The sequence below is a fragment of the Chiloscyllium plagiosum genome, unplaced genomic scaffold (assembly GCF_037043375.1).
Source record: "Chiloscyllium plagiosum isolate Xiang-an unplaced genomic scaffold, Cpla_swu_hap1 HiC_scaffold_13, whole genome shotgun sequence".
In the NCBI taxonomy this organism is placed as follows: Eukaryota; Metazoa; Chordata; class Chondrichthyes; order Orectolobiformes; family Hemiscylliidae; genus Chiloscyllium; species Chiloscyllium plagiosum.
The window spans coordinates 92,217,364-92,361,542 of NW_028270151.1; the positions used below are offsets into that span (position 1 = coordinate 92,217,364).

Genomic DNA, 144,179 nt, shown 5'->3' on the forward strand with positions numbered 1-144,179 from the left:
GCAGACTTAATGTTTCAAGCTCTCATCTGACTACTTTTCCGATTGCAAATATTTCAAACATAAAAATGTTCTTGTCTCGGACGTTACTTCATGATTAGGACAATATATGAATATAGGAATGTCGCTGGATGTAATTCAGAAGCAAACCTTATTAAACGAAAAATATTGTTTCAAGAAATTTGTTTCAATTCCACCACAGCTGATGACAGAACTTCAATAAAACTGATAAGAATTGGAATAAAAGTGAATTTCTCAAAGAGAACCATAAAAGCAACCTTTTGTCTGAAATCCTTCCTGTTTCAGTGATCACCTTTGGTAAAGAAATCTAATGTTATTACCTGGTCTGGGTTAAGTGAGACTTCACATCCATGGCAATGGGCTTTACTTTATATTGGCTTGTGGAATGGCCTCAGAGTCAGGGCAATTAGTGATGGTCACCAAATGCTGCCCTTGGCAGAGATGCCAACGTCCACGAAATAACAAAATTGAAGGTGAAATCAAATAAAGGAAGATACTGAAAATCTGAAAGTATACAAGGCAATGCAAAGAAACGAACAGAAAGTGCTGGGGAACTTTTCTGAACTGAAAGCAGCTGGAAAAGATTGTGATTAATACCGTTGACTGGGAAGTTTGCTTTGAAGAGAAGGAGGAATCAATAGAGAAAGAGGGATATAGAAGAAAAAGAGGAAACAAAGAGAATGATTATTAGCTGGGCTGGAAATAAAATGTGAGGTTCACCTTATTTATTTTTCGCCATTCCCATCTTCCTGAATATCATGCCAATGTACATACAGGTATTCCCGACCTTTCGCCACTTCCCTTCCCGAATGACCAACATTAGGGCCGTGTTTCGCTAACCAAAAGAAATCCGAAGAGGATTTTCACTTTTAAGAAGAAAGGCGAAGCTTTTCCCATGTAAATTAGTGCTACTGCACTTTACACCATATCAGCTAGCGGACGGTTTCTTTCAGATAGCGAGGGAAACCTGTGTTTGTCTAAGATCATGTTTTAAGCGATTTGATTCCCCCTGTCAGTATTCCCTACCTGTGGTCATCTTCTTCCATTTGTTAACGGGATATGGGTATCTCTGACTGGGCCAGCATTAGTTCACTTTCACAGTTGCCTTTGAGAAGACCTTGAGCCAATGAAGTGCACATGATTGATCTGATTTGATTTGATTTATTTTAGTCAAATGTACAATGGAAAGGTTTGTTTTGCGAGTAGTGCAGGCACATGATAGTAAACAAAAACAGAGATCGTGGGGTACTTACACAGAGTGAGGCATACATGGTTACAGATTCACAAGAGGTGAGCAAAGCAAAATCGACATTAGCAAGCTTAATATTATTTGAAAAGTTAGAGATGTCAATTCGTCAGTCTAATTATAGGAGGGAAGGAAGTGTTCCTGAGCATGCTGGTCCATGTTTTCAATCCTCTGTGTCTCCTCCCTGTAGGAAGAGGTTGTAGGAGATCATTACTGGTTTAGGAGAGATCTTTGATGTTGCCAGCCTTTCTGCGACAATGACAAGTATAAATGACGGAAGGTGGTCTTCCGTGATGGGCTGGGCTGTGCACACAACCGTCTGTAGTTTCTTATGGTCCTGGGAAGAGCAGTTACCATGTCAGACCATTATGCACGTGACTAGAATGTTTTCAGTTGCCAGTGTATGGAACACTGGGAGATGGGTTGTTCTAAAATAATTAGATGTAACAATTGACTGTTAAATGGATACCCATGTTCTGGGTGCTGTTTTGACAACAATTGAAATTTATCCATTAATTTTAAATAATGTCCTCGATATCAAAAACCAGTTGAGTTAATTGCATTGCCAGCATCGAACCAATGAGCCATCACCAGCTTCAAACGAATAGAGAAACCATCACCATCACAACGAGGGAGAAAGAGACAGAAACAAAGGGAAGGAGAGAGAGACCACAGTGAGGGGAACAGATGGACAGTCAGTCAACGAGAGAACGGAAACAAAACAAGGAAACAAACTGTCACATGGAGGGGGAGTGGGGAAGATAATAAGTTCAGGGAAAGAAACAGAAGACAGGGAAAAGGAAACCTGAGGGAAACAGACAGGGAGAGAGACACAGTGAGAGACAAAGGACATGGGGAGCTGTGGATGGGGTCACAGAGAGGGGGGGGGGGGGTGTTGGGAGAAGCTGGGAATGAGGACCGGAGAGAGCTAGGAGTGAGCACTTGAGGGAGCTGGGGGGGGTGGGGGGGGTAGAGGTGAGGATTTATTTTGACCTGTGCCAAGATGTCCATGCAGATCATAGTAAGCAAGGATGTACAGAACGATGGCTGTAAAACATGTCTGAGAGGCAACTAAGTTACAGTGCACAGAGCATGCTCTAGGTGAGCTCAACACGAACAAGATCAGCATTATCTGAGATTAGAGAGTCCATTCATCAGTTTAATAACAGCCAGGAAGAAGCCGTTACTGAACCAGATGATCTGTGTTTTCAAGCTTCTGTATCTTGTAGCCTGATGGAAGGGGGTGTGGGAGATCTTTACAGGCATGTGATGTGTCTTTGGTAATGTTGGAACTAAGAAAATTCCAGTACAACAGGCTATTCGTCGGTCAAATCCTGCGCTTATCCAGATCCTCTATCTAAATCAGTCGCCTACTTTCTAAGGGTCTGTATCCCTTTGCTCCCTGCCCATTCATGTATTTTTCTGGAAACATCTTTAATGGAGCACCACTGGTCACAGTTCTCCATTTTGAGAAACTGCCTTCCTCTACTACGCTCTGTACCCTGTTGCCCAGCCAGCACACCCTGGACACCATGTGACTTCACTTTCTCCATAACCCGACCATGGAAAAACTTACCAAACGCCTTCCTGAAGTCCATGTAAACGACATCTACAGTCCCTCCCTCATCAATCAACTTTGTCACTTCCTCAAAGAATTCTATTAAGTTGGTAAGACATGACCTTCCCTGCACATAACTATTTTGCGTATCACTGATAAGACCATTTTCATCCAAACGAGAAAAGACCCGATCTCTCAGTATCTTCTCTAGCAGCTTCCCTACCCCTGATGACAGGCTCACTGGTCTATAATTAACTGGATTATTTATGCTACCCTTCTTAAACAACAACTTTCCAGTCCTCCGAGACTTCAGTTGTGTTCAAGGATGCTGCAAAGATATCTATTAATGCGCCAGCTATTTCCTGTCTCCCTTCCCTCAGTAATCTGCGATAGCAGTGGAGCTTCTCGTCAAAAGGAAGAAGGTAGCTTACATAAGGTGGAGGAAGCTAGGGTCAAGCTCAGCTCTAAAGGATTACAGGCAGGCGAGGAAGGAGCTCAAAAGTGGTCTGAGGAGAGCCAGGAGGGGGCACGAGAAAGGCTAGGCAGAATGGATTAGGGAGAACACAAAGGCATTTTACACTTACGTGAGGAATAAGAGAATGGTCAAAGAAAGAGTAGCGCTGATCAGGGATAGCATAGGGAATTCTGTGTGGAGTCTGAGGTGGGGGGGAGGGGAGCCCTAAATGTGTTTTTTGCTTCTGACTTTACGAAAGAAACGAACTTTGTAGTGAATGATTTATGGCCATCTGGAAGAGCGTGGCTTGATTAAATGCAGCCAACACGGCTTTGTGAGGGGCAGGTCATGCCTCACAAAACGTATCGAGTTCTTTGAGGATGTGACTAGAAAAGTTGATGACGGTCGAGCTGTGGATGTGGTGAATATGGACTTCAGCAATTCATTTGTAAAGGTTCCCCATGGTAGGCTCATTCAGAAGGTCAGGAGGAATGGGATTCAGGGGAACATACCTGTCTGGATACAGAATTAGCTAGCCAACAGAAGACAGCGAGTGGTAGTAGAAGGAAAATATTCTGCCTGGAAGTCAGTGGTGATTGGTGTTCCACAAGGCTTTCTCCTTGGGCCTCTACTGTTTGAATTTTTGTTTAATGACTTGGATGAGTGGATTGAAGGATGGATCAGCAAGTTTGCAGATGACACAAAGGTTGGAGGTGTCATTGACAGCATAGAGGGCTGTTCTAGGCTGCAGCGGGACATTGACAGGATGCAGAGATGGGCTGAGAGGTGACAGATGGAGTTCAACTTGGATAACTGCGAGGTGATGCATTTTGGAAGGTCGAATTTGAAAAATGAGTACAGGATTAAAGATAGGATTCTTGCCAGTGTGTAGGAACAGAGGGATCTTGGGGTGCAGGTACATAGATCGATTAACATGGCCACCGAAGTGGACAGGGTGGTTTAGGAAGCGTATGGTGTTTTGGCTTTCATTAACAGGGGGATTGAGTTTAAGAGTCCTGAGATCTTGTTGCAGCTCTATAAAACTTTGGTTCGACCGCACTTGGAATACTGCATCCAGTTCTGGTTGCCCTATTATAAGAAAGATGTTGGTGCTTTGGAGAGGGTTCAGAGGAGGTTTACCAGGATGCTGCCTGGACTGGAGGGCTTATCTTATGAAGAGAGGTTGACTGAGCTTGGACTTTTTTCTTTGGAGAAAAGGAGGAGGAGATGGGACCTGACAGATTATACCAAGATAATGAGAGGCATAGATAGAGTCGATAGCCAGAGACTATTTTCCAGGGCAGAGATGGCTAACACGAGGGGTCATCGTTTTAAGCTGGTAGGAGGAAGTTATAGAGGGGATGTCAGAGGCGGGTTCTTTACACAGAGAGTTGTGAGAGCATGGAATGCGTTGCCAGCAGCAGTTGTGGAAGCAAGGTCATTGGGGGCATTGAAGAGATTGCTGGACATGCATATGGTTACAGACATTTGAGGCTCCATACATGAGGATCAATGGTCGGCACAACATCGTGGGCTGAAGGGCCTGTTCTGTGCTGTACTGTTCTATGTTCTATGTTCTTTGTTCTAGATGTTGGCAGCCTTTCTGTGGCAATGAGCCATGTAAATAGAGTCAATGGTTGGGAGATTGGCTGTGCACCCAACCTTCTGTTATTTCTTGTGGGCCTGGGCAGAGTGTTGCTGTATGAAGCTGTAATGCACCCATATAGTATGCTCTCAATGGTGTATCTGTCGAAGTAGTACATGCTGAATTTCCTGAGCGTCCTGAGGAAGAAGAGGCGTTGTTCACCCTTGTTGACTGTCACACCTGTGCAAGAAGACCAAGGAAGGTTGTCAGTTATCGTCACTCTGAGGGAGTTGATGCTCTGCACTTCCTCAACCATTGATGTAGATGACAGTGTGTTCCTCTCCTTTCTTTCTGAAGTCAATGATCAGTTCTTAACGATTGCCGAATTTGAGGGAGAGGTTATTATCATTACACCATGCCACGAAGCCCTCGATCTCCTTTCTGTAATCTGACTCATCGTTGTTTGATATCCCTTCTGATTTCGTGATTTTATCAGCGAACTTATAGCTGGCTTTGTTTGGAATTTGACAATACAGCCGCGTGTGTACAGGGCGTACAATAGGGTGTGAAGATAGAGATATGGGAGTAGAGCGAGTATGATATGGGGCTGAGGACACAACCTTGGGAGTAGAAGGAGCAGGGTATGGGAATGTGGACACAGCCATGGAGTGCAGGGAGTACAGTAGGGGGCTGAGGACACAACCATGGGAGTACAGGGAGTATAGTAGGAGGCTGAGGGCACAGCCATGTGTGTACAAAGAGTACAGTAGGGGGCTGAGGGAACAGCTGTGGGTGCATGGGGAGTACAATAGGGGGCTGAGAACAAATCCTCCAGGAGTTCCAGTGTTGAGTTTTATTGTGGAGAATGTGCTGATACATATCTTCACAGATTGTCGCCTGTGTGTCAGAAACCAGGGTATCCAGTTGCAGAGGGTGGAGACGTGATCAAGGTCACAGAGTATTGAGATAAGTCTGAAGGGGATAATGATGTTGAAGGTGATCAAGGTCACAGAGTATTGAGATAAGTCTGGAGGGGATAATGATGTTGAAGGTGATCAAGGTCACAGAGTATTGAGATAAGTCTGGAGGGGATAATGATGTTGAAGGTGATCAAGGTCACAGAGTATTGAGATAAGTCTGGAGGGGATAATGATGTTGAAGGTCATTGTAGTCAATGACCAGGAGTCTGGTGTAGGCATCCTTGTTGTCCCGATGTTCCATGGATGAGGGCAGGGAAGGTATATGGCATGCGTTGTGGACCCGTTACATCAGTCGGCACATTATCGGACAGCAGATCAGGCTAGGAGACTGAAGGTGGTGTGGGCCATAACCAGCGTCTCTAAGCACTTCATATTTATTGAAGTTAGAGCCACTGGGCGGTATCATTAAGGAATGTTGCATGTGATTTCTCAATTACAAGGATGATGGTGGTCTTCTTGAAGTGGGTTGGGATTTCGGCTTCAGGAGGAAGAAGTTGAAATTGTTTTTAAATACTTCTGCCAGTTGGTCCTCACTGCATCTGAGTGCTCAGCCAGGAACACTCTGCAGGTCTGTTCACTTTCCTTGATTTGAACTGCAGGAAGACTGATCATGTCTGCAGTGGTGACAGCGGTCACAGGTACATCCGAGGCTGTCAGGCAAGGTTTCACGCTAGCAGTCACACAGTCATTCATCATAGACATTCCTTCCCCCAGCTCTCTCCATCATCATCAACACACAGTGACATTGGTTGTTATGAGCAACACACAGTTAGTGTTGAGACAGAGTGACATCATTAGATTGGGATTGTGCACCATCAAGTCCTTTGTCACGATAACGGGGTAAATTCACAACAAAACGGGGGCAGGGTGATCACCTACTGGGTGTCAGTGGTGCAGGGAGTGAAGATTTTAAAGGTATAATTCCATTCAAGCCACTGCTTTAACCTGAATGGAGTCAACGACCTTGAGTGCTGCGTCTTTTCAATGGTGGACAGTCCTTAGGGAGTCAGGAAATGCCATTTACATGAACCACCTGAACAAAGGACCTGAGGGCCGTTTTGCTAAGTTTGGAGATGATACAGTGATGGTTGGATGGGCAGGCGAAATTCATGAAGTGGGGAGGCTGCATTAAAGCTTGAACAGTTTAGGGCTGTCGGCAAATACGTGGCTGATGGAACACAATATGGGATCGTGTGAGATTATGCACTTTAATTGGCGGAATAGAGGCAGACATTATGTCTAATAGGATCCATTGAATCTGAAGCACAAAAGGATTTTGAAGCACTCGTCCTCTCTTATGGTTAATGTACAGGTTCAGTTGACAGTTAGGAAAGCAAATGCAGTGTTAGCATTCATTTCAAGGGATTTAGAATACAAGAGAGGAGACATACTGCTGAGAATGTAATGGGCTATATTCAGACGGCATTTGGAATATTGGGAGTTGTTTTGGGCACTATCTCTGGGGAAAGATCAGGTGGTATTGGAGGTGATCCATCCTGGGGATGGTGATTTGTCATATGCACGGCAGTGTGGGTACTCGATGGAATTTAGAAGAATGGCAGGTGAGGTATCCGATAGAAACTGATTGATCACTACAAATATTGATACAGTCAGTGTGTATAAGATAGTTCCACTAGTCATACAGACAATGACAAAACGGCAGTTTCAGAGTGAAGGAATGGGCTGAATAGCCTAAACCTATTACTATATCCCATGCTCTTTAGGTGGTAGGGTCTATTATTCAGTGCAGAATTGTAAGTCTCTGACCTGCTTTTGTAACCCTTGTATTTGCATATTGATTTTACTTCACGTTCTGTTCAATGGTAACCCCTGTGATATGGATGGTTGGAGGATTCAGTGTCAGCCAGTAGTCCATTAAACGTTGAATATACACAGCGATCTGTGAGACTCATCTGGTGGGAGTACATTGTCTCTCCGATGATTGTCATATTCAGTCTGATATTTTCAAAGGATCTATCCTGTTACGCCAGTGTTGTTGAATTAAACAAAACAGATGCAATTTATCACAGCACACAGCAACAATAAGTCATCGAACACTGAACACCCTTCTAATAACAGAAACGTCTACAATGTTCTGTATAAGAAACACTGCTCTCCTGTTCTTGTTCAAATCAGATAACCTGTCCCATCGATAAGCTCAACTTGGAACTATTGTTTAAAAATCTTTTTTGGATGCAGGAATTGCTGGATGTGCCCACCATTTCTTGCCCGTCCCTCGTTGCCCCCTTCAGAAAGTGGTACTGAGCTGCCTTCTTGAACCGCTGCAGTCCATCTGCTGTGTGTTGACTCGCAATGCTTTTGAGGAGGGAATTCCAGGGGATTTTTTTTCCCAGCAACAGTGAAGGAACGGCGATATATTTCCACATCAGGATGTTGACTGGTTTGGAAGGGAATTTGTAAGTGGTGGGGTATTCCCATAAGTCTGCAGCCCTTATCATTCTAGACGTAAGTGTTCGTGGGATTGGAAGGTGCTGTCTGAGGATCTTTGGGGAATTTTTGCAGTGTGTCCAGTAGATAGTACACACTTCCACTACTGAGAGACGTTGGTGGAGGGAGTGAATGCTTGTGGATGTGATGCCAATCAAATGGACTGTTTTGTCCAGGATGGTGTAAAACGTCTTGGTGTTGTTGGGGCGGCGCTCATTCTGGCAAGTGGGAGAATTCCATCTCATTCCTGACTTGTGCCTTGTAGATGATCGACAGGCTTTGGTAAGTCAGGAGGTGAGTTACTCGCACAGTATTCCTAGCCTGTGATCTGCTCTTATATTTATGTGGTGAGTCTAGTTGAGTTTCTGGTCAATGATAACCCCCAAGATATTGATAGTGGGGAATTTAGTGATGATAATGCTGCTGAACACCAAGTTGTTATATTGTTTCTTATTGGTGATGTTCATTGTCTGGCATCTGTGTGGTGTCAATGTTACTTGCCACTTATCAGCCCAAGCCTGGTGAGGGTCCAGATCTTGTTGCATTTGGGCATGGACTACTTCCATATCTGAGCATTTGCGAATGGTGCTGAACATTGTGCAGTCATTGTCAAATATCCCCACGTCCGACTTATGATGGAGGGAAGGTCATTGATGAAGCAGCTGGAGATGCTTGGATCTAGGCTTTATCTGAAGAGTCAATGAAGATGTTACCTAGTATGGTGATGAAACGTCTGATAATGAAACTTCCAGCTCAGCGAGCAAAACTACATACACATTATCCTGAGCGACTACAGCAGAAATGTTCTGGAGCAGAGATGACTGACCGCCAACAACAATGACCATCTTCCTACCTGTCAGGTATGACAGCAATAATGGAGTATTTGCCCCCAATGCCCTTTTTGCTCGGGTTCCATTATGCCACATTTGAAAGGATGTAGCATGATGTCAAGGGCTGGAATTCAGCTCTTTTTTCTATGTTTGAACCAAGGCTGTAATGAGATGGATAGATATGGACAGACAGAAATAAGAAGTTTTATTTAGAAATTCCTCTGGACTGCAAACCCTTTGTCTGGGTGTCATACACTGTGAGCAGTGTGCTGATACTGGCTGTCATCCCAGATCACTTATTCCCAATAATGTCACAGAGCTAGGTGACTGACAGCTGACAAAATCCATTCGGCCAATAGATTAGTACCATCGAGAAGGTGGATTTTTAAAAAATAGACTATGCCAAGAACAGCAGGAAATGATAACCCCCACTGTGTGAGAGACTGGTCCAGAGAATCTCAGTCAGGTGAATCGCTGACTGTCGTGGAAATTATTCTGACTGGACTCAGATGTGAGCAAGAGCAAAGGAAAAGCTTTATTTTTAACCACTGCAGGGAGCCAATACACTTGGCAAACACACCTTGTGTAAGGGCCCTGAACATAATTAACGTATTCCTTTTATGCTCTTCTTATCACACGCTCAAGGATAAGGGCTGGGAAACATTCAAGTTCTTATTTTCTCACTCCCTTGCCGTGGACATAACTGTCTTTATGTTTTCCTTTGCTTTTCTGCTGAATTCGCCAGCCCGCCAGGCCAGGTAGAAGGTATACAAAGTTCAGCAAAGTCAAGCTGTCTCTTCGACTGCAGAATTCAGCAAAGTGTTTGCAACGTTCAGAAAAGTTTTAGAATTAGCATCGCATTCTCTTTCAGGTTTCACAGAAAATGTTAAGTTTGTTTCTTTTCTATTACACTGACAGAAGGGAAATCAGGATCTCAGCTGTGGATCAAATAATGATTGATAAATATCACGCACCACTTCCATAGTTTTGTAATCCACATTTCAATTTATATAGCTCCATATCAGGAGTGCATTTTAACCACCGTATCTTTTTGTAGTGTGCATATTTCCGTCTGTACAGAAAATCACTTTTCCCTGTAGTTTGTATTGCATAAATGCATTTTATTATTATTGTCTCTGCTAATTCCTCATTGTAGATGTACCCTTGAATCTGTTCTTCATATGAGTTATAAAGAGTAACATTCCAATGCTAGTGATTGGGGAACATCACTGTCCCTCCGCCCAGACTGAACAGTCATGTCCCCGAATCCTCGCCATCTTCTCTCTTTTCCCCAATGTCATAATCGCAATGTAATTGAAGTCCAGTATATGATACTTTATCACAGTTCCTTAGCATCGATAACATCAACAACATGACCCACACCTGCCCTCTCTTATTCTGGAATAACATAATCTGAATTATGTTTGTCACGTACAATTCCCCGTTAACATATCCATGCCGTTTGTTTGTTATAAAACCACATTTTCTCAGGCACATTTTGCCATCAGATCATGAATGAAAGATGTTCTCTCAATGTTTTACTGATGTTGCAATGACTGATCTGTAGTTACAGGATTTGTTTCTCCATGTCTGAGCAGAGAAGTGTATTTATGGTCTGTTAAACCTCTGGCATTATTTACATATCCAAGGCAGACGGAATGATTACACACAATCAATCTTCCATCTTCAACATTCCTTCCTTCAGTCGCACTCACATATCACACCCAGAAAGCATGAATGTTCAAAGTTATTTTGAATTTTAATGAAATAGTATTGAATTGAAAGGGATTAACTGAGCTGTTTATTCAGCGATTGTGATTATGTCAGTCTACATGGATCCTATGCATCCCTAGAGAGGTTCTCTCTTCTATGAATAATGGAATGCTTTCAGTGTTTTATCCCATCGTATGATCAGGAGCATCACCCACACCAGTAACAGGGATCCGCGGCTTCAGAGAGAGGGTGAGGAGAAATCAGAAACTGATAGCAGTAGACTGGAATATTCCAACAATGGACAGGAGTTTATCCGATGGTCTTTACTGGCTTGCCCAGCCTTGGATATCATTAGTATCGCGGATTGAAGATGTACTGATGGTTATTCAAGCTGGTTACTATCCTATCCTTGCTATCGTTGGTTTTCCTGGTAAGTGACTGGAGCTGTCTAGTGAAATGGTCTGAACTGAATTGATGCTCATTATATGTAAACTTTGGAAAGGTGCAAGTCAACATTTTCATTTTCAATCAAAGATTCCATTCCTTAGAAATTATAACGAGCAAATTATCAACACAAGTTGCTCACCAATATGCGAGGATGAAACAGATTGTTCTCAACCTCCTTGATTCATTTTCTCCTGCCCAGTTTACATCTCCATATCTTCCCCTCTCACCAATCCTTTCCAGTACCACCATCGTGACATCCAGTGTCCTCCTCAGCCTCATGCAATTCCTGAATAAACCTTCGTTTGTGCCTTTGTTAATTCCGGATACAGCTGTTTCACGTCCCTTCAACCACATGTCCATTGCAAAACAATTACACTTGAGGTGTTTAATTTGTTCTCTGCACAGAATCTGAAAGATGGGATGACAGTGTATGGTGGTCACATCATTAGTTCATAATCTAGAGCCACAGAATTATAACCTGTTGTTATCGGCTTGCCTCATTAGAGAAAGCAGTTGGTCATCCTTCCCTGGTCAGGTTTCTGTGTGACTGCAAACCCACAGCACTGTGTTTTTCTCTTTTCTGTCCTGTGGAACAGCTGAACCAGCCACTCAATTCAATGTCGGCATAAGATGCTGGCCTGATCAGGTCTGCACAGATCCCGCAAGAGCAGATCAAAAGGGAAGATATCTCCCTTCCTCTGCCTGTATCCCATATTCCAGCAGTTCATTTCCATTCAGGTAGGTGGCCATTCATTGTTTTAGATGTATTCTTTGTGATTGTGTCTCTCCCCGAGAGTGATGTCCATCTGAATAGGCACCTCCGGTGCTTGTTTTATTGATGCAGACCTTCATATTCCAAATCAGTGACAGTGCATCGTAAATGAATGATTTCCTATTTCACACAAAAGGAACGGAGCCAGCTAAGTGAGGGAAATGAATTATTGCGATCAAACCTGAGTGTAGTTAAGGCAGTATTTGGGGCATTGTGGATAGATTTTCTCTCCTTTATAAGAAGTGATCTCCTTACCACAGAGAGTGTGAAAAGGAGTTCCACCAGATTAATCTCTGGGATAATGGCACCATGAGGAGTGAGTGAAGGTTGATCTGTAGCGCTGTGAGAGAATTCGAGGTGATTGCATTGAACACTGGGAGAGATTGGCAACCTCTCATTATATTCTAAACAGACAATGAGAAGGTGATAGATTCCATGACTGTTGTTTCACTCAGGATGCATAATTCTGGATAGTTTAAGTGCCTCTGAGGACGTTACGCCCTCCCACCCCAACTCCCACTCCCCACGGTAATTGACAGAGAAGGAGAAGTCCAGATTTTGAATAAACCCTCCCCATATTAAATCAGTGCAATTGGTGTGTGATCCTGCACTGAGTGTCATATTATCCACCACCCTGACAGCAGCCACAATACCTTCATTCTAAAACAGTTAACTATTCCCTCCAGGTTCTGACCTTCATGAAGAACATGAATCCATCTTCTCGGAGATGCAAGCTGCCTCCTTGAGGTTTAAACCATAAGACGATAAGACATAGGAGCAGAAAGTAGGCCATTTAGCCCATTGAGTCTGCACCACCATTCAATCATCGCTGATAGGCTTCTCAATCCCTTTCTCCGACCTTCTCCTTGTAAGCCTTGATCCCCTGGATAATCAAAATCTTATCTATCTCCGTCCCAAATATACTCAATGACCTGGCCCCCACAGCCTCTGTGGCAACAAATTTCAAAGATTCGCCATTCTCTGGTTAAAGACATTTCTCCTTATCACTGCTCTAAAGGGTATTCCCTTTCATCTAAGGCTGTGCACTCGGCTTCTAGTCCAATGGAAACATCTTACCAACATGCACTCTGTCCAGGTCATTCAGTATTCTGCATGCTTCCGTTACAATCCCTCTCATCCTTCTAAACTTTATCGTGTATAGACCCAGAGTACTCAAACAAGCCTCATACGATAAGCTTTTTATTACTAGGACCAGACCCAGCATGATCAAACATGCCTCATACAATAAGCTTTTCATTCCTGCGACCATTCTCGTGAAGATCTTCTGAACATACCCCAGGGCCAGTACATACTTCCTGAGATATGGGGCTCAGAATTATGCACAATACTCCAAATGTGGTCTATTCAGAGCCGTATACAACCTGTTTTATATTCAATTCCTCTCGTAATAAATGCCATCAATAATAAATGCAATTGCACTCCTAACTACTGCCTCAACCTGCAAGCTTACCTTGAGAGAACCCTGCACTAGAACTCCCAAGTCCCTTTGCACTTCAGATTTCTGAATTTTCTCCCCATTTAAAAAATAGACCATGCCTCTATTCTTCGTGCCAAGGTGCATGACCTCACACTTTGCGACGTTGGAATGCATCTGCCGATCTCTTAAGCTGTCGAACTCCTTCTTCAGCCTCTCCACCTCCTCAATATGACCTGTCCATTTGCCTATCTTTGTATCGTCTGAAAACTTAGCCAGAGTGCCCTTAATTCCCAAATCTAGATTGTTAACGTTACGATTAAAAATTACGATTCCAAATCTGAGCCTTATGGAACACCACATGTCACCGGCTGCCTTCCTGATAAGGACCATTTCATCCCCACTCTCTGCTTTCTGCCAGACAGCCAAGCTTCTAACAATGCCACGACTTTGCCTCGAACACCATGGACCCTTATTGTACTCAGTCATCTCTTGTGTGAAACTTTGTCCAAGATCTTCTTGAAGACAAGGTGGATAACTGTGCTTGGTCGAGCCTGCTCATTTCGTCTTCAAAGGATTCCAACAGATTTATCAAGCATAACCTTCCCTTGATGAACCGTAGTGACTTTGCCCTATTTTACTAAACATTTCCAAGTATTCATAAATCTCATCCTTCACAATGGATTCCAGGATCTTACCCACGACCGAGGTTAAGCTATTCGTTGTGGATTTTTTGTCTTTTTCCTTACTCCCTTGTTAAAGAGGGATGTCACGTTAGTAGGTTTCCAGTGTTCTGAGATTGTTCCTTAATGTAGTGATTCCTGAAAGATCACCACGATCGCCTCCCTTCTCTCTTCAGCTATCTCCCTTATAACACTGGGATGTAGTCCATCTGGTCAAGATTTTTTAACCACCTTCAATTCTTTTCTAGCGTGTTCTCCATGGTGGTGGCTAACATACTCAGCTCCGGCCTCTCAATCGCTTGAATGTTTAATGTATTACTCGTGTCTTCCATCGTTAAGGCTGATGCGAAGTAATTCTTCAGTTCCTTGGCCATTTTCTCGTTCCCCACTACTATCGCTGCAGTATCATTTTCCAGCAGTCCAATGTTCACTTTTGCCGCTCATTTGTACTTTATATATCGACAGAAACTGTTACAGTCTTCCTTTATATTACCCCAGACTTAATTATCTCCCTCCTTATTTTATTTTGTTTGCCCTCTGTTTATCTTTGTAAGCTTCCCAATCCTCAGGTTTCTCATTGCATTTTACCACATTATATCCTTTCTCTTTTGCTTTTATGCTATACCTGACTCCCCTAGTCAGCTATGGTTGTCTGATCCTCCCTGTACCATGCCTCGTTTTCTTCAGGATAAATCTCTGCTGTATCCTGAATTACTCCAAAAATCTCCTGCCATTGCTATTGCACTGTCTTTCCTGCTGGGCCCGTCTCACAGTCAGTCCTACCCAGCTCCTCCCTCATGTCCCTGTAATTGCCTTTATTCAGCTGTAATACCGTTACTACTGATTCTACGTTCTCCACCTGAAATTGCAGAGTAAGTTCAATCATATTATGATCACTGCCTGCTAAGAATTCCTTAAGCTCCTTCATCTAGTTCGCCTGTGCAAGCTACTCCAAAAAGCCATCTCATAGACATTCCACAAATTCCTTTCCAAGCGAACCACTACCAACCTGAATTCCCAGTCCACCTGCATAATGAAATCCCACATGATTATTGTAACTTTGACTTTCCTATAGATCTTTCCAGCTCCTGGTGTATCTTGCACCCCAGCTCTCTGTACATAACTCCAACTGCATTCTTTCACCTTTTTGATTCCGAGATTCTACCGACACAGATTCTATACGATCTGACCTTACTTCATTTCTTATTATTGATTCAATTCCATTCTTAATAATGAAACAACTCTATCTCTGCCCACCTGCCTATCTTTTCGACAGGATGAATATCCTTGAATATTCAGCTCCTAATCCTGATCCTCTTGCAGTGATATCACTGTAATGCCCATGTCTTTTCTGCCAATTTGTGAATGAGTCACAAGCGTATTTACCTTATTCCTTATGCTGCAAGCATTTCGAGATGATAGTTTAGTCCTGTATTACCCGTCGCTCTTTTCACTGTAATTTGTTTGTTTAGCCGTTGGTACCTACATGAACCCTGACCACTGCATCATTTCCCGCCCAACCCAAGTTCTTCGGCAGCCCAAATGATATATCCCAAACACAAGCACCAGGTAGGCAACACATCATTCAGGACTCTCAATCCCAGTCACAGAGCTATGTCTCTAACTCCGTTTATCCATCATTGGGCGGCACGGTGACACAGCACTGCTGCTTCAAAGTGCTGGGGACTCGGGTTCAATTCCAATCTCTGGACCCTGTCTATGTGGATTTTATAAATTCTTCCCGTGTCTGCATTGGGAACATTAACTATTTCGTCTCTCCCCCAGTATGTCTCTGTGTTTGTTTCGGATTTCTACCATCTACGGTATTTTTGCTTTGGTTCGACAGAGAAATCTAGCAAACGTGACAGGTGTTTGTAAAAGCAGCCTTGCATCGCGGGTTCCCTGGTTGTTTAGGAATCTTGCCCGTCCCTTTCCGTGTGTGTAGTGTCCCTGGATACCCATTCCATCCCTTTCAGTCCCTCAGTCCATCGTCACTGCATGCAGCCTTTTCTTGTGCCACCCCTGGGACTCCCCACACCCCATTGCCTGGCACTGGACACTCCCTTCGCAGGACTGTTCACAAAACGACACTGGGCACTTTCTGACCCACTGGGGATGCTGGGTAAAGATCCTGCCATTGAAAGGAACAGAATAACTAAAGTTCAATTGAATAGCAAAGCAGAGTAAACAAGCTGCGTGACATCCATCTGCTCTGACATTTTCTAGTTTTCTGTTTATCCTCGTCCATCTGCAAATATATGGTTCAGAGGTATACCTTGGTAAAAAACAATGACTGCAGACGCTGGAAACTAGATTCTGGATTAGTGGTGCTGGAAGAGTACAGCAGTTCAGTGGTGCTCTTCCAGCACCACTAATCCATATGTATACCTTGTCAAACAGGCGGGGATGGATATCAGATCCTCTGGGCATTAGACTGATTCAGTGGACTCCACTTTCCAGAGGTCACACTTAAGTTTTTATTATCAAGTCTCTCCACTTTAAAGAAAAGGCCTTGAGGGAGTTGTGTTGAAAGGATATTTGAATTTTGGAGACAGTAGAATATGTCACGTGTGAGTGAGGTTAGGAATAGGAAGGTATCACAGTTAAATGCATGGCCATACAGCTGGCAGGGGAGGCAGCACTTCTGATATGTGGATCATTGGGATTCCCGAGTCGGTAGGACATAAACAAGAAGGACAGGATAGACCTGAACTGGCAGCAATCTCCGATATGTCGAGAGGGGTATAGCAGGAAAGACAGTGGAACAGCAATGGCAGGTGATTCCAAGATTAATTCAGCAGACACTGCAGAGATTCATGCTGAGGAATTGAGGCATGGTACAGGGAGGATAAGGCAATCAGGGCTGACCAGGGAAGTCAGGGATTGCATGCAAGCAAAAGAGCAAGCATATAATGTGGTAAAGGGCAATGGGAAACTAGAGAACTGGAAAACTTATAAAGACGAACAGAGGGCAAAAACATAAGGAGGGAGAAGATTAAATATAGGGGGAAGCGAACCAGCAATATAAAGGAGACTGTAAGAGGTTCTTTAGATATATAAAGTGCAAAAGAGAGGTAAAAGTAATATTGGATACTGGAAAATGATGCTGGAGACAGTAGTGGGGAACAAAGAAATGAATTAGGAACTTTGCATCAGTCTTCATTGTGGAAGACATGAATAATTTCACAAAAGTTGAAGAGAGTGAGAGGGCAGAGCTGAGTATGGTGGCCATCATCAAGAAGAACATGTTAGAAAACTGAATGGCCTGAATGTGGATAAATCACCTGGACCAGATGGACTACACCCTAGCCTTGTAAGGGAGATAGCTGAAGAGGTAATAATCTTTCAGGAATGATTAACATCAGGAAAGGGCCAAGAGGCTGGAAATTGCTAACGTCACACCCCGTTGAACATAGAACATAGAACATAGAACAATACAGCGCAGTACAGGCCCTTGGGCCCTCGATGTTGCGCCGATCCAAGCCCACCTAAACTACACTAACCCACTATCCTCCATATACCTATCCAATGCCCTCTTAAATGCCCATAAAGAGGGAGAGTCCACCACTGTTACTGGCAGGGCATTCCATGAACTAACGACTCGCTGAGTGAAGAACCTACCCCTAACATCAGTCCTATATCTACCCCCCCTTAATTTAAAGCTATGCCCCCTTGTAATACCCGACTCAATACGCGGGAAAAGGTTCATACTGTCGACCCTATCTAACCCCCTAATCATCTTGAATAAGGGAGTTAAACAGAAAATGGAAAATTACAGACTAATTAGCCTTAGCTTAGTTGTGGGTAACAACATGGAATCCGTCGTGAAGGATGGGATTTCTGAATACTTGGAGGTCTTTGGTAAAATAGAATAGAGTCAACATGGTTTCATCAAAGGAGGTCAGGCCTGACTAACCTGTTAGAATTCATTGAGGGAGTAACGAGCAGATTAGACCAAGAAGAACAATAGATGCTATCCGCTTGCTCTTCAAGTATCCTTTGACAAGGTGCCACACCAGAGGCTATTGAGAAAGATAAGGGCCCATGGTGTTAGAGGCAAGCTGCGACCATAGATAGTAACATGGCAGTCTGACAGAGAGCAGAGAGTTGGGATAAAAGAGTCTTTCTCAGGATGGCAGCCTGAGAAGTGGTGTTCCACAAGACTCCATATTGGGACCACAACTTTTCCCTTTATGCATTAATGATTTACATGAAGGAACTGAGGGGATTATGGCAAGTTTTCAAACAGCACAAAGATAGATAGAGGGACAGGTAGCATTGAAGAGGTGGTTCGGCTGCAGGAGGGTGCTCTAGCGCATCTCCTCAACTTCCCGCACCTCCGCCCTTGATCTCCACCTTTCCAACTACAACAAAGAGAGAAGCCCTCTGATGCTCACCTTCCATTCCACCGACCACAGGATACAACGCATCATCGTCCGCCATTTCCGCCACCAACAGTCAGACCCCACCACCAGAGGTATAATTCCCTCCCCACCCATATCAGCAGAGAGCATTCCCTTCACAACTCCCTCGTGAGGTTCCGCCCCCCCAAACCCCACCCAGCCACCTTCCACTCCTGACACCTTCTTTCCCACCTACAAGAGGTATGAAACCTATGTCAACACTCCCTACTCACGTCCCCAAGGCCCCAAAGTTTCCTTCCACATCAGGCAAAGAACATCCTGTGCATCCAAACACCACATCTACTCTGGATCAGTGGTGCTGGAAGAACACAGCAATTCAGGCAGCATCCAACTAGCAGCGAAATCGACGTTTCGGGCAAAAGCCCTTCATCAGATGAACGGCTTTTGCCCGAAACGTCGATTTCGCTGCTCGTTGGATGCTACCTGAATTGCTGTGCTCTTCCAGCACCACTGTTCCAGAATCTGGTTTCCAGCATCTGCAGTTATTGTTTTTACCACATCTACTCTGTCCATTGCACCGGATCTCCTCTCCATTGGGAGACAGGGCATCAATTTGCAGAACAGTTCAGGTAACACACTCGGACACACACACCCAAATTCCCTATCCTTGAATACTTCAACTCTCCCTCCCACTACAACAAGAACATGCAAGTTTTTGGCCTCCTCCATGTCCAATTTCTAGCCAGCAGTCATCTGGAGAAAGAACGCATCACCTTCCACCGAGGGACCTTCCAACCACACGGAATTAAAGGCAATTTCGCCAATTTCCTTATCTCCCCTCCCACCACCTTATCCCAGATCTAGCCCTCTAGTTCAGTACCGCCCTCTTGAACTGTCCAACCTGTCCATCTTCCTTCCCTTGTATCCACTCCAACTTCCACTCTGACCTTTCGCTATCATCACTCACCTTCATCCAACTATCACTGTCCAAGCTACCTTCCTCCAATCCCCAGGCCCTCCCATTTATCTCTCAGCCCCCTTCGCGCCAAAACCCCTCGTTCCTGATGAAGACTTTATGCCTGAAACATCGAATCTCCGGCTCCTCGGATGCCGCCTGACTGGCTGTGCTTTTCTGGCATCACACTTTTTGACTCTGATCTCCAGCATCTGCTGTCTTCACTTTCTCCTACTGAACGATTTGTACAGGTTAGGGGAGTGAGCAAAGATATGGCAGATAGAGTATAACGTGGGCAAGTGTGACATCATGCACTTTGCCAGGAAGAATACAGGCATGGACTATTTTCTAAATAGCGAGCAGGTTCAGATGTCAAAAGTGCAAAAAGCCGAGGAAGTTCCAATCCAGGAGTCTCGAACAGTAATCTTGCAGGTTGTCAGTAGTTAGGAAGGCAAATACAATGATGGCATTTATTTCAAGAGGGCTTGAATATAAAAGCAGGGATGTACTTCTGAGGGTGTATAAGACTTTGGTCAGGCCACATTTGGATTATTGTGCACAGTTTTGGGTCCCATATCTCAGGAAGGATGTACTGGCCATGGAGCGTTTTCCAAGGAGCTTCACGAGAATGGTCCCAGGAATGAAAAGCTTAACATATGAAGAACATCTGAGGGCTCTGGATCTATAGATGATAGAGTTCACAAGATGTTAGGAGGTCTACTCGAAACTTACAGGATACTGAATGGCCTGGACAGAGTGGATTTTGGGAAGGTATTACCATTGGTAGGAGAGACTAGGACCCGAGGGGACAGAGTAAAGAGAAGACCTTTCAGAACAGAGATACAGACGAACCTCTTCAGCCATGGAGTGGTGAATCTATGGAATTCACCGCCACAGAAGGCTATCGAGTCCAGGTCATTTAGCATATTTAAGAGTGAGACAGGGTTACAGGTAGAAAGCGGGAGAATGCGGTTGAGGAGCTTAACAGCCATCATTGAATGGCGGAGCAGGCTCAATGGGCCTAATGGCCAAATTTCTTCTCCAATGTCTTCTGGTTGTATGGTTAATATTGACTCTCCTCATTCCTCATTGGAGTTGTATCCCGGAATTTGATCTTTATATGATTTATGAAGAATAAAATTCCAATACTGCTGACTGGGAAATATCATATTCCCTCCCTCCAGTCTCAGCAGCCATTTCCCCAATATCATAATCACACTGCAAATGAAATCCAGTGAAATTTACTTCATCATAGTTGATTGACATCGATAACATGAACAGCATGACCCTCACCTGCTCTCTCTGATCCTCGAATAACCATCTGAATTGTGTATCACAACATATTCTCTGTTAACATATCCATGCTATTTGTCTGTTATCACTCATGTTGTTTTATGCACATTTTCCTGTCAGATTATGGACATAGTTCTCTCCATATTTTACTGACATTATAATCACTGCTCAGTAGTTACAGACTGTATGTTTCGATTTATAAACGGAGAAACTTTTTAAAGTTCTGACAATGCTTTGACATTACTCGCATATCTTAGGCAGATTGAATGATTACATACAATCAATCTACCATCTCAAATATTTCTTCCCTCTGTTCACCCCGCCCCTAAACATATCCCATGCCAAATGTGTAGCTTTAAACATTTTTCTGAATTTTAATAAAATCAATATTGAATTCAAAGGGCTTAACTGAAGCTATTTGTTCAGTGACTGTGATTAATGTCAATCTCCGTGGATCCTAATTATCACAATGGAGGATTTTCATTGTTGAAAGATAAATGGGCTCTGTTCAATGTGCTATCCCATAGTATGAGTAGGAGCATCACTGACAGCACTAACAGGGATCAGCAGCTCGAAAGAGAGAGAGACGGGGAGGAGAGTTCAGAATCTGAGAAAATTAGACTGGAATGTTCCAACAATGGACAGGAGCTTATCCTCGGGTTTTTACTGGCTTTCTCGGCCTTGGATATCATTAGCACCACGGATCCAGGATATCCTTTGGATTATTCAAGGTGGTTACTATTCCATCCTCGCTGTAGTTGGTATTCCTGGTAAAGTCATCATATTTTATAGGAGAAAGTGAGGACTGCAGATACTGGAGATCAGAGCTGAAAAATGTGTTGCTGGAAAAGCGCAGCAGGTCAGGCAGCATCCAAGGAGCAGGAGAATCGACTTTTCGGGCATAAGTTCCTGAAGAAGGGCTTATGCCTGAAAAGTCGAATCTCTTGCTCCTTGGATGCTGCCTGACCTGCTGCGCTTTTGCAGCAACACATTTTCAGCTTTCAAGTCATTATATTTGTCTACTAAACCGGGTTGACCTGAATTTCTACTCATTATATATAAATTTTGGAAAGTGCAAGTCAATGCCTTCAGTTCCAAACAAAAAATCCTCTCCTTATATATTATAACTATCAAACTACTATTTATAAATTACTGACTGATATGTGAGAAGGAACCAGACTGTTCCCAAACTCCATAATCCATTTTGTCCTTCACAGATTTACATCTCCATGTCCTCCCCACTCACCAATCCTGTCCAATACCACCATCATGTATCCCAGTCTCGTCCTCAGTCTCAGTGCAACTTCTGAATAAACCATTTGTGCCTTTGTTCAATCCGAATGCAACAGTTTCACGTTCCTTCTAACCACATGTCCGTCACTAAATAATTGCTCTTAAGTATGTTTAACTTGTTAACTGCACGTACGGGAAGACAGTTTATGGTGGTCAAGCCATTGACTGATAATCCAGAGTCACAGAATAATGGTCTGATGATATCTCATGAAGGAAATTGGAAATTGGCAACCATTATCATTTGTTATAAAAACCAATCTGCTTGCCTCAAGACCTTTAAGGGAGTCAATGTGTCATGCTTCCTTCGTCAGGTTTCAATGTGACTTCTGTGATGAGCACATGGGTGTACTGTCCCATTGAGAGAATTAAAAGCCATCAATAACTATATGACAGCACCAAGTGTTCTGAAAAATGGATATAATGTAACATTTGGTCGAACAACCCGATTAACTCATTGTCTTGAAACAAAAACAAATTCAGTAAAACATGTTAAATTATACCCCAAAATACCCACCTCCAACCAAGTATGATTTTATTATATTGACAATCTTAAAAGCCAATGATACAATCCCCAATAGTTTGGCGGTACAAGACCGTGGAAAATTCAACAGTTGAGAGGAGAACTGCCAAGCTACCAGCATGCAAAGACTGCCTGAAAAATAACTCTCCTTTGGTACCTTTATTGATTAGTAACGGGTGAAGAAGAGTCCCCAAGAAGAAAAGACAGGAATATGGAGAAGAACCGAAAGCTTCCTGATTTTGAGATGAGAAGTTTTGTTTTGTAAATCTTAATTAGGAGTCTTATCGGACCAGTATTGTGGAGGGGGAAGGTAAAAGACAGGTTAGAGGAAGAAGTTGTAAATAGTCATTCGTTTATTATTCTCTGTTATACTTTAAGAAATAAAGTTGTTAATTTTTACTTTAAATGGATTTGGACTCGAGAATCATGACAGATTACTGCATGGGATAAATCTTTTCTCTGTTGCTGGTTTTAATTAAGCAGGAAGATTTATCCTGTGTTGTAACACTACAAACCCACAGCTATGCTTTTTACTCTTTACGGTACTGTGGAACAGCTGAACTACCCACTTAATTCAAGATCTGCATAACATGCTGTCCTGAGCAGGGCTGCATACATCCTGTAAGAGAAGAACAGAAGTAAAGATAGCTCCCTTTCTCTACCTGTTTTCTGTATTGCTACATCTCATTTCCATTCAGGTACGTGATCATCCCCTATTTTAAGTCTATTCAATCTCATTGAAATTCTCCCCGAGAGCGATGCACAGATCCATAGGCACCTTTGGTGCTGGCTTTATTGATGCCGACGTACAGATGTAAGGCACTTATAAATTCCATGTCAGTCGTAGTGCACAGAGAAGGAATGGCTTTTTGTAGCACAGGAAATAAATGGCAATGTCTAAGTGAGAGAAAAGGTGCTTTGTGATCATCCAGGAGAGTGCTGTTGAGGCAATATTTGGGGTACTGTGGATAGACTTTAGATTAGATTTTTTTAGATTACATTACAGTGTGGAAACAGGCCCTTCGGCCCAACAAGTCCACACCGACCCTCCGAAGCGAAACCCACCCATACCCCTACATTTACCCCTTACCTAACACTACGGGCAATTTAGCATGGCCAATTCACCTGACCCTGCACATCTTTGTGACTGTGGGAGGAAACCGGAGCACCCGGAGGAAACCCACGCAGACACGGGGAGAACGTGCAAACTCCACACAGTCAGTCGCCTTTCTCTCAAGTTTCACCAGACTAATCCCTGGGATGACGGCACAATGAGCAGTGAGTGAAGCTCAGTAAGAGGTGATTGCATTGAACCTTAAGGGGGGTGGACAATCACTCATGATGTTCTAAACAGACACTGATACGGTGATAAGTTCCATGGCTTTTTTTCACTAAGATTACATGATTCTCGATAGTTTAAGAGCCTCTGAGAACTTTCCACCTAACCACCCCCACTCCCTATTTCAACTGAGAAAGAGAGGAGAAAGAGAGGAGAGAGAGAGGGAGAGAGAGAGGGGGGTTCAGGCTTTTGAATAAACTCTCCCAACATAATTACAGTTCAATTGCTGCGTGATCCTGCAATGAACGTCATGTTATCCATAATCCCGACAACAACAACAGTACCGTCATTATAAAAGTGTTAATTCTTTCCAACTGTGTAGAGAGAAATAAGTCTTTTTACACCGCAGGAAAGAAACGGAGATGTCTCAGAGGAAAAAGAGTTATTTTGATCATTGCTGAGAGTGTTGTTGAGGCAGCATTTGGGATGTTGTGGACAGACTTTCTCTCCTTTATAAGGAATGATCGCCTTGCCACTGAGAGATTCCATGGGGTTTCACCAGACTAATCCCTGGGATGGTGGTGCCATGAGGAGACAGTGAAGATTAATCTCCGGCGTTGTGAGAGAATGAGAGGCGATTGCATTGAACCTTGGGGGAAGGGACAGTCACACACGATGTTGTAAATAGGCACTGATACAGTGAAAAATTCCATGGCTTCTTTGTTATTCGGGTTACATGACTGTTAATAGTTTAAGAGCATCTGAGAATATTCCCCTCAGTCCGCATCCAATCCCCATTTCGCGTGAGACAGACAGAGGACCAGTCTTTGAATAAACCCTCCCCACATTAATATAGTACATTCGGTGTGTGCTCCTACACTGAAAGTCTCGTTATCCACAATCCCTACAGCAGCCACAATACGTTCATGCTAAAACAGTTAACTATTCCCACCAGATTCTGACCCCCATGGATAACATGGATGTGTCTTCTCGGAGATGGAAGTTGTCTCCTTGAGACTTGGCACAAATCATTTGGCTTCCCTCCTCACTGCCAGCAAACCTTGTTCAAGTAGCACACTTTCTACCAACAATGGAACCATGATTAACATCATGGTCTCCTCTATCAGTGCTGTCTCTGTTTCATTAGTTTGGCGTGTTGGAATATCAATGACCCCCGCTTGTTCCTGTATAACTGTCTCGTGGGGATGAATAGCCTCCTCCTGGTCTCATGGAACAGGTTTAAGGGTCTGATTGGGCTCTGCCTGTTCCTGTTTAACAGCTCGATGCACTGAACAGACCACTCTTCTTCCTGTGTAACAGGCAGGAATATTGAATGTGCTGTCACTTTTCCTGTTCCTGAATGCTAGCTCATACCCGTGTGCAACCACCTTGAAATGCTGAATGAGCTCCTCTTTTAACTGCGGAAATGGGCAGTGTCTGGCCGTGCTGTTACATAAATGTTACCGACACTTTAACAGCACAAACCGGAATGCTGTCCGGGTCTTGCTGCACATGGACACAGAATGGTTCAGAAGCTGATGCGGGACAAAATATTCTGAACATTGTGGTGATATTCAGTCATCATACCCACTTCCGATCTTATGATGGGAAAAGACATTGATGGAGCAACTGAAGATGTTTGTGCTGAGGAGGCTAACGTGAGGATCTCCTGCAGAGATGTCCCGGGCCTAAGAGGATTGTTGGCGACTGACCCCAAACCTTATTGTGTTCTGAAAGACCCCGTCCAGTGGGAAAGTTGCACCTGATTCCCATTCAGCTCAAATACATACGTGGTCCCAATGCAATCAAATGCTGCATTGGTATCATAGCCATTCATTCTTTCCTGAGACTCTGTGTTCATCTCTTGTTCATATCAATAGGTGACAATGTATGTGTAGGGAGTGTTTTCCTCTCACAGAAGGTAATCACTGTTAGAAATTATCTGGGCAAGAGAGCGAGGGGAGCTAAATTACTGAAAGCATTTATGGAGGAGTTAGATGGATTTTTGACCTGTCAGAGAGCTAAGGCGTGAAGAATTGGGCATTAAAGAGGAGTTAATGTCAACAGTAGATCAGCCATAATGGTATACAATGGCTTGATCATCCGAATTACCTGATCCTGTTCCTTTTTTCCTCATATTCAGTAATTGCAAAGTTAATGTTTGTAATTTTCCTGAACGTTCTTTTATTGAACTTTGCAATCAGAGAGATTAAAGTATTTTGTGAGTCATCTCTGGTTGGGGAATGGGGACGGTATCCACAGTGAATCTGGGTCTATAATTTGACCAACAAATGAATCACAAGTTGCAGAGAGGAAACACTCTGTAAAGAGACCAGAGGCGTCTTTTGAACCAAATAACATTTTCCAACCTACACCAAACTATGTGTGACAGTCTTGAGGGACTGAATGAGATCCTATGTTACTGTTGACCAGGTATCTGGGACAAGTGGCCTCCATCTGCTCCTAGAAGGAGCTGTGAGGGGTTGAATAGAACATAGCAACATAGGGCTGAGCAGCAGGAGTGGGCCATTAGATACTTTATCACCGCTCCATGTGCTTTTGGTCTCAGCAGCACGTTTCTGTCTGTATGCCATTTTACTACATACCAAAAACAACTTTGCATAAATGCAAACACCCAGAAACCACAATCCTCTGGGGAAGGGAATTTCCACTTGAACAGCCCTTTGAGAATTTCTCATTTGTGTTCCAAAAAATATTGAAGGGTCACTATGTCCTTTTCCAGTCCAACTCCTCCACTGGTTACACCAATCTTAAATGCAACCAGTTTAGTGATGTGGCCAATGATATAGATCTCAGAGTAGGTCATTTTCGAGAAAAATGTGAGACACAGAAAGTTGAACTCATAACAAATGGTAAAATGACAGAGTGCCCCAAATGTTATTCTGCCTTTGAAGTTACTCTGCTCACACAAGCTACTGCTAGTGGGATTTCTTTCTGGAACAGTTGGATTTCCTTAAAATTTATTGTCTAGCTATAGTCTCCCTGACAGGAGATAATATGCATCCAGCTGATACACTTTTCAGAAAGTCATGGATGGTTCAATACTATTTCGCAGCTAAGATCAAAACTGATAATCCCCCACAACAAAAGACCTGCATTCCAGGAATGAGTAAAGGGAAACCTCTTTGAAAATCTTCAAAAAGAATTATATCTTTTTATTTTAGTTTAGGAGATCAAACCTGCATACAGTGTATTAGGTGTGGTCTCAGAAATGCCCTGTACAGATGCAGTAAAACATTCCTGCAATTAAACCTGATGCTTTTTTTTTTGCCAAAAACAGCATTATTCCACTTACCTTCCAAATCAATTGCTACATCTGACTTCATATGATTCATGTCGCAAGAAAATGGAAACCTCGTGTATCACAGAGTTCTACAATCTCTCTCCATTGTAATTGCTTACCATTGTTTCATCTTTCATGCCAAAATAAATAACTTACCTTATGATATTTCTGCTGAAGGTTTGCTCACTAACCTTCCCTGCCTGCATCACGTTGCAGACTCACTACCTCCATTTGACAACACATTGAATGACCATCTTGGTGTACGAGCTAATTGAGCTCCAAGCTATTCCCTCCCCTTCCTCCAGATCTTTGATAAAGATTATTGATCATTGATGACCCCACTGTGATGTCTTAGGCACTCCATCAGTTACAGCTTTGCAGCCTGAAAATAAACATTTGTCTCTATTCTCTATTCCCTGTTGGCGACAGCTTGCCTGTTCCTGTGTAGCAGCTCAGGTGAGTTGAAAGGCCTCCTCCTAGACTGCGTAGTGTACTGAACGAGCTGAATTACTTCATTCTATATTCCTGTGTAATTCCTTAGAGGGGCAGAATGGTCTCCTCCTGTCTCATTGTAACGATCCTGTCTGACTTAATGGAGTGGTCCCTAACTCTGTAACAGCCTCGGGGGGTGGATTGAGGGAACAACACGTGGGATAGGGGCAGAAGTTGCCCATCCGGCTGCACCATTCAGAATGCTCATGGCTGATCCGAGTGTGCCTGACCATCCATTTCCTTTCTGTGCCGAATAAACACTGACCCTTCTGTCCAGGAAAAATCTCACACTGGACTATCTTCTATAACCAAGTCTTCACTGCTCCCTGAGGATGAGGACACCACAGGTAGCACAAGACTAAAGTGAAAGGGATGTCCTTATTTCATTGTGGGACAATTGTTAATTTAAATCTGTGTTAACTGAACATCAAATCACCACCTCTTTTCAGATATAAGGACAGAATAATTAGGAATAAAGATAAACCATTCCCGACTCCAAATCTATCCCACATTCCCACTGACCCTTTCCAATCAAATATGTATCACACCCAGTCTCTGCTGCTGCCTCAGGAAGAGAATGCCTGATAGCATAACACCCCAAGAGTTTTAAGGAAATGAGCTGATTGAGGCCTTTCAGCCTATCGAGTCTGAAATTCCGTTCAATAATTTCTTATTAGTACCTCGACCTCATTCTTCTGCCTTCTCCCTGGAATCCTTGATCCCCTTACAAATCAAAAGCATATCGATTTGTGTCTTAATGACACTATTGTCTGTGCCTCTGTGTGTCTGTATGTGAGTAAGTGTTTGTGCGTGTATCTGTATGTGTGTGTGTGTGTGTGTGTGTGCGCCTGTGTTTTTGTATGTCTGTATGTGTGTGTGTGTGCCTCTGTTTGTGTTTGTCTGTGTGTGTGTGTGCGCCTGCGTGTGTGTGTGTCTGTGTGCTTGTTATCTGTGATGTTTCCGTGTCTACATCTGTCTGTCTGTGTTTCAGCCTGTGTTGCTATCTGTATTTATGTCTATTTGTATGTGACTGCATATGTCTCTGTGTGTTTATACGTGTGTGTATGCCTATCTCCTTGTAAGTATTGTGTGTGTTTGTCTGTGTACTTCTGTGTCTGCGTCTCTGTGCAGTGAGGTATCTGTGGTATTTTTTTAAGTTAAAGGACTGTTGACTGCTGTGGGAGCTGCCAGTGGGTTTAAAGTGAGAATTTTCTTTCACTGAACATTGCTCCTTAACTGGTCAGTAGGACGTGGATGTTTCAGGTTCTCCACACGAGGCGTCCTGGTCCTCTCCAGCTCTTTAAGAGTCCTCCCCACATGGCGGGGTGAGGGGAATGAGGGAACGGATATAGGGCATTCCACTACCCGGATTGGGCCTTTCTATCCTATTCCAGGCAGTTTCTCCTTGAATGGGAGAAAGGGATGGAGGGAGAGTGTGAATGGGTGACGCTGCTGTTTGTGCTGGTGTAGGTGGGGAAAGTTGTGAGGTGTCTGGACTGAGTCAGTCGACACTTTTGAATCCATATAGTATTATTAGTTGCTGAATTTAATAGTGAGAGTGGTACTGCCTGAACCTTAATGGAGACAGCGTGAACCTTGTTCGGAGTTAGGTGCTATAACAGATATACAGAGAGTATATGGTAACTCTTATCCTAACAGAACGAGAGGATATTGTTGCTTGTCCAGAATTGTGGGACATTTCTTCAGATCATCTCAGCGTCGAGGTGAGCCTCCCTGAATGTCTTGTCCAGGCCTATGACTAATAACGACACAGACTTGTCCCTCAGCTTCCACAGAATCAGTTTAGGTAGAGCTTACAGATATTAAGGAGAAGCAAATATTGTTGTGTTATATATTGAAACCAAAACGGTAGCAGAAAATCGGAGCATCATATGCTCTGGAAATTAGATAGGCAAGCATTGTGGATACCGCAGTCTTATTGAATGGTTAACAGCGTTAACTAAGTGACTGCTGAAGCTGTGAAAAATAAGTTCCGTAAGTGTATATGAGGTGGGTTGAAGAGTATGTTGTGAAGGAAACTAGAGAGCAGGTTATTTCGGATTTGATGTTGTGTGGTCAGAAGGACGAATTATTAACCTTGGGTCTGAAGCAGTTTTAAGGAATAATGGCAGTTATAAGGTGCAGTTTACAAGGTGTCTGCATACAATTTAGAATGCTTGAATATTCCAGTCAAACATCATGGAAGACTGGAGGCTAGAGTGTCAAGATATCTTCAGTAAATTGGGAAAGTACAATATAACATTCAGTGGGAGACAAGCAATGGTTGTTAGAGTCATAGAGGCAGACAGCACGGAGACAGGCCATTTAGCCCAAACTGGTCCATTGTAACCAAGCTGCCCATCCACGCTAAACACATTTCCCTGCAATTGTCCCGTTTCCTTCTAAGCCTTTACTATCCATGTATTGTTCAAATGCCTTTTAAATATTGTTAATGTATCCGCCTCAACCACTTCTCATTCCATATGCGCAACAGCCCTTGTGTTAAAAAGCTGTTCCTCAAGTTCCCTTTAATTTTGTCCCCTCTGACCTTAAACTGATGCCCTCCAATCTGTGATTGCCCAACCCTGGGAAAAAAAGACTGGGTGCATTCACTCTATCCATGCTTGTCATGATCTTATAAACTACAATATGATCCTCCCTCAGCCTCATGCACACAAAAGTAAAACATCCTAGCTTGCCCAACCCCTTTCTGTAACTCAGACCATTGAGACCTTGGCAATATCCTTGTAAATGTTTTCTGCACTCTTTCCAGTTTAATAACATCCTTCCTATAGCAAAGTGAACAAAACTGAACATAACGCTACCAATATGGCCTCACCAGCATCCTGTATAACTGCATCATAACTCTCTAATTTCGATACTCAGTGATATAAACCGATTAAGGCCAGTGTGCCAAAAGCTTTCTTCACTGTCTCCCTCTGAATCAACTTTCAGAGAACCATGCACCTGAATTCCAAGATCCCTCTGTTCCACTACACTCCTTAGGACCCAACCATTCACCACGAAACTCCAAACTTGATTTGACTTTCTAAAATGCAAGAACTTACACTGATCAATATTAAAATCCATTTGCCATTTCTCAGCCCACTTCTCCAGCTGATCAAAGTACTGCTGTAATTTCTGAAATTTCTGATAACCTTCCTCACTCTCCATGATGCCGCTTGCTTTAGTGCCGTCTTCAAACTTACAAATCATACCTGTACATTCTCATGTAAACCATAGATATATGTAATATGTATTGATAATAGCATCAACCCCTGAGGCATTCCACTATTCTCAGGGCTCCAGTCTTAGCAGCATGTTTCCAGTATTAATCTCTCCTTCCTACCATCAAGGCAATTTTGTACCTAATTTGCCAGCTCCCCCTCAATTCCATGCGATCTAACCTTCCAGAGCAACGTATCATGTGGAAACTTACTGAAGGCCTAACTGGAATCAACCTAGACTACGTATACCACCCGAACCTCCTCAACGTTGCTGGTCACTTTATCAAAGAACTCCAACAAATTGTGAGTCATGATCTCCCTTGCACAAACTCCCGTGCTGAATTTGATGAAGAGCATTTGCCAGAAACATCGATTTTTCTGCTCCACGGATGTTGCCTGACCTGCTCTGCTTTTCCAGCACCATTCTAATCTTACTCCGAACCATACCCTGTCTTTCCAAATGCATGTATATCCAATCTCTCCAAATCTTCTAAAGTAACCTACCCATTAGATTTTAGGATTACTGGTCTTTAGTTCCCAGGTTTATCTTTGTAGCATTTCTTGAATACGGTCTCAGTAATCGCTACACTCCAGTCGTCCAGGACGGCACTCGTTGGCCAGTGATGATAGAAAAGAGGCAAGTAATGCTCCCGCATTTTTTCACTATCTTCCTATCCTCCTGCTGTGTTCCTGAATATAACTGGTCAGGACCAGGAGTTTTTAGAAATACTGCAAAGTCTGAAACACACATGTATTTATTTCAGGTGCAAACATCAAAGAGTGAGAAAGTGACTGAATGATGGTTAACATAACAAATTAGAAAATATGTTAATCGTAGGAAGTGACTTCCAAAGAATTCCATCTATTGTGGAAACCCGAGAATTCTCAGAAATTAAAAAAGGAAGGCCATGAAACTGAAAAGGAAATCAAAAAGAGAACATACCTGCTAACAAACAGGAACACAAACACTGCATCAATCTGCGATCTACATTTCAAAGGAAACAAAATAAAAGCAAGGTCAAACGTGGAAATTTGTAATCGGGAGAGGAGAGGTCCTTGTGGAGAACAGGGAAATGGCCAAGAAAACAACCAGTTACTTTGCATCTGTCTTCATGGATGAAGATTCAGAAAATCACCCAGTAATACCAAGTGATCATATCGGACTCCTGGAGCTAAAGACAACGTCAATTCATATCAGTAACAAAGTAGTATTTGAACATGTAGCTGGATTAAGCATTGCTAAGTCTGTCGAAACAGATGTACTTCATATCAAAATGCCAGAAATAAATCACCAATAGTAGTATTAATTGCACTGTCGATGACTGTGTTTTATTTTCCTGTACATTCTGCGGAGACCGGAAACTATTGTGGATAAACTATAGATGAATGGAAGGGATCCAAACAGCTACAAAGAGAAAAAGACATAGTGTGGAGAACTGTAGACCAGTTAACTTGACATTTGTAGGGAAACTGTTGGAATCTATTACACAGGGTGACATTTTTGCTATTTAGAAATTAACAGCAACAATGGAGAGAATCCGCATGCATTTCTGATAGAGAAATCATACTTGATAAACTTCGGAATTCTTTGATGTTGTTTCTTACAGCATAGATAATGGGGAACCAGTAGAAGCGGCATATATTGGATTTTCGGAAGGGTTTCTATAAGATCTCAGTGAGCTTGTAAATGCAATGAATGTGAAGGGTATTTGGAGGAATATATGTGGAAAGTTAAAGTGTGGTTCACCTTCATTTAAGGGAGTCAGAACATTGATGTAAAGACATGTTGAAGCAGTTTCACAGCGTGTTGATAGGACTGTAGCTGGAGTATTGTGTACAGTTTTGGTGACCGATTCTCAGAAATAATATACTGACCTGAGAGGAAGTGCAGTGGACATTCTCCAGATTAATCCCTCAGATGGTGAGTTTGCCTGATGAGGAAACTCGGCCTGTGTTCTCTAGAGTTTCAAAGAATGAGAGGTGGGTCACAGTGAAATTTAGATAATTCACAAAACATCTGACAAGTTGGAAATTAACAGAACGCTTCCCTCACGGTCTATTTCATATTCAAGGCAAATAATGGCAGGATTTGAGACAGGCCAGTTAAGACTGCAAGAAGGAGGAAATTCATCACTTGGAGGGGACTGACTAACACATCGGCATGGAAACATACTGGTAGGCAAGATTCGGGAGAATCTCCAGATATTCTACAAGTGTCTCCAGCGGAACACAATAACCAGGGAACAGATACGACTCATTAGTGACTTGCCAAGTTGCAACCAAATCAACTTTAGTGGTAGGAGACAGAGGGTGGTGGTAGAAGACTGTTTGTGTGATTGGAGGCTAGCGTCCAATGGTGTACCACAGGGATCAGTGCTGTGTCTCTTAATATTTGTGATTCGGAGGTGTTGGTGTTGGACTGGGGTGGACAAAGCTAAGAATTGCATAACACCAGATTATAGTCCAAAAGGTGTATTCGGTGGCACCAGCTTTCGAAGTGCTTCATCAAAGTGCACAACCACCTGGTGAAGAAGCAGCGTTTTGAAAGATCGTGCCTCCGAATAAACCTGTTGGACTATAAGCTGATATTTTCTGATTTTAATCCTTATCATAAAGGATGCAGCTGTGAATATGGACGAGGGGTGGGGGGTGTCATAAGTAAGTTGGTATTTGATACAAAGATTGGACGGGTAGATGGCAGTGAGGAGGAAGGCCTAATGTTGCAGGAAGATACAGATGGAATGTTCAGATGGTCACATCAATACAGAGAAAATGGTCAGATGGGTGGATCAATGGCAGATGGAATGCAACCCTGGAAAATATGAGGTGCTGCACTTTGGAAGAAGGAACCAGGCAGGCAAGGACTCAATGAATCGCAGCACACTAGGAAGCTGAGAGGGTGCTTCTCCACACATCCCTGAATGCGGCTGGACAGGGTACCAAACAATTTGAGAAAGCGTACGGGAGCGTAAACATAGCCTTCACATATTGTAGCATAGATTATAAGAGCTATGCGGAACTTTCATTAGCCAAGATGGAATACTGTGTGTAGTTCTGGGAGCTACATTACAAGGAGGATATGATTGTACTGGGGGGGATGCAGAGGAGATTCACCAGGATGTTCCCTGGGATGGAGCATATCAGCTATGGAGAGAGCCTGGATAAGCTCGGATTGTTTACTTTGGAGCAGAGAAGGCCATGGGGGACGTGAATCAGGAGGATAAGATTACGAGGGATATGGACAGAGTGGATAGACAGCAGCTAGTCCTTTTAGTCAAAGGGACACACTTTTAAAGTGAAGGGTTTGAGGCTTAGTGAGGATTTGAGGACTGTTTTTCAAGCAAAGTGTGTTTGGGTCTGGGATGCACTTCGTGAGAGGGGAATTGTAATGTTAACCTCAAAACCATTAGAAAATACATGGTTGTGCACTTGAAATGCCATACAATTCATAGCGACGGGTTTTGTGTTGGAAAGTGGGGCTAATGTAGACCGTGCTGTATTTCTGATAGTACAGAGTCTGTGCTTCTGTGATTGTATGGCTGTGGAAGGTCAATCATTCAGGAGCTTAAGATAGGAATTGATGGGTTTCTGAAGAATATCTTATCAAAGTGTATATGAGTGAACTTGTAATATCTTCTGAAAATACGCCAATGGCAAAATTAAGAGAAAAAGGTGCAGCTTCCTTACAGTCTGATACCAGATAATTGAGAACAGGGAAATAGCAGATCATTGGAGCAAATACTTTGGTTATGCCTTCACAGAAGAAGAAAAAAAAACAAAAATAAAATTTCCTCGCAATACCAGGGAACTTTAGTCTGGGGAGAAAAAGGAATGGAATGAAATTAGTAACTAAAACGTTTCACAGAAAATATTGGACTGAAATTAATGGGCATAGACAAAGGCAACAGAGGTTGATGAAATAGGAATCATGTTTGAGAAAATGGCTTTTAGCAAAATTATGGAGAAGGTATCAACGCAATACGATTGGATTTTCAGAAAGATTTTTGATAAAGCCCGAAGCCTATTGTGCAAACTCGAATCCTATGGTCATGGTCTTAGAATGGGAGAGCTGGCAGGAAACAGTGAGTATGAACAAAACCATGAATTTTTTTTAATGGAAGGATTGGAGGATATAACAAGGATCGGGTTTTGGGATCCAGTTAATCTCAATACACATCATATCTTTGGTTGAGGAGATCAATTGCAATATTATCAAGACTGCTTACAGCTCTAAAAGATGTCAGCTTGTGAGTGGATGGGGAGGATGTAAAAAAGGCTCCAAGTTTATTGAGACAAGTGGAGTGACTGGGCAAATACCTGGCAGATGGAGAGCAATGGCAGAGATGAGAGGTTGTTTACATTGATTGGATAAATTGAATGGCAGCCTATCATTTGAAAAGGAATTGGTTGAAAATTGTTGATCTATAAATGAACTTAAGCTGCATTTTTGTTTATTTCTGCGCAGCCTTCCGATTCCATGTAGGGCAGTGAGTTCTGAACACGGAAGTCAATACTGGGAATGGCATTGGCATGCTGTATACAGTGTAATAGACCCAGCAAGTCGGGAGCTGTAACATTGAAAAGAATCTGAATCTCCCTGTACACTAGTCACTGAAAGCAATATTGCAGGAGCAGAAAGGAGGTAGGAGGACAAATGGTTTATTCACCTCCATTTCAGCGGGATTTAGAATACAGGAGTAAGGGTCATTTACTGCAACTGTACAGGGCCTTGGTAGGACCCCATCTCGAACATTGTGCAGTATTGTGTGCAGTTTGGTGTCCTTACCGAATAAAGGGCAAACCTGACATTGAGGGAGTGCAGTGAAAGATAACCAGACTGATATCTGGGATGACAGTTAGTTGTGGAAGCAGAGTTTGGGGTGACTCGGCCTGTATTCCATGGGCTTTAGGAAGATGAGTGGAGATCTCAGTGAGATATATAAAACTCTGACAGGGTGTGACAGATTGGAAGGAGGGATGATAGTTCACTTTATAGAAAATGGTTCACGAATCTCATTGCAGTCAAATCGCACTTAATAAACAAGCATTATCAAAGAACTCCCTATATATTGATGTGCCGAAGGCACTATAGTTCATAATGTTTAAACATATTTTGGGATATTAACATTTTGTGGGGAAAACTGCATTGAGGAGATGTTCGGCCATCAAATAGTATGGGGAAAGCTCAATGTGCTGAATGACCTCTTCCTCTCCTGATGTTTCTGTGCAGTCTGTGGGAAAGCTCTGTAAATGTTGTCACAAGCTCTCAGATGTTAGGAAGGATGTCTATGCAGGGTCAACAGGACTGTGTTTCCCATTCCCTTTTCTGATAACGAGGTTAATGCCGGGTGTTCTGTCAGGTTTTATCCTTTAAGACCTCAGAGTAGTTTGATACAATTGAGTGTCTCACGTGACCGATTCAGAGACCATGTCTGTGCGTCTGGAGTCACTTTTAGGACAGACCAGAAAAGCACAGGAGATTCACTTCCTGAAAGTATATTTGTGAAGGAGATCAATGTTTACAATCAACGTTGGACACAAGGTCACTATTACTGACACCAGATTTTAGGTCTCGATATTTTATTAATTATTTTTAACTTCCACCAGCTGCCAGAGCATTGGCCTGGTCTGGTTTCGTTATCCAATGATATGTTCACGACAGCACAATCTCCACATGGGGACCTATCGGAACCCACACTGAATTGATTTTTTTCAGTGCTACTTGACAGCTCTATCAAAAAGTATGGGACTGAGGGTGTGGTAATTGGTCAGATTGTAATTATTCTCCTATTCAGGGACTGGACATAGTTGAGTAATTTTCCACATTGCCAGGGAGATGTCAGAGTTGGAACTGGAATGAAACAGCTTCCCCAGGGACACGGCTTGTTGTGCAGCACAAGTCTTCAGTCATATTACAGGAATGGTGTCAGGGCCCATTGACTTTGTCATATCTACTGTATTCAGCTGCTTCCTCATGCCCGTACAGCAAATATAATTTATTGAAGGCTGGCATCTGCGATTCTGTGGGAATCATGATGAGTGTGAGGTGGATCATCCATTCAACACGTCTGGCTGAGGATAGTGCAGACACCACATCCTTGGCTTTTTTCACTGACGTACAGAGCTGTTCCGATATTTAAGATGAGGATATTTGTGGAGTCCTCTCCTCCAGTAAATTGTTTAATAGTCCATCGACATTTGTGTTTGGAGTTGGCAGTATGGACAGAGCTTAGATCTGATCTGTTAGGCTTGGGATCATTTCCCCTCTCCATCAGACATTAGTTCTGCTGGTCGGAATTTAACCAGATGAGTGTGGTAGCTTTAATAGGTTGTCAACAGATTTAGGTCCACGTGACTTAGACCCTGTAATTTTCAGCCACACTCATCACTGAACCATGGATCGGCTTGATGGTAATGGTAGACTGATGAATTATCGTCGGGAAAATGTTACAGATTGCCGTTGAATACAGTTCTGCTTCTGCTGTTGCTGCAGCGTCAAATGATAACCCAGTTTGAGTTGCAATATCTACAATTCAATTCTACTGACTGTCCCCCAGTTCACACCGAGACCCATTCACCCATCAGCCCTGTATTCTGTACCTAACCTGGTTTCTGATGCGGTAACAGTTACATTTTCATATTCTCTTTCTGCTGAGGGCCTCTCCCTGGTGTCACGCCTCAAAGTTGTTACTTTAACTCAATCCATTTAAAGTAATGATCAAAATCGTTTCTCTTCCACAATGTCAACTTCTGTTGTTTGAAGTGAATGTGTTTCCCTCTGTTTTTCTCCCTGACCATGATTAAGAGCTCTGTAGTGTCAGTGATGCCAGACTTATGTAGTTTCAGAGTCAAGGAACTTGTCTACCATGCATTATTGTTCAGTTCCCAGTGTACAACGCTCCATGGTGAACAGGATGTTTGAGCATCTTTGACATACTTCTTTGGAAATTGTCCAAAAACAGAAATTGCTGAAGAAATTGCTGAAGATGTTGCAGCATCTTCTGGAATTAATGCAGTGTTTATCTTTCAGGTACAATGACCTTTGAGAAGGCCCCCAGTTTCTCAAGCAAATTTAGTATATTTATTACCAGTATTCAAAGTTATTTACTTTGCGAAAATTTATTCCGTGTCTAATCATTTCTGGAGAAATTCAGCAGGTCTGTCAGCATCTGCAGAGAAAGAGAAACAGCGTTCGCATTTCAAGCCCAGTGTGACACTTCTTCACAACTGAAAAGGATTGGAACCTTGGCTTTTCAATAGCTTGCCAGAGGTGGGGGATGGGTGACAGGGGAAAGATGGGGTGGCAAAGATAAACCGGCTTTTAGCAGTGGTGAATGAGAAGATGATATAATTGGTTTAAATTAAGGTGTGAATGAGGAAAGGGGTTCTCTCTATTGAGTGCAAGATAAAGAAGAGAAAATCACACAAGGTCATAGGGAGACCAGGAAGGTGAATGTTGACTATGTGGCATTATAAAGATCTGGCCATAAATACGTTTTCACTTTCGAGATCATCGCCCCCTTTAGACAAAGGATACCAGGTGCTTGACTTCTAATTGGCACTCGTAAGCGTTTTATCCTGCCTTAGTATCGTAATAGGGAGAAAAACAAATCACAGTATGAAGTTTGGGCTGAGTATTGTTTACCTGTCATGTTGACTATAGTTTCAAATTTACATATTCATCTTGAAATGCATGTTCTTAAAGTTAGTATTGGATGGAGTGTAGAAGGTTGGGGGATGACATTATAGAGCTTTCTTACTCAGGAGAGGTATGGATAGGGTGAATAGCCAAGGTCTTTTCCACAGGATGGGGGAGTTCAGACGTAGAAGACATAGGTTTAAGGTGAAAGAGGGAAAATTTACAAGGGACGCTGGGGCAGTGTTTTTACACAGAGGGTGGTTGGGTATGGAATTAGCTGCCAGAGGAAGAGTGGTAGATGCATGTACAGCTAAAACATTTAAAACTCATTTGGACAAACATATGGATGGGAAACATTTATAGGCATATGGGCCAAATGAAATCAGATGGGACGAGCTTAATTTGGAAAACCTGGCTCACATGGATATTTAGAAAAGCTTCACGCAGGTTCAGAGTTGTTTTGTGAAAGGGAAGTTATATTTTGCCCTGTAAAATCATGCAAAGTACTTCTGGAGATGCCTGAGAATGTAACGAGCGGACTTGATAAAGGGGATCTGTTAAACACCAGGCTTTCCAGAGTTTTTCCACAAGATATTACAAAATAAAAGTTCTTACACGAGACAGAAGCTCCTAGGATGATGGAGAATGTATTAACATGCGATGAAGATTGCTTAACAAAGAAAAATCGGAGAGTCAGGATTAATGGATCTTCATGATAAAGGTATATCTGCTGGAGGACCACGGCTATCAGTCCGATGGCATCAGTTATTTACCCTCTATACTGATAGTCTGAAGGAGGGAGCTGAGTGCAATATATATCCGAGTTTGAGGATGACACTGAGAATCTGTTATTTATTGGAGAGGACTTCCAGAAAAAGAACATTACAAAGGGATTGGAGTGTTCCTTTATATAAAACATAAAGTCAGCATGCTGATGCAGCAAATAACTAGGTTGTTTCATTAGCTGGCTTCCAGGGATGAAAGGGTTGTGTTATTGAGAATCTGTAAAATGGAGAGGCGATTATTCATTGGGGTTTAAATGAATGAGGAGTGATACTGCTAAAAAAAATACAAGACACAGAAGGGACTTAAGAAGGTAGATGTTGAGAAGTTGTTACCATTCCTGAGTGGAGTCTCGAACTCGATGACATAGATACCGAATATGGAATATCGATTTCTATCTGAGATGCAAAGTGATGTCTTCTCTCAGAAGGTAGCGAATGTCGGGGATTCCCTAACCCAGAGAGGTGTGGAGGGATACAAGGAGTTGGCAAGAAAGTGTATTCAGACCTGGAGTAGATCAGCCATGTTCGTAATTAATGACAGGGCAATCTTGAGCGGCCGAATAGCCTACTCTTGGTCCTATTTATTAATTTCACATGTTATGCTTTTGCAAAGTAACTGTTTATTTTTCCGGAAGTTGTGTTGTGTAATGCTACATTAGAGTGAGCAGAGGATTTGTTTAAGTTAGCGCTGGGGTATGGGGGCTGTATTCACAGCAAATCTGGGTCTGTAACACGACCCAGATCTGGATCAGACGTTGCGGAGAGGGGACGCCTGGAAACAGAGATTGGGGGTGAGTGTCACTTCCTGACCCAGCTGGATTTTCCAAGTACATTTCAAAAACTTCACCTAACCATCAGAACGGCCTTGATCTGCCCCTGTGTAGCAGGTCCGAAGGGCTGAATGGAACATCAGAACATAGGGCTGAGGGACACGAGTGGGCCATTCGGCCCTTTGACACGACTCAACCAGTAAATAAAGTCGTAGCTCATCTCATTGTGGTCCCAGCTGCACTTTTCTCTCCATGCACCATTATCCCTGATTCACCTATCTATGGAAAATCAGACGAAGCCAGCCTCGATATAATATAAAGATTCAGCATCCCTAACTTCTGGGAAAGAGAATTCCCACTTGAATGAATTCCCACTTTGTGATTTTTTTTCTCACTCCAGTTGTGACTGAGAATGGAGGGTGTCACTTCTTCCTTTTCTAGTCCCACTCTTCCACAGCTCACAACAAATTTTAAATGTAACCAGGTTGGTGATATGGCCGGTGATAAAGGTCTCAGACTGAGTCAGGTTCAGTGATAAGAACAAGTCAGGCAGATTTCTTTAGTCAGCCACAAGTTACTGACAGAACTAACGGAGGAGTATGGTAGATCTGTGGGTAGCACTGCTGCCTCACATCACCAAGGAGGTGGGTTCAATTCCAACCTCGGGCGACCCTCTATATGGAGTTTGAACGTGCCTGTGTGGGTTTCCTCTCAGTGCTCCAGTTTCCTGCCACAGTCCAAAGATGTGCAGTTTAAAGTGGATTGCCCATAGTGCCCAGGGATGTGTAGGTTAGGTGGGTTAGTTATGGGAATTGCAGGTTTACATGGATAAGATTGGGGGAACGTCCAGATGGGATGTTGTTTGTTGGGTCAGTGTGGACATCATGGACGGAATGTCCTGCCTCCACACTGTAGAGGTTCTATGACAATGACAATAAATTTGGACTATACAAACACCCAGTGGGTACATACCTAATCCACGCTTATCAACGTCTTATATGTTTCATTCTCATTCCAAGAGTAACCTGTTACAGCCTTCATAATATAACCCCTTCACCCCAGGAATACGTGAAATGAAATATCTCTGAAATGCTTCCAATGTAATTATATCCTTTCTCACATAAGGAGACACAAAAGACTAATCTCACACTCAGATCATAATGTTTATAATTGTTTTCCCAAAGTGCTGTCAGTCTTTGGAACACTCTTCCCCACAGAACATTGGAGGCAGAAATATTGAATATTTTTGAGGCACAGATGGAAGGTTCATAAATAACAACAGAGTCAAGGATTATCGAGGAATGGGCAGCAATGTGCAGTGTAGGGGGAAATGTAGACAGTGGTATCAAATAACACGGCTTCCGAACATCCATTAATATAATGCAAAATGAAATGATAATATCGATAAAATGTTAAGGGGGAATACAAGATGGCGGCGATCCAGAAGGTCTGCTTTGCTGGGCTCTGCATCACAGCACGGACAAAGTGGTTCCCTAACCCACTCCATCCCAGCCATTTATGTAAACTTCAACACGAAAAGAGCGATAGAATCTTTACTATTCCCGGTTTGTCAAGTGGAAACGACAAAACACGGGAAAGGATCGAGTAAGTCCCAACAAGCGGTGCACCCGTCAGAAGCATGGAGCCTGCCTGAGGCTGTAGCTGCAACTCACTCTGCTCGTTCAATAGACCCAGTTCCTCACCAGGCCTTGGTCACTGAGTTCACCAAGTTATGTGAAATGATTGAAGCCATGATTGAAGAAGGGTTCAGCCGTGGCTAGAGCCGCTCTCAGCCGTGCTCCAAAAACATGAGCAGCAACTTGACAGCCTTGGAAACAGAACAGACGATGCCAAGGGCCGAACTGCAGCGACAGAGCCCGTGATCGATTCCTCTCGGGAGAGGATCCTCGCCCTTGAAAAACAGGTCTGCACCTTAACTGAACAAGATGACAACCTCGAGAACAGGGGTACGATGAAGAATATTCACATCGTTGGTTTACTGGAGCGGACAGAAGGTGGGCAGCCAGTGAGTTTTTTCAAGAACTGGCTGCAACGATCCCTTCACTTCGAAACTGAGGAGGGACGGGTGAAGAGTGAGACAGTTCATCGGGTTACGGCGCGGATGTCAGACTCAGACTAACGCCTTCATCCTGTCATTGCGTGATTACATAGTTATGGGGACAAACAAAGACTAATGGAATCTTCCAGAACCCAGGGGAAAGATCCAATGGGTTTAATTCACGAGGGCTCCAGTATTATGTTCTTTCAGGACTTTTCAGCGGTGGTGATTCAGGAAAGAAAATCTTTTGATGATATCAAGAGAAGAGTAAGGGAACTCTGGATTCAGTATTCCTTACGGTACCCAGCGGTGCTCCATATTGCTTTCAATGGATCCACGAACTCGTCTGACTCTCCAGAGAAAGCGAAAACTTTGTGAACATTTTAAAGTAAGCTGGATATTTAGTTAATCCTGTTTCTCTCTGAAATAAATTTTGTTGGATTTTTCTGCTATTCACCAGTGTTAAATTATAGCCGGGAATGGGTAGAGTACTCATTTTTAACTTCTTCATTAGTATTACTACTCTTTTTTCTTTCAATGCTTGTGTCTGGGGTGCAGCTCAAGCTGGAGGGAGTTACAAAGGTAGTTGTGATGACTAAGTGCCGACAGAAGGGCAGTTCAAGCCCGATTTTTGTTGTTAATTGCCCTGGATTCCATATTGGTAGCGGGCAGAAGATAAAGTTTTGAGATATGTAAGCATCCCCAGTGGGCAGTGGGGGGTAAATTCCCCAATCGAGTGTCATTGGCATTTTGGATTTTATTTCGTTTTCTGCATTTTTGTGTGTTTAGCTTTGGAAGGTTTTGAGAGCTTGTTGGTTGTAGTAGTTTTAGTTTGTACAATTTTTAGGCCCAATGAGTCTTTTCTTTATTAATGATCAGCGATGTGTTATTCGATGTGAAACTCTAGAGTTGAAATGTTGCTACCGTGTGTTTTGGATAATGATGTGCTTAAATGTTGTACCTGGAGAATTAAAGGGTTCCATCTGCCAGTCAAGAGGAAAAATGTACTTTCTAGTCTGAAAACAGAGAGGTTGGATGTTGTCCTATTGCAGGAGATGCACCTTGATGACAAGGAACATTTGACGTTACAGCAGAGTGGGTTTGATCCGGTTTATTTCTCATCTTTTAATACTAGGAGTTGGGGAGAAGCCATACTAGTAAATTACTAGATTGTATTAGACGCTCACGGAAGGATCATCATTCCCAAAGTCTTGAACTATGGGAAATAATACAGTATTTTGAATGTTTATTGCCCCCTGGCGCACCGTCTTAAAATCTTGGAAGATGCATTTTCCAAAGTCAGTTATCTTGCATCATGGCACCTTATTGTAGAAGGAGATTTCAACTGTCTTATGGCCCCACGGTGGACAGAATGTCCAATGGTCCCGCAATACCCTCGTTATAATGAAAGCAATTAATGGGTTAGAGCTGGTAGATACCTGGAGGCAGATCTACCTCACAAGTAGGGATGTTATTTTCTTCTTTAACCCGCACAAATGCCACACGAGGGTTGATCTCTTCCCCATCCCTGCAACAATCTTAGACACAGTGGCATCCTGCACAATTGGGAATATTACCCCAACATACCTGCCCCAGAATTAAGATAGAAGTCACATAAGATTATGTTGTATGCAGATGAGGGTCTTATGTTTTTGTCAAATCCCACAGTTTCAGCAGCTCACGTGATGCAATGCATTAATTCGCTTGTCGCCTTTTCGGGCTATAAGATTAATTTTACAAATTTTGTGGCCAAGCCTGTAGGAGGTCTTAGGGAAGTACCTGATATTGAAGGCAAATCCTGGTTTCCTTTTAAATGGTCACGGGGGTGGTTTCCCTATTTCAGTATATTCACTACATCTGTCTTTGATCATTATTTAATGTGAACAGTGTCCATTTGTTTGACAAAATAAAACAAGACCTTTAAAGATGGGAGGCACTTCCAATATCCTGGCAAGGTCGGATAACTGTTATTACAATGAATGTCTTTCCTTATTTGCTATACCCATGTGAATGCTTCCTTTGATGTTTCCCAGACAGATATTTAGGAGACTTAATGGCTGGTTTAGCTCTTTTATTTGGCACCATAAGCGACTCTTTATCAAGCTAACCAAATTGCAACTACCCCACAGATTGTGGGGAGTAGATCTCCCAGATCAAAAGCTATCAATAAAGCTCTTTATTATCCTACGTGAGTGTCTGGGCCACTGAGGACTCAGCGTCAATACGGTTAGATATTGAACCCTCTCAGACAAAGTGAACCCTTTTAAGTCTGTTGTTCTTAGACAAAATGACAACATTTATGGAGTATTCTCATAACCCAATAATTATCAATAAAGTTGTATGACAATGAGTCAGATCGAGGGCAATACAGCCAAAGCCTTGTTTCTTACCCCTATAATTGGTATACCAAGTTGTCAACCGGGGAAAATGGATTCCATGTTTAAACTGTGGGAAGCCAGGGGTATACCTTGCTTCAGTGATTTAGAATTAATAGAATCCCTACAGTGTGGAAACAGGTCCTTGGGCCCAACAAGTCGACTTCGACCAACCCAGACCCATTCCCCTACCATCCTATATTTACCAACCTACACATCCCTGAACACTATGGGTAATTTATCAGTAGCCAATTCATCTAACCTGCACATCTTTAGATCCTAGTGCTGTGAGGCTGCAGTGCTATCTACTGAGCCACGACGTTTTATTTGAGGGAGAAAGAATGACATTATTTGATCAAATAATTCGTAAGTATGGACTACCTAGTAGAGACCTCTTCTGTGTGTTTGTTTTTCAAATCAGAGATTTGGTTTTAAAAATGCACTTTTAACAGACTCTTACAGATCCGATAGAGAGAAGCGGGTGCTTAATGCTTAGAATACACTCTCTGTCAGTACCCTTTAACATTAGTTGGAGAGTGTCCCCTCAGACGAGACTGTGCAGCTTTGTGATGTCTGCAAGAGAGAGTTGGGGTTCAGAACACCTCGGAGACATGGGAGGACATTTGTGAAAATGCTCGAACGATTTTGATCTGTAATAGGACCCATTCCATGCAGTTGAAAATTCTTCATAGGGTCTATCTGACCCCACATTGTCTCTCAAAATGCAAAGTGGGATTATCTTCAGCATGTCGTAAATGCAGAATGACTACAGGCACTCTTACTCATTGCTTGTTGTCCTGCTGCAGGCTTCATATATATTGGAGCACTGTGTTAGCTGTGATAGAGTGGATCTTGGGGACTGAATTGGAGATGGACCCGGTTTTTCTTTTCCTGGGCCTGCCCAGGGTACTTTACAGAGATGCACATGAGGAAAAATTATATTCTTACTTTCTGTGCTAGGAAAAATGTTTTGTTGTGTTGGATGTCTGAAAACCCCGGGTCTGTTGGGTCGTCGTAAGTTCTTCATGGCGAATATCCCTTTGGACTTTCTCACCAGTGTGATACATAAAAAAACAGAGATTTATATAAGACATGGCAGCCTTTTTTGGATTACCACGATACAGGTTTATCTGTCACATTAATAAGGGCTTGTATATAGCCATGTCGATATGGTCTAATGAATCTAATATCCAGCGAGGAAGAATTATGAACATAAAAATGTGTATCAGTTAATGCTCTTGAAGAACGAGACCGATCGATTTGTTATTTGAGCTGTACTATTTATTCATTATTTATTGTTTATTTTTGTTTTTTTTTCTCTGTCTATTTAGCGTTTTTAACTTATTTTGTATGTACATGCACATGAGTGTAATTTTGATCAGTTATTTGAGTTGTGTTGTTATTGGGTTATTATAATATTAAAAATCTCTTTTTCAATAAAATTACTATTTTTAAATTAAAATGCTAACATTGATAGAATAGAGTCCCAAAGAACTCTCATTAGAGAGACCACTCATTCTTCTTTACCGTGAGCATCACCACATTTCGGGTGATGTGGTGACGTTGAGAGAGCATCCCCTTCATGGTAACCTCAGTCAGTGTGAGGAACTGAACCTGCGCAATTGGCCTCCCTCTACACCACAAACCTGCCGTCCAGCCAACTGAGGGGCGACAGAGCAACTGTTGCAGACAGAAACAGTCACAAGCAAAGGGCAAGAGAAACTTTCATAACAATGAAAAGGGTACAATTTAGATAACGGTCAAGATAACGGCTGAGGGTAAAAATGTTCTCTGCTCGAAATTGTATTTTATAACACGACGTGCTTAGAAGCTGTCTTTGATTTAATATTATTAAGGTGAGTCAAGTGAAATAACCAGAATTATTAAGTATGATTGGACATCTATAACCAAAAAAAAAGTGTAGATTTTTGTTTGGTCAGTGTTAAGTATGCTGACCGTTGCATGAAAGTATATAGCTGATGGAATATATTGTTAGGAGAGTGTATTCCATGGGAAATGCCCTCGAACAGACACTTGAAGAAAACTGGGGTAAAAGTGCCGGAGTGCCGTCTGGTCAGTGACAGGAACCCAGGGAGTTGAATGACTGAAAGTTCCTGTAATATGGAGCTGAGAAGACCATCAGATCAGCCGGACCTTATTAAATGCTAGAGCAAGTTTGAAGGGCTGAATGGCCTCAGTGTGGTTTGAATTGTGTGTGATTTGAAAAATGTATATCTCTACTCTTTCCTCTCATGTGTTACACACTGGGGCACTGCCATTTTACTGAAACTGGGAATTATTTGGAACATTATTTGGAATTTTCCATAATCGGTATTCTCCAGAATATTCTATAACTGTAGTGGGGGGTGGGGGGGGGGTGAATATTGAAAACGAAAGAGAGAGAGAGAGAGAGAAGGCGCTGCAGTGAGCGTGTTGGAGCATGAGCCTTGTTTGGGGGTCAGTGCTATAACAGATATACAGTGACTGTGAGTGAACAGAGAGAATACGGTGACACTTACCCTGTTAGAGTGGGGAAAGCTATTGATGGTTGTCCTGAATTGCTGGATATTTCTTCAGGCCGCAGACACTGCACTGAGCTGGGTGGTGAGCACAGACAATGCTCGGTGGGTCTGGTTGTATAGCCCCCTCTGGGAAGGGAATGGCCCCCCTCTGTACTAGCCCATCCACTATGCCCGCCATGCTCTGTCAACAAACCGTAGTGTAATTGCCCCTTATATACCATGCTCGGGGTAATCTGTGCAGGGCAGCACCAACCTGAGAAAGCTCAACCGTGTGCCCCTTGGCCTTTTAAAGATGGCACCAGTGCCAGGGATCACGGAATATCCAGGGGCACCCGGGCGACTGTGTGTATCTCCAGTCATGATGGGTGGGAGAATCGGGCTGGTATTGAATAAGAGGGACACGATGGGGTGGGGTAGGGAGCTAATGAGGTGAGTTCAATAAGATAGCACCAGAAATCTAGCTCAGCTTCGTACAGGCAATCCCTCTGTCACTGTCAATGAAAATGAATTTGAGACAAATTACTGTGTTATACAGCTCAATGTGTCGAAGACTCTGTAGTCCTCCTTCCCAGTTGCAAAGCTGCAGGACAAATGCTCTTTCAAAACTCTCCATCGCCTGAACTCACACGAGTATACCATTCACTCATAATTCTCCATAATACTGACCCGTATTGCATGATACTATCGAAATGTCTTCATTTCAGCATTCTGGAACCAGTGAACATATCTTTCCATGACATTTTTTCTCGGTCTCCCCCTCCCTGTCTCTATCCCAAAACGCACGTAGTTGCAGTCATACGGTTCTACAGACAGAAACAGGCCCTTCGGCCCAGATGTTCCATGCCAAACAAACTGTACATCCACACTCATCCAATTTCCCTGCCCTTGCTCATTATCCTTTAATCCTTTCCTATCTGTGTATTTGTCCAAGTGCCTTTTCAATGTTGTTATTGTACCCACCTCAACCACTTCCACTGACAGCTCAGTCCATATGTGTACCATTATCTGTGTAAAAGAGTTGCCCCTACGGGTTAATTTTTATTTTATTCATCTCGAAGCATGAACGGATATCCTCTAGTCCTCGATTCCCCAACCTTGCGAAAAAACTTGAAGTATTCACCCCTATGCACGTCTCTCATAATTTGATAAGGCCTACACTTCTATAAGAATACCTTCAGTTTCCTAGGCTGTAAAGAAATAAGTTCTAACCTGTCCATAATCTCCCTATAACTTAAACCCTTTAGCTCAGGAAACATCTCTGAAATTCCTTCTACGCTCTTTCTAATTCAATAATATCCTTCCTACAGCAAGGAGAACAAAACTGAAACCAATGCTCCAACTGCAGCCTTACCAACACCCTGTACAACTGCAACATAATGTCCCAACTTCTATACTCAATGCTCTGATGAAGGCCAGTGTGCCAACAGCCTTCTTCACTGTCCTGTGTATCTGTGACTCAAATTTCAGATAACCGTGCACTTGATCTCCAACGTCCTTTTGTTGCACTACACGCCTTAAGGCACTATCATTCGGCATTAAATTCCTACTTGGATTTGACTTTCCTAAATGCAAGATACTTATCTATATTAAACTACATTTGCCGTTTCTCAGCCCACTTCCTCAGATGATCAGGGTACTGCTGCAATTTCTGATAATGTTCCTCACTGTAAATGATGCCTCCTAATTTAGTGTCATCTACAAACTTACTAACATTGCGTTGTGCACTCTGGTCCAAATCATTGATAGAGATAACAAACAGCAATGGGCCCAGGACCGATCACTGAGGCACTCCACTAGTCACAGGCCTCCAGTCCGACAGCATACCACTACCATAGCCATTTGCTTCATAACGTCAACCCAACTGTGTCGCCAATTTGCCAGTTTACATTGGAGTCCATGTAATCTAACCTTCCTGAGAGGCCGACCATATGGAACCTTATCAAAGGCCTTTCTGAAATCCACATAGAATATGTCCACCACCCTGCCGTCGTCAACCTTCCTGGTCACTTCCTCAAAAACTCTTTCAAAATTTGTCAGGCATGATCTGCCAGGCACAAAGCTATGCTGACTGCTCCAAGTCAAACTCTGTCTTTCCAAATGCATGCATATCTTATATCTCCATACTTTCTCAAGTGGTTTCCAGAAACAGATGTGAAGCTTACTGGTCTACATTTCCCAGGCTTTTCTTTGCAGCCCTTCTGAATAAGAGCACAACAGTTGCTACTGCCCAGTCTTCCGGGACCTTACCCCTGAACTATCTTCGCTCGCCTCGTGCAGTGCTCTTAGATATATCTGATCAGGACCAAGAGATTTATCTGACTTTGTGCGTTCGAATATGTCCAACAACACTTTTACTGTGATATGGACTGTACCAAGATATCACAACTAACCTCCCAAAGGTCACAGGTCTTCATGTCTTTCTTCATGATAAACACAGAGGGGAAATTGAGGACCTCACCCATCTCTTGAAGTTTTACACATGCCCATTTTGGATTTTAAGGCGTCGTATTCTCTCTCTAGTTGTTTTTCTTAACTGTACTGAATTTGGATTCACCCTAATCTGCTCAGCCAAGGCTATCTCATACCCCACTTTAGCCCTGCTGATTTCCTTCTTCAGAGCTGAAAATGTGTTGCTGGAAAAGCGCAGCAGGTCAGGCAGCATCCAGGGAACAGGAGAATCGACGTTTCGGGCATAAGCCCTTCTTCAGGAATGAGGAAAGTTTGTCCAGCAGGCTAAGATAAATGGTAGGGAGGAGGGACTTGGGGGAGGAGCTTTGGAATTGCGATAGGTGGAAAGAGGTCAAGGTGAGGGTGATAGGTCAGACTGGGGTGGGGGCGGAGAGGTCAGGAAGAAGATTGCATGTTACGAAGTGGGTGCTGAGTTCGATGGATTTGACTGAGACAAGGTGGGGGGAGGGGAAATGAGGAAACTGGTGAAATCCAAGTTCATCCCTTGTGGTTGGAGGGTTCCTAGGCGGAAGATGAGGCGCTCTTCCTCCAACCGTCGTGTTGTTGTGGTCTGGCGAAGGAGGAGTCCAAAGACCTGCATATCCTTGGTGGAGTGGGAGGGGGGGTTGAAGTATTGAGCCACAGGGTGGTTTGGTTGGTTGGTCCGGGTGTCCTCGAGGTGTTCTCTGAAACGCTCCGCAAGTAGCCGGCCTGTCTCCCCAATATAGAGGAGGCCACATCGGGTGCAGAGGATGCAATAGATGATGTGTGTGGAGGTACAGGTGAATCTGTGGCGGATATGGAAGTTCTGACCTATCACCCTCACCTTGACCTCTTTCCACCTCTCGCATTTCCGACGCCCCTCCCCCAAGTCCCTCCTCCCTATCTTTTATCTTAGCCTGCTGGACAAACTTTCCTCATTCCTGAAGAAGGGCTTATGCACGAAACGTCGATTCGCCTGTTCCCTGGATGCTACCTGACCTGCTGCGCTTTTCCAGCAACACATTTTCAGTTCTGATCTCCAGCATCTGCAGCCCTCACTTTCTCCTCATATATTTCCTTCTTCAGTAAGCTCCTGTATCCCCTGTGTACCTCCAGAGATTCCCTTGGTCCCAGCTGCCTGTACCTGAGCCACGCCTCCTTTCTTTAGAACATAGAACATAGAACATAGAACATAGAAGAATACAGCGCAGTACAGGCCCTTGGGCCCTCGATGTTGCGCCGATCCAAGCCCACCTAAACTACACTAACCCACTATCCTCCATATACCTATCCAATGCCCTCTTAAATGCCCATAAAGAGGGAGAGTCCACCACTGTTACTGGCAGGGCATTCCATGAACTAACGACTCGCTGAGTGAAGAACCTACCCCTAACATCAGTCCTATATCTACCCCCCCTTAATTTAAAGCTATGCCCCCTTGTAATACCCGACTCCATACGCGGGAAAAGGTTCATACTGTCTACCCTATCTAACCCCCTAATCATCTTGTACACCTCAATCAAGTCACCCCTAAACCTTCTTTTCTCTAGTGAAAACAGCCCCAAGTGCCTCAGTCTTTCCTCATACGATTTTCCTTCCATACCAGGCAACATCCTGGTAAACCTCCTCTGCACCCGTTCCAATGCCTCCACATCCTTCCTATAGTATGGCGACCAAAACTGCACACAATATTCCAGATGCGGCCGTACCAGAGTCTTATACAACTGCATCATGACCTCAGGACTCCGGAACTCAATTCCTCTACCAATAAAAGCCAGTACGCCATATGCCTTCCTCACCGCACTATTTACCTGGGTGGCAACTTTCAGAGATCTGTGTACATGGACACCAAGATCCCTCTGCTCATCCACACTACCAAGTATCCGACCATTAGCCCAGTACCCCATCTTTTTGTTATTCTTCCCAAAGTGAATCACCTCGCACTTAGCTACATTGAATTCCATCTGCCACCTTTCTGCCCAGCTCTGCAGCTTCTCTATATCCTGCTGTAACCTGCCACATGCTTCCTCACTGTCAACAACTCCTCCGACTTTCGTATCATCCGCAAACTTGCTCACCCAACCTTCTAACCCCTCTTCCAGGTCATTTATAAAAATGACAAACAGCAATGGTCCCAAAACAGATCCTTGCGGAACACCGCTAGTGACGGCACTCCATGAAGAAACTTTGCCATCAACTACTACCCTCTGTCTTCTTCCATCCAGCCAATTCCTAATCCAAACCTCCAATTCACCCTCAATGCCATATCTCCGTATTTTCTGCAGTAGCCCACCATGGGGAACCTTATCAAACGCCTTACTAAAATCCATATATACCACATCTACCGCTTTCCCCTCATCAACCTCCTTCGTCACCTTTTCAAAGAATTCAATAAGGTTTGTGAGGCACGACTTGCCCTTCACAAAACCATGCTGACTATCCTTGATCACATTATTCCTATCCAGATGTGCATAAATCCTATCCCTTACAATTCTCTCTAAGACTTTGCCCACAACAGAAGTGAGACTCACCGGCCTATAGTTACTAGGGCTATCCCTACTCCCCTTTTTGAACAAGGGAACCACATTTGCTATCCTCCAGTCTTCTGGCACTACTCCTGTAGACAAAGAGGACATAAAAATCAAGGCCAATGGCTCTGCAATCTCCTCCCTTGCTTCCCAGAGAATCCTAGGATAAATGCCATCAGGCCCAGGGGACTTATCAATTTTCACCTTTTCCAGGATTTCCAACACCTCTTCTCTACATACCTCAAAGCCATCCATTCTCCTTATTTGTGACTCAGTATTCTCATCTACAACAATGCCCTGTTCCTGAGTAAATACTGAAGAAAAGTATTCATTCAGTGTATCCCCAATCTCTTCCGCCTCCACACGCAACTTCCCACTACTATCCTTGACTGGACCTACTCCTACCCTAGTCATTCTTTTATTCCTAACATACCTATAGAAAGCCTTAGGGTTTTCCCTAATCCTATCGACTAAGGACCTTTCATGTCCCCTCCTTGCTGCTTTTAGCTCTCTCTTCAGGTCCTTCCTGGCTACCCTATAACTCTCAATCGCCCCAATTGAACCTTCACGTCTCATCTTGAGATAGGCCGCCCTCTTCCATTTAACAAGTGATTCCAATTCCTTATTAAACCACGGCTCCCTCGCACGACCCTTTCCTTCCTGCCTGACAGGTACATAATTATCAAGGACACTCAATAGTTGCCCCTTGAACAAGTTCCACATATCCTTTACACTCTTGCCTTGGAGTCTACTTTTCCAAGCCACACATCCTAAGTCATGCCTCACCGCATCATAATTTCCCTTACCCCAGCTATAACTCTTGCCCTGTAGTACACACTTATCCCTCTCCATCACGAGTGTAAAAATCACCGAATTATGGTCACTATCCCCAAAGTGCTCACCTACCTCTAATTCTAACACCTGGCAAGGTTCGTTACCCAGAACCAAATCCAGTATGGCCTCACCTCTTGTTGGCCTGTCTACATATTGTGTCAGGAAACTCTCCTGCACACATTGAACAAACACTGACCCATCTAACGAACTTGAGCTATAGCTTTCCCAATCAATATCAGGAAAGTTAAAGTCCCCCATAACAACCACCCTATTACTGTCACTCATCTCCTGAATCACCTTCCCAATCCTTTCTTCAATGATTCTAGACTATTAGGAGGCCTGTAAAAGACTCCTAACAGGGTGACCTCACCTTTCCTATTCCTAACCTCAGCCCAAACTACCTCAGATGGCAAGTCCTCATCCATCGTCCTTTCCACCGCTGTAATACTATCTTTGACAAGCAATGCCACACCTCCCCCTCTTTTACCCCCACCTCTGACCCTACTAAAACATTTAAATCCCGGAACTTGCAACAGCCAATCCTGTCCCTGTTCTAGCCATGTCTCCGTAATAGCCACAACATCGAAGTCCCAGGTACCAACCCACGCTGCAAGTTCACCTACCTTATTTCGTATACTTCTTGCATTGAAGTATACACACTTCAAGCCACTTCCCTGTTTACAGGCACCCTCCTTGGAAATTGATGCCATGTTCCTCACCTCCCTACACTCCAGGCCCTGCACCCTGAAGCTACAATCTGGGTTCCCATGCCCCTGCCGAGTTAGTTTAAACCCCCCCCAAGAGCACTAGCAAACCTCCCCCCAAGGATACTGGTTCCCCTCAGGTTCAGGTGTAGACCATCCTGTTTATAGAGGTCCCACCGTCCCCAGAAAGAACCCCAGTTATCCAAAAACTGGAACCCCTCCCTCCTGCACCATCCCTGAAGCCACGCATTTAAGTGTTCTCTCTCCCTATTCCTCGAATCTCTATCACGTGGCACAGGTAACAAACCAGAGACAACAACTCTGTTTGTTCTAACTCCGAGCTTCCAACCTAGCTCCCTGAAAGCCTGTCTAACATCCTCAGCACTCCTCCTACCTATGTCGTTGGTGCCAATGTGGACCACGACTTCGGGTTGCTCCCCCTCCCCCTCCAGGACCCGGAAAACACGATCAGAGACATCACGTACCCTTGCACCTGGGAGGCAACATACCAAACGTGAGTCTCTCTCGTTCCCACAAAACCACCTATCTGTGCCACGAACTATCGAGTCCCCAATTACTACTGCTCTGCTCTTCTTCACCCTTCCCTTCTGAGTAACGGGGACAGGCTCCGTGCCAGAGACCTGAGCCCCGTTACTTACCCCTGGTAAGTCATCCCCCCCACAAGTATCCAAAACGGTATACTTGTTCTTGAGGGGAATGGCCGCAGGAGGTCCCTGCACTGACTGCTTCCTCCCAGTCCCCCTCACTGTAACCCATCTATCTGCCATCTTTGGAGTTACTACTTCCCTATAACTCTGATCTATGACCCCCTCTGCCTCCCGAATGATCCGAAGTTCATCCAACTCCAGCTCCAGTTCCCGAACACGGTCTTGGAGGAGCTGGAGATGGGTGCACTTCCTGCAAGTGTAATCGGCAGGGACGTCGATGGCATCCCTCACCTCATACATGTTGCAGGAGGATGTCAGAGCCTCAATATCTCTTGTCATCCAGGGTTCTCTCTTCCAGCCTCACTTTCCCTTCACCCTCACAGGAACATGCAGACCTTGAACTCGAGCTATCTCACTTTTGAAGCCCTCCCACTTTCCCGGGATCCTTTTACCTTGAAACATACTACTCCAATCAAGCCCTGCAATCCCCTGCCTAATTTCAACAAAATTCGCCTTGCCCCAATTTAGAACATGAATCTGTGGACCAATTTTGTCCCTACCATACCTATTTTAACATTAATACAGCTCTGGTCACTTCTCCCAAAATGCTCCCCCACTTTACCTCCGTCACCTATCCATCCTTATTTCCCAACAGTAGGTCGAGTTTGTGCCTTCCCGAGTAGGATACTCTATATATTGCTTGTGGAAGCTTTCCTGAACACACTTAACAAATTACGTTCCATCTAAGTTCTTAACCATCTGGAAGTCCCCGTCTATGTTAGGATAATTAAAATCACCTATTATGAGAACCCTATTGCTCCTGCAAGTCTCGCCAGTCTCCCTGCATATTTGTTCCTCTAATTCCCATTTATTATTTGAAGGCGTACAGTACAACCACTATAACATCACCATCCCCCTCTTACTTGTTTGCATCATTTACAAAATCTCATTGGATATTATCTCAGTTATTTCATCTTTAAATACTAGAGTGATACGCGCTTTAATCAGAATTATTGGTATTTAAATTGTTTCCATTTACATCTCTTCCTCGCAGTGACTTTCACATTTGCAGCATCCCTTGTCAAGGCACAGTGGAGATATGTAGCTGTAAATGGATGGAAGCTGCACATCCTGTCAGTTCCAACATTGGCTGCAAGTTTCCCCACACCGGGCAGTGATCTAACACAGTGTTACCAAACAATGCAACAGCCTGGGGTTATATATGAATGAACCAGTGCGGACTGCACAGCTTCCCACGCTGGACATTTAGCCCAGGATTATAGATCCAGCATTGGTGTGGGCTGCACGCAGTTTCACTCTGGACATAGCTGGGTTGCATTCAGCAGTACACTAGCCGGATCTACACAGTGCTCCATCCTGAATATGTAATGGATGGGCTGGTTATGTGAGTTGGATTGCGAATGTGAGAGAACTAAACATCTGGCAATGCCTTTATTTTGTGTTTTAATTCTTGTGATTGGACTCTTCAAACCCTGACTCATCCGGTTTGACCCATCCCTCTGGATGAGTCATGGTGACTGTTGTTACAGCATCTGTGTCGGCAACATGACCAAAAAATGGAGCAGAGGCTGCAGAGAGTGGAGTCCTCGTAAAATGGAATGAGGGAATCACCATCAGATCAGCCGTGGTCTTAGTGAATGGTGGGGCAGGATTGTGTGGACCACGAATGCAACTTATTCATATATTTGTGTTTGTTCCAAGCAAACTCCCCTTCTCTCCCAGTGTCCCATACTGGTGGGGAGTGAGTCACCTCCTCCTGTTCCTGCGTAACAGGTTCCTCGGGCCTCACTAGTCTCCAGATTTCCCTGTGCCCCAGTTTTGAGCAGTTGAGTGACTGCTTCCTGTTCCTGTGTCCCAGTCTCGAACAGTTGAGTCTCCTGTTCCTGAGTCCCAGTTTCAAGCAGTTGAATGATTCCCTCCTGATCCCAAGTTTGTGAAAATACATGTTCTCCTCCAGCTCCTGAGTAACAGGCTCCAATAGCTCTGTGCTCACCTGCTGCTCCTGTGGAATTGAAGTGAGGGACTGAATGGCCTCTTCACATTCTTTACAGCTTTTCTTGACTAAAGGCCTTTCTTCAGCTTCTGTAAAACACCATCAAATTCTGAATGATGTATTTTTGTATTTGACTCTCAGTAATTGAGCAAACAAGCCGACTGGCAGAATTCCGATGCTGAATAGCCTCCTCCTGTTCCAGTGTTATACACTGAAGAGTCAACAGACTCTCAGAGAAGTACAGCAAGGAAAAAGATCGTTCGGTCTGGTCATCCATACCGCCAAATATCCTAAATTAATCTCGTCCCCCTTGCCAGCAGGTGACCCATCTCCCTCTACACACTTCCCATGCATATATCCATCCAAATGCTTTTTAAATGGTGTAACTGTACCTGCCTCCACCACCTCTTTTGGCTGTTCAATCCATACATACAGCGGTCTCTGTGTGAAAATGTTGTCCCTCATGTCCCTTTTTAAATCTTTCTCCTCTCACTTTAAACCTTTGTCTTCTAATTTTGGACTCGTCTATCGTGGGAAAAGACATTGACTGTTTACCTTATCTATGCCCCTCATGATTTTATAAACCCCTTTAAGGTCCCCCCTCAGCCTCAACACTTGAAAATAGTCCCAGCCTATTCAAACTCTCCCTGCAACTCTAACCCTCCAACACCTGCAACATTCTTTTCAATCTCTTCTGCACCCTTTCAAGTTTGACAACGCCTTTCCGACAGCAGGGAGACCAGCATTAAAGGCAATATTACAAAAGTGGCCAAACCAATGTCCTCTATAGATTTTGTCATGCAAATGTTCGACTCAAAGCACACACCAATAAAGGGCAGGTCACCAAGTGCCTTCTTCACTGCGCTGTCTACCTGTGACGGCACTTTCAAGGAACGGAAAACCTGCACCACAAGGCGAGCTTTGCTGCCTCACAGGGCAGCGACCTGGATTTAATTCCATCCTTCAATGACTCGCTGTGTGGAGTTTGTACATTCTCCCCGTGTCTGCGTGAGTTTCGTCCGGGTGCTATGTTTTACTCCGACAGTATAAGGATACACAGGTAAGGGTAGATTGGCCAAGCTAAATTGCGCACCGTACCCAGGGTTGTGTAGGGGAGGTGGATTAGCCATGGGAAATGCAGGCTCAGAGGGATAGGTTAGGGGTTGTCCAGTGGGATACTGTTGAGAGGTTCGGTGTGGCCTCCATGGGCCGAAAAGCCTGTTTCCTAACTGTAGGGATTCGAAAATTTCTGTGGAGTTCTATCATGTCTTGCCTTGATTTGTCTTGCCAAAATGCAACACCTCACATGAAACTAAAATATACTCTATCTGCCACTCCTCGGCTCACCTAAACAAGGTCCCATTATAGTCTGAGAGATCATTCTTCACGATCGACGAAATTTGATATTATCTACAAACCTACTGACCATACTTCATATACTCAAATGGAAATGATTTGTATAATTGACAAAAGGCAGTGGACCCACTATTGATCTTTGTGGCACGCCACTGGTTACAGGTCTCCAATTTTAATCAACAAATGTCCACTCTCACGACCTGTCTCCAATATTCAAGAAAATTTTGGATCTAAATGGCGATCTCTCCATGGATTCCAGGCAGTCTAACCTTGTTAACCAGTCTACCATGTAGAACATTTTGATTTTCTTACTGAATTTCATAAAGACAACATCCACTCTCCTGCCTTCATCAATCATCTTCATCACTTCGTCAAAAGATTACACCGAGTCAGTGAGACGTGATCTCCAATGTACAAAGCCCTCTTCAGTCCTTGTCTTTTCAAATGCATACACATCCTTTGCCACAAAATCCCCTCCAACAATTTAGTCACCATTGACGTCAGACTCAGCGATCCATGGTTACCTGTTTTATTTTCCCTTACTTTCTTAAATAATGACATATGTTAGCAGCCCTCCAGTCTTTTGACACTCACCTGTGGAAATCAATGATACAAATACATCATCAAAATTCTGACCAATCTACTTCCTGGCTTTCCACAAACATTTGGGATACAACTGATCAGGTCCCAGGGATTTGTTCACCTTTATATGTTTTAAAATGTCAAACACCTCCTTGTAATATAGACACTTTTCAATGTATCACTCTATATTTATTCATTCTCTCGCTCTTGTAACCTCCTCCTCATTAAATACTGAGGAGAAATTTTTGTTTCGTATCCTTCCAATCTCGGGTGGTTCCACACATAGGTAGTCTTACTGACCTTTAAGTGGCCCTGTTCTCTCCCAGTTAATCTTTTGCCATTAAAGGATTTGTAAAATTTCTTCAATGCCTTGTTAACCCTATTTCTAAAGCCATCTCATGTCCACATTTTTCTGGCCTGATTTCCGCATTGACTATGCACTTGCTGCCCTTATGCACCTCTCTGGATTTACTTGATCTCAGCTCTGTTTTCCTGACATATGCATCCTTTCTTACCTTGACCAGAGCATCAATATATCTAGCCATCCAGCACTCCCTGCACCCACCAGCCTTGCCCCTCTCACTAATAGGAACATGTTGGCTCTGGACTCTCTGAAACGAAGTTTGGATGGCCTTGCATTTTCCAACCATCCCTTTACCTGTGAATAGGGTATTCCAATTAGCCTTTCACAGGACTCGCCTAGCACTTTCAAAATTGGCCTTGTTCAAAGTTAGAACTTTAATGTTTACATCAGGTCTTTCCTATTCCACAACGAATTTAAACCTAATATTTATGCATAACAGAAAGTTAAAGAAACACTTCCTGCCCCTCTCTAACAGGCTTGAGAGGCTGAATGGGCTCCTCGTGGCTTACTGTAATAGACTGGAAAGGCTGAATGGCCTCCTCCTGTCCTTCTGTAACAGACCCGAAACATTAAAGAGACAGCAACCCATGGAGTACGAGCAGCCATTACACAGTATCTGATGGAGGTCCATCCCTTCTCAGTTACAGAAACACAAACAACACAATGTACTCCAGGTGCCCTTTCAGTAACACCTCATACAGCTGCAGCGACACATCTCTTTGTTTTGAATGATTCTGTTGGCAAAATGTGCTGAAAAATGTATTGCTGGAAAAGCACGAAACGTCGATTCTCATGCTCCTTGGATGCTGCCTGATCTGCTGCGCTTTTCCAGCAACACATTTTTCAGCTCTGATCTCCAGCATCTGCATTTCTCACTTTCTCCTTGTTGGCAAAATGTGCCAATGTTCTAGATTTCCACCCTTTCAAGTAGCAACAGGCTAATATGGGCTGAATAGCCTTCTCTTATGGGCTGAATAGCCTTCTGTAAGAGGTCCATAGGGACAGAATTGCTTCGGCCTGTTGCTAAGCAGCAGTCTCAATGCTCTGTTTCAAGGTTATGAAAGGATTTGGTAGCAGGGCACTTAAAACCAGGAGTAGCCTCACACTGGTAAATAAGGAATCTAGAAACTTGCCCACCCGTGTTTTCTTTATGCAACCGATCTGTTATTTTATAACAGTCTCTTTCATAAACAGAGCGGAACATATATAGACCCCTGCAGTGTTCTGTCAATACTCTGATTTCCAAGTTTAAAAAAAGATTTAAAGATTTATGGTCCATCCCTCAGCAACCCTCATCCATTCCATCCAAACCCGGTAAATGTTCTCTTTTTTAGTTATATGAAAAGTGATGTGTCGAACTGGTTAATTGAGCCTGTTTGCTCAGTCGGATTTGGAGATGCCGGTGTTGGACGGGGATGAACAACGTTCAAAATCACACAACACCAGGTTATAATCCAACAAGTTTAATTGGAATCACAGAAGCTTTCGGAGCACCCTCCTTCATTAGGTGATAGTGGAGGACACACTTCTATGGCATAGAATTTATAGCAAATATTTACAGTGTGATGTAACTGAAATTATACCTTGAAAAATACCTTGATCGTCTGTTGAGTCTTTCGTCTGTTCGAATACCATGATAGTTTCACTTCTTTCATGTGTAAATCACAAAGCCTTTTAAAAAAACGTTGCATTCTCAGGTTAGGTGTAACAGTGAGTGTTAGCTGGACAATATATTGAAGGTGTTATCCCCCTGTGTTCTCTGTCTATGGCATGATGTGTAGATTGATTCTAATCTGAAAACTGAGATAACAGAGTTTTACATGAATCCATGCAGTTTTTGAGCAAAATACAATGTAACTCTGCAAGTACAAATTCATCCCACAAATTATATCTGTGCATGTGGATCTTTGTCGGTTTGTATATGTGTGTCTGTGTCTGTCTGGGTTGGGGGTTTGTGAGTGTGAGAGGGAATGTATATGTGTATGTAGTGATGTAGAGTGTCTTAAGTCTGTGAGGGGGTGCATGTGTGAGTGTGGGAGTGTGTATGCGTGTCTGGGGTGGGGGTTTTGAGTATCAGTGAGAGAGAGAGCATATGTGTGTGCATGAGTGTCGAGTGGTCTAAGTCTCTGAGAGAGTGCCGTGTGATTGTGGGAGTGTGTGTGTCTGTAAGGGTGTGTGTGAGTATTTGTGTACGTGTCTGTGTACATGTGTCTCCGTATGTATGTGTGTGTATAGGAGTGCCTGTGTGTGTGTGTGTGTATAGTGCATTGGTGGTCACCTGAAATGTGACATGAACCCAAAGTCCCGGTTGAGGCCCTCCCTATGTGTATCAAAATGAGCTATCAGCCTCTGCTCGGCCACTGTTCGCTGCTGCCTGTCCTGAAGTCCGCCTTGGAGGATAGTCACCAGAAAGTCCGATTTGAAGATCCTGGACCACTGAAGTGTTCCCCAACTGGGAGGGAACACTCCTGTCTGTTGATTGTTGTGCGGTGCCCATTTATCCGTTGTCGTAGCCTTTGCTCGGTTATCCAGTGTTTGTTCAGTGACTGTGATTAATGCCAATCTCCATGGATTCTAATTATCCCAGTGGAGGGTTTCCATCTTTTAATGATAAATGGGTGCCGTTCAATGTGTTATTCCATAACATGAGCGGGAGCGTCACCGACAGCACTTACAGGGATCAGCAGATTTTGAAGAGGGGGAGGAGAGATCAGAATCTGAGAACATTAGACTGGAATGTTCCAAAAATGTATCAGAATCTGGGAACATTAGACTGGCATGTTCCAACAATAGACAGGAGTTTATCCAATTATGTTTGGTATCTTTCTGCATTTAATTGGTTGTCCTTATCATCGCGGATCTATTACAATCTTCTCATTATTCAATATATTTATTATCCTTTCCTGGCTATTGTCTGTGTTCCTGCTAAGTGTCACTGTCCAGATTTGTTTTTTTATAAACCAGTTATGACTGTATTACTGTTCTTTTATATAGTCTACATTTCTTGTCACTATTATCATCCTCTCAATCCATAGATTCACTCTACAGATCACTACTAACTACATCAAGGAATGTGTCCAATTACTGTCTCACTCTCTGTTCTGTCAGCTTTACTCATGTTTCTCTATGTTGAACTACTCAGTTTCAGCGGAGAACTACAATGTATGTATCAATGCCTTTGTTATTTAAATATTAAGAGCATGGAGGTCATTCTCCACTGTTCTGGTTACAAACTCCACTTCCTGCCACTGTTTCCATCTCATCCCTGACCAATATCTGCGGCTGAAGTAGACAAGTCACAACTGTGGTGATCCCTTTGACCATGAGCTGATTCCTGCCACCATGCCCTGACCATTTCTAACTTGAAATGCTCACCACTCCAGAATATATCTCACTGGTTTATTCCATCTGCTGTTTGAACCTTGAGCTATGAAATACAGTCTTAAAGAAGCCAATAATCTGCTGCTGACGCTCCCAGCTTCAAACCTGCCGAAGCAAATCTGATTCGACCTCACACCAAACTCGCATCCATCTGTCATTCATGTGCACACCGATGTATATTGCTGTTGTGTCTGGCAATGCCTTTATTTTGACATTCTCAAACACTTTATCTCATCTGTCCATGAAACTTCTCTCGTTCTCTCTCTGTCGATTAACAAAAAGCCTGCCAGTTGTTCTTATTTAAAATAATTTCCTCCATATGCATTCCTTCTCAAACAATGAGTTTCGCATTGAACTACACCCATCGCGCGCACACACACACTGTCCCTCAGTTTCTGATGAACACACACACATAGCAAACCTTCCCATTGTAGGCAGTAATCTGATGCGAGTATGGTTAGCATATGATAGTAAAGTTTGCAATACTCTCTATGCTGGGCAGATAGTGCAGTTTACTGAGCAACACACTAGCCTGCTCTGCACAGCTCTCCATGCTGGGCTGTCATCTTGTCCCAATTTATGGTATTTGTGATGTTCTGTGAAGCAAATTAAGAATTTGATGTAACAAACCATTTCCGCTGATCTGACAATGCCTTTATTCAGTGTTCGCATTCTTGTAATTTTACTTTTGAAGATCTCACTTCTCCAGTTAGTCCCACTGCCAGGTCCTTTTCCCCATATTTCCACAACATCTTTTCAGTTAATTAACTCTCTGTTTCTGTCTTTAATGTGAATCTCTCTGTCCCTCTGTATCGTTCCCTGGCCTCGGGTTTTGGATCCCTAGTATATCGATTGCTGGCATTGTGTAGCTCAGAAGCAATGAAATGGTGTGTGTCAAGCTGTTGTTCACTTCCCGGTATGTCCCATGTGATGGTCCATGGACAGACGTGTTTCAGAAGTTATGAGACACATCCTTGTAACTTGGTCTGTACCTGTGTTTGCCCCTCTCAGGTGATCTTGCTGTCAATAACATGAGGAAGCCCCTTGAATAAAGGAACAGTCATTTAAATTGTGTGGCAATGCTGTCACTTTTTTTAAAGAAAAGGTTATTTTCTCCTTTTTTTAGTAAGAGGTCTTAAAGGCCAAAGTGCCTACTGAAAACAGCTCAACTAAAAAACTTATGAGGCTTTTATGTTTTTTTTAATAAATAGTCTTAAAAATGGCCAGCTGGCACAGACCAGACTTTCCCTTGCAGATGTAACAGTTACCAGGTGCTTGGGTCCCAGAAGGGTTGGAAGTTTTAATAAATTATCCCTAGCTGCTATTCTCTCTGAAACCTCACTTGATACTGTTTCCTCTGGACTGGAGAACTGTATGCAAGAATGTATGTCTGAATGTTCATTTTTGCCAAGGGATGTGTTTAGGTGATGTTAGTACATTGGAACAGTTCATTTGTAGCAGGTTCTGTGTCCATCATTCAGTTAAGGTTTCCAATAGCTAAGTTATTCTAAATTCCTCTTCATTTTGTATGGATTTTCATTAGAGTGTTTAAATATAGTGTGTTTTGCATAATGGTGAGTGGTTTGACGAATGGAATCACATCTTGGACATCCAATGCCCATCTATCTTGTTATTAAGGAAAGGTTGGCATCCAAGCTACCTTCTTAAAATAGTTTGATGCGGTCTAGTTGGTCTATAGCACATTGGGGTCTCTTGTCTGGTTCTAAATCGATAATTGGGTTTAGAATTACAATCCCCACAGTGTGCAAATAGGTTATTCGACCCAACAAGTCTACACACGACCCTCCGAGGAGTAACCTACCCAGACCCATTCCTCTACACGATTATTACACATTTACCCTCACTAAGGCACCTAACCCACACATCCCTGAAAACTATGAACAACTAAGCATGGCCAATTCACCTGACATGCACATCTTTGGATTGTGTGAGGAAAGCAGAGCTTCCAGAATAAGCTCATGCAGACACTGGAGAGTACGCACCAGGAGGCTATTTGGTTCAAAGGTATGGTAGTTGTCAGTGTCTTTTGTTCCAGATGTTGAATTCGGTTGGTTTAAACAGTGTTTTGTGTATAAAGATTCTTTCAGTCACTAAGAGTTCTCTGTGTGTGGAAGAAGTAAAGTTTTACAAAAGGTAATGAAGGCAAAGCTGTAGGAATTGGCAGACAAGCTGGAGTTGGGGTTGCGATTGTCTATGAGAACATGAGAGATAATTACAGCTGTAGCTCGGCAATTACATTTGGAGGATCTGCCATCAGACTCTTTCGAAATGGCTCGAATTCAATATCAAATGAGGCACCGTGAACATGAGAAGGAATTGAAACAGTTTGAATTATGATAACAAGTAGAAATAAAAGAAAAGGAAATGAAGAAGAAAGAGAGAAAAAGAGAGAAGAAAAGCAGAGAGTTTCAACTTCAAAAGTTAGTAATTAGAGAGGAAAGTTGACATAGAAGGTGGTGATGAAGGTAGATGGGAGCCTGGATGAGGAGGATAGTGAGGTTGAGCAACCCTATAGTAGCCAAAGGCCTGATGTTGAGATACACCCAGGCATTATCTAAATTTGATGAGAAGGATGGGTGAGAATTTTTTATTTCATTTGAGAAAGTGGCTAAACAAATGCAGTGCCCAGTGACCATATGGATTTAGTTGATCCAAACAAAGCTGATAGGTATTTGCATCCCTATCAGAGGAGGTATCTGAGGAGTATGAGGAGATGTAGAAAGCCATTTGAAGTGCATGCAAGCTTGTGCCAGAAGCCAACAGACAGCTTTCCAGGAATCTAAAATAGCGTCCCTGGTTAAACGCACATTGACTTTGAAAGAATCAAAAGAAATAATTTTGAAAGGTGGGTAAGGGTATTAAAAACTGAGCAAACGAATGACACTCTTAGAGAGATTCTTATTTTGGAGAAGCTCAACAATTCACTTCCTGCAGTCATGAGAACTCGTGTGGAAGAGAAGAGAGTTAAAATGCCAAGATTAGAAGCTGAAATGGCAGCTGATGATGATTTAGTTCAGAAATCAATATTTGGTTTCTGTGAGGGATTGAGAAGAATGTGCAAGATCTTCTTAAAACATATCCCTGTGAGAGTAAGGTTTATTGGCATAGGCCAGGAGAAGCCGGTAAAGAGGTTACAGCATTAAGAGGCACATAAGCATGTAATTCTTTTATGCTGAGACATGAGGAGCATTGGAGAGATGAGAAGTGCTCCATTATGTAACGTGTGGTTGAACCGTCCAGTGGAAATATCAACAGATTTATTCCACAATGGGGAAGGAGGCCTTGAGCTTGACGTTGGCGTCACAACATTTCTGCATTTAAATTGTGAATAACATACCTGAGACAATTTTTTTTATCACTGATCGTGACCCTTAAAGTGTTTGGAGAGGTTTGGGGCGAATCATACCAGTCTGTTTCGATTGAGCTTATTATTGCTGCCATTCAATTTGAAATTATACAGTTGACAGGGCGAGAAAACCTTAGTTTTGATGGAGACTTGGATGAAGAAAGACAAAGGCATTCTGTGGCAAGAGTAAAATGACTGAAATCGAATCTAGTTGTGAACATTTGTATGCTCAGAGTCAATGTAATATATATATATATATATGCATTGCAGTCTGCTAATAGAGGAAGGTTGGGAGGTCTAAAATGAATCCATTTTTGAATATTAATGGATCATTTTATTGATGGTGGAGTTGTGAGTATACGATCACTGTAAAAAGGTTATTTTCTCTTGGGTTTTTTTTGAAGAGAGGTTTTAAAGGCAGAGGTGCAGAACTGCTGTCTGAAAACAGTTTAAGTAAATAACTGAGAAAGCCTTTAGGTTTCATTAAAACGGTGGTAACAATGGAAGGGCAGTGGCCAGCTCTCCCAGACCAGGTTTTCTCGTTTTGTTTTTAGCTGCAGCATTCAGAAGCTGTTCGGGCCCCAGAAGGGTTGGAAGTTTCAATACATGATCCCCAGCTGTTTTTCTCTCTGAGATCTCTGTTGATGTTGTTTCCCCCTGGATTGGAAAACTGCTGTAAGGATCTGTATTTGAATATATCTTTGGGCCAAGCAGTGTATACCAGGAAGGTACGGTATCTATTGTTTGTGTAAGTGTTCCAACATATAAGCCATCCTGAAATGTTCTTTTCTTTGATTGTATTTTAACTAAAGCAGTTGAATAGATTATATTTTGCTTAATGTCGACTAGTTTGACCAGTCACAATATATCTGGAAAGCACAATTCACATCTATATTCAAAATAAGGAAAGGTTTGGGTCTAAGCGGCCTTCTTAAAATATTTTGCGGGAATCTGGTCTGGTCCACAACACTTGTAGCCAAGGGGTTTCTGACTGACTCCTGTTATTAAAAATTTAGTGGAGTGGCAGGGGATGGTTTGCTGGAAGTTGTGCTGTAAGCTGCCTCAGACATTCAGGGAGACCTCAGGATTTGGTGACTCAACTCTGGATGGAGCATCTGAGCCTGCAACATTAACAACAAATGAAGCAGAGGCTGCAGAGAAGGGAAACTCTGAAACCACGGAGTGAGTGTGTGTGGGGAAAAGGATCTGCTGTATCCATCCCAAGTATTCCAGGAACAGCTTCCCAAGCTTCACTTAACGCAGGCGCATATAGTGAGGGGACCCTGACTGAACAAGGAGCTGGTCACAAAGCGGTGTCACCTCCTTCAACACGCCCTGCAGCTTCACACCAGGGCGAGGATGGTGCTGCCAGTGGCTGTTAGGGTCACTGTTTCATTCAGCTTCTATGATCCAGAACTTTCCAGGCAGAACTAGATGACATATTCATCATTTCCCAGTATCTCAACATCAATGTCACCATTCGGTGATGGAGGATATATTTGGTGGATGAGGTAAATACATTGTTTCTCCCACAGCAGGGAGCTGCCGGGTGTATCCAGCATAGTGGGATTCCCGATGGTGTACATGGCATCTGCAGAGTACCCGTGTCAATGGGGAGAGGTAGAGGAACTGAAGGAGCTCTCTCTCTATTAATGTTACAGTATGCCCATGCACAGTACATCATGTTGGTGAATACCCACTGTCCTGGCAGCAATCACGGCCTCTTCATTCAGAAGCAGTCAGCCATTCCCATCGTCATCGGGTCTCCATGTAGAAAGAAATGAATATATCTTGGATAAAGGCCGTACCCTTGATGCACATTTCAAAACACCATCCCCATAACCAATCAACCACATTAAACTATTCCATGTGTACGGAGAGCAATAGGGTCACTTGGAGTGTCTGGGAGCAGACAATCAGGGATGAAGCAAAACCTGCCATGTCTGAACGGGGCTGAGTGAACCCCCTAGTACACAGTATCAATAAGTCCTAAAATCCCTCTCCATTTAAGTTACATATTGCTTTCCGTTATTCCTGTAAATGGAATGATAGGTTATATCATGTTAAACTCAACCTGCCAAACTATGATCTACTGCCTTTACCTCTCTGAATCTATATGCAGACTCTCCACCCTCTCTTGATAATTTAATCTCTTGCTTACCACAGCGACATCACCAAACTCAGCATCTGTATATCTGTTCCATCCTCCTGATCATTAATATAGATTGTTAATAGTTGAGAACCCAGCGCTGGTCACTCTGTGACCCGGCTGGTTACGTTCTGTCTAACTGATTGAGACTGATTTATCCTGCATGCCTGCTCCTGTATGATACCCTCTCCTTCCCCATTCCTGTGCAACACAGTCGAAGAGTTGAATAAGAACAAGGAGTATCTGTGAGGAATCCAACCCCTCGATGAGGTTGATGTCAACACGGCCTCTGTTCCACTTTCCTGCCATCTCTCCATCCTAAAACTCTAGTCTCTTGTTGTAGATTGCGCCACATGAAAACAAAAACCACTCCATATCTACACATTCAATTACTTTTAGCATTTTACAGACCTCAATGAGATCTCCTTTCATTCTTATAAACTGGAGAGTATAGGCCTAAACTGCTCAATTTCTCTTCATAAGACAAACACTTCAAATATGGAATCAATCTAATGAAGCTCTTCTGAATTGCCTCCAATGGAAACACCTAATTCTGCAGGACACCCAAACTGTACTCTAGTTGCAGCCTCACTAATGCCTTGCATTAGCTTCACCAACACTCCCTACCTTTCTACTCTATCATTTTATAAATAAACGCTGAAATTATGCTTGCATTTCTCATTACTTGCAGTACCCGCAGGCAGGTTTTCTGCGATATGCAAGCAGACACCCAGATTCCTCTGCACCTAAACACTTTGAACTTTATCTCCATTTAGATAATAATTTGTCTGTCTATTATACTGGCCAACTTGAATAGCCCATATTTATTCACTTTAATTTTCCTTGCTAAATGTTGGCCCATTCACCCAACCTATCCATGTGTTTTAAAATCTCTTGCATCATCATTCCGAAGTAATTTCCCACCAATGCTAGTGTCATCTGAAAATGTGGCAACGTATTTTCTATCCCATCAACCGAGTACAGTAATACCATCAACCGCAAATGGTTGAGGCATGTGTATTGAAATCAGTGGCCCCCCACAAATTGCATTTGCCAAAAGAAAATGACACATTTAATCCATCTGACTCCATTTTGTTGGTTAACCAATCCTCCATCCAAGCTAATAAATTACTCCTAACTGCATGTTGTCTGATCATACCACTTACTCTTTGGAGAAACGACATATCCGATGCCTTCAGGAAGACCAGATGTGTTCCATCTCCAGGATTCCCACTATCCACCTTGTTTGTGGCATCTTGAAACAACTCAAGCAAATAATTCAAACATGATTTAGCGTTCGTAAAACCATGTTGACTCTGATGGATTGTGGTTTAACTTTGCAAATGTCCTGAACAATGGACTCTAACAATTAGCCTTAAATTACAATAGTTTATTGTTACACTTTAGTCCCGAATGTATACCATTATTATAAGTTCTTCCCTTTCGAAAGCCTTTACGTTTTCTTTGAAGTCCTATTTAATGGGCACACGTTTTTAAGAGATCTGCTCCAATTGCTGTGTAAAGGGTATGTGTTACTGAATGGACTCATCATCCTGCTGGTATACAAACTCGATGGGCTGATGTCTTTCTGGTGTTCCCATGTTGTCATCTCCAAGGCCAGAATGACCTGCTCCTTTTGATGCTTTGGAGGATTGGGAGATTATGGAATCTTCCTGTTGCTGGGTAACATTTTGAGGGTCTGATGGGTCTTCTCATACTTCTCCATAACAGGTGGATATACTGAACGGTCTCCTCATGTATCCCGGAGAAGGGACCGAGGGATTGATTGGTCTTATCTTGTTCTCATACAACAGACACGTGTCTAAATTACCTCTTCCTTTCTCATGAAAGAATTCTCAGATAGTTTTTATCCTTATCCAATTCCCTTGCAATGGCTTGGTGGGTCTGACTGGCCTCCTGTTACTGCATCAATGGTGCTGGAAGAGCACAGCAGTTCAGGCAGCATCGAGGAGCGTCAGCAAAATCGACGTTTCGGGCAAAAGCCCTTCATCAGGAATAAAGGCAGAGAGCCTGAAGATAAGATAGAGGAGGGTGGGGGTGGGGAGAGAGTAGCATATAGTACAATAGGTGAGTGGGGGAGGAGATGAAGGTGATAGGTCAGGGAGGAGAGGGTGGAGTGCATAGGTTGAAAAGGAACTAGGCAGGTCGGACAAGTCCGGACAAGTCAAGGGGACAGTGCTGAGCTGGAAGTTTGAAACTAGGATGAGGTGGGGGAAGGGGAAATGAGGAAGCTGTTGAAGTCCATATTGATGCCCTGGGGTTGAAGTGTTCCGAGGTGGAAGATGAGGCGTTCTTCCTCCAGGCGTCTGGTGGTGAGGGAGCAGCGGTGAAGGAGGCCCAGGGCCTCCATGTCGTTGGCAGAGTGGGAGGGGGAGTTGAAATGTTGGGCCACGGGGCGGTTTGGTTGATTGGTGCGGGTGTCTCGGAGATGTTCCCTAAAGCACTCTGCTAGGAGGCGCCCAGTCTCCCCAATGTAGAGGAGACCGCATCGGGAGCAACGGATACAATAAATGATATTAGTGGATGTACAGGTAAAATTTTGATGGATATGGAAGGCTCCTTTACGGCCTTGGATAGAGGTGAGGGAGGACGTGTGGGCACAGGTTTTACAGTTCCTGCGGTGGCAGGGGAAAGTGCCAGGATGTGAGCGTTGGTCATAGGGGTCGTGAACCTGACCAGGTAGTCACGGAGGGAACGGTCTTTGCGGAAGGCGGAAAGGGGTGGGGAGGGAAATATATCCCTGGTGGTGGGGTCTTTTTGGAGGTGGCGGAAATGTCGGCAGATGATTTGGTTTATGCAGAGGTTTGTAGGGTGGAAGGTGAGCACCAGGGGCGTTCGGTCCTTGTTACGGTTAGAGAGGTGGGGTCTGAGGGCGGAGGTGCGGGATGTGGACGAGATGCGTTGGAGGGCACCTTTAACCACGTGGGAAGGGAAATTGCGGTCTCTAAAGAAGGAGACCATCTGGTGTGTTCTGTGGTGGAACTGGTCCTCCTGGGAGCAGATATGGCGGAGGCGGAGGAATTGGGAATACGGGATGACATTTTTGCAAGACATAGGGTGGGAAGAGGTGTAATCCAGGTAGCTGTGGGAGTCGGTGGGTTTGTAAAAAATGTCAGTGTCAAATCAGTCTTCACTAATGGAGATGGAGAGGTCCAGGAAGGGGAGGGAGGTGTCAGAGATGGTCCAGGTAAATTTAAGATCAGGGTGGAATGTTATCCCAGTGTAACAATCTCTAGTCACTGTGTGACCTCTTCCAGTTCCTATGTTACAGACTTGAGGAGGCTGAATGGACTGATCCTGTTGCTGTTTAACAGGATACTGATGCAGCACGGCCTACTGTTATAGGCTCAAGTGACTGATTGGCCTCCTTCTGTAAATGTATGTCAGGCTCCACGGGCTGAATAGCCTCGTCCTGTTTTGGTGTAACAGGTTCGAAGGCCTGAATATCCTCCTGTTGTTCCTGTGTAACAGGCTGGAGTACGGAATGGATTCCTCCACTATCTGTGTAATTCACTTCACATGTTGACTCCTTCTGTCATCTATGTTCAAATAAGATCATCTTTAATTTTTGTAAACTCCAATGGCTACTGGGTCAACCTGAGCATCCTTTCGTTATAAGTTAGCACCTTCATTGCAGGAATCAGTTGAGGGAACCATCTCTGAGCTGCTTCCAATATAACAACATATTTTCTTCATTAAAGAGATTAAATCTGTACACACTACTCCAGATGTGATCTCACTAAGACCCTGTACAGCAGCAGCAACACTTTACCTGCCTGCCGTAAGGTTCCCACCCAGGTTAGAGCAGGCTCAGCTCTCTGGGCGAATACAGAGCATTGTTGGAAGATCATTGTCCTTCTCTACTCCATCAGCATAACGGGAGATCTGGAGAAGTTAAAGTTTGAGAAGATCATAAATGATGTGGCGAGATGATCTCTACCATTAATCTCCCCAGAACCCAAGTTGCTCAGATTCCACAGAATCTAGTAAGGTCGTGCGCAAAAACAGCAAGGAGGAGCAAACATTGATGGGAGTTATATATCAAAGTGAAAGCTGCAATACAAATGCTGGACATGTTATAAAACAGGAAATGAGATATACACATTTTTGGGTACTTCAGTAATAATGTACTGTTTAAATTATATCTAAACTATGTTAACCCAATTGAATGCTAATGCTGGGAAAAATGGATTTCATGACCACGTGTGAGATGGTTTACATGAACATTATGTTGAGCACTGAGCTCGAGATCAGGTTATTTAGCAAGAGCTATTTTAAACGTTTGCTGTAAAGGACCTTTTGGGAACAGTGACCACAATGTATTGGTTTTCTTTTATACTGTTTGAGTACACGACAGTTTTTGTTTTATTTGCAGTAACCGTTATAAATCTGAAGGTGTGAGGAGAAAGTGGGGACTACAGATGCTGGACATCAGAATCGAAGAGTGTGGTGCTGGAAAAGCGCAGTCAGGCAGCATACTGAGAGTAGATAAATCGATGTTTCGGGCATCAGCCCTTCATCAGGAATGAAGCTTGTTTGCCAAGGGGGCTGAGAGATAAATGGGAAGGGGGTGCGGCAGGAGGGAGGTAGCTGGGATTGCGATAGGTAGATGAAGGTGGGGTTGAAAGTGATCGGTGACGAAGGGATACAGAACGCCTCATCTACTGCATCCATTAAACCCAATGTGGTTTTCTCTACATTGGCAAAGCAGGAGGTCAACTTGTGGAACATTTCAGAGAACACCTCTGGGACAACCACATTGAACAAATCCATCACCTTGTGGCTGAGCACTTCAATTCCCCTTCCCACTCTGCCAAGGACATGAGGATCCTGGTCCTGGTCCATCGCCAAACCCGAGCCACCAGAAGCCTGGAGGAAGAAAGCCTCCTCTTCTGCCTTGGGACCCTCCAACCACAGGGGATCATAGTGGATTTCCCCATTTCCCCTAATCCCACCTTATCCTACTCCAAACATCCAAATCAGCACCGCCCTTTTGAACGTTCCTATGTGTCCACCTTCCTTCCTATCAATCTGGTCCACCCTCTTCTCCGACTAGCACTTTTAACCTCACCTTTATCTTCCTATTAGATGAAAGGAGGCAGCTTGCCAAAAAATGCCAAGTGTTGCAGTAAGCTAGTAGATTCAGAGAAATGTAGGACCCAGCAAAGGATGACCAAGAAACTGAGGATAAAATCAGAAAGAGAAAAAGCATACAAATGAAAGAAAAACATAAAGACTGCTAAAAAGCGTCTATAATGTATGAAAAAAAATAAAAACAAGGTCAAATGTGGAACAGTTGGTGTGCGTTCAGGATAATTTATTGCAGAGAACAGAGAAATCGCAGGGAAAAGAAACAGTTTCTTTGTGTCTATCTTCATGGAAGAATGTCCAGAAATTCTTCCAGAAATACCAAGTGTCCATGGGACTTGTGTAAGTAAAGTCTAAGGCCATTCTTATCAATGTTGAGATCATCTTTGTAAAGAAAGCTGGATTGAGTATTTATAAATCTAACAGACTAGATGTACTTCATACAAGAATTTCAGAGGAAGCATAATAGACATGTTGATTGCATCGCAGATTTTCACTTTATTTTCCGACACATTCCCGAAAGGCATTTAGCCAATCTGGATAAGGCAAAAGTTATAAATATTATCCAACAGTTTAAGAAAGGATGAAGATGGAGAGTGGTGAACTACAGACCAGTTATCTTGTCATCCACAGTCAGGTGTCTGTTGGACTCGATTACAAAGAACATGCTATTAGATATTTAGAAGGTAATAACATAACTGGGGAGTGTGAAAATGTACCAATGAAAGGAAAACCAGAAGTGACAAACATATTTTTGGAATGGTTTGAAGATGATACTTGTGGACATAGGCAATGAAGAACCATTGGATAACGTATAGTTGGATATTCATGAGCTTTTTTTTAAAGAACTCACACAGCAAGTTCATAAGAAAAATTAAAGCGAGAGGTATTGGGAAGAACATATGCAAATGGGAAAGTAAAAATTAGGTTTATATTCATGCGAATGTAATTGGAAGATAGAGGATGTCGTGCACCAGTTGTATCGAGCGTTGGTGAGACTAAACGTAGAATATTGTGTACCATTCGGAGTCCCGAACTAAGAAAGAATATATTGACTACAGAGGAACTTTAAAAGGTATTATCCAGATTAATCCGTAAAATGGCAAGATTGTCTGATGGGGAACCTCAGCCTGTAATCTCGAGTTTCAAAACATGAGAGTTGATTGTAGTGAATTTTAGAAACATCGAAAGGACTGAATAACAGAGGGACATGGTGAAGTACAAGTAGGCGGGATAAGGGAGAATCCCACGATATTCTACACCGACAAGTAGAACAGAATAATCAGCAAACAGTTAGTGTTCATTAGAAACCAAAAGGGCAATCTGTGTGTCAAGCTGGAGAACATTGATGGATTGTTACATGAGACCTTCCCATCTATTTTACTTGGGAGAAGAAGGAGGCAGGTGCAGAATTCAAGAAGATGGACTAGGAAGCTCTTGAACAGATTGATGTAAAATACGAGTAGCGATTTCAGGCTTTGTTCTGAATAGGTTTGGACCAATCTCCATGTCTGAATGAGTTGTATCACAGGCGGCTGTTGGGGTCAAAGGAGGAAAGACCCTGACTGAATATTTTAATTAGAATCTGACCATAGTGGAGGTGCCAGAGAACTGGACAACCGCTAATACAATTCCACTTCGCAGTAAGGGTGAGAGAGATAGACCAGGTAACTATAGATGAGCGAGTATTAGATCACTGTTGAGGAAACTACTGGATAAAATAGGGAAGAAGAAAATCGAACTCCAATCAGAGTCGCAAGGTTTGATCAGGGATAATCATCATGACTTTATCAGAAGGAAGTCACATCCAATGGATCTGATTGAATTAGTTTGAGGGGGTCGATTATTTAGTTTTGTAGGAAGGCCTTTGACAAATTTCCACCTGGGAAACTGAAAATAAAGTAAAATCTCATAATATGATGGATAACTTGACAAGTTACAACGAAAATTGTCTTAGTAGCAGAAGACAGAGGGTGGTGGGAGAAAGCTGTTTGTGTGACTGGAGACCAGTGTCCCCTGGTGTTCCACAGGGATCAGTGCTGTGTCCCTTATTGTTTGTGTTATTTATAACAAAATGTAGATGTGAATGTGGAGGGGGCTAGGTGGGGAGTGGGGAAGGTGTGATAAGTAAGTGTATGTTTGACATAAAGATTGGCTGGGTGGTTAGCAGTGAGGGGAAGGCCTTAAATTACAGGAAGATCCAGATGGAATGGTCAGATGGGCACATCAATGGTAGATGGAATGTAACCCTGATAAATATGAGGTGATGCACTTTTGGAAATGGAACCTGGCAGGGGAGGACTCAATGAATAGCAGCACACTGGGAAGCTCAGATTGTGCTTCTCCACACATCCCTGAATGTGACTGGACAGGTTAATGCTTAAAAATGTGTTGCTGGAAAAGCGCAGCAGGTCAGGCAGCATCAAAGGAGCAGGAGAATCGATGTTTCGGGCAGATTCCTGAAGAAGGCTTATGCCTGAAACGTTGATTCTCCTGCTCCTTTGAGGCTGCCTGACCTGCCGCGTCTTTCGAGCAAAACATTTTTTAAGCTCTGATCTCCAGCATCTGCATTCCTCACTTTCTCCTGGACAGGTTAATGGACTAGTTAAGAATTGGCCCTTGGGTGCAGCGTCTCCTAATCAGGGTGTAGATTATAAGAGCAATACAGTGCTTTGGTTCGGCAAAAATTGAGTACTATATGTCGCTCCGGGAACCACATTCCAGGAAGGATGTGATTGTACTGGAGAGGGTGCAGAGGTGAAACACCAGGATGTTCCCTGGAATGGACCATATCAGCTATGGAGAGAGGCTGGATAAGCTCGGGTTGTTTACTTTGGAGCAGAGAAAGCTGAGGAGTCAGTGATTCAGAAGGATAAGATTATAAGCGACACGGACAGGGTGGAAAGACAGCAGCTGTTCCTTTTAGTCAGAGGGTGAAGAACAAAGGAGCACACTTTTAAAGTGAAGGGTTTGAGGTTCAGAGAGGATTTAAACTTTTTTTCACCTCGAGGTGTGGGGTTCTGGGATTACTTCCTGAGAGGGGAATGATCACCTCACAATCGTTAAAAAGTACTTGGACGAACAATTGGAAGCGTCATAACATTCCAGTTTATGGGCCTGGTGTAGGAAAGTGGGACGAGTATAGATCGTGCTGTATTTCTGTTGGCACAGAGTCGATGCCCCTGTGAGTGTATGGTGTGGAAGGTCAATTATTGAGCAGTTTAAGGCAGGAATTGATGGATTTCTGAAGAGTTATATTCATAAGGGTTATAAGAGTGAACTGTATTAGCTTGTTAAATTATGTCAATGTGAGAAATATGAGAAAACAAGTGCAGTTTCTTTACAGTTTGAAACCAGAGAATGGAGAATGGGGAACAGGGAAATGGCAGAACTATGAAGCCACTACTTCAGTTCTGTCTTCACAGAACTTTTTACCAATACAAGGAAAACCGAGTCTGGTGTGGGAAAATGATTGAGTACATGGGACAATAAACATAGTAAGTAAATGGTTTAGCAGAAATTATTGTTGCTAAAAGTAATGGTCATATACAACACTAACATAGATTTATGAAATGGGAATTATGTTTGAGAAACAAACTGGGAGACAAATGAAAGAGAAGCAATGGGTGTAACACATTTTGATTTTTAGAAAAATGTTGGTAAAGCTCCAAGCCCAATTAGCAAAATCAAATCTGAGTGGATTGGGGATAATATCTGGATATGTTTCTAGAATGGGACAGCTGGCAGGAAACAGTGAATAGAAATAAACAGACTTGTCAAGTAATAGCCTGACATTTTCTGAAAGGTATGATTCTGTGAGTATGACTATGTCCCAGACTCCCCATTACCTTCCCCAGATATCTCCTGTCTCATCAGCAGGACGGACACAGCAGAAGTGGTGGTACAGTGGGGTACAGTTGGAAAGAAATTGCTCTTGGAGTCCTCAACAGTGACCCCGTATCCCATGAAGTCTCATGGCATTAGTTTGCACATGGGAAAGGAAACCTCCTGCTGATTACCATGTACCAGCCTCTCTCAGTACTGAATTAGTACTCCTCCATGCTGACCAACACTTGGAGGAAGTACTGAGGGTAGCACTTACGCAAGATGTACTCTGGGTGGGGGATTTCAATGTTCACCACCAACAGTATCTCAGCTACAGCATTACTGATCGAGCTGGCCGTGTCCTAAAGGATATAACTGGCAGCAGGTAGTGAAGGAACGAACAGGAGGAAAATACATACTTGACCACAGCCTTACTAATCTGCCAGTTGCAGAAGTATCTGTCCATGACAGTATCGATAAGAGTGACCACCGCATAGTAATTGTGGAGACAAAGTCACACCTGCATATTGAGAATAACCTCCACCATTCTGGGTGGTACTATCACGGTGCTTAATAGGGCAGACTTCGAACAGATCTAGCAGCTCAAATCTGGATGTCCATAAGGTGTTGTGGGTCATCAATAGCAGTGGAATTGTAGTCCCGCATAACCTCATGGCCTGGCATATCCCCCTCGCAACAATTACCATCAATCCAGAGGATCAACATTGGGTCAATGGAGTGTGCAGGATGGTAGGAGCAGCACCAGGCTTACCTGACAATGAGGTGTCAGCCTGGTGAAGCCACCAAACAGGACTACTTACGCACCAAACAGCATAAGCAGTAAGTGATAGGCAGAGCAAAGTGATCCCACAAGCAACGGTTCAGAGCTAAGCTCTGCAGTCCTTCCACATCTAGTCGAGAAACATTGGGGACAATTAAACAATTCACTGGAGGAAGAGATTCCACAAATAACCGCTTCCTCCATGATGGAAGAGCCCAGCACTTCAGTGTATAAAATAAGGCTGATGCATTCGCAACAATCTTCAGTCAGAAGTGCTGAGTGCATGATCCATTTCAACCCCTTCCAGTGGTCCTCAGCAATTCAGTTACCAGTCATCAACCAATTCGATTCAGTCCACGCGATATCCAGAAACGGTTGGAGATACTGGATACTCCATAGGGTCCATACTCTGACAACATTCTGGAAATAGTACTTAAAACTTGTGCTCCATAACTTGCCACTCCCCTAGCCAAACTGTTTCAATACACTTACAACAATGGCTTTTCCTCATTATGTGAAAATTACCCCAACGATCTCGTGTATATAAAAAGTAGAACAAATCTAATCCGGCCAATTACCACTTCATCAGTCTACTCTCGATCATCAGTAAAGTGGTGGAAGGTCTCAGTGCTTTTAAGCAGCAACCTGCACAGCAATACCCTGGTCAATGACGCCCAGTTTGGGCTCCACCAGGGCCACTCAGCTCCTGACCTCATTTCTGTGGTTCAAACATGGACAAAAGAGCTGAATTCTAGAGGTGGGGTGAGAGTGACAGCCCTTTAAATCAAGGCTGCATTCGACCCTGTGTGGTATCAAGGAGCCTTAGCAACACTGGAATCAATGGGTATCAGAGGCAAAATCCCTGCTGGTTAGATTCATACCTGACACGTAGGAAGGTGGTCATGGTTGATGAAGGTCAGTCAACTCAGCTCCAAATCTGTAGGAGTCCCTCGAACAGTGACCGAAAACTTCTTCAGGGCTGCTTCATCAATGACCTTCCTTCCATTTTAAGGTCAGAAGTGGGGATGTTCGCCAATGATTGTACAATGTCCTGCAACATTTGTGGCTCCTCAGATACTGAAGCAGTCCATGTTCAAATGCGGCAAGATCTGGAGCTTTTCCAGGCTGACAAGTGGCAAGTAATATTCAGCCCACACGAATGCCAGACCATGACCATCACCAATAAAATACAATCTAACCTGCCCCTTGGCATTCAATGGTGTTACTATCACTGAATCCCCCAGTATCAATTTCTGGGGGGTAATCATTGCTCAGAAATTCACTGGTCTCGCCACATGAACACAGCAACTTTAAGAGCAGGTCTGAAGCTAGGAATACTGTGGCGAATAGCTCACATCCTGACTTCCAAAAGTCTGTCCATCATCTGCAATGCATAAGTCAGAAGTGTAATAGGAGACTCCCAATTTGCCTGGATGAGTGCAGCCCCAACAACACTCAAGAAGCTTTATACCATCCAGGACAAAGCAGCCAGTTTGACTGTCCCTTCATCCACAATGCTCCACCATCAACGCTCAGCAGCAGCAGCAGCAGCAGCAGCAGTGTTTTACTATCTACACGCTGCAATGAAATGATTCATCAAAGATCCTTAGATACCATCTTCCCAACTCATGACCATGTCTAACTAGAAGGACAAGGGCTACAGATATATGGGAATATCATCATCTTCAGGTTCCCTCCAAGCCAGTCACCATACTGACTTGGAAATATATCACCGCCCCTTCACAGTCACTGGGTCAGAATCCTGGGATTCCCTTCCTAATGGCATTGGAGGTCAACCACTGCAGGTGGACTGCAGCGTTCAACAAGGCAGCTCACCACCACCTTCTCAAGGACAACTAGGGACAAGCAATAAATGCTGGCCCAGCCAGTGACTCCGATATTCACGAAATAAATAAATATAAATTAACAGAGGACGGTTGATGAGGTGTCGCAGGGATCGGTGCTTGGGGCCCAGCTGTTCACAATGCCCTTTAAACATTAGGTTGCTGGAATCAGATACAATATATCCCAGCCTGCTGACAGCACTAACGGATGTGGGATTGTGAGTGGGTGAGGAGGATGTAAAAAAGCACCGAGAAGACTAAGAAAAGTGGAGTGAATGATTAAACAGTGACAGATGGGGAACAATGTGGATAGAGGTGACAGTGTGCCCTTTGGTGGAAATGATAAATTGGCAGCCTACCATTTGAAAGGGATTGGTTGGAACATGTTGATCTAGAAAGTGATGTACGTTCCTTTTTGTTGTTTCCTTCTGCATAAACCTCTGAGGCCCCTACAGCTCAGTGAGTTCTGCAACCAGAAGTCAATACTGTGCATGGCATTGGCACGCTGACCAGTGTACACAGACCCAAGTCGGGAGCTGCAACACTGAAAAGGATCTGCATCTCCTTGTACACCAGTCGCTGAAAGTAATATTGCAGAAACAGAAAGCAGTGAGGAAGATAAATGGTTTGTTGACCTTAATTTCAGGGGGATGTGAGTCCACGAGTAAGGGTGTCTTACTGCAGCTGTAAATACCCTTGGTGAGATATCATCTCGAGCATTGTGCAGTATTGTGGGCAGTTTTGGTCTACTGACTTAATAAAGGACAAACCAGACATTGATGGAGAGCAGTGAAGGATGACCAGACTGATCTCTGGGATGACGGGCTTGTGGGAGCAGAGTTTGGGGCGACTGGAATACCCTGTATTCCATTGGGTTTAGGAAAATGAGTTGGATCTTAGTGAAATATACAAAACTCTGACAGGGTGAGACAGATTGGAAGCAGGGATGATAATTCCCCTGGCTGGGACTTCTAAAACAAGGGGCCACAGTCTTAGGTACAGGCAGTCACTCTGCATTGAGATGATAATAAATGTCTGCTCTCACTGACTGGGGAACCTGGGGAATTCGCTCGCACCTGGAAACCGAGACACTGATTATAAATAAGCATTTAGAGACAGTAAAGTGATGGTGGGAGAGCAGGAGTACGGTGTGGAATAAAGAGCCAACCATCATTATATTGAATTGGTTAGCAAACTCGATGGACCAAACGTACTACTGCACTGCCTATTTTATAGCTTCCCAAGGTTACTAACATTAACGGATAAGAATATCTGTGGGGTAAGTGCATTGAGGATATATTTTCCATGAACTAGAATGGGGAGGCTAAATGTGTTTTCCATTCCCGATGTTTCTGTGCATTCTGTGGGAAAGCTCTGTAAATGCTGTCACAAGCTCTCAGATGTTAGGAAGGAGGTTTCTGCAGTGTCGACAGGACTGTGTTCCCATTCCCTTTTCCGACACTGATGCTGAGGCTGGGTGTTCTGTCCGGTTTCATCCATTCAGACCTCGGAGTAGTTTGATATAAATGAGGGCCCTTGCTTGGCAATTTCAGGGACCATTGAAATGTTTATCACATGCCAGAGTCTTTGGAGTCACTTTTAGGCCTGCCCAGGAAATCATGGGAGATTCACCTCGTAAAAGTACATTGGAGAAGGAAATTCTGTTTACAATCCATATTAGTTTTAAGGTCACAGTTACTGAACCCAGATTTTAGATCTCGATATTTTATTAATTGCTTTTAACTTCCACCAGCTGCCAGTGCAGTAGCCTGGTCTGGATGAGTAATCCAGTGACATTTCCACAGCACCATTTCCACATGGGCATCTATCGGAAACCACACTGAACTGGTTACTTCTGTGCTGCCAAAAAGAACTCCCACCAATTTGGCTGTCATGATGGGACTGAGGTGATAGTAATTGGTCAGTTTGTAATATTTCCCGTCTTAGTTGGCAGGACACAGCTGAATGATTTTCCAAATTGCCAGGGAGATGTCAGAGTTGGAGCGGGAATGAAGCAGCTCCCCCAGGGACACGGCTTGTTGTGCAGCACAAGTCTTCAGTCCTATTGCAGGAATGGGGTCAGGGCCCATTGTCTGTGTCGTATCTATTTGTTCAGCTATTTCTTCATGTCACGTGCAGCGAATCAAATTAGTTGAAGACTGGCATCTGTGATTTTGTGGGCATCATGATGAGGGTGAGGTATACCATCGACTCAACACTTCTGGCAGAAGATGGTGCAGATAAAACATCCTTCCCTTTTACACTGATGTGCAGGTCTGTTCCATTATTTAGGATGGGGATATTTGTGGAGCCCTCGCCTCCACTCATTTGTTTAATCGTCCATCACCATTTATGACTGACTGTGACAGGACTGCAGGACTTCGTTCAGATCTGTTGGTCCAGTCCGGAAGCTTTAATGAGTTAGCATCAGGTTAAGGTTCATGTGATTCTGACTCTGACATGTTCACCCACCCTCGTCACTGAGCCATAGATGGTGTTGATGGTAATGACAGACTGAGGTGACATCCTGGCAGAAGGTTACAGGTTGTGGTTGAATGCTGTTCTGCTTCTCCTGCTGCTGTGGTCTACAGCACTACATAAATACCCAGTTTCGAGCTGCAATATCTGCAATGCAATTCTGCTGTCTGTTCCCCAATTCTCACTGAGACCCAGTCACCCATCAGCCCTGAACTCAGTGACCTAACCTGGTTTCTGATGTGGAAATACTTCTATTTTCAAACTCTCATTCTGCTGAGGGTCTGTCTCCCTAGGTCTTGCTTCCAATCTGACACATTCCACAAAAGCATTTAACTGATCTTAATTCAAATGTTTATTTCAAATGTTTAATTCACCTGAATCTTTTTCCTTGAGAAATGCCATCTTCTCTGTTTAAGTGAATGTGTTTCCTCCGTTTCTCTCCCTGACCATGATTAAGAGCTCTGTAGACAATAGACAATTGGTGCAGGAGTAGGCCATTCTGCCCTTCGAGCCTGCACCACCATTCAATATGATTATGGCTGATCATCCTTAACCAGTATCCTGTTCCTGCCTTATTTCCATAACCATTGATTCCACTATCCCTAAGAGCTCTATCCAACTCTTTCTTATATGAATCCGGAGACTGGGCCGCCACTGCCCTCTGGATCAGAGCATTTCACACAGCCACCACTCTCTGGGTGAAGAAGTGTCTCGTCATCTCTGTCCTAAATGGTCCACCCCGTATTTTTAAGCTGTGTCCTGCCTCCAGAGTGTCCAATCCTTTAATAATCTTACATGTCTCAATTAGATCCCCTCTCAGTCTTCTAAACTCAAGAGTATACAAGCCCAGTCACTCCAGTCTTTCAGCGGAAGGTAGTCCCGCATTACAGGAATTGTGAACCTTGTGAACCTAAACTGCACTCCCTCAATAGCCAGAATGTATTTCCTCAAATTTGGAGACCAGAACTGCACACAATACTCCAGGTGTGGTCTCACCAGGGCCCTGTACAGCTGCAGAAGAAGTTTTATACTCAATCCCTCTTGTTATGAAGGTCAGCATGATATTAGCCTTCTTCACTACCTGCTGTACCTGCATGCTTACCTTCATTGATTGGTGTACATGAACACCCAGGTCTCTTTGTACTGCCCCTTTACCTAAATTGATTCCATTTTGGTAGCAATCTGCCTTCCTGTTCTTGCCACCAAAGTGGATAACCATACATTTATCCAAAGTAAACTGTATCTACCATGCATCTGACCACTCACCTAACCTGTTCAGGTCACCCTGTAATCTCCCAACATCCTCCGCCCATTTCACCCAGCCACTCAGCTTAGTATCATCAGCAAATTTGCTAATGTTATTACTAATACCATCTACTATATCATTAATATATATTGTAAAAAGCTGCGGTCCCAGCACTGATCCCTGCCGTACCCCACTGGTCACTGCTTGCCATTCCAAAATAGAGCTGTTTATCACTACACTTTGTTTCCTGTCAGCCAACCAACTTTCAATCCAGGTTACTACTTTGCCCCCAATACCATGCGCCCTAGTTTTGCTCACTAACCTCCTATGTGGAACTTTATCAAAAGCTTTCTGAAAGTCCAGGTACACTACATCTACTGGATCTTCCACGTCCATCTTCAGAGTTACATCCTCAAAAGATTCCAGAAGATTAGTCAAGCATGATTTCCCGTCTATAAATCCATGCTGACTCTGACATATCCTGTTACTACTATCCAGATGTGTCGTAATTTCATCCTTTATAATAGACTCCAGCATCTTTCCCAACACTGAGGTCAGACTAACTGGTCTATAATTTCCGGCTTTCTCTCTCCCACCTTTCTTAAAAAGTGGTACAACATTAGCCACCCTTCAATCCGCAGGAACTGATCCCGAATCTATCGAATTCTGGAAAACAATTACCAACGCATCCACGATTTCTCGAGCCACCTTCTTCAGTACCCTGGGACGTAGACCATCAGGCCCCGGGGACTTATCAACCTTCAGACCTAACAGTGTCTCCAACACCAATTCCTGGCAAATATAAATTCCCTTCAGTTCAGGTCCATCAGCCACTGTTACCACAGGGAGATTGTTTGTGTCTTGCCCAGTGAACACAGATCAGAAGTACCAATTCAATTCTTCTGCCATTTCTTTGTTCCCCTGTTTCTGTCTTCAATGGCCCAATTCTAGTCTTAACCATCTTGTTTTTTGCCTTCCACATACCTAAAAAGACTTTTACTATCCTCCTTTATATTTTTGGCCAGTTAACTTCGTACCTCATTTTTTTTTCTCTGCATATTTCCTTCTTAGTAATCCTCTGTTGTTCTTTAAAAGCTTCCTCGTCCTCCGTTTTCCCACTTATCTTAGCTATGTTATACTTTTCCTCTTTTAACTTTATATGTTTCTTAACTTCCCTCGTCAGCCACGGCCACCTCTGCCTCCTCCTGGGATCTTTCTTCCTTTTTGGAATGAACTGATCCTGCATCTTCTGCATTATACACTGAAGTATCTGCCATTGTTCTTCCACTGTCATCCCTGAAAAGGTATTGCACCATTGAAATTTGGCCAGCTCCTCCCTCATAGCTCCATTATTCCCTTTATTCAACAGAAATATTGTCACTTCCGATTGTACCCTCTCCCTCTCAAATTGCAGATTGAAGCTTATTGTATTATGGTCACTACTTCCCAATGGTTCCTTCATTCGAGGTCCCTGATCAATTCTGGTTCATTGCACAATACCAGATCCAGAATTGCCTTCTCCCTGGTCGGCTCCAGCACCAGCTGTTCTAAGAATCCATCTCGGAGGCACTCCACAATGTCTTTTTCTTGAGGTCCAATACAATCCTGATTCTCCCAGTCTACCTGCATGTTGAAATCCCCAATAATAATTGTAGTAATATCTTTTGCGACAGGCCAATTTCAGCTCCTGATTTCACTTACATCCGACATCCAGACTACTGTTTGGGGGCCTGTAGATAACTCCCAAGAGGGTCTTTTTACGCTTAGAATTTCTCAGCTCTATCCACACTGACTCTACATCCCCTGACTCTAGGTTTTCCCCCGCACAAGGGACTGAATATCACCTCTTACCAACAGGGCCACCCCACCCCCTCTGCCCGTCAGTCTGTCCTTATGATAGCACGTGTAGCCTTGAATATTCATTTCGTAAGCACTGTCCACTTGAAGCCACGTCTCAGTTATCACCAGAATATGGTATCTGTCAATTTTCAAAAGAGCCTCAAGCTCTTATTTATCATGCTTCGTGCATTCATATTTAAAGTATTTTTTAATTTGTTACTGCCCTCACTCTTCTCATCAACTCCTATTTCACGCAACCTTACAGTATGATCCCTTTTTGCGTTTTCTGCTTCATTGATACAGTTGTCTTTCTTGACTTCCCTTGTTCTAACTTTCACTTTAATTTTTTTCTTTAACATCCAGTTTGTCCCCTCCACCCTCCCCCCGCTACTTAGTTTAAACGCAGCTGTGTTGCAGTAGCAAACCTGCCTGCCAAAATGCTGGTCTCCAACCTATTCAGGTGCAAACTGTCTCTCTTGTATAATTTATGCTTACCACAAAACATACCCCAGTGATCCAAGAATTAAAATCCTTGCTTTCTGCACCAGTTCCCCAGCCACACGTTCAAGTCCATTATCTCACTGTTTCTGGCCTCTCCAGCCCGAGGAAATGGAAACAAACCGGAGATAACTACCTTGGACGTCCTGCTTTTCAGCCTTCTTCCTAGTTCTCCGAAGTCTCGCTGTAGTATGTTCCTCCTCTTCTTCCCAACATCATTTGTGCCGACATGTACCACCACGTTTGGCTCTTCACCTTCGTCCTTGAGGATTTCCTGCACTCTGTCTGTGATGCCTTTAACCCTGGCACCAGGAAGGCAACACACCATCCTTAAGTCCCGCCTGCTGCCACAAAACCCCGTCAGTTCCTCTCACTGTGGAGTCCCCTATTACCACGGCTCTGTGCAATGTCGGACTCTATCGCTCTGTCTCCAGGCCAACTTTTGATTGACAGACCTGGCCATCTGGCCGACTGGCAGTGTCATCTGTCTCTACTGTTTCCAAAAGATTCAACTTGTTCCTTACAGGTACTTCCCCCGGAGTCTCTTGCACCTGTCTCCTCTCTGCCTTCCACTAGGTCTGCTCTCTTCTGCTCTCTTTTGGTATGCTCGGTGTAATAACCTCACTAACACCAGAAAGATATCGTTCTCTCAGATGAGCCTAAGGTCCTCGAGTTCTTTCATCAGCGTTGCAACATGTTCGGTCAGTAGCTGAACGTGCACACACTTTCCACACTTAAACGAGCCAGACAGACCAGAGTCGTTGACCTCCCACATCAAGCACGTAGTGCACTGAACCAGCTGGGCAGTCATGTCTTCACCCTCTTCAACTGTGGTGCAATCATTTCACTCAAACTCCTTGTCAAAGACTTCTGAGCAAAAGCCTCACTCTTCACTCCACAGGAACTTCCTTGGACCCTGTAGTATCAGTGATGCCAGCCTTATGTAGTTTCAGAGCCATTGAATTCTCTGGATTCCCAATCATCTTCACCACATTGTATGTTTTTTTCTTTTGGTCTGAGGCCTTATCACTCACACTGCCTTGTCCGCCCATGAGTATGTTTCATCTTCTTGGGGTTGCATTTCTGGTATTATCTTCCGACGTATCCCCAGAAACTCCTGCCATTGCTGCTGCATGGTCTTTCCTGCTCAGCTTCTCTTCCAATTAACTCGGGCCAGCTCCTCCCGCATGTCTTTGTAGTTACATTGCTTAATTATAACCGCATTACATCTTGAAGAGAACATTAGATATAAACTGAAAGGAGGAGTTTTGAGAGATGGGCCACGAAGAATAATTGATGGATTTCTTACCTAGATGCAAAGGGAGAACGAGAGAGAGGATATAGATATGGAGATGTGGAAAATGAGAAAACTACATTATCGAAATAAATGAATGTATATCCCTCAATGTTTGGCAATTCCTGTGTGCTGTGGTCCTTTGTACAGTGCACATACAATATGTTCAAATGCTGGGTCTGATGCCAGAACATTTCTCTCCAACAATATGATAGACACTAACTTTGGAAATAACCCAGCAGGCCAATATATTGAATTCCCGGAAGAAAGGGGATTAACTAAAATAAGTTGGGACACGAGAAGCAAGAATTTATAACACACATCCTGATAAGAATGAGACGAGAGTTGGGAATATCAGAAAAGGGGGAACGTTGAGAGAAAGGGAAGGTATCACATCAGATGAGGATCAAATAATGTTTTAATGCTTTATAAATGTTATACATCGTGTGCATCATTTTTCGTTAACTGTGTCTCCGTTGTTCATTCAGAATGTGTTGTACACATATGAAAAATTTTATTTATCTGAACACACACTGATTAAACAATGTATATAAAATCATTTTTCCTCCATTTCAAACTGTCCTGTTGTCGTGCTAGCAGGACATATGAACACTAACTGGCCATCAAAAGACATGACCCACTATCACAAAGAAGGACACCACATTGACTGTGACAACACACACTTCCTAGGACAAAGCCACGCACGAAACTTCTGAGAGGCATGACATTCTAGCCAGAAGTACATCAATAAACACATCAATTTAGATCCTATCTACCTTCCCCTGAAAAAAACTGGAAATAACATCATACACCTTAAGAAACCAAGACCTTTAAATAGAAAGACACGACATACCAACAGTGCGTCACCAGAGACTCTCCCTGATGATGTTACTTAGTCATGGTGATGAAACATCTGAAAACAAACCTTCAAGCTCAGCGAGCTCATTTACATACTTATATATGGTTATTTTTCTCTTAATAGTGGAATTTGGGACTTCTCTGTCATTCATCTTTTAACAGATTAAGTGGCGAGGTGAGCTTTTCTGGCTGTGTGGTTTTAATTAACAGAGGGGTTAGACATCGACATCATAACGGTTTGAGGGCTTGTCGTATGGGATTTCAACAGATTTGGGATACAAAAGGTCCCAGCAGATTCCATCATTTGGCAGTTAGTGACCTAGATCTTCAAATAAAACAGGTGAGAAAATTAATTTAATTTTGTTTCCTTGTGGTTGGTTAAATTAAAAGAAATGGAGTTAGAAGATAAAGAGAGACAGAAAGAGAGAGAGAAGATAGAGAAAGAGAAAGAGGGATAAAAGGAAGAGAGGGAGAATTTGAAATTCAGAAGTTTGGAATTAGATAAGAAAGTTAAATTAGCAGGATGAAGATGAAGGGAGAACGTAGAGATGTATACAACTGTGTTAATACATTGCCATATTTCGGTGAGAAAAATGCCAAAACCTCTTTATTTCATTTGCAAAATTGGCTGGGCAGATGGCGTGTCCAGTGAACCTGTGGGTAATGCTAGTTCAGACTAAGATGGTTGGCACAGCTTGAGAGGTATGTGCAGTTCTGTCACATGAGGGAGCAATAGATTACGCAGATGTCAAACGGGCCATTTTGAGTGCTTATGAAGAATATAGACAGCGGTTCAGAAATATAGAGACGGAACCAGGTCAGACTTCTATTGAGTTTCAAAGAATTAATCACAGTCATTTTGATAAATGGGTGCAGGCCTTAAAAATAGATAAGACCTGTGTGGCCCGATGGGAGATTATTCTGTTGGACAAGTTTAAAGACTCACTTCCAGAGATGGTAAGATTTCATGTGAATGAACAGGAAGTTCAAGAAGTGAGAAGCGCAGCAGGAATGGCAGTTAAGTATGCATTGGTGCATGAGATGAAATTTAGCTTCTGAGAGGATTTTCATCCTGTCAGGGAAAGAAATTGGGAGAAGGGGAGATCCTACACTACAAAACATAGAGAAAAGCACACTGGCAATGGTTTAACACGGGTGGAGAAAAGCCCAAAGTGGTTGAAAGGAAGTGAAAGGCCTCAAGTCTCATTATAACGCAGTGGAACACATAAAATTACAGTACCGATGGTTTAAGAAGGGCACTGGGAAAACTGTTTTCACTGCAGGAAACTGGGACACACCGTGCTGGAAGACCCTTTGGGAAAAGATGCTGTAAAAGAGTTTAAGCCAGTAGTATTAGTGAACCTGGTACAGGAGACCCCAAGTAGAGCCGAGGAGCTGCAGGAGAGTGCACAGCCTAGACAGGAGCTGTGTATGGAGTCAGTGCCTGATCTCTATAAAGAATTTGCCTCTGTAGGTAAACCTTACTAAGAAAAAATGGGGTGTGGGGGGAGGACAAGAAGCTATAAAATTGCAAGAAATGGGATCTGTTCAGTATCTAATAGTTGAGAAGCAAGGAGCCGGAAAGGCACAACAGATCAGGCAGCATCCGAAGACCAGGTTAATCGACATATCAGGCATAAAATCATCGTCAGGAATGTGGCGGGTGGACAAGAGGGCTGAAAGATAAATAGGAGGGTAGGAGCTGGGCTGGCAGGAGGGTCACTGGGAGGGTGACAGGAAGATGTAGGTGGGAGTGTTAGTGATATGTCAGAGGGGAGGTTGGAGTGTATAGATGGGAAGGAAGATGGACAGTTAGAACAGCTCAAGAGGGCAGTGCTAATTTGAACGGTTGGATCTGGGATGAGGTTGGGGAGGGGCGATTTGGAAATTGGTGAAGTCAACGTTGATGCTGTATAGTTTGACGGTTTCAGGTGTCCTACCACCTATCCGCTTCACCCTCCTCTCCGACCTATCACCATCAGACCCTACCTACATCTACCTATCGCCTTCCAAGCTACCTTCCACCCAGCTCCACCCCCACCCTCCTATTTAATTCTCAGCCCCGTCCGCCTTCCTTGCCTCCCACTTTCCTGATGAAGGACTAATGCCTGAAATGTCAACTCTCCTGCCCCTCGGATGCTGCTGATCTGCTGTGCTTTTCCAGCCCACACTTTTCAACTTTGGTCTCCAGCATCTGCAGTCCTCAATTTCCCTCGGCTTCGATTAGTAAGAGATGGAAGTATTTTCACTCTTTCTGACATGTCACTCAACAGCCTGATAATCTGTGAAATGGGGACAGAAATTAAGCATTCCCTTGTGTAATATTAGGTGGAGTGCCAAATCAAGGTTGGGGAAGTAACAGTGAGATTGAGTGACAGATTGTCATTTCCAGGAATACAGTTTGTTCTTGGGAATGATTTAGCCGGATCCAAGGTGGGAGAGGCACCCCTTGTGGTGGAGAAGCAAAAGTAAGTTCAGGGAACTGGAGAATTAAAATAAAAATACCCAGGGATTTTTCCAGACTATGTAGTAACAAGATCCCACTGTCATACGTTACAACAGGAAGGAAAACCAAAGGAAAAAGCCAAAGGAGTTAATGCACTGAAGACTCAGGCTAAAGCATTTCTAGTGTCTGGAATGCACAAGGACGTGGTTAGTTTTTGTTGTATATGTCATACATACCAAATGGTAGGTACGTCACAGGCAGTAATAAAATTAGCACCGTTGTTGCCAATTCCTGTATTAGAAGAACCTTTCACGTGGGTTATGATTAGTTGTGTAGCTCCCCTTTCTGAAATAAAAGTGGAAACCAATATCTGCTGATCATAATGGATGTGTCTACCTGATTTCCAGGGATAATTCCATTATGGGGTCTTAAGGCAAAAAGGGATGTAGAGGAGTTGGTAGCTGTCTTTACTCGCTGTGGGCTACACAGTATGATTCAGTCAGACCAAGAATCTCATTTTACCGCTCAGCTGTTTAAGGATGTCATGGATAGCTTTGGCATACAGCAATTTAAGTCAAGTGCATCCCTAATCCCAGGGAGCCTTGGAAAGTTGGCATCAGATGCTGAAGACAATATTAACAGCGTACTGTCAGAATTACCTGAATGATTCGAATAAAGGCGTCTCATTATCTTGTTTGTCATTAGAGATGCCCCAAACAAAACTACTCACTTTACATCCTTTGAGTTAATATTAGTACATGAAGTGAGAGGTCCTTTGAAATTAATTAAATATAAATTGGCAGGACCGAAGTCGGCGATCTCACACTTGGATTATGTATCTGAGATGAGGGAGAAATTAGATGGTGTAGATGAGTTAGCTAAACAGCACCTGAAGAGGCACAGTATAGACTAATGCAGGTGGAAGATTAAAAACTCTGAAACTTTGACGATTTCCCGTGGGGATGAAGTATTAGTATTGCTACCAGTGGTAGAAAACCCCTTCAAAGCCAGGTTTAGTGCCCCCTTTCAAATTAAAAGAAAAACGTTGAATCAGTTAAACTATTTGGCAAAGATACCGGATATGATAAAAAATGTTAGAGAATGTCGTGTTAATGAATAATGCTCGAGATACATTGAAGCACTCAGGAACAGAGTTGTGACCAGATGAGCAAATTGTGCAGTTTATCTGTATGATGTAGTGATCTTTAGCAAGTGAGTGAAAGCTCACGTGTTACAGTTGGCAGAGCATGTTGAACGATTACAAGAAGCAAACTTGGTAATAAACTTAAAGAAAACACAATTCGCGAAGGCAGAGGTGACGTTCTTGGGACATTACATTGGCCATGGAAGGTTGACCCCATGGAACATAAAAACTAAGGGCTATGAGGAATTTCCACAACCATCCTCGAAGTAAGAGGTGCTTCGATTTTTGGAACTGAGTGGATTCTATCGGAAGTTTGTTGCAAACCTCAGCAGCGTATTGGCACCACTGATGGATTTATTAAAGAAGAACACAGAATTGTGGTGGACAGAACAATGCCAGGAGGCATTTGAGAATTTTAAAGCAGGAGTAATCACCCCGCACCAGTTTTAGCTATACCAAATATTTTGAAACCCTTTGAAAATTGTGTTTGATGCTTGGGATATAGGGGTCGGAGATGTATTGATGCAGAAAGATGATGATGGAATTGAATGGCCAATTGGCTACTTGTCAAAAAAACTCATATTCACCACAAAAAAAAATACGAAGTCTCAATTATTGAAAAAGGATGATGAAGTTTCGAACTGGCCTGACAATACTTTAATGTTGATATATGACAAACAAATTGTCAGAGATGGTTATGGATAACGACAAACTCTCGCATTTTTTGAATATTTAAAGGCCAGAATATGAGAATATTTAATTGGAGTCTTATCTTCCCGACTTTAAACTTACAAAATGTACATGCTGTGGGTCCTAAAAGATGTGTTATCGCAGATTTAAAAGAAAAAGTTTGGATAAGATTTGACTTATTGCAGTGTTATATATGTGTGCAGAATTAATATGCATGGTATAGATGAGAATAAAACTTTCATAATTCATAATAATGGGATTAAGAATTAGAGGGAAAGAAATGAAGCCATCTTTTCATTCTGCTGGTCCATGTTTTTTTTCTGAAGGGGGGAGGTCTTATGAAGCCGAAAGCATGTCCTGTCACTTTAAGACAGAATGGGTTTTGCTGAATAGAAAGTACAACCACAGATGCCTGCTAAAGGTCAGCCTGTTCCACATGCCACCATTAGCTGGGAAATGAATACCTGAGATTTGGTTGCTGTTTGACAACAATTCAAATACAGCCAAAGAGTTTAAATAACGCTCAGGATACCAGAACCCAACAGAATTTGAATATTATTGTTTGGACACCTGGAAAGTATATAAACCCCAGCATTTTCAAAGGAGAGTGATAGCTCCTACCACCCAACAGCAGAGTAACTGCTGTAGAGCAGGAGTGCTAACTGGCCATCTCAAACATTTTCTATCAAAGATACATGTCCATTTAAAAGCTACTTGCAATAAAAAAAACATGACCCAGGGAGTTCAGCAGTTGGAAGAGTGAACACAGCGGGGAAGATGGATTCTGTGTGGTTTTGAGATTGTAATGTTTAATATGTGGGTTGTTGGACTAGCATATATTTACAGAGTCTGATAGTAAGTAGCTAAGACAAGAGGGACTTGTATTTGTGAATAGTTGTTGTTTAGTTTTCACTATTAAAGTTAAAAAAAACAACTTGACATGTTTTGTTTAAATAGTGGAATGTAGGAGATCTGTGTCACTCATATTTTAACAGATTACAAGGTGAGGCGAGCTTTTCTGGGTGTTTGGTTTTAATTAACAGAGGGGTTTTGACTCCACCTTGTAAATATCCATCCACGCTAACCCCAATTCCCTGCAGTTGGCCCATATCCTTCCAGTCCTTTCCTATCCACATGTTTATCCAAATGCTTTTTGAAAAGTTGTTAATGTACCCCCCCCCCCCCCCCACAACCACATCTGTTGGCAGCTCATCCACGTACCATCCTCTGTGTAAAGAAATGGCCCCTCAGGTTCCCTTTTATTGCTTCCCCTTTAACCATAAACTGATCCCATCCAGTCGTCGATTCTCTACACTTTGGAAAAAGACTGAGAGTATTCACCCTATCCATAGTCCTCGTAATCTTATACAGCTTTATAAGGACTCTCTCAGTCTCCTACACGCTAAAGAAAAGGTCCTAGCTTGTCCAACCTCTCCCTGTAACTCAGACCATTGGGTCCTGGAAACGCCTTTGTAAATTTCTTCTGCACTCCTTCTAATTTAATAACATCCTCCCTATAACAAGGTGACAAAACTGAACACAATACTCCAAGTGCAGCCTTTACAAAGTCCTGGGTAACTGCAAAATAAATTCCCAACTTGTATACTTAATATCCTGCCTGATGAAGGCCAATGTGCCAAAAGCCTTCTTCACTGCCCTGTTTACGTTTGACTCCACTCATAGAGAACCGTGTACACCTAAACACCAAGGTCTCTCTGCCCACTGCACCACTTAAGACCCTCCCATTCACCATGAAACCCCTACCTTGATTTGTCTTTCCAAAATGCAAGACCTCACACATCTATATTAAATTCCATTTGTCATTTCTCGGCCCACTTCCCCACCTGATTAAGGTCCTGCTGCAATTTCTGATAAACTTCTTCATGATCATGCTCCCAATTACTTTAGAGTCATCTGCAAACTTACTAATCATATCTTGTACATTCTCAACCAAATCATAGATAACAAACAGCAATGGACACAGCCTCCGGTCTGACAAACATCCTTCCACTAAACCCTCTGCTTCCTACCATCAACCCAACTGTGTATCCAATTGGTCAGTCCTCCCAGCATTTCACGTGATGTCACCTTCCTGACCAGCCTGCCATGTGGAACCTTATCAAAGTCTTACTGAAATTCATGGAGACTACGCCTGCCGCTCTGCCCTCGTCAACTTTCTTGATCACTTCATCAAAGAACTCTAACAGATTTGGGAAGCATGATCGCCCACTCACAAGTCTATGCACTTCTGCTTTGAACCAAACCCTGTGAAAGTAATGGGTGCAGTCAAAGGTATGCTGTCCTTCACTGTAAGATGATTCGAGTACATAAGTAAAGCCATCTTCCTGCTGTTGTAGAGCCTTGCTGAGAGAGCATTTGAGGCACTCTCTACAGAGTTGATCTCCTTTGTAAGGAATGATCTCCTTACCACAGACACAGGTGATGGTAACATGAGGATAGAGTGAAGAAGCTAAGTGTTTAACCTGTAGAGATGTAAGGGATGAAGAAATGGTGACGCTGAAACATGAGGAGTGGCAGCGATCACTTATTTGCAAATGAGACATTGATAGGGTGAGAAATTCCATGCTTTACCCAGGATTGATTGGTTTGATTTATTGCCACGTGTACCTCAGTACAGGGAAACACTTTATTTATGAGCAGTGGATACAGGTCATCGTAAGTATGGCCAGACAGATCATAGGTTGGACATAGACTTGGACAGAGTAAGGCACACAAGTTACACGGAACTGGACGTGCACTAGACAAGATCAACATGAATAATATCAGCATTATTTGAACTTAGAGAGTCCATTCATCAGTGTAATGTGACTTTCCTAATCGTTTATATGCCTAAATTAACTCTCCCCACGTTATTGTGCAGTCGGCGTGTGAACCCTGTACTGAAAGTCAGGTTATTCACAATCCCCAACAGCAGCCACAATACCTTCCATCTGAAACAGGTAGCCATTCCCACCAGCTTCCGCCCTACATAGAGAACACCAGGCTGTCTTTTCGGAGATGAAAGATGCCTTCTTGAGACTTCACATAAGACATAAGGCTTCCCTGCTGACTACTAGAAAACCATGTTAAAGTCCCATTTGTGTATCCTAAGCAACAGAGCCAAGAGGAACAATGTGGAGTAGTCTGTCTGTGCAGCCTCTGCTCCACTTACTCATCACGTTAGAGCATCAATTAGGAGACAGCGAGGACTGCCGATGCTGGAGATTGGAATAGAGAATTGATTGCTGGAAAAACACAGCAGGTCAGGCAGCATCCGAGAAGCAGGAGAATTGATGTTTCGGGCATAAGCCATTCATTAGGAATCAGCATCAATTACCTCATTCTGTCCCTGTGTAAGTGCGTTGAGGGAGAATGGCCTCCTGCTCTTCCTGTATAAGTGGCTCAAGGGGCTGAATAGCCTCATCCTATTGTTGTGTCAGTGACTCAACAGACTGACTGGCTTCTTCCTCGTCCCATTGGACAGGGCCAAGGGCCTGACTGGGTTACCCCTGGTTCCTGTTTGACGGTTCGATATGCTGGCAAGTGTGACAATGCTGCAGCTTTAAGAGGTTATTTGTCCCGGTTTCTTTAAAGAGAGAGATTGAGCGATAGTTACCAAGCTGGCTAGTTAAGACCACTTGAGTAACAGCTAGGGAGGGCTTGGGTTTATTTTAATGCAGCCTGAATGGGTGTGGCCAGCTCTCACAGATTAGGATCTCTGGGCTTTGGTTTCTCAGAAACATCAGAAACTATTGGGGTCTACACAGTGTTGGAATCTTCAGTGACTATCTCCTGGCTACTACTCTCTCTGAATTTTCTCTTGATGCTGTTTTTAATTCCTGGATTGGAGAAATGTTTGTGACTATCTGTGTCTAAATATTTCTTTTTGCCATGGGCTGTGTTTATGGGATTTCCCTATACTGGAACAGTTCATCAGTAATAGTTCCTAGATCTATTATTCTGTTAACTTGTCCAATAGAATTAAGTTATTCTAATTTCCCCTTTCTTTGGTTTCATTTTATCTTCCGTGTTTAAATAAATGGTGTTTTGCTTCACACCAAGTAGTTTGACCATTCACGTTGCATCTGGAACAGACAGTTTACGTTTCCTTTTAAATATAAAAATATTAGAGTCTAGGCTACCGCCCTCAAATATGTTTGAAGGGCTCTGGTGTGGTCCATCACACTGGACTCCTTCCCTTCCTGAGTAATAGGCTGGAGGCACTGAATGGGCTGTCCCTGTTCTTCTCCAATAATGTCAATGGGCTGAATGGCTTCCTCATATTCCTGTGAAACCAGCATGATGTGCTGAATGAACTTCTTGATGTCAACAGAAGGCAAACACTGCCTTGATATCGGGGTCAGTCATTTTTACCTGAACCCTTGTATCAGTCTCTTTTGTTCACATCAATTAGCCATGGTACAGGAGCAGCAAGTGTTTTCTTCAAACAGGTGGGATTGAATATCAGGATTTCTGTTCTCAAGACTGTTCGGGGAGCTAGGTGACTGAAAGGATTTGAAGAGGGGGTAGATGGATATTGACCTGACAGAGAGTTGAGGGCGATGAAGAATTGGGAATGAAAGAGGATTTGAGACCAAGAGCATATCAGCCATAATCTTAGTGAAAGGCAAGACAGGCTTGGGGAGTGAACGACCTGCCCCTGTTTCTGATGTTCTCACATTCTGTTATTGGAAAGTTAGGGGGTGTTTTTTTCATGAATGTGCAATTACTGAATATTGCAGTCAGGGAGACCAGAGGAGTTTGTGAGCCATGTCTGGGCGAGGTATATGGGCTGTATTCACAGTGAATCTGGGTCTATAACATGATCAATAAATGAACCACAAGTTTCAGAGACGGGTATCTCTGTAAAAAGAGATGAGGTGCCTCTTTCATACCCAACCTGGGTTTTCCAATTACATTTCCCAAATCACATCAAAGCGTGTGATAGCCTTAAAGGGCTGAATGGTCTCCTCTGTTTCTGTGCATCAGGTTATAGATGTAAGTAGCCTCCAACTGTTCCTGTCTAGCAGGTTTGATGGGCTGAATGGAACACAGAAACATGGGACTGAGGAGCAGGAGTGGGGCATTAGATACTTTGATCCTTCTCCACAAGGCACTAAAATTGTGGCTGATCAGGTTATGGTCTCAGCCCCACTTTCCTGTCTGCGTCCAATTATCTGTGACTCACTTCTCTATCAAATAATTAACTAACACAGCTTTCAGTCCACGTGAACATAGAGGCGCAATAAAAACTTCCAGTGAAGAGAATTCCCACTTGAAAGGTCCTTTAAGAATTTTTCTCCATCCCTCTTATAGAATTAGAGAGTCATGCAGAATGGAAACAGACCCGTTAGTCCAATATATTCTCTCCGATCAGATACCAAAACCCATTAGTCCCATTTGCCAGCATTTGCCCAATATTCCTCCTATGACTGTACCCGCCTTAACCACTTCCTCTGACAGCACTTTCTGTACACACACCACTCTCTGTGTGAACCATTTATCTTCATGTTCCTTCTAAATCATTCGCCCTCTCCCCTTCAACCTGTGCTGTCTTATTCTGGACTCCCCTATCCTGGGATCAGACCATGGCTATTCAGAATATCCATACCCCTGATGATTTTAAAAACCGCTATAATGTCACCCCTCAGTCTCTGACACTCCAGGAAGCACTTCAACCTAATCAACCTCTCCCCGAAGCTCAAACCTCCAGTCCTGGAACATCCAGGTAAATCTTTTCTCCAGACAACCGAGTTGTACGCAGTATTCTTAAAGTGGCCTCACCAACACCCTGGGAGAGTTGGATTTGGCTGAATTCCCTTTGCTTTAGGCAGTGAGTAGATTCCAATGGATGCTGGTCAGGGATCATCCAAAGGGTAGCACGGTGGTTAGCACTGCTGCCTCGCAGCACCAGGGACTTGGGTTCGATTCCAGCCTTGGGTGATTGTCTGTGTGCAGTTTGCACATTCTCCCCTTGTCTGTGTGAGCTTCTCATGCGTGCTCCAGTTTCCTACTAGAGATGCAACATGCCACCACAGCTCCTATACTCAATGCTCTGACTGATTAGTCAAATGTGCCAAATGTGTTCAGCACCACTGTCTACCTGCGACTCCACTTTCAAGGAAAAATGTACCTGCAGCCCGAGGTCCCTTTGTTCCACAACACGCCCCAGGACCTTGCCATTAAGTATATAATTCCTCCATGATTTACCTTCCCAAACTGAAAAACCTCGTATTTATCTAAATTAAACTTAATCTCTCACGCCTTGCTTCTTTGTCCCATCTAATTGTGGTCTCGTTGTACTCTGAGATAATCTTCTAGACCACCTTTCTGATTCAATCTGTAAACTTACTAACTATGGCCCCAGTGTTGACATCCAAATCATTGATATAAATGATAAAATGTAGTGAACTCAGTGTTGATTCTTGCAGCACACTGCTTCTCGGAAGCCTCCAATCTGAAAAATACCCCTCTTCCTTCAAGCCAATTGTGACTAGATTCCCCTGTATCCCAAGTGACTGAACCTTACTAATCTGTCTGCTAATCGGAATGTTATGAACACCTGGCTGAGGTCCATGTAGACAATATCTAACACAGCTTCATCAATCTTCTTTGTCACAACTTCATAACACTAAACCAAATTAATGACACATGATTTCCAATGCAGAAGGCCACGTTGACTATCCTGATCAGCCCTTGCCTTCCCAAATGTATGTCAATCCTGTCCTTCAGAATCCCCTCCGACAACTTACCCGCCACTGACATCAGGCTCACCGGTCTATAGTTCCTTGGCTTTTGGGGTCACTGTTTCCTTTCCAGTCCCACTCCTCCACTGCTCACACAAAAATATCAAATGGAACCAGGTTGGTGATATGGTCGATGATATCCATCTCAGACTGGGTCAGGGTCAGTTTTAGCAACAACTCAGGCTAGTTTCTTTAACACATTTATGATCCACAGCAATGTTACTCAAGCTATGATGGAAAGATGAATGGAAAAGTGTTTGGGTATTGCAAATATATAATCGATATTTTCCTGTTTAAAACACTGCGACACACATACACACGCACAAACAAACAGGTTAACAAAATCTCTGCATTTTTAACTTGAAAGAACTTTGTCCAGATCTTACTGGAATTCATGACAAAAATAAAAATTGAGATTGTCCAAAACGTTATTCTGCTTCTGAAGATATTGCACTCACATAGCTGCTAGCAATGGGGTTCTATCCTGGGAAGTTGGATTTGGCTGAATTCCCTTTGCTTTAGGCAGTGAGTAGATTCCAGTGAATTCTGGTTAGGGATCACCCAAAGGGAAGCACGGTGGTTAGCACTGCTGTCTCACAGCACCATGGACTTGGGTTCGATTCCAGCCTTGGGTGACTGTCTCTGTGGAGTTTGCACATTCTCCCCTTGTCTGTGTGAGCTTCTAATGGGTGATCCCGTTTCCTAACACAGCTCAAACTGTGTAGGTTAGGTGAATTGGTCATGCTAAATTGAGTATAGTGTCCAGGGATTTCTAGGTTAGGTGCATTAGTCAGGGGTAAATATAGGGGAATGGCTTGGGAAGGTTGGTGTGGACTTGTTGGGCCGAAGGGACTGTTTCAACTCTGCAGGGATTCTATAAAAATACGAATGGTAACGATGACTTTAGAGGTTTTTTTTAGCTCGCACACATTGTTGTAATGAGGAACAATGAAGGAGAGAGAGTGTAATAGGTCATTCCTTCTCGGACAGATGACATTTTATCCCTCTCTGAGTTGAATCACACAGTAATGTCATCCTCTCCCAAACTGGACCATGTGAGGTCTCCTTGTACATTGTCCAAACTATGTCTCCATCACATTCCCTGCTCCACGTAGGTGAATCATTGCTGCTGTCATACACAGAGCCATACCCTTAGCAGAAAATGGTCTCGGTCAATTTGAAATATGTTTACATGGCTCTGCGTCATTAAAAAATAAAATGTTGAATTTATTCAGAATACCTGTGTTAAAATGAATGCATTTTTAAAGAAATGCAGAAATTGCTGGAAAAGCTCGCCAGGTCTCTCAGTACCCAGATGCTGTATTTGTACCAGCCTCCACCACTTCCTCTGGCAGCTCATTCCATACACACACCACCATCTGTGTGAAAAGGTGCCCTTTAGGCCTCATCAAAACCTTTCCCCTCTCACTTTCCACCAATGCCCTCTAGTATTGGACGCCCCTAACCTGGGGAAAAAACCCTGACTACTCACCCTATCCATGGCTATTTTGATTTTATAAACCGCTACTGCTGCGAAATGTGACTCCAATCAACACGAATGGCTGTACTTTCAGTCATCCTGGGCCTAAATTCTGAAATGCAATGCTGACACCTCTTCCTTCTCCATCAAGTCACAATTCTAAATCCATTTTAATCAGTTTGTTCAGATGTATCATGTGGCACTTCTGTGGGATTTACACCTAGACCTTTGTGCCGGGAGGTAGGGACACTAGCATCACTCAGCAAAACCCATAAAGCTGTAACATTATTATCCTGTGTATTTGTTCATCAGCCTGTTCTGACATGCTGTGACATACCTCTGCAACAGGCAGGACTTGAATCCAGATCTTCTAGTTCAGAGAGAGGAACAGTACCATACAAGTTCAGGTACTGGAATAAAATGCCGAGCTCTAGCTCAGAGGCAGAGACACTACCCATTACACTACCATACACAAATTTTATGTAACAGCATTCAGCTTTGTATGGATTTATTATAATTAGGTTACCAATATTGAACTACACAAAACACTTTGTGTTGTTAAACAAATGCAAGGTATTTGTCTTAACTGAAGGATGTTGAGTACACGTGCTGTGCTTTAGAAATTAACTATGACCATCTTTAATCGTTTATTATCTGTAGTCTGCAATATTCGGGAACGAAATCCTGCAGACACACTCTGCACAATGAAGGGTCTTGAATAGACAGAGACAGAGAAAGACCATAATTTTTGGCCTCAAAATACGGATCAGTATTACCCACCTCTCATGTGTGACTGCCCTCTTCCTCAAACCATGAAATGATACAAGGCAGCTGATTACTGTCCAGCCTCTCCTCCCCACTGACTATGTCTACAATCAGGCCCTCATCCCCTGAACAACACAAAGCAACCCAAGCTCAGGGTCTTTGTGAAAATCAAGGCCGGAATCAAGGCATCTTGCAGACGGGAAGGAATTTTAAAATTAAACGGGGAAGGTGAGTACGTGGTAACATCACTCACTGGGTTGAAGAGTGGCAAGTGGAGCTTAGTTTGGATTAATGCGAGCTATTGGATTTGGTAAATCAAACAAGAGCAGGACCAATACAATTAAAAGCAGGGCCTTTGGTAGTGTTGCAGAACAGAGACCTAGGCCGTCAGGCATAGTCCTTTAAAATTTGTATCTCATACAGATAGTGTGATTAAGAAGGTGTTTAACACACTTGTCTTCATTGGTCAGACCTTTGAGTATCGGAATTGGGACGTCCTGTTGTGGTTGTACAGGACATTGGTGAGACCTCTTCTGGAATGCTGTGTCCAGTCTGGTCATCTTGCCCGCTCATTCCATAGGCACACCACCCTCTGGGTGAAAAAGCTGCCCCTTAGGTAACTTTTAAATGTTTCCCTCTCACCTTAAAGCTATGCCCTCTAGTTTTGGTCTCCCCTACACTTATAAAATACATTGACTTTTCACGTTAATGTTATTGACCTTGATATTATTAAGCTGGAGAGGGTTCAGAGGAGAGTAATCTGGATGTTGCTGGGAATGGAGGAAGTGATCGATAAGGAGTGGCTGGATAGGCTGAGACTATTTTCACTGAAGAGGATGAGATTAAGGGGCAACTTTACAGAGGTTTACAAAATAATGAGGGGTACAGATAAGCTGAAGGGCTGATGTATTTTCCGTAGAGTTGGGGATTCAAAACTGAGGGATATTTTAAGGTGCGAGGAAAAAGATTTACAAAAGTCATGAGCGGTAATTATTTTAGACAGAAGCTGGCTTGGGTGTGGAATGAACTTCCAGAGGAAGTGGTGAAAGCAGTGACAGTTACAATGTTTAAAGGACATTTAGATCAGTACATGGATAAGACATCAGTTTGGATGGTGCTGTGAGCAGCTGCCCTCTCCCTCCCCATCTATGAATGAATCCCTGTTGGTTTTCACCCTCTGCCAATGCCTGTGCAGTGGCGTGTGGAGGCCAGCAGAGGGTGACATTGCATCACTTTAAGCCCCACAGAGACTGCCAGACCTGCCCCACACAGACACACACAGATACACACACAGCAATTGTTAGGACACAACATTGCGCTCATCTGGTAATTTAAACTAAACATAGCAGTATTGGGAATATAGCAGTATTTCACTTGCTCACACTCATGAGTGGGGCAGGATTTCAGTTGTTTCATGGGAACTGAGAAGCTATGGCAATCTCAATGTTTGTAGATGGCACCAAACCTGGAAGAATTGTGAAGTCTATGGAGGAGAGTGTGGAACTGTAACAGGACAGTGACACGTTGGTGTAGTGTTCAGGTGTAAGGCAGATGGGGATCAGTGCAGAGCAGTGTGAGGTGATACACTTCGGTATGAACGACAATGAAAGACAGTTTAAAACAGGCTGTGCCAATACAATGGAGCTGCAGGACCAGAGAGCGCTGCGTGTATATGAGCACAGATTGTTGAAGATATCAGGACAAGTGGGGAGAGCAGTAACTATCACAGATTAGTTTCAGTATCTGAGCTGTTTACAGGAGGAGGTGTAGGAGGGAGCCTCCGTGCTCCCTTCCTGGGAGGTGGTGGTGATGATGTGTTGTGAGCCCACCCTCCTGCCCACCGAGACCGTGGGGATTCCATTTGTACCAGCTCGACACAAAAAGGAGATGGCATGAGGGCCACGGCTTCTAAGTTGTGCCGGAGGGAAACGGAGCTTCCAGTGGGTTTAAACTGAGAATTGCCCTTCACTGAACATTGCTCCTTACTCGGTCGGTGGGACGTGGATGTTTCAGAATCTCCACACGAGGCGTCCCGGTCCTCTTCGGCTCTTACCAGGGTCCTCCCCACATGGCGGGATGAGGGGGTGAGGGAACGGATATCGGGCACTCCACCACCCGGATAGGCCCTTTCTGTCCTATTCCAGGCTGTTTCTCCTGAAATGGGAGAAAAGGAGGGAGAGAGGGAGGGTGGGAGTGGGTGGCCCTGCTGTTAGTGCTGGTGTAGGTGGGGGACGGGGTCATGGTGAGGTGTCCGGAGGCAGTCAGTCCACTTTGTTGTATCCATGCAGTGTTTTTAGTGAAGGGGGGTAACGTGGAGGGAGAGAGAGAGAGAGAGAGAGAGAGAGACAGACAGACAGACAGAGACAGAGACAGAGAGAGAGAGAAAGTGCTGCACGCAGCAGTGAGAGTGGTGGAGCATGAATCTTGTTTGGGGAGTAGATGCTACAACAGATATACAGTGAGTGTGAGGGAGCAGAGAGAATATGGTGAGCTGTATCCTGACAGAGCGGGGAAGGTTATTGCTGCTTATCCTGTATTGCTGGACGTTTCTTCAGACCTCAGATACTGCACTGAACTGGGTGGTGAGCTCAGACCATGCTCGGTGTGTCTGGTGGTATGGCCCCCCTCTATACTAGCCCCTCCACCAGGACTCCCATGCCCCTGTCGACAAACCGTGATGTAAGTGCCTCTTATCTGCCATGCTCGAGGTAAACTGTGCAGGGCAGCTCCGAACTGAGAAAGCTCAACCGTGTGCCCCTTGGCCTTTTAAAGATGGCACCAGCGCCAGCGATCACTGAATATCCAGGGGCATCCGGGCGATGGTGAGTACCACCCGCCATGATGGATGGGAGAATCAGGCTAGTATTGAATGAGAGGGACATCATGGGGTGGGGTGGGTAGTTAATGAGGTAAGTTTGAAGTGATAGCACCGGGAAATAGCTCAGCCTCGTGCAGACGGTCCCTCTGTCACACTCAAGGAAAATTAAACAAAGATAAATTATTGTTAGAATCTGCCCAATGAGTCATATATTCTGTTGAAACCAATTCCAGTTACAAAGATGCAGAACAAATGCTCATCTGACTTCACATCAATATCCCTTTTTCCCATCTTTCCTGGGAAGACTGGCTCATGTTACAGGATGCTATCGAATTGCTGACATTTCAGCATTCTGAAACCTGGGAACACAACCTTCCATGACACTGTCTCTCAGTCTCCCCCTCTCTGTCTACTTCCCAACCCACTCCCATGCGGTGATATTAAAACTGATTCCCCCGCCATCTCTCTCTGGCAGTGATGTTCACACCCACAACACCCCCTTGTCAGGGCACAATAGGGATATGGAGCTGCAAATGGGTGGAAGCTGCACATCCTGTCACTTCCAGCACGGGCTGCTAGTTTTCCCCACACTGGACAGGGATCTAACACAGTGTTACTGAGCGATGCACTGCGGGGGGGATGTATACAGTCCTACATGCTGGGAGGGTAACTGCTCCTGGGTTAAAGATCAATGCACTGGGGTGGGGTACACAGTCCTACATGCTGGGAGGGTAACTGCTCCTGGGTTAAAGATCAATGCTCTGGGGTGGGGTACACAGCCCTACATGCTGGGAGGGTAACTGCTCCTGGGTTACAGATCAATGCCCTGGTTTGGTGTACACAGACCTACATGCTGGGAGGGTAACTGCTCCTGGGTTACAGATTAATGCCCTGGTTTGGAGTACACAGCCCTACATGCTGGGAGGGTAACTGCTCCTGGTTTACAGATCAATGCACTGGTTTGGTGTACACAGTCCTACATGCTGGGAGGGTAACTGCTCCTGGTTTACAGATCAATGCCCTGGTTTGGGGTACACAGTCCCACATGCTGGGAGGGTAACTGTTCCTGGTTTACAGATCAATGCCCTGGTTTGGGGTACACAGCCATACATGCTGGGAGGGTAACTGCTCCTGGGTTACAGATCAATGCCCTGGTTTGGTGTACACAGCCCTACATGCTGGGAGGGTAACTGCTCCTGGGTTACAGACCAATGCACTGGTTTGGTGTACACAGCCCTACATGCTTGGAGGGTAACTGCTCCTGGGTTACAGATCAATGCACTGGGGTGATGTACACAGCCCTACATGCTGGGAGGGTAACTGCTCCTGGTTTACAGATCAATGCCCTGGTTTGGGGTACACAGCCCTACATGCTGGGAGGGTAACTGCTCCTGGTTTACAGATCAATGCACTGGGGTGGGGTACACAGCCCTACATGCTGGGAGGGTAACTGCTCCTGGGTTACAGATCAATGCACTGGTTTGGTGTACACAGCCCTACATGCTGGGAGGGTAACTGCTCCTGGGTTACAGATCAATGCACTGGGGTGATGCACACAGCCCTACATGCTGGGAGGGTAACTGCTCCTGGTTTACAGATCAATGCCCTGGGGTGGGGTACACAGCCCTACATGCTGGGAGGGTAACTGTTCCTGGTTTACAGATGAATGCCCTGGTTTGGGGTACACAGCCCTACATGCTGGGAGGGTAACTGCTCCTGGGTTACAGATCTATGCCCTGGTTTGGGGTACACAGTCCCACATGCTGGGAGGGTAACTGTTCCTGGTTTACAGATCAATGCCCTGGTTTGGTGTACACAGCCCTACATGCTGGGAGGGTAACTGCTCCTGGGTTACAGATCAATGCCCTGGTTTGGTGTACACAGTCCTACATGCTGGGAGGGTAACTGCTCTTGGGTTACAGATCAATGCCCTGGTTTGGTGTACACAGTCCTACATGCTGGGAGGGTAACTGCTCCTGGTTTACAGATCAATGCCCTGGTTTGGGGTACACAGCCCTACATGTTGGGAGGGTAACTGCTCCGGGGTTACAGATCAATGCCCTGGTTTGGAGTACACAGTCCTTCATGCTGGGAGGGTAACTGTTCCTGGTTTACAGATGAATGCCCTGGTTTGGGGTACACAGCCCTACATGCTGGGAGGGTAACTGCTCCTGGTCTACAGATGAATGCCCTGGTTTGGTGGACACAGTCCCACATGCTGAGAGGGTAACTGCTCCTCTTTTACAGATTAATTCCCGGGTGATCACTGCACAGGTCACTGTGCTGGTCAGACTATCTGCTTGAGGTTTATTGATAATTCCATGATGTGGTCGGTGCAGCTCCCCGTGCTGGATGGATATTTCTTTCAGGTTGACACATTAGTGCACTGCTGATTTCTGCACAGCTCCCATTCCTGGACAGATATCTAGTCTGGGTTTATAGGTCAATGTACTGCTGTGGTTTACACAGCTCCCTGTATTCCTGTGTAGCAGCTTTGAAATGCTGAATGTTCCCTTCCATTTCCTGTGTGAGCAGTCTGAGAGATTAAAATATCTGCTCCAATCGCTGAGTAACACCCTCCAATGGCTGAATGGCCTCATTCTGTTCCTGTTTCAAACTCTTGATGGGCTGAATAGCCTGCTTCAGTATCGGTGTAGTTGTGAATGGTGCTGACTATTTTGAAACCATCAGTGAATAGGCCACTTCTGACTTTATGATGGAGGGAAGGCCATTGATGCTGCAGCTGTTACTAGCCCACAGTGCCTCATGGATGGCCAGTTTCCATGTGCTCAGTCCTTTCTATGTATGTCCTACTTCACAGGAGTGAGTGCCACATCACACAGTGAGCAGGACGCCTAATATGATTTATCTCTCCATCCCGGAGGCTCTCAGCCTCATTCGTGATGAAGGTCTGCTGCCCCAAACGGTGATTTTCCTGCTCCTCGGATGCTGCCTGACCTGCTGTGTTTTTCCAGCAACAAACTAATCTTGAGTATGTCAAATATGAGGCTGAGACTTTCCCTCCACCAGGACTGTGTGCTGGCTGCTCCTACAGATACTGTCAGGGAGAAGATCCCTCTGGGACAAGGAGTTTGGTGAGGATGTTTCCCCCAGTCTGGCTGTTGTGTATTGAAGCCTGTCCCTGCTCAGGCAGTGGGGGGCCTGTGGGGACACTCCTGGTGATGGACATTGAAGTCCCACACCCAGAGGACGGTCTGTGTCCTTGGCACCCGCAGTGCTGCCTTTGATTTGTTTCCAACATCGAGGGGAACTGAGTTATCACCGAGAGGAGGGGTGGGAGGCAGAAGATAACCACCCTCAGGCGATTTCCTTGACCATGTGTGATCTGTTACTATGAGATTTCCTGGGTTCTGGAATCAATGATGGGGATTTGCAGGGTAACTCCTTCCCTGACTGTACCCCAGGGTGTCCCCACCACTGGTAGTTCTGTCCTGCCGGTGGGACAGGATATACCCAGGGATGGTGATGGGGCCTCAGGAAACATTCTGGGTGGCACGGTGGCACAGTGGTTAGCACTGCTGCTCCATTAGATATTTTGAGCCTTCTCCATCTGGCACTGAGATTGTAGCTGATCAGGTTGGGGTCTCAGCTGCACTTTCCTGTCTGTGTCCCATTATCCGTGACTCACTTCTCTGTCAAATAATTAACTAATGCATCTTTCAATCAATGTGAACATAGAGGTACGCTAAACTTCCAGAGAAGAGAAGTACGACTTGAAAGGTCCTTTCAGACTTATTCTTCATCCTTCTTATAGAATCAGAGAGTCATGCATAACGGAAACAGACCCGTTAGTCCATTCTGTTCACTCCGAGCAGATATCAAATCTGATCTAGTCCCATTTGCCAGCATTTTGCCAATATCCCTCCTCGTTTAGATACTTTTTACATGTGCGATTGTAACCGCCGTCACCACTTCCTCTGACAGCACTTTCTGTACACATACCACTCTCTGTGTAAAACATTTATCTTCAGGTCCCTTCTAAATCATTCGTCCTCTCGCCTTCAGCCTATGCCCTCTTGTTCTGGACTCCCCTACCCTGGGGAGCAGAACATAGCTGTTCAGAATATCCATGCCCCTGCTGGTTTTATAAACCTCTATAATGTCACCCCTCATCTCTGACACTCCAGGGGGAAACGCCTCAACCTAATTAACCTCTCCCTAAGGCTCAAACTTCCAGTCCTGGAACATCTGTGTGCAAGTCATTTCTGCAGAAAACCGAATTGTACGCAGTATTCTTAAAGTGGCCTCACCAACATCGTGTACAGATGCAACATACCACCACAACTCCTGTACTCAATGCTCTGACTGATTAAGGCAAATGTGCCACATGTGTTCAGCACCGCACTGACTACCTGCGACTCCACTTTCAAGGAACAATGTACCTGCAACCCAAGGTCCCTTTGTTCCACAACATTTCCCAGGACCTTACCATTAAATGTAGAAGTCCTGCCCTGATTTGCCTTCCCAAATGCAAAGCTTCATATTTATCTAAATTAAACTTCATCTGTCAACTCCTTGCCCCTTTATCCCATCTAATTGCGTTCTGGTTGTACTGCTAACAACAAATGTGAAATGTAACCAGGTTTGTGATATGGAAGATGATGTCAGTCTCAGACTGGGTCAGGGTCAGTTTTAGGAACAAATCAGGCATGTTTCTTTAATTTGCTAAAACAACACGTTTATAATACACAGCAATGTTACTCAAACTATGATGGAAAGATGAATGGCAAACGATTTGTGTATTGCAATAATATAATAATATTTCCCTTTCTAAAGACACTGACACACACACACACACAATCTCTGCAATTTTAACTTGAAAGAGCTTTGTCCAGATATTATTGAAACTCATGACAAAGGAATAATTGCAAGATTGTCTAAAACGTTATTCTGCTTCACAAGATATTGTACTCACACAGTTGATAGCAATGGGATTTCATCCTGGGAGAGTTGGATTTGGCTGAATTCCCTTTGCTTTAGGCAGTGAGGAGATTCCAGTGACTTCTGGTCAGGGATCACCCAATGGGTAGTACGGAGGTTAGCACTGCTGCCTCACAGCACCAGGGACTTGGGGTCGATTCCAGCCTTGGGTGACTGTCCGTGTGGAGTTTGCACATTCTCCACTTGTCTGTGTGAGCTTCTAATGGGTGATCCAGTTTCCCAGCACAGCTCAAACTGTGTAGGTTCGGTGGATTATTCATTCTAAATTGTCTGTAGTGTTCAGGGATTTCTAGGTTGGGCAGGGGTAAATATAGGGAAATGATTTGTATGGACTTGTTAGGCTGAAGGGCCTGTTTCAACACTGCAGGGATTCCATAAAAATAAGAATGATAATGATGACTTTACAGTTTTGGTTTTGGCTCGCACACATTGTTGAAATGAGGAATAATGAAGGAGAGAAAGTGCAATAGGCCTTTCCTTCTTAGGCAGATTGTATTTTCTCCCTCTCTGAGCTAAATCACACAGGAATGTCATTCTCTCCCAAACTGTACCATGTGAGGTCTCCTTGTACATTGTCCAAACTATGTCCCCATCACATTCCCTGTTCCATGTAGGTGCATCATTGCTGCTGTCATACACAGAGCCATACCCTTAGCAGAAAATGGTCTCGGTCAATTTGGAATATGTTTACATGTCCCTGCGACATTAAAAAATAAAATGTTTAATTTATTCAGAATACCTGTGTTAAAATGAACGCATTTTTAAAACAACGACAGAAATTGCTGGAAAAGCTCCTTTTACATGCTATATTTGTATCAGCCTCCAGCACTTCCTTTGGCAGCTCATTCCATACACACACCACCCTCTGTGTGAAAAGGTGTACTTTAGGCCTCATCAAAACCTTTTCCCTCTCACTTTCAAACAATGCCTTCTCGTATTGGACGCCCCTAACCTGGGGAAAAAACCCTGACTACTCACCCTATCCATGACCGTTCTGATTTCATAAACCTTTACTGTTGCGAAATGTGACTCCAATCAACACGAATGGCTGTACTTTCAGTCATCCTGGGCCTAAATTCTGAAATGCAATACTGACACCTCTTCCTTCTCCATCAAGTCACAATTCTAAATCCATTTTAATCAGTTTGTTCAGATGTATCCTGAGACATTTGTGTGGGATTTGCACCTGGACCTTTGTGCCCGGAGGTAGGGACACTAGCATCACTGGGCAATACCCATAAAGCTGTAACATTATTCGCCTGTGTGTTTGTTCATCAGCCCGTTCTGACATGATGTGACATACCTTTGCAACAGGCAGGACTTGAATCCAGTCCTTCTAGTCCAAAGCTTGGAGCACTACCACACAAGTTCAGGAATTGGAATCAAATCCAGAGATCTGGCTCAGCGGCAGGGACACTACCCAGCACACTACCATACCCAGATTTTGAGTCATATTTTAGTGCCCACTTTCAGCTTGGTGTGAATTTATTACAATTAGGTTACCATGACTGAATTACAAAAAACAATTTGTATTATTAATCCAATGCAAGATATTTGTCTCAACTGTTGGATATTGAGTGTTTGTGCTGTGCCATCGAAATTAACTATGGCCATCTTTAATCGCTATTATCTGTAGTCTGCAATATTAGGGAAAGAAATCCTGCAGATACACGATGAAGGGTCTCAAATAGATATTTATTACTGAACACCAGAGACGAAAGAAGATCTTAATTTCTGGTCACAAAACACCGATCACTCTTACCCAACTCGAACATGCGACTCCCCTCTTCCTGGCCGGTGATTACTGTCCAGCCTCTCCTCCCCACTGACTGTGTCTGCTATCTGTCCCTCCTCCCCCTAACCACACAAGGCAAACCAAGCTCAAAGTTTTTGTGAAAATCAAGGCCAGAATGTGCAGGCCTCCTGGAGAGGGATGGGCATTTTAAAATTGAAGGGAGAGGGTGAGGTGGCAGTAATACCACACACTGGGCTGAGGGGTAGCAGATGGAGTTTAGTTTGGATTAATGGGAGGTATTGTATTTGGTAAATCAAACAAGAGCAGGACCAATACAATTAAAAGTAGAGCCTTTGGCAATGTTGTAGAACAGAGACCTAGGCCGTCAGTTATAATTCTTTAAAATTTGCATCTCATATAGATAGTGTGGTTAAGAAGGTGTTTAACACATTTGTCTTCATTGGCCAGACCTTTGGGTATCGGAATTGGGACATCATGTTGAGGATGTACAGGACATTGGTGAGACCTCTTCTGGAATACTGTGTCCAGTCTGGTCAGCCAGCCCGCTCATTCCATAGGCACACCACCCTCTGGGTGAAAAAGCTGCCCCTTAGGTCACTTTAATATTTCCCCTCTCACTTTAAGCCTATGTCCTCTAGTTTTGGATTCCCCTACCCTTAGAAAACACCTTGACTATTCACTTTGATATTATTGACCTTGATATTATTAAGCTGGAGAGGGTTCCGAAGAGATTAACCTGGATGTTGCTGGGAAAGGAGGGATTGAGCAAAAAGAAGAGGCTGAATAGGCTGGGGCTTTTTTCACTGAAGAATATGAGATTCTGCGGTAACTTTACACAGGTTTATAAAATAATGAGGGGTACAGATAAGCTGAAGGGCAAATGTCTTTTCCCTAGAGTTGGGGATTCAAAACTGAGGGATAATTAAGGTGCGAGGAAAAAGATTAACAAAAGTCATGAGAGGTAATTATGTTAGACAGAATCTGGCTAGGGTGTGGAATGAACTTCCAGAGGAAGTGGTGAAAGCAGGGACAGTTACAATGTTTAAAGGACATTTAGATCAGTCCATGGATAAGACATCAGTTTGGATGGTGCTGTGAGCAGCTGCCCTCTCCCTCCCCCTCTCTGAATGAATCCCTGTTGGTATTCACCCTCTGCCAATGTCTGTGCAGTGGCGTGGGGAGGCCAGCAGAGGGTGGCATTGCATCACTTTAAGCACCACAGAGACTGCCAGACCTGCCCCACACAGAGACACACAGATACACATACAGCAATTGTTAGGACACAACATTGAGCTCATCTGGTAATTTAAACTAAACATAAAGAAATGCTCAATTTGCCTTGTAAACTGTTAAAATATGAGTGACAGAGAACTCCCAAATTCCACTGTTTAAATAAAAACACCAATTTATTTTTTTAACCCTGAAACTGAACATTTTACATCAACTATTCACAACTCGGAGAGCTCATTTCTCTTAATTGCTTATTACCCTACTCCAACTCTACAACAATATACTGTTTCAAAAAGACACATATTAAAATTACATAAACGTATTTTCAAAACCACACAGCAGCTGACCTCACACCAATATCACTTTTTCCCAACTTTCCTGGGAAGCCTGTTTTCATGTTACAGGATGCTATCCAAGTGTCTACATTTCAGCATTCTGTAACCTGGGAACACATCCTTCCATGACACTGTCTCTCAGTCTCCCCCTCTCTGTCTATACCCCAACCCCTCCCATGTGTTGATATTTAAACTGATTTCCTCGCCACCTCTCTGTGGCATGGATGTTCACACCCACAGCACCCCCTTGTCAGGGCACAATGGAGATATGGAGCTGTAAATGGGTGGGAGCTGCACATCCCATCACTTCCAGCATGAGCTGCAAGTTTCCCTAAACTGGGCAGGGATATAACACAGTGCTACTGAGCACTGCACTGGGGTGGCGTACACAGTCCTACATGCTGGGAGGGTAACTGCTCCTGGGTTACAGATCAATGCACTGGGGTGGGGTACACAGTCCTACATGCTGGGAGTGTAACTGCTCCTGGTTTACAGATCAATGCACTGGGGTGGGGTACACAGTCCTACATGCTGGGAGGATAACTGCTCCTGGTTTAAAGATCAATTCACGGGTGATCACTGCACAGGTCGCTGTGCTGGTCAGACTATCTGGTTGAGGTTTATAGATACTGCAATGATGTGGTCTGTGCAACTCCCCATGCTGGATGGATATTTGTTTCATGTTTACACATTTGTGCCCACTTGTGTTCTGCACAACTCCCGGTGCTGGACAGATATCTAGTCCGGGTTTATAGAACAATGCCCTGCTGTGTTCTGCACAGCTCCCGGTGCTGGACAGATATCTAGTCTGGCTTTATAGATCAATGCATGGATGTGGTCTGCATTGCTTCGCATGCTGAATTCTTGTTGGAGGAACACAGCAATCCAGGCAGCATCAGGAAGTGTAGAATTTGATGTTTCAGGTGCAGCCCTCCTTCAGGATTCTTACAGAACGGTTACACCCGAAATGTCGAGTTTTCCACGTCCTGATGGTGTCTGGATTGCTGTGTTCTCCCATCTTCCTGCCTGTCTACTTTGGACTCCAGCATCTGTATCTTTTCTGGCTCTATCCCAGCTTCCCAAACTTAACAGATGTCTAGTCTGCGTTTGAAGATAAGTGCTCTGACATGATTTGTGCAGTGTTTCATTCTGGACATATTGCTGGATTGTATTGACCAGTGCAATTGATGAATCTGGACAGATTGCTGGGTTGTACTGAGCAGTACACTGTTCTGGTCTGCACAGTGTTCCACAGTGAAAAGATATCTCCTCTGGGTTGATGGTGTCTGGGCTTGTTCTGTGAGCTGGATTGAGAATGTGGTATAGCTAACCCTTTCAGCTGATCTGGCAATGCCTTTAGTTCCCATTCCTGTGATTGAACCCTCTGTCTCTCACCCCATTAATGTTACAGTGTGCCCAGGCACAGTACATCATGTTGGTGGGGTGGGTAGGGGGGAAAGGCCATGGATAGGTCAAGGGGTTCCCCGGAACGTTCTGTCCCTGACATTCTATAACTGACATCCCCCGGAACGTTCTGTCCCTGACATTCTATAACTGACATTCCCCGGAACGTTCTGTTCCTGACATTCTTTACCTGACATTCCCCGGAACATTCTGTCCCTGACATTCTATACCTGACATTCCCCGGAACGTTCTGTTCCTGACATTCTATACCTGACATTCCCCGGAACGTTCTGTCCCTGACATTCTATAACTGCCATTCCCCGGAACGTTCTGTCCCTGACATTCTATAACTGTCATTCCCCGGAACGTTCCATCCCAGACATTCTCTAACTGACATTCCCCGGAACGTTCTGTCCCTGACATTGTTTGTGAACGCCGGACATCAGTGAATTGAACAAATGATACGATCCCGAGGGAAGAGATCCCGTTCCAGGGAGGAGACACTGTTCCGAAGGCCCCTCAGGCAGTTAAAGGGGTGAATACGTTTTCCCTGCGTTTACGTTTCTCCACGACACAGGATCGACCACAATTTAGACCAAAATACAGGAATTCCGAAACTCCATTTGTCTTCTGGAAACTGGGAGAGAATCCTTCAGGACAGCAATGTTTCCATCCTCCGTATTAGGAACTGGGAAGGAGTGACCTGTGTATGCTCTCGAGTGATCGAGTGTGTGGGAATGTTCTAGAAACCATCTGTCCTTATGGATGCATCTCTGTGTGTTTGGGGAGGGAGGGTTCTTGTGGTTTATGTCACATTTTTGTCAGTAATTCTGACCTTCCCATTTGTTATTCCAGCTCCGATTATTTTAATAAATCCCTGAATACAGGGACACATTTGAAAATCTCACTGGGTCCCCAATCAAACGGGTCCCTTTGCCTCCAGGCTGATGGATAATGGGTTTGTTTTCCTTCCTCACAGTTAACGTAGTGACCATCTACGTCCTGCTTTATAAAGATTGTGGATTGTCACCATGTGTCAGACGTTACCTGAAGGCCATGGCAGCGGCGGATCTCCTGGTCATTATCCTCGACCTGATCCTGAGACACATTCCCATTGTTTATCGGGAACAGTTTTATTTCCTGGTGTACTCCGTCCCCGTGTGTAATATCCACGCCGTCCTGCTTTATGCAGCCACTGACTGCTCTGTCTGGTTCACCGTCACTTTCACCTTTGATCGGTTTGTGGCCATTTGTTGCCAGAAGCTGAAAAGTAAATATTCCAGTGAAAAAACGGCGGCTGTGGTTCTGGGAGCAGTGACTGTGCTGAGCTGTTTAAAGAACATTTCCTGGTATTTTATGCTCTCGGCTCGGTATTGGCTGGGGAACACCCCCTGGTTTTGTGATGTAACAGACGCTGTTGTATTCTCCAGTGTCTGGGTCACAATCGAGTTCCTCCACCACATTCTAACCCCGTGTGTCCCATTTCTCCTGATTCTGCTGCTCAATGTTCTCACCGTCAGACACATTGTAGTGACCAGCAGAGCCCGTAGGAGACTCCGCGCTCACACCAATGGGGACGCTCAGTCTGACACTGAAATGAGAAACCGAAAAAAATCCATCATTTTACTGTTTGTGATCTCGGCCAATTTCATCCTGTTTTGGTCAACGTTAATGCTGTATTCTATATGGAGACGGATGTTGGCTATCAGTCTGTGTATCTCCATGACTTTGTGCTGGAATTGGGCTTCATGCTGCAGCTCCTCAGTTGCTGCACAAACACCGCGATTTATGCCGTGACCCAGACTAAGTTCAGGCAGCAGCTGAAGAATGTGCTGAAATATCACTTCACCCAAATCCATCCATCACTCAAATTCCTGCATTAATCAATCCATCCGGGATTTTCTCATTTCAGTTCAGTGTTTCAGCAATGGAGCAGCCTGTTGCTATGGTAACAGACTGAGGGTAGCGCTGGGTTGTCCATCCTTATCCCACAGGGGGGTTACAGGGAAACATTTCAATGTTTCTCACAACTCAGGGGCCGGTGAGAAAAGGCACCATCCCACTGACTGTATCCATCACTGCCATTTGTAAACAATAAAAATGTTGATTAAAGCATGCCGAGCAGCAGAGTGACCGATGTTGTTGTGTGTCTTTGTGTTGGAGAAGCTGAGCTGGAGAGAGACAGACTCAGCCCCAAGTCCTGGTCCTCAGGGAAGCGGAGGGCATCGCGCCCTGAGCTCAGGAGCTGGGTTTAAATCCCTCTGTGCCCCCACTCTAACCTGGCCTCCCATTTCCTCTCCCCTACTCTTGCTCCTCATTTCTCTCCCTCTCACTGCAAACACTTCCCTTCCCCCGAAGGTGGTGAGAGAGGAAGAACCAGGGAGACAGAGTGCATCAGACAGAGTGGGTGGGATGGAGGGGGGAGAGAGATTCAGTCAAACAGAAACGGAGGAAGATGAGGAGAGAGAGAGGGAGAGGGCGAGAGAGAGGGCGAGAGAGAGGGCGAGAGAGAGGGCGAGAGAGAGGGCGAGAGAGGGAGGGCGAGAGAGAGGGTGAGAGAGGGAGGGCGAGAGAGGGCGAGAGAGGGAGGGCGAGAGAGGGCGAGAGAGAGGGCGAGAGAGGGCGAGAGAGGGCGAGGGAGAGAGGGCGAGAGAGGGCGAGAGAGAGGGCGAGAGAGGGCGAGAGAGGGCGAGAGAGGGAGAGGGAGAGAGGGCGAGAGATGGCGAGAGAGGGGCGAGAGAGAGAGAGGGAGAGAGGGCGAGGGGGCAGGAGAGAGGGAGAGAGAGGGAGAGAGAGTGAGAGAGGGAGAGAGAGGGAGTGAGAGGGAGTGAGAGGGAGAAAGAGGGCGAGAGAGGGCGAGAGAGGGCGAGAGAGGGCGAGAGAGGGCGAGAGAGGGCGGAAGAGGGAGAGGGAGAGAGGGAGAGAGAGGGAGAGAGAGGGAGAGAGAGGGAGAGAGAGGGAGAGAGAGGGAGAGAGAGGGAGAGAGGGAGAGAGAGGGAGAGAGAGGGAGAGAGTGGGAGAGAGAGGGACAGAGAGGGCGAGAGAGAGGGCGAGAGAGGGCGAGAGAGGGCGAGAGAGGGCGAGAGAGGGGGCGAGAGAGGGCGAGAGAGAGGGCGAGAGAGGGTGAGAGAGAGGGCGAGAGAGGGCGAGAGAGAGGGCGAGAGAGGGCGAGAGAGGGAGAGAGAGGGCGAGAGAGGGCGAGAGAGGGAGAGAGAGGGAGAGAGAGGGAGAGAGAGGGAGAGAGAGGGCGAGAGAGGGAGAGAGAGGGAGAGAGAGGGCGAGAGAGGGCGAGAGAGGGCGAGAGAGGGAGAGAGAGGGCGAGAGAGGGCGAGAGAGGGCGGGAGAGGGCGAGAGAGGGAGAGAGAGGGCGAGAGAGGGCGAGAGAGGGCGAGAGAGGGCGAGAGAGGGAGAGAGGGGAGAGAGGGGGCGAGAGAGGGCGAGAGAGGGCGAGAGAGGGAGAGAGAGAGAGAGGGAGAGAGTGGGAGAGAGAGGGAGAGAGAGGGAGAGAGGGAGAGAGGGAGAGAGGGAGAGAGGGCGAGAGAGGGAGAGAGCGGGAGAGAGAGGGCGAGAGAGGGCGAGAGAGGGCGAGAGAGGGCGAGAGAGGGAGAGAGAGGGAGAGAGGGCGAGAAAGGGAGAGTGGGCGAGAGTGGGAGAGAGGGAGAGAGAGGGCGAGAGAGGGCGAGAGAGGGAGAGAGAGGGAGAGAGGGCGAGAGTGGGAGAGAGAGGGAGAGAGAGGGAGAGAGAGGACGAGAGAGGGCGAGAGAGGGATAGAGGGAGAGAGAGGGAGAGAAGTCGAGAGAGAGAGGGCGAGTGAAGGAGAGAGGGCGAGAGAGGGAGAGAGGGCGAGAGAGGGGGAGAGTGGGTGAGTGAGGGCGAGAGGGCGAGAGCGAAAGAGGGCGAGAGAGGGAGAGAGGGAAAGGGTGAGAGAGGGAGAGAAGGCTTGAGGAGAGAGGGCGAGAGAGGGAGAGAGGGCGTCATGGCGAGAGGACGAGAAGGGGAGAGATGGCGAAAGAGAGAGGGCAAGAGGGCGAGAGAGGGAGAGAGGGCGATGGAGAGAGGGCGAAAGAGGGAGAGGGGCCGAGAAAGGGAGAGATGGCGAGAGAGTGTGACCGATGGAGAGAGAGAGAGAGGGGATGGACGAGAGAGGGAGAGAGGGTGAGAGGGGGCAGAGGATGAAAGAGGAGAGAGGGCGAGAGAGGGTGAGATAGCGAGAGAGGGAGAGATGGCGAGAGAGAGAGAGAGGACAAATTAGGGAGAGAGGGCGAGAAGGTGAGAGAGGGCGAGAGAGAGAGTGCGAGAGAGAGAGGGAGAGATAGCGCGAGAGAGGGAGAGAGGGCGAGAGAGGAAGAGAGAGGTAGAGATTGGGCGAGAGAGGGAGAGAGGTCGAGAGAGCTAGAGAGGGAGAGAGGGAGAGAAAGGGAGAGAGGGAGTGAGAGGGAGAGAGGGCAAGAGAGGGCGAGAGGGCGAGAGAGAGGGAGAGAGTGCGAGAGAGGGAGAAGCGGCGAGAGAGGGAGAGAGGGAGAAAGAGTTAGAAATAGGACGAGAGAGGGAGAGAGGGCGAGAGAGGGAGAGGGCGAGAGAGGGAGAGAGGGCGAGATGACGAGAGGGAGAGAGGTCAAAAGAGGGCGAGAGAGGGCGAGAGGTACAGAGATGGAGAGCGAGCGAGAGATGGAGAGTGGGCAAGAGAGGGAGAGAGGGCGAGAGAGAGAGTGGGCGAGAGACGGAGAGAGGGCAAGAGTGGGAGCGAGGGCGAGAGGGAGAGAGGGCAAAAGAGAGAGAGCGCGCGAGAGAGAAAGAGAGGGCGAGAGAGGGAGAGAGGGTGAAAGAGGGAGAGTGGGAGAGCGCGGGAGAGAGTGTGAGAGAGGGAACAAGGGCGAGAGAGGGAGAGAGGGAAGTAGAGGGAGAGAGGGCGAAAGAGGCAAAGAGGGTGAGAGAGTGAGAGAGGGCGAGAGGGTGAGAGAGGGAGAGAGGGCGAGTGAGTGAGAGAGGGAGAGAGGTCAAGATAGGGAGAGAGGACAAAAGAGGGAGCGACGGCGAGAGAAGGAGAAACGGTGAGAGAGGGAGAGACGTCAAGAGAGCGAGAGAGGGAGAGATGTGAGAGGGAGAGAGGGCAAGAGAGGGAGAGAGCAATAGAGAGGGAGAGAGGGAGAGAGAGGGAGAGACGGCGAGAGAGGGTGAGAGGGCGAGAAAGATCAAGAGAGGGAGAGAGATGGATAGAGAGCTAGAGAGGGAGAGTGGGCGAGAGAGTGAGAGAGGGCGAAAGAGGGAGAGAGGGCAAAAGTGGGAAAGAGGTAGAGAGGGCAAAAATGGGAGAGAGGGCGAGAGAAAGACAGAAGGCGAGAGAAGGAGAGAGGGCGAAAGAGTTCGAGAGAGGGCGACAGAGTTCGAGAGAGGGCGACAGAGTTCGAGAGTGGGCGAGAGAGGGAGAGTGGGCGAGAGAGGGAGAGTGGGCAAGAGAGAGAGAGGGAGAGATGGAGATGGAGAGGGAGAGAGGGAGAGAGAGGAAGAGAGTACGAAAGAGGGAGAGAGCACGAGAGAGGGAGAGAAGGCGAGAGAGAGGGAGAGAGGGCGAGAGAGGGAGAGAGGGCGAGAGAGGGCGAGAGAGGGCGAGAGAAAGACAGAGGGCGAGAGAGGGTAAGAGGGTGAGAGAGGGAGAGAGGGCGAAAGAGGCAGAGAGGGAGAGAAGGAGAGAAAGGGAGAGTGGGAGTGCTAGGGAGAGAGGGCGCAAGAGGGCGAGAGGGCGAGAGAGAGGGAGAGAGTGTGAGAGAGGGAGAGACAGTGAGAGAGGGCGAGAGAGGGTGAGAGAGGGAGTGTGAGTGAGAAAGCGTGTGAGCAGGAGAGAGGGCGAGAGAGGGTGAGAGGGCGAAAGAGGGCGAGTGAAAGACAGAGGGCGAGAGGGAGTGAGAGGGCGAGAGAGGGAGAGAGGGGGAAAGAGGTAGAGAGAGGGCAATATATGGAGAGAGGGCGAGAGAGCGAGAGAGGGCAAAAGAGGGAGAGAGGGCGAGAAGGTGAGAGAGGGCGAGAGAGAGAGTGCGAGAGAGAGACGGAGAGATAGCGCGAGAGAGGGAGAGAGGGCGAGAGAGGAAGAGAGAGGTAGAGATTGGGCGAGAGAGGGAGAGTGGTCGAGAGAGCTAGAGAGGGAGAGAGGGAGAGAAATGGAGAGAGGGAGTGAGAGGGAGAGAGGGCAAGAGAGGGCGAGAGGGCGAGAGAGAGGGAGAGAGTGCGAGAGAGGGAGAAGCGGCGAGAGAGGGAGAGAGGGAGAAAGAGTTAGAAATAGGACGAGAGAGGGAGAGAGGGCGAGAGAGGGAGAGGGCGAGAGAGGGAGAGAGGGCGAGATGACGAGAGGGAGAGAGGTCAAAAGAGGGCGAGAGAGGGCGAGAGGTACAGAGATGGAGAGCGAGCGAGAGATGGAGAGTGGGCAAGAGAGGGAGAGAGGGCGAGAGAGAGAGTGGGCGAGAGACGGAGAGAGGGCAAGAGTGGGAGCGAGGGCGAGAGGGAGAGAGGGCAAAAGAGAGAGAGCGCGCGAGAGAGAAAGAGAGGGCGAGAGAGGGAGAGAGGGTGAAAGAGGGAGAGTGGGAGAGCGCGGGAGAGAGTGTGAGAGAGGGAACAAGGGCGAGAGAGGGAGAGAGGGAAGTAGAGGGAGAGAGGGCGAAAGAGGCAAAGAGGGTGAGAGAGTGAGAGAGGGCGAGAGGGTGAGAGAGGGAGAGAGGGCGAGTGAGTGAGAGAGGGAGAGAGGTCAAGATAGGGAGAGAGGACAAAAGAGGGAGCGACGGCGAGAGAAGGAGAAACGGTGAGAGAGGGAGAGACGTCAAGAGAGCGAGAGAGGGAGAGCTGTGAGAGGGAGAGAGGGCAAGAGAGGGAGAGAGCAATAGAGAGGGAGAGAGGGAGAGAGAGGGAGAGACGGCGAGAGAGGGTGAGAGGGCGAGAAAGGTCAAGAGAGGGAGAGAGATGGATAGAGAGCTAGAGAGGGAGAGTGGGCGAGAGAGTGAGAGAGGGCGAAAGAGGGAGAGAGGGCAAAAGTGGGAAAGAGGTAGAGAGGGCAAAAATGGGAGAGAGGGCGAGAGAAAGACAGAAGGCGAGAGAAGGAGAGAGGGCGAAAGAGTTCGAGAGAGGGCGACAGAGTTCGAGAGAGGGCGACAGAGTTCGAGAGTGGGCGAGAGAGGGAGAGTGGGCGAGAGAGGGAGAGTGGGCGAGAGAGGGAGAGGGAGAGATGGAGATGGAGAGGGAGAGAGGGAGAGAGAGGAAGAGAGTACGAAAGAGGGAGAGAGCACGAGAGAGGGAGAGAAGGCGAGAGAGAGGGAGAGAGGGCGAGAGAGGGAGAGAGGGCGAGAGAGGGCGAGAGAAAGACAGAGGGCGAGAGAGGGTAAGAGGGTGAGAGAGGGAGAGAGGGCGAAAGAGGCAGAGAGGGAGAGAAGGAGAGAAAGGGAGAGTGGGAGTGCTAGGGAGAGAGGGTGCAAGAGGGCGAGAGGGCGAGAGAGAGGGAGAGAGTGTGAGAGAGGGAGAGACAGTGAGAGAGGGCGAGAGAGGGTGAGAGAGGGAGTGTGAGTGAGAAAGCGTGTGAGCAGGAGAGAGGGCGAGAGAGGGTGAGAGGGCGAAAGAGGGCGAGTGAAAGACAGAGGGCGAGAGGGAGTGAGAGGGCGAGAGAGGGAGAGAGGGGGAAAGAGGTAGAGAGAGGGCAATATATGGAGAGAGGGCGAGAGAGGGCAAAAGAGGGAGAGAGGGCGAGAGAGGGAGGGGGCTAGAGAGGCAGAGAGCGAGAGAGGGAGAGAGGGATAGAGCAAGAGAGGGCAAAGAGGGAGAGAGGGAGAGAGATGGAGAGAGGGCGAGAGGACAAGAGGGAGAAAGAAGGATAGAGAGCGAGAGAGGGAGTGTGGGCGAAAGAGGGAGAGAGGGCCAAAGTGGGAAAGCGGGCGAGAGAGGGAGAGAGGGCGAAAGTGGGAAAGAGGGCAAGAGAAAGACAGAGGGTGAGAGGGGGAGAGAGGGAGAGAGGGTGAAAGAGTTTGAGAGAGGGGAGAGAGGGAGAGAGGGCGAAAGTGGGAAAGAGGGAAAGAGAAAGTCAGAGGGTGAGAGGGGGAGAGAGGGAGAGAGGGTGAAAGAGTTTGAGAGAGGGGAGAGAGGGAGAGAGGACGAGAGAGGACGAGAGGATGAGAGAGGGAGAGAGGTCGAGAGAGGGAGGGGGGCTAGAGAGGCAGAGAGAGCGAGGGAGGGAGAGAGGGCGAGAGCGAGACAGGGCAAAAGTGGGAGAGAGGGTGAATGAGGGAGAGATGGCAAGAGAGGGACAGAGGGCGAGAAAGTTCGAGAGAGGGGGAGAGAGGAAGTCAGGGAGAGAGAAGGAGAGAGGGCAAGCGGGAGAAAGATGGATAGAGAGCGAGAGAGGGAGACTGGGCAAGAGAGGGAGAGGGCGAAAGAGGGAGAGAGGGCAAAAGTGGGAAAGCGGGCGAGAGAGGGAGAGAGGGCGAGAGAGGGAGAGTGGGCGAGAGGGGGAGAGAGGGAGAGAGAGGGAGAGAGGGCGAGAGAGCGTGAGAGAGGGTGAGAGGGCGAGAGAGGGGGAGAGGGTGAAAGAGTTCGAGAGTGGGGATAGAGGGAGAGTGTGCGAGAGGTCGAGAGGGTGAGAGGGAGAGAGGGTGAGAGAGGGAGAGAGGGAGAGAGAGGGTGAGAGGATGAGAGAGGGAGAGAGGGTGAGAGAGGGCGAGAGGGCAAGAGAGGGAGAGAGGGTGAGAGATGGAGAGCGGGCAGGAAAGCAAGGTTGAGCGAGGGATAGAGAGGGAAAATGGGAGAGAGATGGAGAGAGGGCGAGAGAGGGTGAAAGGGAGAGAGGAGAGAGGGCGAAAGAGGCAGAGCGGCCGAAAGAGGCAGAGAGGGCGAAAGGGCAAAAGAGGGAGAGAGGGTGAGAGAGCGAGTGTGGGCGAGAGGGAGAGTTGGAGAAAGGGAGAGAGGGAGAGAGTACAAAAGGGGGAGAGAGGACGAGAGAGGGAGAGATGGCGAGGGGGGAGAGAGGGCGAAAGAGGGAGTGAGGGCGAGAGAGGGTGAAAGAGGGAGACAGGGCAAGAGAGGAACAGAGGAGAGAAAGGGGGTGAGGGAGAGAGGGCGAGAGAGGAAGAGAGGGAGAGAGGGCGAAAGTGAGAGGGAGGGCAAAAGAGAGAGACAGAGGGCGAGAGAGAGAGAGAGGGCGTGGAAGTGCGAGAGAGAGAGTGAGGGACAGAGAGGGAGAGAGGGCGAAAGAGAGGGAGAGAGGGCGAGAGAGAGAGAGGGTGAGAGAAGGCGAGAGAGGGAGAGAGGGTGAGAGAAAGAGAGAGGGCGAGAGAGCGAGAGAGTGCAAAACAGGAAGAGAGAGGGCGAGAGAGGAAGAGAGGGAGAGAGAGGGCTTGGAAGTGCGAGAGAGAGAGTGAGGGACAGAGAGAGAGAGAGGGCGAAAGAGAGGGAGAGAGGGCGAGAGAGAGAGAGGGTGAGAGAAGGCGAGAGAGGTAGAGAGGGTGAGAGAAAGAGAGAGGGCGAGAGAGCGAGAGAGTGCAAAACAGGAAGAGAGAGGGCGAGAGAGGAAGAGAGGGAGAGAGGGTGAAAGTGAGAGAGAGGGCAAAAGAGAGAGACAGAGGGCGAGAGAGGGAGAGAGGGAGAGAGAGGGCTTGGAAGTGCGAGAGAGAGAGTGAGGGACAGAGAGGGAGAGAGGGCGAAAGAGAGGGAGAGAGGGCGAGAGAGAGAGAGGGTGAGAGAAGGCGAGAGAGGTAGAGAGGGTGAGAGAAAGAGAGAGGGCGAGAGAGCGAGAGAGTGCAAAACAGGAAGAGAGAGGGCGAGAGAGGAAGAGAGGGAGAGAGGGTGAAAGTGAGAGAGAGGGCAAAAGAGAGAGACAGAGGGCGAGAGATGGAGAGAGGGAGAGAGAGGGCAAGTGGGAGAGAGGGCGAGAGAGGTAGAGAGGGCGTGGAAGTGCGAGAGAGAGACTGAGGGACAGAGAGGGAGAGAGGGCGAAAGAGAGGGAGAGAGGGTGAGAGAAAGAGAGAGGGCGAAAGAGGGATAGAGTGCAAAAGAGGAAGAGAGAGGGCGAGAGAGAGAGAGGGCCAGAGAGGGCGAGAGGGCGAGACAGGGAGAGAGGGAAAAAGAGCGTGAGAGGGAGAGAGAGGCAGAGAGGGAGAGAGAGGGCGATACAAGAGAGGGAGAGAGAGGGAGAGATTGCAAGAGAGGGAGAGAGGGAGAGAGTGGCGAGAGAGGGTGAGAGAGGGCGAGAGATGGCGAGAGATGGCGAGAGTGCGAGAGTGTGAATGAGGGAGCGAGGTCGAGAGAGAGAGAGGGCAAGAGAGGGAGAGAGGGCAAAAAAGGGGGAGAGGGCGAGAGAGGGAGAGAGTGCGAGAGACGGCAAGAGGGCGAGAAAGAGAAAGAGAGAGTCAGACAAGGAGAGAGGGCGAGAGAGGCAGAGAGGGTGAGAGGCGGAGAGAGGGCGTGAGAGAGAGAGGGAGAGAGGGTGAAAGAGGGAGAGAGGGCGTGAGAGGGAGAGAGGTCGAGAGAGGGCAAGAGGGCAAGAAAGAGAAAGAGAGGGTCAGACAAGGAGAGAGGGCGAGAGGCGGAGAGATGGCGTTGGCGAGAGAGGGCGAGAGGGCGAGAGAGGGTGGGAGAGGGAGAGACGGAGAGATGGGGAGCGAGGGAGAGACGGCGAGAGAAAGGGGTTGGGCGAGAGAGGGAGAGAGTGAGAGCGAGAGAGTGGGGGTGGGCCAGAGAGGGAGAGAGGGTGATAGTGGGAAAGAGGGCAAAAGAGAGAGAGAGGGTGAGAGAGAGGGTGAAACGGTGAGAGAGGTCGAGAAAGGGAGAGAGGGCGAGAGAAAGACAGAGGGTGAGAGAGGGTGAGAGGGTGAGGGGGGAGAGAGGGCAAGAGAGGGACAGTGGGCGAGAGCCGCAAAGAGGGCGAGAGATGAAGAGAGAGACAGAGGGCGAGAGAGAGAGAGGGTGAAAGAGGGAGAGAGGGCGAGAGCGGGAGCGAGGGCAAGAGAGGGAGAGAGGGCGAGTTGGGTCGAGAGGAAAGGAGAGGGAGAGAGGGCAAAAGAGGGAGAGAAGGCGAAAGAGGCAGAGAGAATGAGAGAGGGCGGGAGGGCAAGAGGGGGAGAGAGAGTGAGAGAGGGAAAGAGAGGGAGAGAAGGCAAAAGAGGCAGAGAGAGTGAGAGAGGACGAGGGCGAGGGCGAAAGAGGGTGAGAGGGCGAGAGAGGGAGTGTCGGCGAGAGAGGGAGAGAGGGCGACAGAGAGCAAGAGAGGGAGAGATGGAGTGAGGGAGAGAGGGCAAAAGAGGGAGAGAGGGTGAGAGAGGAAGAGATGGCGAGGGGAGAGAGAGGGCGAGAGAGGGCGAAAGAGGGAGTGAGGGCGAGAGAGGGCGAGAGAGGGAGAAAGGGCAAGAGAGGAAGAGAGGGAGAGAGAGGGAGAGAGGGAGAGAAGGGTTGAGAGAGGGATAGAGAGGGAGAGTGGGAGAGAGATGGAGAGAAGGCAAGAGAGGCTGAGAGCGGGCACAAGGGAGAGAGGGCGAGAGAGGGAGAGAGGGCGAGAGAGGGAGAGAGGGAAGGACATGGAGAGAGGGCGAAAGAAGGAGAGAGGGCGAAAGAGGCAGAGAGAGTGAGAGAGTGAGAGAGGGCGAGAGGGCGAAAGAGGGAGAGACGGCGAGAGAGGGAGTGTGGGAGAGAGAGGGAGAGAGAGGGAGACAGGGCGAGAGAGAGGGAGAGAGTACGAAAGAGGGAGAGGGGACGAGAGAGGGAGAGATGGCGAAATAGGGAGTGAGGACGAGAGAGGGCGAGAGAGGGAGAAAGGGAAAGAGAGGAAGAGAGGGAGAGAGAGAGAGAGGGAGAGAGGGCGAGAAAGTGCGAGAGAGGGAGTGAGGGAGAGAGAGGAAGAGAGGGTGAAAGAGAGGTAGAGAGGAAGAGAGAGAGAGTAAGAGGGCGAGAGAAGGCGAGAAAGGAAGAGATGGTGGGAGAAAGAGAGAATGCGAGAGAGGGAGAGCGGGCCAGAGAGGGTGAGAGGGCGAGACAGGGAGAGTGGGAAAGAGAGGGCGAGAGGGCGAGAGAGGGAGAGAGGGCGAGAGAGGGAGAGAGGGCGAGAAAGAGAGAGAGAGAGGGCGAGACACGGAGAAAGGGCGAGAGAGAGAGAGAGAGGGCATGAGGAGGAGAGAGTGCGGGAGAGGGAGAGAGGGCGAAAGAGGGAGAGAGGGCAAGAGAGGAGTGAGGGCGAAAGAGGGAGAGAGGACAATAGAGGGATGAAGGGTGAGAGAGGGCGAGAGAGGGAGAGAGGGTGAGAAAGGGAGTGAGGGAGAGCGAGAGCAAGAGACAGCGAGAGAGGGCAAGAGTGCGACAGAGGGAGAGAGGGCAAGAGAGAGCGAGAGGGCGAGTGAGAGCGAGAGGGTGAGCCAAGGAGAGAGGGGGAGAGAGGGAGTAGGGAAGAGAGAGGGAGAGAGGGAGAAAGAGGGCAAGAGATGGCGAGAGAGGGCAAGAGTGCGACAGAGGGAGAGAGGGCGAGAGGGCGTGACAAGGAGAGAGAGAGAGGGAGTGAGGAAGAGAGAGGGAGAGAGGGCGAGAGAAGGAGAGAGGGCGAGAGGGCGAAAGATGGAGAGAGGGTGAGAGAGGAAGAGAGGGCGAGAGATGGCGAGAGAGGGAGAGACGGCAAAAGAGAGAGAGAGGGCGAAAGAGGGAGAGAGGGTGAAAGAGGGCGAGAGAAGGAGAGAGGGCGAGAGCGGGAGAAAGGGAGAGAGAGGGCGAGAGATGTCAAGAGAGGATGAGAGGGCTGGAGAGGGAGAGAGGGCGAAAGAGGGAGAAACGGTGAGAGAGGGAGAGTGGGCGAAAAAGGTCGAGAGAGGGAGAGTGGGAGAGAGATGGAGAGAGGGCGAGAGGGTGCGAGAGAGGGAGAGATGGCGATAGAGGGAGAGAGAGGGAGAGAGGGCAAGAGAGGGAGTGAGGGCGAAAGGGAGAGAGGACAAAAGAGTAATGAAGGGTGAGAGAGCGCGACAGAGGGAGAGAGGGCAAGAGGGCGAGACAAGGAGAGAGGGAGAGAGAGGGAGAGAGGGTGAGAGAGGGTGAGAGAGGGTGAGAGAGGGTGAGAGAGGGTGAGAGAGGGAGAGAGGGTGAGAGAGGGTGAGAGAGGGAGAGAGGGAGAGAGTGTGAGAGGGAGAGAGGGAGCGAGAGGCAGAGAGAGGGAGAGAGAGGCAGAGAGATGGAGCGAGGGTGAGAGAGGGAGAGTGGGCGAGAGAGCCAGAGAGAGACAGGGCGAGAGAAGGAGAGAGGGCGGGTGAGTTAGAGAGGGCAAGAGAGGTCGAGTGGCCGAGAGAGGGTGAGAGGACGAGAGAGGGAGAGAGGACGAGAGAGGGAGAGAGGACGAGAGAGGGAGAGAGGGCGAGAGAGGGTGAGAGGGCTAGAGAGGGAGAGAGGGCAAGAGAGGGTGAGAGGACGAAAGAGGGAGAGAGGGCGAGAGAGGGAGAAACGGTGAGAGAGAGAGAGGGCAAGAGAGCGAGAGAGGGAGAGATGGAGAGAGGGAGAGAGGGCGAGAGAGGGTGAGAGGGCTAGAGAGGGAGAGAGGGCAAGAGAGGGTGAGAGGACGAAAGAGGGAGAGAGGGCGAGAGAGGGAGAAATGGTGAGAGAGAGAGAGGGCAAGAGAGCGAGAGAGGGAGAGATGGAGAGAGGGAGAGAGGGCGAGAAAGGTCGAGAGAGGGAAAGAGATGGAAAGAGGGCGAGAGGGAGAGAGATGGATAGAGAGAGAAGGAGAGTGGGTGAGAGAGTGAGAGAGGGCGAAAGAGGGAGAGAGGGCAAAAGTGGGAAAGAGGGAGAGAGGGCGAAATTGGGAGAGAGGGCGAGAGAAAGACAGAAGGCGAGAGAGGGAGAGAGGGCGAAAGAGGGAGAGAGAGGGAGAGAGGGCAAGAGAGGGAGTGAGGGCGAAAGAGGGAGAGAGGACAAAAGAGGGATGAAGGGTGAGAGAGGGCGAGAGAGGGAGAGAGGGTGAGAAAGGGAGAGAGGGAGAGCGAGAGCAAGAGACAGCGAGAGAGGGCAAGAGTGCGACTGAGGGAGAGAGGGCAAGAGAGAGCGAGAGGGTGAGGGAGAGCGAGAGGATGAGCCAAGGAGAGAGGGAGAGAGAGGGAGTAGGGAAGAGAGAGGGAGAGAGGGAGAAAGAGGGCAAGAGACGGAGAGAGAGGGCAAGGGTGCGACAGAGGGAGAGAGGGCGAGAGGGCGTGACAAGGAGAGAGAGAGAGAGTGAGGAAGAGAGAGGGAGAGAGGGTGAGAGGGAGAGAGGGGGAGAAAGACGGAGAGAGGACGAGAGAGGGAGAAACGGTGAGAGAGGGATAGCGGGCGAAAAAGGTCGAGAGAGGGATAGTGGGAGAGAGATGGAGAGAGGGCGAGAGAGGGTGAGAGAGTGCGAAAGAGAGAGAGGGAGAGAGTGCAAGAGAGGAAGACAGGGCGAAAGAGGGAGACAGGGCGAGAGCGGGAGAGAGGGCAGGAGAGGGAGAGAGGGTGAGAGAGGGAGAGAGGGAAGGAAAAGGAGAGAGGGTGAAAGAAGGAGAGAGGGCAAAAGAGGCAGAGAGAGTGAGAGAGAGCGAGAGTGTGAAAGAGGGAGTGAGGACGAGAGAGGGAGTGTGGGCGAGAGAGGGCGAGAGAGGGCGAGAGGGGGAGAGATGGAGAAAGTGAGAGAGGGTGAGAAACGGAGAGAGTACGAAAGAGGGAGAGAAGATGAGAGAGGGAGTGATGGCAAAAGAGTGAGTGAGGGCGAGAGAGGGAGAAAAGGCAAGGGAGGAAGAGTGGGCGAGACAAGGAGAGAGGAAGAGAGAGGGAGTGAGGAAGAGAGAGGGAGACAGGGTGAGAGAGGGAGAGAGGGCGAGAGAGGGAGAGAGGGCGAGAGAGGGAGAGAGGGAGAGAGAAGGAGAGTGGGCAAGAGAGGGAAAGTGGGCGAAAGGGTGAAAGATGGAGAGAGGGCGAGAGAGGGAGAGAGCGTGGGCGGGCGAGAGAGGGAGAGTACGTGGGTGGGCGAAAGATGGAGAGATGGTGAGAGAAAGAGAGGGCGAGAGAGGGAGAGAGGGCGAGAGATGGCGAGAGAGGGAGAGATGGCAAAAGAGGGAGAGAGGCGAAAGAGGGAGAGAGGATGAAAGAGGGCGAGAGCGGGAGAAAGGGAGAGAGAGGGCGAGAGATGGCGAGAGAGGATGAGAGGGCGGGAGAGGGAGAGAGGGCGAGAGAGGGAGAGAGGGTGGGAGAGAGAGAGTGGGCAAGAGAGGGAGAGAGGGAGAGAGGGCGAGAGCGGGAGAAAGGGAGAGAGAGGGCGAGAGATAGCGAGAGGGCGGGTGAGTTAGAATGGGCAAAAGAGGTCGAGTGGCCGAGAGAGGGTGAGAGGACGAGAGAGGGAGAGAGGGCGAGAGAGGGTGAGAGGGCTAGAGAGGGAGATAGGGCAAGAGAGGGTGAGAGGATGAAAGAGGGAGAGAGGGTGACAGAGGGAGAAACGGGAGAGAGAGGCAGAGAGAGGGAGAGAGAGGCAGAGAGATGGAGCGAGGGTGAGAGAGGGAGAGTGGGCGAGAGAGCCAGAGAGAGAGAGGGCGAGAGAAGGAGAGAGGGCGGGTGAGTTAGAGAGGGCAAGAGAGGTCGAGTGGCCGAGAGAGGGTGAGAGGGCGGGAGAGGGAGAGAAGGCGAGAGAGGGAGAGAGGGCGAGAGAGAGAGTGGGCAAGAGAGGGAGAGAGGGCAAACGAGGGAGTGAGGGCGTAAGAGGGAGAGAGGGTGAAAGAGGGCGAGAGAGGGAGTGAGGGCGAGAGCAGGAGAGAGGGAGAGAGACAGCGACAGATGGCGAGAGAGGGAGAGAAGGCGAGAGAGAGAGGGTGAGAGTGGGAGAGGGGGCAAGAGAGGGCTAGAGGGCGAGAAAGAGAGAGAGAAAGTGAGACAAGGAGAGAGGGTGAGAGAGGGAGAAAGGCTGAGAGAGGGAGAGAGGGCAAGAAAGGGCGAGAGAGGGAGAGATGGATAGAGGGTGAGAGAGGGAGCGAGGGCGAGAGGAGGAGAGATTGCGAGAGTGGGAGAGAGAGTGCGAGAGAGGGCGAGAGAGGGAGAGTTGGTGAGAAAGGGAGAGAGGAATAGAGGGCGAGAGAGGGATAGAGGGCGACAGATGGAGAGATTGCGAGAGTGGGAGAGAGAGTGCGAGAGAGGGAGAGATGGCGATAGAGGGAGAGAGAGGGGAGAGAGAGAGAGAGGGAGAGAGGGCAAGAGACTGAGTGATGGCGAAAGAGGGAGAGAGGACAAAAGAGTAATGAAGGGTGAGAGAGCGCGACACGGAGAGAGGGCGAGAGGGCGAGACAAGGAGAGAGGGAGAGAGAGGGAGAGACAGTGTGAGAGGGAGAGAGGGCGAGAAATGTCGAGAGAGGGAGAGAGATGGAAAGAGGGCGAGAGGGAGAGAGATGGATAGAGAGAGAAGGAGAGTGGGTGAGAGAGTGAGAGAGGGCGAAAGAGGGAGAGAGGGCAAAAGTGGGAAAGAGGGAGAGAGGGCGAAAATGGGAGAGAGGGCGAGAGAAAGACAGAAGGCGAGAGAGAGAGAGAGGGCGAAAGAGTTCGAGAGAGAGGGCGAAAGAGTTCGAGAGAGGGCGAGAGAGGGAGAGTGGGCGAGAGAGGGAGAGAAGGCGAGAGAGAGCGAGAGAGGGAGAGATGGAGAGGGAGAGAGAGGAAGAGAGTACAAAAGAGGGAGAGAGGACGAGAGAGGGAGAGAAGGCGAGAGAGAGGGAGAGAGGGCGGGAGAGGGAGAGAGGGCGAGAGAGTGTGAGAGAAAGACAGGGGACGAGAGAGGATAAGAGGGTGAGAGAGGGAGAGAGGGCGAAAGAGGTAGAGAGGGAGAGAAGGAGAGAAAGGGAGGTTGGGAGTGCGAGGGAGAGAGGGCGCAAGAGGGCGAGTGGGTGAGAGAGAGGGAGAGACTGCGAGAGAGGGAGAGACAGTAAGAGAGGGTGAGAAAGGGCGAGAGAGGGAGTGTGGGTGAGAAAGCGCGAGATTAGTAGAGAGGGCGAGAGAGGGCGAGTGAAAGTCAGAGGGCGAGAGGGAGTGAGAGGGCGAGAGAGGGAGAGAGGGGGAAGAGGTAGACCGAGGGCAATATATGGAGAGAGGGCGAGAGAGGGAGAGAGGGAGAGAGAACAAAAGATGAAGAGAGGGAGAGAGGGTGAGAGAGGGCGAGAGAGGGTGAGAGTGAGGGTGAAAGTGCGAGAGAGGGAGAGTGGGAGAGAGGGCGAGAGTGGAAGGGGGCTAGAGAGTTAGAGAGCGAGAGAGGGAGAGAGGGATAGAGCAAGAAAGGGCAAAAGAGGAAGAGAGGGCGAGAGAGGGAGAGATGGTGAGAGAGGCAGAGAGGGTAAGAAAGTTGGAGTGAGGGAGAGAGAGGAAGAGAGGGAGAGAGATGGAGAGAGGGCGAGAAGGCAAGAGGGAGAAAGAAGGATAGAGAGCGAGAGAGGGAGAGTGGGCGAAAGAGGGAGAGAGGGCCAAAGTGGGAAAGTGGGCAAGATAGGGTGAGATGGCGAGAGGAGGAGAGTAGGAGAGAGAGGGAGAGAGGGTGAAAGTGGGAGAGAGGGCAAGAGAAAGACAGAGGGTGAGAGAGGGTGAGAGGGCGAGAGAGGGAGAGAGGATGAAAGAGGGAAAGAGGTCGAGAGAGGGAGGGGGGCAAGAGAGGCAAAGAGAGCGAGGTAGGGAGAGAGGGCGAGAGCGAGACAGGGCAAAAGTGGGAGAGAGGGTGAATGGGGGAGAGATGGCGAGAGAGGGACAGAGGGCGAGAAAGTTCGAGAGAAGGGGAGAGAGGAAGTGAGGGAGAGAGATGGAGAGAGTGCAAGAGGGAGAAAGATGGATAGAAAGCGAGAGAGGGAGACTGGGCAAGAGAGGGAGAGAGGAAGAAAGAGGGAGAGAGGGCAAAAGTGGGAAAACGGGTGAGAGAGTGAGAGTGGGCGAGAGGGGGAGAGGGGGAGAGAGGGAGAGAGAGGGAGAGAGGGCGAAAGTGGGAGAGTGGGCGAGAGAAAGACAGAGGGTGAGAGAGGGTGAGAGGGCGAGAGAGGGAGAGAGGGTGAAAGAGTTCGAGAGTGGGTATAGAGGGAGAGTGTGTGAGAGGTCGAGAGGGTGAGAGAGGGAGAGAGGGCGAGAGACGGTGAGAGAGGGCGAGAGGGCAAGAGAAGGAGAGAGGGTGAGAGAGGGGGAGAGGACGAGAGAGGGGGAGAGGACGGGCGAGCAAGGTCGAGAGAGGGATAGAGAGGGAGAATGGGAGAGAGATGGAGAGAGGGCGAGAGAGGGCGAGAGTGGGTGAGAGGGAGATAGGGCGAGAGAGGAGAGAGGGCGAAAGAGGCAGAGCGGCCGAAAGAGGCACAGAGAGAGTGAGAGATAACGAAAGGGCAAAAGAGGGAGAGCGGGTGAGAGAGCGAGTGTGGGCGAGAGGGAGAGAGGGTGAATTGGAGAAAGGGAGAGAGGGAGAGAGTACAAAAGGGGGAGAGAGGACGAGAGAGGGAGAGATGGCGAGGGCGAGAGAGGGCTAAAGAGGGAGTGAGGGCGAGAGAGAGTGAAAGAGGGAGAAAGGGCAAGAGAGGAAGAGAGGAGAGAGAGGTAGAGAGAGACAGATGGCGAGAGAGTGGGAGAGAGGGCAAGAGGGTGAGAGTGGGAGAGAGGGCAAGAGAGGTAGAGAGGACGTGGAAGTGCGAGAGAGAGAGTGAGGGACAGAGAGGGAGAGAGGGCGAAAAAGAGGGAGAGAGGACGAAAGAGAGGGAGAGAGGGCGAGAGAGAGAGAGAGGGCGAGAGAAGGCGAGAGAGGGAGAGAGGGTGAGAGAAAGAGAGAGGGCGAGAGAGGGAGAGAGTGCAAAAGAGGAAGAGAGAGGGCGAGAGAGGGAGAGAGGGCCAGAGAGGGTGAGAGGGCGAGACAGGGAGAGAGGGCCAGAGAGGGTGAGAGGGAGAGAGAAGCAGAGAGGGAGAGAGAGGGCGATACAAGAGAGGGAGAGATTGCGAGAGAGGGAGAGTGGCGAGAGAGGGTGAGAGTGTGAGAGTGTGAATGAGGGAGCGAGGTTGAGAGAGAGAGAGGGAAAGAGAGGGAGAGAGCGAAAGAGGGGGAGAGGGCGAGAGAGGGAGAGAGTGCGAGAGAGGGCAAGAGGGCGAGAAAGAGAAAAAGAGAGTCAGGCAAGGAGAGAGGGCGAGAGAGGCAGAGAGGGCGAGAGGCGGAGAGAGGGCGTGAGAGAGAGAGGGAGAGAGGGCGAAAGAGGGAGAGAGGGTAAGTGAGGGAGAGAGGGCGAGAGAGGGTGAAAGGGCGACAGCGGGAGAGAGGGTGAGTGAGGGAGAGAGGGGGAGAGAGATGGAGCGAGGGTGAGAGAGGGAGAGTAGGAGAGAGGGCAAGAGAGGGACAGAGGGTGAGTGAGGGAGAGAGGGTGAGAGAGGGTGAAAGGGCGAGAGAGGGTGAAAGGGCGAGAGAGGGGGAGAGGACGAGAGGGAGAGAAGTCAAAAGATGGAGAGAGGACGAGAGAGGGAGAAACGGTGATAGAGGGAGAGCGGGCGAGAAAGGTCGAGAGAGGGATAGAGAGGGAGAGTGGGAGAGAGATGGAGAGAGGGCGAGAGAGGGTGAGAGAGTGCGAAAGACAGAGAGGGTGAGAGTGGGAGAGAGGAAGACAGGGCGAAAGAGGGAGAGAGGGAGAGAGGGTGAGAGAGGGAGAGAGGGAAGGAGAGGGAGAGAGGGCGAAAGAAGGAGAGAGGGCGAAAGAGGCAGAGAGAGTGAGAGAGAGCGAGAGTGCGAAAGAGGGAGTGAGGACGAGAGAGGGAGTGTGGGCGAGAGAGGGGGAGATGGAGAAAGTGAGAGAAGGCGAGAAAGGGAGAGAGTACGAAAGAGGGAGAGAAGATGAGAGAGGGAGTGATGGCGAAAGAGTGAGTGAGGGCGAGAGAGGGAGAAAGGGCAAGAGAGGAAGAGTGGGAGAGACAAGGAGAGAGGAAGAGAGAGGGAGTGAGGAAGAGAGAGGGAGAGAGGGTGAGAGAGGGAGAGAGGGCGAGAGAGGGAGAGAGGGAGAGAGGGAGAGAGAAGGAGAGAGGGCGAGAGAAGGAGAGAGGGCGAGAGGGCGAAAGATGGAGAGAGGGTGAGAGAGGAAGAGAGGGCGAGAGATGGCGAGAGAGGGAGAGACGGCAAAAGAGAGAGAGAGGGCGAAAGAGGGAGAGAGGGTGAAAGAGGGCGAGAGAAGGAGAGAGGGCGAGAGCGGGAGAAAGGGAGAGAGAGGGCGAGAGATGTCAAGAGAGGATGAGAGGGCTGGAGAGGGAGAGAGGGCGAGAGAGGGAGAAACGGTGAGAGAGGGAGAGTGGGCGAAAAAGGTCGAGAGAGGGAGAGTGGGAGAGAGATGGAGAGAGGGCGAGAGGGTGCGAGAGAGGGAGAGATGGCGATAGAGGGAGAGAGAGGGAGAGAGGGCAAGAGAGGGAGTGAGGGCGAAAGGGAGAGAGGACAAAAGAGTAATGAAGGGTGAGAGAGCGCGACAGAGGGAGAGAGGGCAAGAGGGCGAGACAAGGAGAGAGGGAGAGAGAGGGAGAGAGGGTGAGAGAGGGTGAGAGAGGGTGAGAGAGGGTGAGAGAGGGTGAGAGAGGGAGAGAGGGTGAGAGAGGGTGAGAGAGGGAGAGAGGGAGAGAGTGTGAGAGGGAGAGAGGGAGCGAGAGGCAGAGAGAGGGAGAGAGAGGCAGAGAGATGGAGCGAGGGTGAGAGAGGGAGAGTGGGCGAGAGAGCCAGAGAGAGACAGGGCGAGAGAAGGAGAGAGGGCGGGTGAGTTAGAGAGGGCAAGAGAGGTCGAGTGGCCGAGAGAGGGTGAGAGGACGAGAGAGGGAGAGAGGACGAGAGAGGGAGAGAGGACGAGAGAGGGAGAGAGGGCGAGAGAGGGTGAGAGGGCTAGAGAGGGAGAGAGGGCAAGAGAGGGTGAGAGGACGAAAGAGGGAGAGAGGGCGAGAGAGGGAGAAACGGTGAGAGAGAGAGAGGGCAAGAGAGCGAGAGAGGGAGAGATGGAGAGAGGGAGAGAGGGCGAGAGAGGGTGAGAGGGCTAGAGAGGGAGAGAGGGCAAGAGAGGGTGAGAGGACGAAAGAGGGAGAGAGGGCGAGAGAGGGAGAAATGGTGAGAGAGAGAGAGGGCAAGAGAGCGAGAGAGGGAGAGATGGAGAGAGGGAGAGAGGGCGAGAAAGGTCGAGAGAGGGAAAGAGATGGAAAGAGGGCGAGAGGGAGAGAGATGGATAGAGAGAGATGGAGAGTGGGTGAGAGAGTGAGAGAGGGCGAAAGAGGGAGAGAGGGCAAAAGTGGGAAAGAGGGAGAGAGGGCGAAATTGGGAGAGAGGGCGAGAGAAAGACAGAAGGCGAGAGAGGGAGAGAGGGCGAAAGAGGGAGAGAGAGGGAGAGAGGGCAAGAGAGGGAGTGAGGGCGAAAGAGGGAGAGAGGACAAAAGAGGGATGAAGGGTGAGAGAGGGCGAGAGAGGGAGAGAGGGTGAGAAAGGGAGAGAGGGAGAGCGAGAGCAAGAGACAGCGAGAGAGGGCAAGAGTGCGACTGAGGGAGAGAGGGCAAGAGAGAGCGAGAGGGTGAGGGAGAGCGAGAGGATGAGCCAAGGAGAGAGGGAGAGAGAGGGAGTAGGGAAGAGAGAGGGAGAGAGGGAGAAAGAGGGCAAGAGACGGAGAGAGAGGGCAAGGGTGCGACAGAGGGAGAGAGGGCGAGAGGGCGTGACAAGGAGAGAGAGAGAGAGTGAGGAAGAGAGAGGGAGAGAGGGTGAGAGGGAGAGAGGGGGAGAAAGACGGAGAGAGGACGAGAGAGGGAGAAACGGTGAGAGAGGGATAGCGGGCGAAAAAGGTCGAGAGAGGGATAGTGGGAGAGAGATGGAGAGAGGGCGAGAGAGGGTGAGAGAGTGCGAAAGAGAGAGAGGGAGAGAGTGCAAGAGAGGAAGACAGGGCGAAAGAGGGAGACAGGGCGAGAGCGGGAGAGAGGGCAGGAGAGGGAGAGAGGGAGAGAGATGGAGAGAGGGCGAGAGAGGGTGCGAGAGTGCGAAAGAGAGAGAGGGAGAGAGGGCAAGAGAGGAAGACAGGGCGAAAGAGGGAGACAGGGCGAGAGCGGGAGAGAGGGCAAGAGAGGGAGAGAGGGTGAGAGAGGGAGAGAGGGAAGGAAAAGGAGAGAGGGTGAAAGAAGGAGAGAGGGCAAAAGAGGCAGAGAGAGTGAGAGAGAGCGAGAGTGTGAAAGAGGGAGTGAGGACGAGAGAGGGAGTGTGGGCGAGAGAGGGCGAGAGAGGGCGAGAGGGGGAGAGATGGAGAAAGTGAGAGAGGGTGAGAAACGGAGAGAGTACGAAAGAGGGAGAGAAGATGAGAGAGGGAGTGATGGCAAAAGAGTGAGTGAGGGCGAGAGAGGGAGAAAAGGCAAGGGAGGAAGAGTGGGCGAGACAAGGAGAGAGGAAGAGAGAGGGAGTGAGGAAGAGAGAGGGAGACAGGGTGAGAGAGGGAGAGAGGGCGAGAGAGGGAGAGAGGGCGAGAGAGGGAGAGAGGGAGAGAGAAGGAGAGTGGGCAAGAGAGGGAAAGTGGGCGAAAGGGTGAAAGATGGAGAGAGGGCGAGAGAGGGAGAGAGCGTGGGCGGGCGAGAGAGGGAGAGTACGTGGGTGGGCGAAAGATGGAGAGATGGTGAGAGAAAGAGAGGGCGAGAGAGGGAGAGAGGGCGAGAGATGGCGAGAGAGGGAGAGATGGCAAAAGAGGGAGAGAGGCGAAAGAGGGAGAGAGGATGAAAGAGGGCGAGAGCGGGAGAAAGGGAGAGAGAGGGCGAGAGATGGCGAGAGAGGATGAGAGGGCGGGAGAGGGAGAGAGGGCGAGAGAGGGAGAGAGGGTGGGAGAGAGAGAGTGGGCAAGAGAGGGAGAGAGGGAGAGAGGGCGAGAGCGGGAGAAAGGGAGAGAGAGGGCGAGAGATAGCGAGAGGGCGGGTGAGTTAGAATGGGCAAAAGAGGTCGAGTGGCCGAGAGAGGGTGAGAGGACGAGAGAGGGAGAGAGGGCGAGAGAGGGTGAGAGGGCTAGAGAGGGAGATAGGGCAAGAGAGGGTGAGAGGATGAAAGAGGGAGAGAGGGTGACAGAGGGAGAAACGGGAGAGAGAGGCAGAGAGAGGGAGAGAGAGGCAGAGAGATGGAGCGAGGGTGAGAGAGGGAGAGTGGGCGAGAGAGCCAGAGAGAGAGAGGGCGAGAGAAGGAGAGAGGGCGGGTGAGTTAGAGAGGGCAAGAGAGGTCGAGTGGCCGAGAGAGGGTGAGAGGGCGGGAGAGGGAGAGAAGGCGAGAGAGGGAGAGAGGGCGAGAGAGAGAGTGGGCAAGAGAGGGAGAGAGGGCAAACGAGGGAGTGAGGGCGTAAGAGGGAGAGAGGGTGAAAGAGGGCGAGAGAGGGAGTGAGGGCGAGAGCAGGAGAGAGGGAGAGAGACAGCGACAGATGGCGAGAGAGGGAGAGAAGGCGAGAGAGAGAGGGTGAGAGTGGGAGAGGGGGCAAGAGAGGGCTAGAGGGCGAGAAAGAGAGAGAGAAAGTGAGACAAGGAGAGAGGGTGAGAGAGGGAGAAAGGCTGAGAGAGGGAGAGAGGGCAAGAAAGGGCGAGAGAGGGAGAGATGGATAGAGGGTGAGAGAGGGAGCGAGGGCGAGAGGAGGAGAGATTGCGAGAGTGGGAGAGAGAGTGCGAGAGAGGGCGAGAGAGGGAGAGTTGGTGAGAAAGGGAGAGAGGGATAGAGGGCGAGAGAGGGATAGAGGGCGACAGATGGAGAGATTGCGAGAGTGGGAGAGAGAGTGCGAGAGAGGGAGAGATGGCGATAGAGGGAGAGAGAGGGGAGAGAGAGAGAGAGGGAGAGAGGGCAAGAGACTGAGTGATGGCGAAAGAGGGAGAGAGGACAAAAGAGTAATGAAGGGTGAGAGAGCGCGACACGGAGAGAGGGCGAGAGGGCGAGACAAGGAGAGAGGGAGAGAGAGGGAGAGACAGTGTGAGAGGGAGAGAGGGCGAGAAATGTCGAGAGAGGGAGAGAGATGGAAAGAGGGCGAGAGGGAGAGAGATGGATAGAGAGAGAAGGAGAGTGGGTGAGAGAGTGAGAGAGGGCGAAAGAGGGAGAGAGGGCAAAAGTGGGAAAGAGGGAGAGAGGGCGAAAATGGGAGAGAGGGCGAGAGAAAGACAGAAGGCGAGAGAGAGAGAGAGGGCGAAAGAGTTCGAGAGAGAGGGCGAAAGAGTTCGAGAGAGGGCGAGAGAGGGAGAGTGGGCGAGAGAGGGAGAGAAGGCGAGAGAGAGCGAGAGAGGGAGAGATGGAGAGGGAGAGAGAGGAAGAGAGTACAAAAGAGGGAGAGAGGACGAGAGAGGGAGAGAAGGCGAGAGAGAGGGAGAGAGGGCGGGAGAGGGAGAGAGGGCGAGAGAGTGCGAGAGAAAGACAGGGGACGAGAGAGGATAAGAGGGTGAGAGAGGGAGAGAGGGCGAAAGAGGTAGAGAGGGAGAGAAGGAGAGAAAGGGAGGTTGGGAGTGCGAGGGAGAGAGGGCGCAAGAGGGCGAGTGGGTGAGAGAGAGGGAGAGACTGCGAGAGAGGGAGAGACAGTAAGAGAGGGTGAGAAAGGGCGAGAGAGGGAGTGTGGGTGAGAAAGCGCGAGATTAGTAGAGAGGGCGAGAGAGGGCGAGTGAAAGTCAGAGGGCGAGAGGGAGTGAGAGGGCGAGAGAGGGAGAGAGGGGGAAGAGGTAGACCGAGGGCAATATATGGAGAGAGGGCGAGAGAGGGAGAGAGGGAGAGAGAACAAAAGATGAAGAGAGGGAGAGAGGGTGAGAGAGGGCGAGAGAGGGTGAGAGTGAGGGTGAAAGTGCGAGAGAGGGAGAGTGGGAGAGAGGGCGAGAGTGGAAGGGGGCTAGAGAGTTAGAGAGCGAGAGAGGGAGAGAGGGATAGAGCAAGAAAGGGCAAAAGAGGAAGAGAGGGCGAGAGAGGGAGAGATGGTGAGAGAGGCAGAGAGGGTAAGAAAGTTGGAGTGAGGGAGAGAGAGGAAGAGAGGGAGAGAGATGGAGAGAGGGCGAGAAGGCAAGAGGGAGAAAGAAGGATAGAGAGCGAGAGAGGGAGAGTGGGCGAAAGAGGGAGAGAGGGCCAAAGTGGGAAAGTGGGCAAGATAGGGTGAGATGGCGAGAGGAGGAGAGTAGGAGAGAGAGGGAGAGAGGGTGAAAGTGGGAGAGAGGGCAAGAGAAAGACAGAGGGTGAGAGAGGGTGAGAGGGCGAGAGAGGGAGAGAGGATGAAAGAGGGAGAGAGGTCGAGAGAGGGAGGGGGGCAAGAGAGGCAAAGAGAGCGAGGTAGGGAGAGAGGGCGAGAGCGAGACAGGGCAAAAGTGGGAGAGAGGGTGAATGGGGGAGAGATGGCGAGAGAGGGACAGAGGGCGAGAAAGTTCGAGAGAAGGGGAGAGAGGAAGTGAGGGAGAGAGATGGAGAGAGTGCAAGAGGGAGAAAGATGGATAGAAAGCGAGAGAGGGAGACTGGGCAAGAGAGGGAGAGAGGAAGAAAGAGGGAGAGAGGGCAAAAGTGGGAAAACGGGTGAGAGAGTGAGAGTGGGCGAGAGGGGGAGAGGGGGAGAGAGGGAGAGAGAGGGAGAGAGGGCGAAAGTGGGAGAGTGGGCGAGAGAAAGACAGAGGGTGAGAGAGGGTGAGAGGGCGAGAGAGGGAGAGAGGGTGAAAGAGTTCGAGAGTGGGTATAGAGGGAGAGTGTGTGAGAGGTCGAGAGGGTGAGAGAGGGAGAGAGGGCGAGAGACGGTGAGAGAGGGCGAGAGGGCAAGAGAAGGAGAGAGGGTGAGAGAGGGGGAGAGGACGAGAGAGGGGGAGAGGACGGGCGAGCAAGGTCGAGAGAGGGATAGAGAGGGAGAATGGGAGAGAGATGGAGAGAGGGCGAGAGAGGGCGAGAGTGGGTGAGAGGGAGATAGGGCGAGAGAGGAGAGAGGGCGAAAGAGGCAGAGCGGCCGAAAGAGGCACAGAGAGAGTGAGAGATAACGAAAGGGCAAAAGAGGGAGAGCGGGTGAGAGAGCGAGTGTGGGCGAGAGGGAGAGAGGGTGAATTGGAGAAAGGGAGAGAGGGAGAGAGTACAAAAGGGGGAGAGAGGACGAGAGAGGGAGAGATGGCGAGGGCGAGAGAGGGCTAAAGAGGGAGTGAGGGCGAGAGAGAGTGAAAGAGGGAGAAAGGGCAAGAGAGGAAGAGAGGAGAGAGAGGTAGAGAGAGACAGATGGCGAGAGAGTGGGAGAGAGGGCAAGAGGGTGAGAGTGGGAGAGAGGGCAAGAGAGGTAGAGAGGACGTGGAAGTGCGAGAGAGAGAGTGAGGGACAGAGAGGGAGAGAGGGCGAAAAAGAGGGAGAGAGGACGAAAGAGAGGGAGAGAGGGCGAGAGAGAGAGAGAGGGCGAGAGAAGGCGAGAGAGGGAGAGAGGGTGAGAGAAAGAGAGAGGGCGAGAGAGGGAGAGAGTGCAAAAGAGGAAGAGAGAGGGCGAGAGAGGGAGAGAGGGCCAGAGAGGGTGAGAGGGCGAGACAGGGAGAGAGGGCCAGAGAGGGTGAGAGGGAGAGAGAAGCAGAGAGGGAGAGAGAGGGCGATACAAGAGAGGGAGAGATTGCGAGAGAGGGAGAGTGGCGAGAGAGGGTGAGAGTGTGAGAGTGTGAATGAGGGAGCGAGGTTGAGAGAGAGAGAGGGAAAGAGAGGGAGAGAGAGCGAAAGAGGGGGAGAGGGCGAGAGAGGGAGAGAGTGCGAGAGAGGGCAAGAGGGCGAGAAAGAGAAAAAGAGAGTCAGGCAAGGAGAGAGGGCGAGAGAGGCAGAGAGGGCGAGAGGCGGAGAGAGGGCGTGAGAGAGAGAGGGAGAGAGGGCGAAAGAGGGAGAGAGGGTAAGTGAGGGAGAGAGGGCGAGAGAGGGTGAAAGGGCGACAGCGGGAGAGAGGGTGAGTGAGGGAGAGAGGGGGAGAGAGATGGAGCGAGGGTGAGAGAGGGAGAGTAGGAGAGAGGGCAAGAGAGGGACAGAGGGTGAGTGAGGGAGAGAGGGTGAGAGAGGGTGAAAGGGCGAGAGAGGGTGAAAGGGCGAGAGAGGGGGAGAGGACGAGAGGGAGAGAAGTCAAAAGATGGAGAGAGGACGAGACAGGGAGAAACGGTGATAGAGGGAGAGCGGGCGAGAAAGGTCGAGAGAGGGATAGAGAGGGAGAGTGGGAGAGAGATGGAGAGAGGGCGAGAGAGGGTGAGAGAGTGCGAAAGACAGAGAGGGTGAGAGTGGGAGAGAGGAAGACAGGGCGAAAGAGGGAGAGAGGGAGAGAGGGTGAGAGAGGGAGAGAGGGAAGGAGAGGGAGAGAGGGCGAAAGAAGGAGAGAGGGCGAAAGAGGCAGAGAGAGTGAGAGAGAGCGAGAGTGCGAAAGAGGGAGTGAGGACGAGAGAGGGAGTGTGGGCGAGAGAGGGGGAGATGGAGAAAGTGAGAGAAGGCGAGAAAGGGAGAGAGTACGAAAGAGGGAGAGAAGATGAGAGAGGGAGTGATGGCGAAAGAGTGAGTGAGGGCGAGAGAGGGAGAAAGGGCAAGAGAGGAAGAGTGGGAGAGACAAGGAGAGAGGAAGAGAGAGGGAGTGAGGAAGAGAGAGGGAGAGAGGGTGAGAGAGGGAGAGAGGGCGAGAGAGGGAGAGAGGGAGAGAGGGAGAGAGAAGGAGAGAGGGCGAGAGAAGGAGAGAGGGCGAGAGGGCGAAAGATGGAGAGAGGGTGAGAGAGGAAGAGAGGGCGAGAGATGGCGAGAGAGGGAGAGACGGCAAAAGAGAGAGAGAGGGCGAAAGAGGGAGAGAGGGTGAAAGAGGGCGAGAGAAGGAGAGAGGGCGAGAGCGGGAGAAAGGGAGAGAGAGGGCGAGAGATGTCAAGAGAGGATGAGAGGGCTGGAGAGGGAGAGAGGGCGAGAGAGGGAGAGAGGGTGGGAGAGAGAGAGTGGGCAAGAGAGGGAGAGAGGGCAAACAAGGGAGAGTGGGCAAGAGAGGGAGAGTGGGCAAGAGAGGGAGAGTGGGCAAGAGAGGGAGAGAGGGCGTAAGAGGGAGAGAGGGCGTAAGAGGGAGAGAGGGTGAAAGAGGGTGAGAGAGGGAGTGAGGGCGAGTGCGAGAGAGAGGGAGAGACGGCGAGAGATGGCGAGAGAGGATGAGAGGGCAAGAGAGGGAGAGAGGGAGAAAAGGCGAGAGAGAGAGAGAGAGGGCGAGAGTGGGAGAGAGGGCAAGAGAGGGCAAGAGGGTGAGAAAGAGAGAGAGAGGGTGAGACAAGGAGTGAGGGCGAGAGAGGGAGAAAGGCCGAGAGAGGGAGAGAGGGCGAGAAAGGGCGAGAGAGGGAGAGATGGATAGAGGGTGAGAGAGGGAGAGAGGGAGAGAGGGCGAGAGGAGGAGAGATTGCGAGAGCGGGAGAGAGAGTGCGAGAGAGGGAGAGATGGTGAGAAAGGGCGAGAAAGGGAGAGAGGGATAGAGGGCGAGAGAGGGATAGAGGGCGACAGGAGGAGAGTGTGCGAGAGTGGGAGAGAGAGTGCGAGAGAGGGAGAGATGGCGATAGAGGGAGAGAGAGGGAGAGAGGGCAAGAGAGGAAGTGAGGGCGAAAGAGGGAGAGAGGACAAAAGAGTAATGAAGGGTGAGAGAGGGCGACAGAGGGAGAGAGGGCGAGAGTGCGAGACAAGGAGTTAGGGAGAGAGAGGGTGAGAGAGGGAGAGAGGGTGAGAGAGGGAGAGAGGGAGAGGGCGGGAGAGAGATGGAGCGAGGGCGAGAGAGGGAGAGTGGGCGAGAGGGCCAGAGAGAGAAAGGGCGAGAGAGGGAGAGAGGGCGAGGGAGGGAGAGAGGGTGAGAGTGGGAGAGAGGACGAAAGAGGGAGAGAGGGAGAGAGAGGGAGAGAGGGCGAGAGAGGGATAAAGAGGACGAGAGGGAGAGAAGTCAAAAGAGGGAGAGAGGGCGAGAGAGGGAGAAATGGTGAGAGAGGGAGAGCGGGCGAGAAAGGGTGAGAGAGGGAGAGAGGGCGAGAGAGCGTGAGAGAGAGAGAGGGTGAGAGAGGGAGTGTGGGAGAGAGAGGGTGAGAGAGGGAGTGTGGGAGAGAAAGGGCGAGAGAGGGAGAGAGGGATAGAGGGCGAGAGAGGGAGAGAGGGTGAGAGGAGAAGAGAGTGCGATAGTGGGAGAGAGAGTGCATGAGAGGGAGAAAGGGCAAGAGAGGAAGAGTGGGTGAGACAAGGAGAGAGAGGGAGAGAGGGAGAGAGGGGGAGTGAGGAAGAGAGAGGGAGAGAGGGTGAGAGAGGGAGAGAGGGCGAGAGAGGGAGAGAGAAGGAGAGTGGGTGAGAGAGGGTGAGTGGGCGAGAGGGCGAAAGAGGGAGAGAGGGCGAGAGAGGGAGAGAGCGTGGGCAGGTAAGAGAGGGAGAGTGCGTGGGCGGGCGTAAGATGGAGAGAAGATGAGAGAGAGGGTGAGAGAGGGAGAGAGGGCGAGAGAGGGAGAGAGGAGAGTGGGCGAGAGAGGGAGAGTGGGCGAGAGGGCAAAAGAGGGAGAGAGAGAGAGAGCGTGGGCAGGTAAGAGAGGGAGAGTGCGTGGGCGGGCGACAGATGGAGAGAGGATGAGAGAGAGAGAGGGTGAGAGAGGGAGAGAGGGCGAGAGATGGCGAGAGAGGGAGAGACGGCAAAAGAGGGAGAGATTGCGAAAGAGGAAGAGAGGGTGAAAGAGGGCGAGAGAGGGAGAGAGGGCGAGAGCGGGAGAAAGGAAGACAGAGGGCGAGAGATGGCAAGAGAGGATGAGAGGGCGGGAGAGGGAGAGAGGGCGAGAGAGGGAGAGAGGGTGGAAGAGAGCGAGTGGGCAAGAGAGGGAGAGTGGGCAAGAGAGGGAGAGTGGTCAAGAGAGGGAGTGAGGGCAAACGAGGGAGAGAGGGCGTAAGAGGGAGAGAGGGTGAAAGAGGGCAAGAGAGGGAGTGAGGGCGAGAGCCAGAGAAAGGGAGAGAGACGGCGAGAGATGCCGAGAGAGGATGAGAGGGCGAGAGAGAGAGGTGAGAGAGAGAGGGCGAGAGTGGGAGAGAGGGCAAGAGAGGGCAAGAGGGCGAGAAAGAGAGAGAGGGTGAGACAGGGAGAGAGGGTGAGAGAGGGAGAAAGGCCGAGAGAGGGAGAGAGGGCGAGAAAGGGCGAGAGAGGGAGAGATGGATAGAGGGCAAGAGAGGGAAAGAGGGCGAGAGGAAGAGAGATTGCGAGAGCGGGAGAGAGTGCGAGAGAGGGAGAGAGGGCGAGAGAGGGAGAGATGGTGAGAAAGGGCGAGAAAGGGAGAGAGGGATAGAGGGTGAGAGGAGGAGAGAGTGCGAGAGTTCGTGAGAGAGTGCGAGAGAGGGAGAGATGGCGATACAGGGAGAGAGAGGGAGAGAGGGCAAGAGAGGGAGTGAGGGCGAAAGAGGGAGAGAGGACAAAAGAGTAATGAAGTGTGAGAGAGGGCGACAGATAGAGAGAGGGCGAGACAAGGAGAGAGGGAGAGGGAGAGAGGGTGAGAGAGGGAGAGAGGGTGAGAGAGGGAGAGAGGGTGAGAGAGGGAGAGAGGGAGAGAGGGGGAGAGAGGGAGAGAGGGAGAGAGGGAGAGAGGGAGAGAGGGAGAGAGAGATGGAGCGAGAGCGAGTGAGGGAGAGAGGGCAAGAGAGGTCAAGGCGACGAGAGAGGGAGAGAGGGCGAGAGAGGGTGAGAAGGCTAGAGAGGGAGAGAGAGCAAGAGAGGGTGAGAGGGAGAGAGAGGGCGAGAGAGGGATAGAGAGAACGAAATAAGGTCTGTGAACTTAAGGCGTGGATAGGTACCTGGGACTACGATGTTGTGGCCATCATGGAAATGTGGATAGAAGAGGGACAGGAATGGTTGTTGGAGGTTCCTGGTTACAGATGTTTCAGTAGGATTAGGAGGGTGGTAAAAAAGGAGGGGGTGGCGTTGCGAAATAGAAATGGTATAACAGCTGCAGAAAGGCAGTTCGAGGGGGCTCTGCCTTTTGAGGTAGTATGGGTTGAAGTCAGAAATAGGAAAGGTGCAGTCACCTTGTTGGGTGTTTACTATAGGCCCCCCAATAGCAGCAGAGATGTGGAGAAACAGATTGGGAAACAGATTTTGGAAAGGTGCAGAAGCCACAGGGTAGTAGTCATGGGCGATTTCAACTTCCCAAATATTGATTGGAAGCTCTTTAGATCAAGTAGATTGGATGGGGCGGTGTTTGTGCAGTGTGTCCAGGAAGCTTTTCGAACACAGTATGTAGATTGTCCGACCAGAGGGGAGGCCATTTTGGATTTGGTACTCGGTAATGAACCAGGACAA

General features: G+C 46.9%; 1 protein-coding gene across 1 annotated transcript; it reads right to left on the reverse strand.

The window, feature by feature from the left end:
* Positions 1-60,800: 60,800 nt before the first annotated feature.
* Positions 60,801-114,497, reverse strand: LOC148148378 (uncharacterized). Its single transcript, XM_087993200.1, has 5 exons — positions 114,337-114,497; positions 114,019-114,235; positions 93,626-93,640; positions 70,656-70,676; positions 60,801-61,049 (listed from the first exon to the last, which is right to left on the reverse strand). The coding sequence occupies exons 1-5, from the start codon at positions 114,495-114,497 to the stop codon at positions 60,801-60,803; spliced, it is 663 nt and encodes a 220-aa protein (XP_087849326.1).
* Positions 114,498-144,179: the final 29,682 nt, after the last annotated feature.

Excerpts from the sequence above, each read along its gene's own strand:
- LOC148148378 (XM_087993200.1), bottom strand. The coding sequence starts at position 114,497 with ATGTGTCTGACGGTGAGAACATTGAGCAGCAGAATCAGGAGAAATGGG. Across the intron at positions 114,236-114,336 it reads TTCCCCAGCCAATACCGAGC|GCTTCTGGCAACAAATGGCC; the intron begins CGAGAGCATAAA and ends ATTTACTTTTCA. Across the intron at positions 61,050-70,655 it reads GATTGTTACACTGGGATAAC|CGAGCAAAGGCTACGACAAC; the intron begins ATTCCACCCTGA and ends ACACTGGATAAC.